Source organism: Mirounga leonina, unplaced genomic scaffold, assembly GCF_011800145.1.
Source record: "Mirounga leonina isolate KUSES-001 unplaced genomic scaffold, KU_Mleo_1.0 Mir_376, whole genome shotgun sequence".
NCBI lineage: Eukaryota > Metazoa > Chordata > Mammalia > Carnivora > Phocidae > Mirounga > Mirounga leonina.
The window spans coordinates 7857636-7995345 of NW_023270718.1; the positions used below are offsets into that span (position 1 = coordinate 7857636).

A 137710-nucleotide genomic window follows, 5' to 3' on the forward strand; every position below is an offset into this window, starting at 1 on the left:
CTGTATGAATTCTGTGATGCTGAGTAAGGGTTGAGAGTCTGTTAAAGAGCTTTCCACATTCTTGACATTTGTAAAATTTCTTTCCAGTATGCATTTGGAGATGTTCGGTCAGGGTTGAACATGATTTAAAGGCTTTGGAACATTCTTTACATTTGTAAGTTTTCTCTGCAGTATGAAGTCTGTGATGTCGAGTGAGGTGGGAGTGCCGGTTAAAGGCCTTTCCACACTCTTGACATTTGTAAGGTTTCTCTCCACTATGAATTCTGTGATGTTCACTAAAGTTCGAGGGCCAATTAAAGGCCTTGCCACATACTTGACATTTGTAAGGTTTCTCTCCTGTATGAATTCTGTGATGATAAGTAAGGACTGAGTGCTTCTTAAAGGTCTTTCCACATTCTTTACATTTATAAGGTTTCTCTCCAATATGCATTCGGTGATGTTCAGTCAGGGTTGAGCAGGATTTAAAGGCTTTGGCACATTCTTTACATTTGTAAGGTTTCTCTCCAGTATCAAATCTGTGATGTTGAGTGAGGTGTGACTGCTGGTTAAAGGCCTTTCCAGAATCTTGACATTTGTAAGATTTCTCTCCAGTATGGATTTTGTGATGTCGAATAAGTTTTGAGGGCCATTTAAAGGCTTTGCCACATTCTTGACATTTGTAAAGTTTCTCTCCAGTATGGATTTGCCTATGTCCATTTATTGATGAACTGTCCTTCAAGGTTTTATCACATTCTTCCCATTTGAATATTTTCTCTCCAGTATGCATTTGCTGATGTTGAGATGGTGTTGAGTGGCAGTCAACGGATTTGCCACATTCCTTAAAAATGGAAGTTTTCTCTCCCCCAGGGATTATCTTATTTATATTTAGCCTTGTTGACTGACTAAACATGGTCCCTGGTTTATTGCATCTGAATGGGTTTTTTCCCTCATGAATTCTCTGATGATCACCAATACTGGAGGACTGCTTAAGAGCTTTCCCACATTTATTATATTTATGAGGATGATCTCCCAAAGGGAGGCTCTTGTGTATAGTAAGGTTAGAGCTTTGATTAAAGCCTTCCCCACATTTATGACATCCATAATGGTTCTCTGGAAACCAAGTCCTCACACATCTATGAACATTGGAACCCTGGTTAAATGTTTTCTCAGATTCACTGCATTGAGCAATTCTGTCTCCATTGAAAAGGCTCTGGTAATTCTGTAGGGTTGACTCCTCAGTGAAGCACCTCTCATACGGATCTGACTTAGCACTTCGTTCTTCATTTCTAAATCTCTGATTATCAGAAATATTTGACTGAAAGGTCAAGCCAATTCTATCTTCAAAATGGTTCAAATCATTATTTTCAGCATGGACTAGGTAACTTTCCAGATTTTCCAAATGGTCTGTCCACAAATATGTATGTTTGAATATTTGATTGGAGCTTTTGCTTACAGAAACACAATGCTTTGCAGAAAGAGTTGACTTAAAAAGGGAGGTTTTCCACAATGTTTTATTTCCTTCACCATTTGGGGCAGTGAGATTCTTATTAAGGGCAACTGCGTTGGTTTGGGTATAGCCTCCAGGAAATCTTTGATGCCCTTCACTCCCCCCATCATTGTCCCAGTCTGTACTTAAGTGCAAAATCTCAACAGCACTATCTTGATATCTATGCATTGATACTTTTTGGAAAGAACCTTCTATGCTTGGCTTTAGCAGGAAACTCTGGGTGTCATGTGATGATGAAGCTGAAAGATATCAAATAAAAGTAAAACCATTGCACTTACTATTTTCAGATGAATATACTAAGGACTTCTACGATAGAATATTCAAGTCAATCAGACAATGTCAGAAAGATGGCTGAGAAGGAATCATCAGGACTTTATCCCTCCATGGACACATAACACTGCATACAACGTACTGACCACATATCTCAATAGATAATTCTGTGTTATTGTCACGATGTAGCACAAATCACTTTCCTATATCTCTAATAATCAGGAAAAGTGTCACATGAGCACAAAATTAGTAGAAGGATGGATATTTAAGCAGAAAAGTGAGGGGCGCGTGGGTGGCTCAGTCGTTAAACATTTGCCTTCGGCTCAGGTCGTGATCACAGGGTCCTGGGATTGAGCCCTGCATCGGGCTCCCTGCTCCGCGGGAAGCCTGCTTCTCCCTCTCCCACTCCCCCTGCTTGTGTTCCCTCTCTAATGGGGTCTCTGTCAAATAAATTAAAAAATCTTAAAAAAAATAAAAGATAAACAGAAAAGTGAAATGAACCAAATAGGATATAGTAAAAATAGGAATGTATCAACCATAGGAAGAGTATTTGTCAGGAAAGATCAACAATATTGACAGCCCGTAACTAAATTAAAAGAATAAAAGAGAAAAGACCAACTAAAATGAGAGATGAAGAAGTGAAAGCAGACACAGTATAACTGACCATAGGAATAAAAGTAATTATAAGGCAATGATGGATAATCAGTGCCCACAAACTGATACCAAAAGAGGAGTATAAATTTCAAAAAAGGTATAACCAATTTAGACTCCATCATTCAGAAATATAAAAAAGATAAAAAATGATCTACAACCACAAAGCAGAATGAAAGAGGAATAAAAACAAAAACAAACGAACAAAAACTCCCAACAAAGAAAAGTCTTAGGGCGCCTGGGTAGCTCGGTCCTTAAGTGTCTGCCTTGGGCTCAGGTCATGATCCCAGGGTCCTGGGATTAAGCCCCGCATCGGGGCTGCTCCGCGGGAAGCCTGCTTCTCCCTCTCCCACTCGCCCTGCTTGTGTTCCCTCTCTCGCTGTGTCTCTCTCTGTCAAATAAATAAAATCTTTATTTAAAAAAAAAATCGTGTGCCAAATGAATTAGTTGGATATTCAAACAGACAGTTAAGGAGAAAGTACTTCAAATCTCCTCAAACATTTCTAAGGAGTGAAGATAAGAAAAATCAGCAAAACACTCTCTCTGGGGTACCAGCATTACCAGGTTATCCAAGCCAGAAGAAGACTCTACAAGTAAAGAAGGTTAAAAATTACTACCTGTGAGGAATATTCACTCAAAGTCCACAATAATAGAGCAAACTGAATCAAAACCACATTTTTCCATTTTATAAGATAATCAAGTAGGAAATCATCCTGGAATTAAGGGTGTTCCAACATATGGAAAACCATTTTTTGAAGACTCCACATTAATAGAATGAAGATTAAAAATGACACGATCATGTTAAATGAGACAGAATACAAATATGGGCACATTGGACAACATGTCATGTTAAAATCACCATAGGTACAGAGAGAAGGAAACCCCTCAACCTAATGAACACCACAGATGTAGGAAAAGCTGAAATCTAACCTATTCAATAGTAAAAGACTGCTAGCTTCTCCTGTATGATCAGAAACAAGATAAAGAAGTGACCACACCACTGTCTTTGAATACAGTACTGGACATTCTAGACAGAACAATTATGCATCCAAAAATACATAAAAAGAATCCAAATTGAAAAAGAAACAGTAGGGCGCCTGGGTGGCTCAGATGGTTAAGCGTCTGCCTTCGGCTCAGGTCATGATCCCAGGGTCCTGGGATCGAGTACCACATCAGGCTCCCTGTTCCTTGGGAGCCTGCTTCTCCCTCTGCTTCTCCCTCTCTCTCTGTCTCTCATGAATAAATAAATAAAATCTTTAAAAAAAAAAAAAGAAAAACAGTAAAATTATCTCTGTTCACAGATGACATGATTATAGAAATCCCTAAAAAAACTAATTTTAATTTTTTTTACTGTTTTTTGTCATTGTTTGTATTATTTCTGCAAGTTTTTCCCTACTAGACTTCCCATTTTCAATTTTTTTATTATACAGTATAAAGATAAATGTTGGAATAAACAACTTCCAACAGAAGAACTAGAAAAGGAAGAAACTTAGATGAAATTTAGTAGAGGAATGAAATAATGAAGAAAAATCTGAAATAAATAAAATAGATATCAGATTAACACTAATAGAACACTGAAAGTAATGTCAATTTTAACCAACAAAACAAATAAACTGGTGATGGTTTAACTACATAAACCATTATATACTAACGAATAAGGTAATTTAGAAAAAAAGCAGATTAATTCCCAAAAATAGACAAGTTATTAAGACTGAATTAGGAACCTTGAACCAAAGAAATGGGAAATCTCCTTAGACCCATAAGAATGAACGTTCAATCTGGAATCAATACTCTCCCAACATAGAAAAGCCCAAGACCTAGGAATATTACTACATTTGATGGAGTCAATGAGTTCCCTAAATCAAATACTGCGTTGCATGATTCTTCTCCCTCCCTCTTTTGCTCAGACTCAGTATTTTCCTTTATTTCACCTTCTATATGACAAAGTCATTCTTCCGCTTTTTCCAGCCTACTCTTTACATCAAGCATGTTTCTATTCTCGCTTATTGCATTGTTCATCTGTTTGATTTTTTTAAAAGATTTATATATTTGAGAGAGAGAGAGAGAGAGATCTCAAGAGTATGAATGGGATCTGCAGAGGGAGAGGGAGAGAGGGAATCGCAAGCAGTCATCACACTGAGTGCAGAGCCTGACTTGAGGCGGATCACAGGACCCTCAGATCAAGACCTGAGCAGAAACCAAGAGTCAGTGGCTTAACCAAGTGAGTGCCCAAGCACCCCAATTATTTTTTAACTCTTATCTCTGTGATAAAGTTCTATTCTTTTCTCAACCCTTTGAGTATCCTTATGATTGTTGCCTTAATTCTCCATCAAGCACGTTACTCCCATCTGTTTCCATTATACCTCTAGCCTTGGCCTTATCTGCTTTTTTGTTTGGGATAAATTCTTTCATCTTGGCATTTTGTCTAAGTCTCTACCTTCTTGTGTGTGTTAGAAAAGCCAGTGATGGGTCCTACTATATCCTTCAGGCCAGTGGTCTGTAGAGACTCTCCTTGCCTGCTATGGGCAGTGTTTGGTGCCTGGCCTGAATGTGGCCAGTTTTAACTAGGTGAGCTCTGGCCTGCTTGTCAAAGTTGACCTGACATCAAGCCTACCAGAGCTGATGCCCTATAGAACTCTCTGCTCAGGAGATGTGATGTGGGCAGGGGCCCACCTTGCTGAGCCTGAGGCAAGCCTCACTGAGAAGAGCAGTCCCATCAGATCACAGGGGGGTGAGGCTTGGTGCAAGCAAGGCAGAGAGCCGGTGTCCTCACTGAGTGGGGCTCTGTGTTTATGCTACAGGCTGGAAGAGGAAAATGGTGCCATCCAACTCCCATGTTCTTGGAGACACATCTCACTGAATGTTTCCTCTCAGGAAAGTGCTCCTAGACTACTGAATATTCTCCCCACCATGTGCCCCAGGTGTTCTTTAGATGGCTGTTTCCCCGTTGTCTGCCTCCAGGTTGTTTGCCTGCCTTCTCTCCAGGAGCACAGTGCCCTCTTGACTATCTCATCCAAACCTGCTGACCATTAAAACTTCAGGCTTTAAGACATGCGAGTTCCATGAACTCGTGAAATTTATCCCCTCTCCCTTTCCAAGCCAATGGCTTTGGGGAAACCTTCTCCTTATGCGTTCCCCTGTGAGCTCCTCTGTCATGCTACTTTCTGTCCAACCACAATTCGCTGCCCTCCACAGCGATATACTCCTTTTCTCCCTAAACCATGTCTCCAAACTATCTGCCATCTTCAATGTTGCCTCTTCTCTCCTTTTCTTTGGGAGTTTGTCCTGTCAGTCTTCAGCCCAATTTCTGGGGTATTTAGGATGATCTGATAGTTATCTCGTGGTGTTCAGGGTATGTGATGAGTCTAGAATCCTCCTCCTCCACTGCCATTTCTTCTCCTGGAGAATCCTTATTGTTACAATGCTGTTAAAACTCATGGATTTGGGGCGCCTGGGTGGCTCAGTCGGTTAAGCGGCTGCCTTCGGCTCAGGTCATGATCCTGGGGTCCTGGGATCGAGCCCCACATCCGGCTCCCTGCTCAGCGGAGAGCCTGCTTCTCCCTCTCCCTCTGCCTGCCACTCTGCCTACTTGTGCTCTCTCTGTCAAATAAATAAATAAAATCTTAAAAAAAACAAAAACAAAAAAACAACAAAAAAAACTCATATGGATTTTACAAAGTTGGTACACAAACCCAACACATAAAAATTAGTTCTGTTTCTGTACAACAAAGAACAATTCCCGAAACAGAGACATCATACATTTAGAGCAACATCAACCCCCCCCAAAATGCTTCCAATTTAACATAATGGTAGAGGTCAAACCTGAAATGATGAAAAGTATAAAATATTGTGCAGGAATCAAAAGAAGGAATAAGTTGGAAACACATCCAAGTTCTTTCACTGGAATACTTGAAACACAATAAACTTGCCGAGATCTACAGAATAGTGAAATCTCTACCAAAATTCCAATGCCATTTTTGCAGAAAGATCAAAATGCACCCTAATTTTACATAGACGTCACGGGATAAACCGTACCCAAAATAATCTGGGAAATGAAGAGCACATTTCCTGATTTAAGGCATACAACAAGGCAGTTATCAAAATAATGTCCTATACACATGAAGACAGGAGTAGAATAATGGAAAAGTGTAGGAGAGCTAGAGGTGTACTTCAATCTTAATGTGTATGACAATGAACTGAAGATCTTGGTAAAATTCATATTCTGATGTGGATATTTGGGTGGGGTCTGAGTTTCCACATTTCACACGTGGGCAACTGATGTCAAACATTAACACTGTATACTTCAAACAGAATTCCAGGCCTGAATAGCAGATGAAGAGTTTCAAAAGGTTCCTACACAGGGGGAAGAGGATAGAGGTGAGCATGGAGTCCTTCCCTCCCTTGACCCTTCTTTCAAGCCAACTCCACCCCTGAATGACAAACTTGACCAGTCACTCTTCTCTGGACCTCCTTTTATTTATCCTTCTTCAAACCACCATGCCAACATATTCATGGAAATAGGTCCCTCTTTGACAAGTAATGCAGGTGCAATCTGCCTCTGGTTGCTAGGCTGGATTTCTTAGCTTGGACCCCACTGAATCCGTGGCCTTTATAAATATCAAGTTTTCCCTATATTTTACTAAATTCCCATGGCTTCAGGGTACAGGATCACTTGTGTTTCAACTTAGGCTTCCTCCTAAAAACTGACTTTGCCTAAAATGAGCACAGATATAAAACTTGGTTGCACTTTGTGGTACTCCCAGAAGAATCCACTTATAGGGGCGCCTGGGTGGCTCAGTCATTAAGCATCCGCCTTCAGCTCAGGTCATGATCCCAGGGTCCTGGGATTGAGCTCCGCATCGGCCTCCCTGCTCCGCAGGAGGCCTGCTTCTCCCTCTCCCACTCCCCCTGCTGTGTTCCCTCTCGCTGTCTCTCTCTCTAATAAATAAATAAATAATCTTAAAAAAAAAAAAGTAAAGAATCCACTTATACACAAAAGCCTTCATGTGACCTCTGGCCATTATTACACATTCTTCATTGGTGAAAGATGAGAGAGAGCACCCTGCAGGGAAATGGACTTAAGAAGCTCTCACAGAAATGATTGTTCTTCCATGTACCTTCTGGGATGCTCAGCCAATGAAGACCACAGGCTCTTCTAAGTCTTTCTATTCACTTCTTCACCCTGCTGGGCAGACTCTCCTCTTTCCCCTGTCCTTTCCTTTCTACAACAACGAACCTTTATCTCCCCTGAGATAAAGATCAATTTGCTTTCCTAGAACTTTATCCTCCTATGAATACTTAGCATTAGTTTGTTTTGGAGAGTAGGATAGCTTTCTTTACCTGCAACTTCTTAAGAAACTAGTTTTAACGTATATGGGGATATGCTTATCGGTAACTATTTCGCTTTCTTTTCTATTTAAGTATACTTGACAGGGCGCCTGGGTGGCTCAGTCGTTAAGCGACTGCCTTCGGCTCAGGTCATGGTCCCAGGGTCCTGGGATCGAGCCCCGCATCGGGCTCCCTGCTCGGCGGAAGCCTGCTTCTCCCTCTCCCACTCCCCCTGCTTGTGTTCCCTCTCTCATTGTGTCTCTGTCAAATAAATAAAATCTTTAAAATAAATAAATAAATAAAGTATACTTGACAGACAATGTTCCATTAGTTCCGATGTACAACACGGGGATTTCATAAGTATAGGTTCTACTGTGCTCACCACAAGTAGCTACCATCTGGCACCATAAAATATTATCATAATACCATTAAACGTGTTCCCTGTATTCTTTCATCCCCGTGACTTCTTATTCCACCACTGGAAGCCTGTCCTGCCCATTCCCATTTCCTCTTTTGGCCCATCATCCTTCTCCATTCCACACTGGTAACAATCAGATTATTCATTGTATTTATGGGTCTGTTTCTGCTTTTTTCATTGTGTCTTGTCATTTGTGACAACGTGGTTTGACCTAGGAGGTGTTATGCTATGTGAAATAAATCAGAGAAAGACAAATACCATACATATTCACTTATGTGTATAGTCAAAACCACAAAGTAAATGAACAAACAAGAGAAGAGACCCATGAATATCTATTTTCTTTTGAATAAAGTCCATCGATAATCTCAAGAACGATACAAATTCCAAGATTACACACATTCTATAATGTGGTCTGTTGTCCTGTAACATTTTTCCAATCCTGGCAGAAGACAGGAGGTTCCCAGGTCAAAGTCCAAGGATCTTATGGCTCCTGACACAGCAAACTTCATAAACTCCTTCATCACACTAATTTCACTTGCCAACTGCCCACCCCCGACTGACCCAGGGAGATGCTGCACGTGCAGTGGGTTTGTGTCCTATCTGTGAGACTCTGAGCATAGGAAACCCCAGTATCTTCAAGGAACATCTAGCATATCTGCCCAAACCTTTTGCCATGGAAAGAGACATCTGTTTTCTTGTACAAAAGGCACATCTGTCCTCTACCCAAGAGCAAGATGCTATCACTATATTCCCAAGCATTTTTATACATAAACATGAGTGGAATGACAATATAACTAAAATGTCAGTCAAGGAAATGCTAGTGCAGATCATGAGGTCACTGTATGATTTTAAGGAATAATAACAATACTGTATAAGGCACATGTATGTTTTGGTTTAGATATCCACAACAGTAACCAATACATTTTCCTTAATGATCTTTTGCTACTCATTTGGCAGTGATATGCAGTTACATGCAGTGTAAATGACAAACTCAATGTACCTGGAAGGTTTGACTTTAAGATCCTTCCAACCACTGGCCACAGAGCCAATTGTAAAGGTCTGGAAGACATCCAGATGCACATTGTACCACCACAGAAACATCCCTAGCCACTCTGTAAACCTAACAAAGAAGTGTGCATCCAAAATCATGGCAGAAATCTTTCACCCAAGGGCGCCTGGGTGGCTCAGTCGTTAGGAATCTGCCTTCGGCTCAGGTCATGATCCCAGGGTCCTGGGATCGAGCCCCACATCAGGCTCCCTGCTCCGCGGGAAGCCCGCCTCTCCCTATCCCACTGTCCCTGCTTGTGTTCCCTCTCTTGCTGTGTCTTTGTCAAATAAATAAATAAAATCTTTAAAAACAAAAAACTGACATTGAGTGTGTGTTCCTGGGAGATTACTAAACGTCACTAGAGCCAGGATAACATAGAGATAGATCAAAGGAGCAGTCCACTCCAAGATCTTGGCGATGTGAATCGATATCAAGAAATGACTTGTGTAGGGGTGCCTTGGTGGTTCAGTTGTTAAGCATCTGCCTTCGGCTCAGGTCATGATTCCAGGGTCCTGGGATCAAGCCGCGCATCGGGCTCCCTGCTCAGCAGGGAGTCTGCTTCTCTCCTGCCTGATGTTACCCCTGCTTCTGCCCTCTCTCTCCGTGTCAAATAAATAAATAAAATCTTAAAAAAAAAAAAAAAGGGTAAGAGAAGCAATTTCACATTGATCACAATGCACCTTCCCTGGGCCAGCACAGTGCCCAACTAGGAGGGACCAGCACAAACTCCAATTGTTCTACCATGAAAAAGAGAGCCTACAGTGGACATCCAGCTTTCCCCAAATGGCCAGCCACTTCCTGGGTGGTCCAATGACATCTCACCTCATAGGGATCCCTGGGGGAATCTGTGGTGCTGGACCCTGGGGATCACACAGACATGGAGAAAGTGGGTAGGGCTTACAGCAACCAGTGCTCAGATCTTAGAACTGCTGGACCAGGGGCGCCTGGGTGGCTCAGTTGGTTAAGCAACTGCCTTCGGCTCAGGTCATGATCCTGGAGTCCTGGGATCGAGTCCCACATCGGGCTCCCTGCTCGGCAGGGAGTCTGCTTCTCCCTCTGACCCTCCTCCCTCTCATGCTCTCTGTCTCTCATTCTCTCTGTCTCAAATAAATAAATAAAATCTTAAAAAAAAAAAAAAGAACTGCTGGACCAGACAGCGTTCCACCTTCCAGTCACACCGAATCAGAGATCCCCGGGAATCTGCCCACTTGCAGAGCTGAGATGAACCTACCTGGTTAAGGAGATTTGTCAGCAGCTGTGACTGACTTGGGTGTCCAGCTGATAGTTTGAACTAGAAAATTCTATGTTCTCTGTCTGGGTAGGTATGCAAGGTCTAAGTCACTTCCCATTCCTGAGCATAGCTTCCCTTCCTGCCCCACTAGGAAGCCTCAACAAAGACCCTGGACAACCACAGAGCCTCTCTTATAGGACTATGGGGAGAAAACCAAGCCGGTAGCACTGACCAAGTATTGAGCATAACCTCTTGCCCTGCATGAGCAGGGAGCCTGATCAGTGAATCTGGGCAGTCTCAGAGCCTCGCGTATGGTACTGCCCAGCAACAGAGAATACCCTTCAGTCCTGCCAAATTTTGGTGACTCTCGGCCAGCTAACCAGAGTTGCCAGCATAGGTTTGGAAAGCACTCAGGAGTCCATAGATGTCAATGGATATAGGTCTAGCCCTCTGTGCTCATAGGAGAATAAGTTTACATCCAAAATGATCGCATATGTTTTAAACCGGAAGCTACCAAGGTCCCACGATACCTCTAGAAGGAATGCCAAACAGTTGGCTACATCCTGATGACTGAGAATAAAACCACTCAAACTTGCCTTCATTCCATTTCAGTAAAGAAGGTATAGAAACAAGAGTGAGCAATTCTGCAGTATTCCAATGAAAATTAGGGTCAGACAGATACTTCCAATTTTCAAATGCACACAGGCTTTTTTTTTTTATTATGTTATCACCATTCACTACATCATTAGTTTTTGATGTAATGTTCCATGATTCATTGTGTATAACACCCAGTGCTCCATGCAGAACGTGCCCTCTTTAATACCCATCATCAGGCTAACCCACCCTCCCAGCCCCCTCCCCTATAGAACCCTCAGTTTGTTTCTCACAGTCCATAGTCTCTCAGATATGGCCTCAAGTGATCCTGTTATCAACCATTTACCATTGAATTAGAAAGTTCCAAGCTACTCCTAAGGCCCTGCAAGACCCTGTCTGGCTTAGGTGGGGATGGGGAGAGCAGTGACAATGGGCTTTCCATAACACAGGAGGGAAGGTCAGCTGTGAAGCCTACATCACTGGAATGGAGATGAGGAGTCAGAAGAACTGGAGAGGATTTAGAAAGAAAACAAGTACCATTTATCTTTCTAGATTCAGAGTCAGGAGTATAGCCTTGGACAGGGGTCCTCTCCCCACATGAAGAATTCATGCCCATGCTTAAACCTAGACAGGTTCCATCTCTTATGTTGGGATGCACGACCACTCCTAATAGAAGACTGCTTTCTTCCTAAGCTAGAACATCTACTCAGCACCCAGCCCTGTCCCATCTTTGTTTCCTTCAAATAAATGTTAAAAAAAAAAAAAAAAAGACTCATGAAGTCTCCAGGTTTTCACCTAATCAAACGGTTACAGTAAAGTGAGCAACTTGGATGATGTCACTTCCAAGAAGGGAAAAGAACAGTAAATAAAGAAATCTTACTTCTCCAATAGCAAAGGAAAGAGTGAAGTGTATCAATTAAACTACATGGAATTTAATATGCTCCCTAGAGAATTACCCCCATATTTAAATTAAATTTTGAATACCATGTCATTCCATGGAAACTATTCTTAAAATCTCTGATCAAGGTAGGTAAGCAACAGTTCATGAACACTGGGATAAGGAACACAGAGTGGATCCTACAGGAGTAATACCAGGTATATAAGAGACGATTTGCATGGGGAGAGTCTCAAACCAAGATACAGGAGATGTAGGAAACATAAATTCAATACAATATAGGGAAAACTATTCCTATTATGAATCTATAATATTTTTGTGCTTCCTCCTAGTTAGTTATGTTACTCCAAAATCTATCTTTAGCTTCATATAACACATCGCATTCTGTGCATATCCAAACCATGAAACTCTGCTTGTGTTCTCTATGCTCACAAGAACAGGAGAAACATATAGGGTAAAATTTTATAAATTTTATAATAATAGTCCTTGAGAATTCTGTAGCTATGGCTTATCATTATATTTGTAGTGACTTTGTTCAGTTAGCAGTTGTCAAGTAGTACCCCTGGACATTAGATGGTCAGCCATGGTTCAGTACAAGAAAAAGAAACAAACATTTAAAAAAAATCACTCATGGGCGCCTGGGTGGCTCAGTTGGTTAAGCAACTGCCTTCGGCTCAGGTCATGATCCTGGAGTCCCAGGATCGAGTCCCGCATTGGGCTCCTTGCTCAGCAGAGAGCCTGCTTCTCCCTCTAACCCTCCTCCCTCTCATGCTCTCTGTCTCTCATTCTCTCTCTCACAAATAAATAAAATCTTAAAAAAAAAAAATCACTCATGAGGGGCGCCTGGGTGGCTCAGTCGTTAAGCGTCTGCCTTCGGCTCGGGTCATGATCCCAGAGTCCTGGGATTTAGCCCCACGTCGGGGCTCCCTGCTCCACGGGAAGCCTGCTTCTCCCTCTCCCACTCCCCCTGCTTGTATTCCCTCTCTCGCTGTCTCTCTCCCTGTCAAATAAATAAATAAAATATTAAAAAAAAAAAAATCACTCATGACAACCTTTTTCAAAATCTTAGCAAAAAAAAAAATCTTACAAATACTGGAATAGAGGGGTGCCTGGGTGGCTCAGTCGTTAAGCGTCTGCCTTCGGCTCAGGTCATGATCCCAGGGTCCTGGGATCGAGCCCCGCATCGGGTTCCTTGCTCCGCGGGGAGCCTGCTTCTCCCTCTCCCACTCCCCCTGCTTGTGTTCCCTCTCTCGCTGTGTCTCTCTGTCAAATAAATAAAATCTTTAAAAAAAACAAAAACAAAAACAAATACTGGAATAGAGAAATACACTCAAAACCATTCTATGAGGTCAGCCTTACCCTGATACCAAAGCAGGATATACACAATACCAAAAGATAAAGGGCTGGTTTATCTGATAAAAGTTTTGTTACTATGGCTTTCTTTTGACATCCATTTGCATGTAGAAAATCTCAAATATAGTCAAAAAAAAAAAAAGAAACACACTGAAAATAATTATCCATCTCTAGATATCCATCTCCGCCTGGATCCTTTCAGATATATTAACAAACACAGTTAACCATTGAATAACATGCTTTTGATCAGTAAGGGTCCATTTATATACACAGATGAGTTTGTTTTGATAAATACACTGCACTCCTGTAAATGTGTTTTCTCTTCATTATGATTGCCTTAATATTTTATTTCCTCAAATTACTTCATTATAAAAATAAGGTATATATTACAGACCACATACAAAGAATGCGATGACTGTTCACGATCTAGGTAAGGCTTCTGGTCAGCAAGAGGCTATTTCCATGCAAAAGTAGGTATGGTTAGGGCGCCTGAGTGGCTCAGTCGTTAAGTGTCTGCCTTCGGCTCAGGTCATGATCTCAGGGTCCTGGGATCAAGTCCCACATGGGCTCCCTGCTCGGCGGGAAGCCTGCTTCTCCCTCTGCCCCTCCCCGTGCTTGTGTTCCCTCTCTCACTGTCTCTCTCTCTCTGTCAAAATAAATAAATAACATCTTTAAAAAAAAAAAAGTAGGTATGGTTTTGTTTTGGGGACTCAAAAGATACACAGAAATTTTCAACTGTGGAGGGGTTAGCTCCCCTCATTCCTACATTGTCCATAGCTAAAATGTAAATTGATCTAGTGTTTTCTCTCTATAATAAAGATTCTGATTAAGAATCACATCTGAGGGGTGCCCAGGTAGCCCAGTTGGTTAAGTGCCTGCCTTCAGCTCAGGTCATAATCTTAGGGTCCTGGGATCCAACCCAGCAATGCATTGGGCTCCCTGCTCAGCAGGAGGGGAGTGGTTTGCTTTTCCCTCTCCCTCTGCCCCTCCCCCCGCACATGGGCTGTCTCTCAAATAAATAAAATCTTTAAAAAAAGAAAAGTAGGGACGCCTGGGTGGCTCAGTCGGTTAAGCGTCTGCCTTCGGCTCAGGTCATGATCCCAGAGTCCTGGGATCGAGTCCCGCATCGGGCTCCCTGCTCTGCGGGGAGCCTGCTTCTCCCTCTGCCTCTGTCTCTCTCTCTGTCTCTCATGAATAAATAAATAAAATCTTAAAAAAAAAAAAAAAAAAAAGTAATCATGTCTGAAAAGTGGTTTTCACTTCTGTTGTGAATTCTCTGATGTTATTTAGATTTGTTTTCCATTACAGTTTACCAATTATTTATGTCCTTTATGTTTTAGCCTTTATAAAGACTGTTCTTGGGGCGCCTGGATGGCTTAGTCGATAAGCGTCTGCCTTCGGCTCAGGTCATGATCCCATGGTCCTGGGATGCAGCCCCGCGTCGGGCTCCCTCCTCAGCGGGAAGCCTGCTTCTCCCTCTCCCACTCCCCCTGCCCGTGTTCCTTCTCTCACTGTGTCTTGCTCTGTCAAATAACTAAAAATAAATTATTTAAAGTGGTTTGAAGGATTACTTTCAGTATGGACTAGGTGACTCGCCACGATTACCAGATGTCCTTCCAGAAAATTCATGTTTTAAAAAGTGGATTTGGGTCCTTGGGTTCAAAGACATCGTTCTACGAATATAAGTGACTTAGGTGGGGTTTTCCCCCAAATGATTTATATCCTTGATCTCTTCTGGCAGTAAGATTTCATTATGGGTAGATGAATGGATAAAGAAGATGTGGTATAGATATACAATGGACTACTATGCAGCCGTTAAAAAAAAAAACAAAAACAAAAAAACCAAAAAAAACCAAAATCTTGCCATTTGCCACGACGTGGATGGAAGTAGAGGGTATTATGCTACATGAAACAAGTCAATCAGAGAAAGACATGTATCATATGATCTCAGTGATAGGAGGAATTCTTAATCTCAGGAAACAAACAGGTTTGTTGGAGTGGTGTGGGGTGGGAGGGATGGGGTGCCTGGGTGATAGACACTGGGGAGGGTATATGCTATGGTGAGTGCTGTGAGTTGTGTAAGACTGATGAATCACAGACCTGTACCTCTGAAACAAATAATACATTATATGTCAAAAAAAAAGAAAAAGAAAAAGAAGATAGTAGGAAGGGAAAAATGAAGGGGAGAAATCGGAGGGGGAGACGAACCATGAGAGACTATGGATTCTGAGAAACAAACTGAGGGTTTTAGAGGGGAGGTGGGCGGGGGGATGGGTTAGCCTGGTGGTGGGTATTAAAAGAGGGCACATATTGAATGGAGCATTGGGTGTTATACACAACCAATGAATATGGAACACTATATCAAAAACTAATGATGTAATGTATGCTGAAAAACATAATAAAATTTTAAAAATAAATTAAAAAAAATGTTAAATAAAATAGATTTCATTATGGGTAACTGTCCGTATTGGGTTATTCCCAGCATAACATCCTTCCTGTCCTTCACTACCCCCATCCCCTTCCCAGTCATTCATTAAGTATAAATACTCAGGGCCACTGCTTCCACCTCTTCCCATATCACTCTATGCCAAGAATCTTCTTTGCCTGTCTTTGCCAACACACCTAGGGTATGATTGCAAGACACAACTAAAAGATGTAGGGTGCCTGGGTGGCTCAGTCATTAAGCGTCTGCCTTCAGCTCAGGTCATGGTACTAAGTTCCTGGGATCAAGCCCCGCATCGGGCTCCCTGCTCCGCGGGAAGCCTGCTTCTCCCTCTGCCACTCCCCCTGCTTGTGTTCCCTCTCTCGCTGTGTCTCTCTCTGTCAAATAAATAAATAAAATCTTTAAAAAAAAAAGAAAAAGAAAATCCTAATCATTAAATTCCCATGAAGTAAAATTACATTACTGAACAAAACGACTTTTGAAATATGGGGTTTGGGATGCCTGGGTGGCTCAGTTGGTTAAGCGTCTGCCTTCGGCTCAGGTCAGGAACTCAGGGTTCTGGGATCCAGCCCCACATTGGGCTCCCTGCTCAGCAGGGAGTCTGCTTCTCCCTCTCCTTTTGCCTTTCCCCTGCTCATTCTCTCTCACTCGCTCTGTCTCGCACTAATAAATAAAATCTTTTAAAAATCTCATATTAACTAATTAGAAAGTGAAAAGACACATGAGAAAGTCACAAGAACTTCATATAAGACAGAATTATAAAATGATGCTATTATTAAAAAATAAGGTAATCAGGGGCGCCTGGTGGCTCAGTCGTTAAGCGTCTGCCTTCGGCTCAGGTCATGGTCCCAGGGTCCTGGGATCGAGCCCCGCATCGGGCTCCCTGCTCCGCGGGGAGCCTGCTTCTCCCTCCCCCACTCCCCCTGCTTGAGTTCCCTCTCTCGCTGTGTCTCTCTCTGTCAAATAAATAAATCTTTAAAAAATAAAAATAAAAAAAATAAGGTAATCATTGAAACTTTATTAAGGCTACAAGTTCTGAGTTCTAAATGTGCTAGTTCCACAATAGCATTATTTATGTTGGAAATCTAGGAAACAAATAGAGACATTACATTATTTCACCATTGAGGAATGGAACTCATAGAGTGGAAACTTCTATATTAGTTAATATGAAAAAGAATGAACTTTTGAAGGGAAATAAAAGAGTACATTTTCTCATTTTAGGGAGGTGCTTTGTTATCTGATGAAGTTACTGAGTCTCAATTTTACAAGATTAAGATTAAAGCCTCCGTAACATTGGAAAGCATAAACCAGAAAACATTAGATATCTGTCTCAAGTATTCCCGGAATTTCTCCACCAAACCCCAATGTGCATACAACTACCCTGACCTACTTCTCCCATGAGGAAAAATAGAATTTACCAAGGGCTTAGCATAGAATTCCTCAGAAATAGGAGGATTTTCCCAGGGCCCTCACAGCTATGGAGAAGCTCTCAGGCTATGGAGGATCTCCCGCTCCCAGGAGAGTCCCCTGGCCCTCCCTGTGGATGTGATGGACCATCACTGGAGCTGAAGGAGAATCCCTAGAGAATGTAAGAGCATGAGAATGTTGGCTAGCAGATGTCTCTTTGTGAGAGAGAGAGAAATAAAACTGGGCGTCTCCAACTGATTTTCATTCAAGGAGAGCTACTCAAACCACACCTACCTTCCTCCTTCAGTTTTGGACCTCCCCTGTCATCTGCCTCATTCATTCCCACCTACCTGGATGAAAGGCTACTGTCTCCTTTCTCTTCACATCCCAGAGCTGCTTCTCTTGCTCCAAAAACATCATCAGGTCTGGCTTTGACAGAATCAGACCTGTTTATGAGGAAAAAGGAAAATGAGTATTGCTGTAGATTCTAACTTTCCATCAGGATTGTGTTCAGTACAGAAGAGAGGATATTGTAGAATTCTAGAAAATGGTTTCCCAAAAGCTGTTGCCCAACAGTCCCTTTAGAGCACACAGGAGGGGCGCCTGGGTGGCTCAGTCGTTAAGCTGAGCCTTCCGCGCAGGTCATGATCCCAGGGTCCTGGGATCGAGTCCCACATCGGGCTCCCTGCTCGGCGGGAAGCCTGCTTCTCCCTCTCCCACTCCCCCTGCTTGTGTTCCTGCTCTCGCTTTCTGTCTCTGTCAAATAAATAAGTAACATCTTAACACACACACACACACACACACAGGAAGCATTTCCAATGTTCACATCCTAATCTCCACTTCCAAGTAGTAGACATAAGAACTGGAAATGTCAGTTTAAGATGTGAGCAGTACCATTCTATGCCGCTAAGTGTTTAGAATTGCCACTCATATATGGAAGTGATGATGTTGCTTTGAGGAAGGGGAAGCTAAGGCTGAAAAGGAAACACCATGAAGGTGTTTCACTCCATCAGAAACCTCTACTTATTTCCCTTTCTGCCTCGATCTGAATTCCAATCATTCAAAGAGGAATCTTCCAAGAGACAGTCTACACAGGAGGGAAGAAATCCCAGAGTGGGCTTTAGGAAATTTGGAAGGAGTCATCCTCACCCAGGAAGAGGAGGTGTCCGTAGTTCTCTAACATCACATCCCTGTACAATTCCCGCTGAACGAGGTTCAGGCATCCCCACTCCTCCTGGGAGAATTCGATGGCCACATCCCTGAATGTCAGCAGTCCCTGCAATAAATACCACAGTTACCAAGTGGCCACTGGCAGAGTTCACAATGGTCCCTAAGATGAAAGAGGGAGTTAATGTCACCACCCAGAACCAGACCTGACGTTTCCTTCTCTGTGACGTGAGTGCGGAGTAAAAGAAAAACCTATGGGATGGAGGGCTGACGGACTGGAAAGTTTCGCTCCCAGAAGTCAACTCTATCAACTACAAAGACGTTGTGTAGCCACTGAGTTCGGCTCCCCACTCAGTGCGGAATCTGCTTCTCCCTCTTCCCCCTTTCCTCACCCATGTGCTCTCGCGCGCTCTCTCTCTCTCTCAAATATGAAAATGTTTTCTGGCGAGAAACTCAGAACAAAGAAGTTTACATCTGAAATGTGATAGTTTCTGCATATTGCTCAGTATATTATGTTCCTTACAAATATAGGATAGAGCGCCCTCCTTGTCGGTGCAAACTGTTGGGATGTGAGAGCGGAGCCAATGGTGAAGAAAGAATTCTTGAGACATTTCTGATGGAAATGTTGGGGTTCAGGAGTGAATGATGGAGAAAGAACTGTTGAGGCAGCTGTGGTGCAAAAAATGTAGTCTTAAAGTTCGGGGAGAGGACCCGTGGGTAGAAAGAGCTGAACTGAAGTTGTGAGCAGTGACTGATTATATGCTTTCAAGTGCGGAGGGGGTGAGGGATAGCACAAGGCTCTCAGGAATTTGGAAGCAAGTTTCCAGGACCATGAGGGCCTAGCTGGTGTTATGAGGAGGTCACTTACTGTCTAGTAACACTTTAGTCATGAGACCTTCAGGTATTTTTCAGTGGACCATATGCTTGAAGGATGATGGCCACCATCTATTTGGTGGTAGAGATAGAGGACATTTCCAAAGGGATTTTCCTATGTTCAAGAGGAATGACAGGATCCTGGAGGTCTGGCTATTGTCCAGCTAAGGCTGTTTTTGCTTCCAACAAAACATTAACATGAGGCAGTTGTGAATTCCTGAGAAATGTCATACTCTGCCTATCTCAGGTATTTATCAACGGATTGGAAGTTGAAGGAAATTTAATTTCGTCCACACTTCTTTTGACTTTGTTCTCCTCATCAGAAACTACAAGCAAGGGGCACCTGGATGGCTGAGTTGGCTAAGGGTCTCTCTTCAGCTCAGGTCATGATCCCAGGCTCCTGGCATAGAGCCCTGAGTTCGGCTCCCCACTCAGTGCGGAATCTGCTTCTCCCTCTTCCCCCTTTCCTCACCCATGTGCTCTCGCGCGCTCTCTCTCTCTCTCAAATATGAAAATGTTTTCTGGCGAGAAACTCAGAACAAAGAAGTTTACATCTGAAATGTGATAGTTTCTGCATATTGCTCAGTATATTATGTTCCTTACAAATGACAAGAGGGAAAATATGAACATTACAGGGGAGGGATTTGGCAGTGACCACCAAGCCAATAAAAGAAGTTAACAGCAGCTGCACGGAAAGAAATTGGTATCAGTCCCTAAGGCACATCAAGGACACACCATCACTGGTATTTCTTGTGGTCTGAAAACAGTAATTCAGAATATAAATCTAATTATGAAAATACAGTGGATATACATATACACACAATCCAATCACCTACAGTTTCTGTACAGGCTGCTTTTAGGCAAGCAGGCTTGAGCAAAGGGATGGAGAAAGGGCCCACAGCGACCCCTTGGCTGGGTTTGGGCAGGCCCAACCCACCTCACAGTAGCCATAGGCCCTAACTAACCAATGGGATTCTGACAACCAGGGACATAGACCAAAAAAGGGAAAGTTCCATCTGTCGCCATAACCCCCCACCCTGGGGGCGAGTGGGTGGCTCAGTCATTAAGCGTCTGCCTTTGGCTCAGGTCATGATCCCAGTGTCCTGGGATCCAGTCCCGCATCGGGCTCCCTGCTCCGCGGGAAGCCTGCTTCTCCGTCTCCCACTCCCCCTGCTTGTGTTCCCTCTCTCGCTGTATCTCTCTCTGTCAAATAAATAAAATCTTTAAAAAAAAGAAAACCCCCCACCCAGTGCTCCTTGCAGCCTATCCTCTGCTCTCCTGCCTGGTGCTCTTTTGCAGTGTATTCCATAAACTTTTATATCCTTTGCTCGGCCTTAGGTGAATTCTTTTCCGTGCCCGCTTGACTGGCTTCCACCCAATCACTGAGCCACGTTTGGGGCTCCCATCTGACTGAGACACCACAGAGTCCATGTGCTGTAATAGCTAGTTTATTTCATTTTTTTATTTTGATTTTTAAAGATCTATATTTTGTTCTTTTTAAAGATTGTATTTATTGGAACGCCTGGGTGGCTCAGTGAGTTGGGCATCAGCCTTTGGCTCAGGCCATGACCCCAAGGTCCTGGGATCACACCCCGCATGGGGAATCCTTGCTCAGCAGGAAGCTTGCTTCACCCTCTGCCTGCACTTCCCCCTGCTTGTGCTCGCTCTCACTCTTTTTCTGACAAAGAAATAAAATTTTTTTAAAAATGATTGTATTTTTTTATGTGAAAGAGAGAGAGAGCACAAGGAGGCAGAGCGGCAGGGAGAAGGAGAGGGAGAAGCAGGCTCCCCGTCCATCGGGGAGCCGGTGTGGGGCTGGATCCCAGAACCCTGGGATCAAGACCTGAGCTCAAGGCAGAAGGGAGACTCTTAACCGATCGAGCCACCCTGGGGCCCAAGACTTTTTTCTATTTTAGAGGAGATGGGCAGGGGCAGAAGGAGAGGGAGAAAGAAATCTCAAGCTGACTCCCCTCTGAGCACAGCACCAGAAGCGGGATACCGTTCTAGGACCCTGAGATCCCGACCTGAGCTGAAATCAACAGTCCAAGCTTAGCCGACTGAGACAGCCGGGGGAACCTCTAGTGTGTTTGAAAAGAATATCTTTTTCACATTCTAAAGACCAAGACTCTCCCACCCCCTTTTTTTAGAATATAACTTTCCCAGTTATTCTGGACCTCATACCCATCTGGGATGGTATATTGGTGCATTTTCTTACTCCTGGGCTACATAGAGCTGATCAAGCATCCAGACGGGACCTAAATGAGAAATGTTTTCCCTCCCTGATTTCCCAGCACCGGACCTCATCAACAACAGGAATCTTGGACTCAACGCCTTCCCCTCTGGATCTGCCACCAAGGGAATAGTTTCCAATACTTGCAGGACTTTAATCCAAAGTGACAACTGTTGATGCCCTATTGGAAGCCAGGTTGGAGACACAGGCGAGAAGGCTCTGGGATATAGAGTATTCTGAAGACCTAACCTTGAGTATCACTTCTGAAAAGATCTTAAAAATAGGTGAAAACATAAGGGAGAAACATCAAACTAGAGGAATCAACATTTGCAATTTCTTTCTTTTTTTATTAACACATAATGTATTATTTGTTTCAGGGCTACAGGTCTGGGATTCATCAGTCTTACACAAATCACAGCGCTCACCATAGCACATACCCTCCCCAGTGTCCATACCCAGCCACCCCATAACATTTGAAATTTCTAAATGCAAGGAATCTACGGAGAAAAAGATGACACAGTCTCTCCCGGGACACCAGGCTTACCTGAGAACTGGTCATTTCTTCTTTCACCTCGACCTCCAGTTTTCTTTCTCACAAGATGTCTGTGGAGAAATCACAGCCTCATTAGGAGAAAAATCCCCTTAAAATCACCAACAGAGCTTCTCCACCTGAAACTGCTAACCTGCAGGCAAGACTTTGAAATGCAGAAAAGGCCCAGCTTCCTAGTCCTTTGCATCAGGAGCTATTCAGAAACTCTGAGCTCCTACTTGGAGACCAATCCCTGACTTTTCCTTAATGGCTTTCCAGGGGTGGGGTGGGGGGAGGAAATCCCCTCCCACAGCCACCCACAAATTCAGCTACAGCCTAGGAACCTTGTGCTTCATGAACCTAAGCCTCCCTGACTCATGTGGCAGACCCTGTTAACCTCTCCTTGAGCCAAAGCCTGCTCTCAACTCTCATAAAATAACCTGAAGGCTTCGTGCTTACCCCTGGCTTCACTGAAAATCACCTGGAGCCCTTAATTAACACAACACTGTTGTTTCCACCCAAATCAATGGACAGAATCTGAGGGCGAAGCCACCAGATATAATCCTTTTGGAAACTCCACACGTGATCCTACTGGGAAGTAACTGGGGAGGTGACCAGGCAAAGCATGGTAACCAAGGATGTGGTTGTGTCCAGATTAAATCCATGCCTTCTCCACTGATCAGAGTTTCTGATGATTAACACATTCTCCCTCTTTCTGCTACACAGAGGGAGACGCCTTACAAATGGAGCTTTCCCTTATAAATGCAAATGTCCCGGGGCGCCTGGGTGGCTCAGTCGTTAAGCGTCTGCCTTTGGCTCAGGTCATGATCCCGGGGTCCTGGGATTGAGCCCCATATCGGGCTCCCTGCTCGGCGGGAAGCCTACTTCTCCGTCCTCCACTCCCCCTGCTTGTGTTCCCTCTCTCGCTGTGTCTCTGTCAAATAAAATCTAAAAAAAACCCCCAAAAAACCTGGCTCTTTAAAAAATAAATAAATGTAAATGTCCCTTTCAAAAGTAAACACAGGATTTGAGAGCTTTTCCTTTATCTGCCTTTTATTTAAAATAACCAGCCTACGAGCACCTGGGTGGCTCAGTAGTTAAGCGTCTGCCTTTGGCTCGGATCAGGATCGCAGGGCCCTGGAATCGAGCCCCGCCTGGGGCTCCCCGCTCAGCAGGAAGCCTGCTTCTCCCTCTCCCACTCCCCCTGCTTGTGTTCCTTCTCTCGCTGTGTCTCTCTCTGTCAAATAAATAAATAAAATCTTTTAAGAAAAAAAAATTTTTAAATAAAATAACCAGCCTAAAATAATGCTTAGGCCAAAGAAACATATTTTAGGGTGACAAAATGCTCCCTTTCAGTATGTAAATGTTTATCTTCATAAGTAACTGCCACACAGTTTTCCAAAGCGAACGTGCTTTTTACCTTCCCATCAGCGATATATGAGAATTCTAATTCTCAACATTCTCAGGAAAATTTGATATTATCCTTTTTATTTTACCCATTCTAGAATATATTGAGTGGTTTCTCCCCGTAAAATATAAAGTCTTCTTACAACAGTTGTCCTGGTGACTGAAATGAAAACCACTGAAAAGCATCAAGTTTAACGAACAAAGAAAAAAGCAGCTAGATTAATGGTTCAGCAAGACGCCATTTCAAAATAAGTAACCTTTCTCTTCTCCTCTACAAACCTCTTCTCCTCACTTCTCAGCTCTTTGTGTCAGGAACCTTCTTCCACCCTGACAACGTGATGAACAGGGCTGGACGCACAGACACAGTTCCTGTGGAAACGGGCTAGATCCTGCATTTCCCCACAAAACCCGAGCCCCTTCCTCTCGGTGGGCTTGCAGTTTTGAAGACCCTGACCTGCTGCAGCGTCCTTTGCTGGCAAAGCAATAAAACTACTGTTCCTCTTTATCCCCAACTCTGTCTTCACGTTCAATTCTGGATATGAAGCAGGGAGGTCAGTTTATACAACAGAATGAATGTTAGGAGAGGAAAACTTGTTTTTCTTCCTCCATTCTCAACTCTTTGGCCAGTCTAGTAATTAAAATGATGTAAGACAGTTTCACAAGAGAAAACAATTTCTTAATTATGGGAACCTGAAAGACATGAGGGTCAAAGACAGGTGATTGAAGCTTACATGTCACTGTGACTTAAGAAGGAGGAGGTAGGATTTAGAATTTCAAAAGAGGGGACTTATATTTCAAAGGAGAAGAAAGATGAAATGTATGCCAAACAATAGTTTGTCCCCTCTAGGCAGGCAAATCTTTAGGATGTAAGAAGTGAATCTCTGGTATTGATGTAGGAAAGAACGTTAGGGTTCGAAGCCAATAGCCAAGAAAGAATTCTTGAGACGTCTTTGGTGCAAAAGGTGATTTTATTAAAGCCTGGGGACAGGACCCGTGGGCAGAAAGAACTGCACTGGGGTCATGAGGAGTGGCCCATAATACACTTTCAAGTTGGAGGGGGTTTGTGATAGCATAAATCTCTAAGGAATTTTGGAAGTAAGGTTTCTAGGACCTTGAGGGGGCTAGTGGTTGTTGCGAAAAGGTCATTTATTACCATCTAATAAAACCTTAGTCATGAGACCCTTCCGATGTACATCGGTGGGCCATCTGCTTGGGGAATGGTTGCCAACACATAGCTTGGTGGGTTTAGAGAAAAAGGAAGTTTCCAAAGGAATTCTTGTATGTTAAAGTAGACTTACAGGATCCTGGTGGGGGTTGGGAGGGTTCAGGCTAGGATTGCCTTTTGCCCTTAGCAAAGTATTAACATCAAGGCAGTTGAGTCCCTAGAGGAATGTCACTCTTCCTGTTTCAAGGACTTGTCAATGGGCTGTAAGTAGTAGGGAAATTTATTTTTCAGCTGCCTTTGTTTACCACATCATTATCAGCTGTGTTCCGGATACAGGTCCTCCATCTGACTGATTCTTGGTATATATATCAGCCTCACAACAGAAGGAAATAATGCCATTTGCGTCATGGAACAAACCTAGAAGACATTTTTTTAGCTTACACTGAAGCCCTGCCTTGGCGCCTCTGGCCCCCTTAGTAGTCTTTACATTTCTGCATGCACCTTTACATGAATGATGGACTAAACCCTTCTTTGTACATCTATACATCATCATGCTTTGTTTCCTATAAAGAATGGTAATCACACCTTCCGGCACAACCTCCCCCTGGAGCTCCCATACCCAACCCCAAGCACCTCCCTAACATCTGTAGGTAGCACCAGTGAGACTGCGGGCAATCAAAAACTGGTACAGACTACCCTGCCCTCCTACTGATGAACTGTGAGGCACTTGTGGGGCGGGGGGATGGGCAGAGGGAGAGAGACAAACCAACTCACCACTGAGCAGGGAGCCCACTGCAGGGTTCTATCCCGGGAACCTGAGATCATGACCCAAGCCAAAGTCAGACCCTTAACTGACTGAGCCCCCCAGACCCCATAAGAGCTACACTTTTAATGTCTGAAGATGGTAGTTATACACTTAGCACTCAAGGGGGTGGGCTCATGCAGAGAGTAATAGATTATAAATGTTTCCACCAATTTCTTTACATTTTTTTATTTTTTTTTTTTAAAGATTTTATTTATTTACTTGAGACAGAGAGAATGAGATACAGAGAGCATGAGAGGGAGGAGGGTCAGAGGGAGAAGCAGACTTCCTGCCGAGCAGGGAGCCCGATGCGGGACTCGATCCCCGGACTCCAGGATCATGACCTGAGCCGAAGGCAATCGCTTAACCAACTGAGCCACCCAGGCGCCCCTCTTTACATTTTTTTAAAGATTAATTTATTTGAGGGGCACTTGGGTGGCTCAGTCGTTGGGCGTCTGCCTTCGGCTCAGGTCATGATCCCAGGGTCCTGGGTTCGAACCCCACATCGGGCTCCCTGCTCAGCGGGAAGCCTGCTTCTCCCTCTCCCACTCCCCCTGCTTGTGTTCCCTCTCTCACTGTGTCTCTCTCTGTCAAATAAATAAATAAAATCTTAAAAAAAAAAAAATAAAGAAAAGGGAGAGGGAGAGAGTCTCAAGCAGACTCTGCACTGAGCTGGCAGCCTGACTCCACAGGGCTCAATCCCACAACCTGAGATCATAACCTGAGCCAAAATCATGAGTTGGCCGCTCAACCACCTGAACCATCCAGGCGCCCCTACTTAAATTTGTACTCATAAAACTACTTTTGAAAAATTTCTAAGGTGCTTATCATTCATTTTAACTATTTGTGAGATGTACAGGAAGTCATGAGACCCTTTCAGAATGTAGCAACAAGCACTTATTGGATCTTTATCATAACTATGCAGGCCTTCTGGGCTCTCTCTCATCATTTCACCAATGACCAATTTTCTGTCCTTATTTTTTTGTAGTTTCAAGTTTTATTTAAATTTGTTAATTAACACATAGTATATTAGTTTCAGCAGAATGTAGTATTCATGAATTCTATACAACACACAGTGTTCATCACAAGTACCCTCTTTAACACCCATCACCCATTTAACCCAGCCCCCACCCCCTCCTCCAAGAACCTCAGTTTTTTCCTCTACAGTTAAGAGTCTGATTTTGGTAGGGGCGCCTGGGTGGCTCAGTTGGCTGAGCGTCTGCCTTCGGCTCAGGTCATGATCCCGGTGTCCTGGGATTGAGCTCCCTATCGGGCTCCCTGCTCAGTGGGGAGCCTGCTTCTCCCTCTCCCTCTGCCTGCCTCTCTGCCTACTTGTGCTCTCTATCAAATAAGTAAATAAAATCTTTTAAACAGAAAAAGTCTGATTTTGGTTTTTTTTTTCCCCCTCTTTTTTTCCCATGTTTGTTTCATTTCTTAAATTCCACATATGAGTGCACTTATAAGGTATTTGTCTTTGGCTGACTTACATCATTTAGCATAATACAGTAGCTCCATCCATCCATGCTGTGGCAAATGGCAAGATTTCATTACTTTTTATAGCTGAGTAATATTTCATTGTATAGATAGGTCCGTTGGTTTTTAACGCTGTGTAAGGGTGAGGGCTCATCTTCTGTAACTTCTTCATGGTGACAGGGATTGTTGAGATATCCCTACCCATGGACCGAAATTGGTCCCTCTCTGTCCCTACGTGTAACTATTACAGAAGGCCATTCTTGTAGAGTCCAGAGGGGACACTGTGGTGAATTTGTTTTGAGTAGTAAGCATCATCTGTTGGCTGGGTGAAGGAACAGGATCTGCTTGCATATATCTCAACAAAAGCAAAAGAGAGAACAGATTAGAATTATCACTATAATGAAAAATCAGAAGAGCAATAAGGAGAAGACCCTTAGGGGTGATCATAATCCACCTCTCCGCCAGGAATTTAATCAATCATGAAGTAACAATGTAGAGAAGGAGAGAAAAATCAAGAAACAGACTCAAGGATAGAGAAGAAACTGATGGTTACCTGAGGGAAAATGGGTTTGGGGAAGGCTTAAATAGGGGATGGGAATTAAGCAGTGCACCTGTCATTATGAGCTCTGAGTGACGTATGGAATTGTGGAATCCTTATATTGTACACCAGAAACTAAGAAAACACTTTATGTTCACTAACTAGAATGAAAATAAAATAAAAAGTCGGTGCCTGGGTGGCTCAGTTAGTATCCAACTCTTGATTTTGGCTCAGGTCATGATCTCAGAACCCTGAGATGGAGCCCTGAGTCAGGATCCAGGCCCAATGATGGGATCCAGGCTGAGCAAAGAGTCTGCTGAAGATTCTCTCCCTCTCCCTTTGCCCCTCCCCTTTCCTCCACTCCCCCTAACTCACAGGCAGTCTCAATCTTAATTTCTTTTTTTTCTTAAAACCAATTTTTCTGGGGCGCCTGGGTGGCTCAGTTGGTTAAGCGACTGCCTTCGGCTCAGGTCATGATCCTGGAGTCCCCGGATGGAGTCCCGCATCGGGCTCCCTGCTTAGCGGGGAGTCTGCTTCTCCCTCTGACCCTCCCCCCTCTCATGCTCTCTGTCTCATTCTCTCTCTCAAATAAATAAATAAAATCTTTAAAAAAAAAACAAAAACAAAAAAAACCCAATTTTTCTTTTTTAAAGGTCAAAAATAAAATATAGGATTGAACTGACATAAACCAAAAAAGAATGAATTAAAAGGATAGTTTAAAAGGACTGTGCATGTGCACCTGGGTGGCTCAGTTGGTTAAGTGTCTGCCTTTGGCTCAGGTCATGATCCCAGGGTCCCAGGATCGAGTCCTGCATCAGGCTCCCTACTCACCAGGAAGTCTGCTTCTCCCTTTCTCTACCCCACCCCCTAGTCATGCTCTTTCTCTCTCTCTAGCTCTCTCAAATAAATAAAAATATTTAAGAAAAAAAATTTTTTAAGGACTTTGCATATCAGAAAGTTAGGTTTTAGAAGATCATGAAGGGGGGCGCCTGGGTGGCTCAGTTGGTTAAGCGACTGCCTTCGGCTCAGGTCATGATCCCAGGGTCCTGGGATCAAGTCGCGCATCGGGCTCCCTGCTCAGCGGGGAGTCTGCTTCTCCCTCTGACCCTCCTCCCTCTCGTGCTCTCTGTCTCTCATTCTGTCTCAAATAAATAAATAAAATCTTTAAAAAAAAAAAAAAAAGAGTGGCTTCATTGTGTTTTACTTATATTTACATCCCACGTCCCAGGGCTAAATGTCTGAATTCATACCCATTGGCCATCCATCTCTCTAATCTCATTTAAGTGTTTAGCGAGGACACTCTCTCCACAACTCAGGCAAAAAAGAACGGTTGTGGTGCCTATGTAGCTGGAAACAAAAATGAGGAAAAATACAACTGGAGATCCGGAAATAACTAGGACACCAAACAAGTAGGAGTTATTTTTTTCAATCCAGGGAGTCCATTGTCCAACTCACGACAATTGTCCTCCTCCACATGCTAATTCTTCATCTTATGTGTTTTTTTTTAATTTAAATTTTATTAGCCAATATATACCACATCATTAGTCTCAGATGTAGCGTTCAATTATTTATCAGTTGCGTAGAATACCCAGGGCTCATCATATCAATATTTTCTATCTCTTACCTGGGCTACAATATCACTCCTATGGGGATGGTTTCTCCTACTTCTGGGATATCCATTACACACGCAGCATGGTCATATGCCCACATGGACTTTACAGAAGCATCCAGGCAACACCCCCACATATAAAGTGGGGCACACACCCTTATTATGGGCCATGGTGGAGTGCTTTAGAGTCCCAGTTTAAGTCCAGATTAGGCCATTCAAACTAAAACAGGTCTAGGTAAGCCTTGTGGGAGTCTTTTCCAGGAGACACAGGAGGGGAAAGCCTTGGGAAAAAGGAGAGATGGTTGCTCACAAGAGTGGACTGGGTTGTCACGTCTCAAGTTACACTGCCCTGTGACTCTACAGAGTATTGTCTAGGGAACACACTAGTGAGAAGGGCAGGTGTCAGTTCAAGGCCCCTGCAAAAATACTGCCTACACCAAGGGGATGCCAAGTAGTCGTATCATGGAGTGCATGAGCTAAAACATCAACAGTACCTACACATAAAAAAAAAAAAAAACCAACAAACCTCCACATAATCTGTAATATATCCCTAATAATATTGCAGTATTCACAAAGAGAAGAAGATACAATACTGGGGGGGAAATAACCACACATTATTTAAACCTTAAGGCCAGGGGCGCCTGGGTGGCTCAGTCGGTTAAGCATCTGCCTTTGGCTCAGGTCATGATCCCGGGGCCCTGGGATCGAGCCCTGCATCGGGCTCCCTGCTCCGCAGAGAGCCTGCTACTCTCTCTCCCACTCCCCCTGCTTGTGTTCCCTCCCTCGCTGTGTCTCTCTCTGTCAAATAAATAAATAAAATCTTTAAAAAATAATAAATAAATAAATAAACCTTAAGGCCACTGAGACAATGGATTCCTAGGAATATTATTCCATCCCATTACCAAATAGTTGATAGATATCAGTTCCCTACAACCTTCAATAAAATGAGATGGGTTCACATCGGCGCTGGGAGAACACATCATTCATTACACATCCATGTTAACACATTAAAAACCATTGTGTTTTATTAATTAAAATAGATTAAGTTCACACATAGATGATGTTATGGATTTCAAAGCCACTCTATTATCACCAAAATACAGAATAGAAGCAGTAAAAAGTATTCCAGGGCTGTTAGAATGATGTGGGAGTAGTAATTTCCATAAATTTCAGGCCTGAGGTAGTTCTTAAGAAATGTGTATATAAAATTGTATGGCGGGCGCCTGGGTGGCTCAGTTGGTTAAGCGACTGCCTTCGGCTCAGGTCATGATCCTGGAGTCCCGGGGTCGAGTCCCGCATCGGGCTCCCTGCTCGGCAGGGAGTCTGCCTCTCCCTCTCCCACTCCCCTCTCTTGTGCTCTTTGTCTCTCTCACTCTCTCTCACAAATAAATAAAAATCTTTAAAAAAAAAAAAATTGTATGGCATTGCAGGGAAGACTTAGCTATGCTCTTTCAGATATCTGTCAGGATTTCTTCATTTCAACCCTATCAAGGCATACTCTCTAACAATTGCTATTATGAATATATAAATAGTTTCCTGGACTACCACCTTTTTTTCCTGAAGGAGCAATTAGTAAAACTCTTTTTTTTTTTTTTTTTTTTTTTATTTAACAGAGAGAGACACAGTGAGAGAGGGAACACAAGCAGGGGGAGTGGGAGAGGGAGAAGCAGGCTCCCCGCTGAGCAGGGAGCCCTATGCGGGGCTCGATTCCAGGACACTGGCATCATGACCTGAGCCCAAGGCAGACGCCCAACGACTGAGCCACCCAGGTGCCCCTAAAACTCTGTATTTCTAATATTCAGGAAGTACTTTAGTTTTAATACATGGAGAAGAATGTGTTCTGAACACCTATTTCGTGGTAAATTCCATCAGTGTTATAACCATAAACAGCATCTCCATTTAGATTTTCTTCCTATGTTGTATATTATACTATCCTTCATCTTCCATGGAAAATTGGGTATGCATGATTCCCACCTAATGAAGCAGGGCATCTAATATCTTTGATGTAGCAACAATCAGCCTCACCGTTTTATACACGACTAGGAAAAAAGGAATTTTCTGAAGTGATTTGAGGGCAAAATACTTTAATATTTGTTAGTCACAAAACTCAGAGGGTCAATGTAACAAAAAAGCACAAATTGAAATTATGCCTAAGTAAAAATCCTCCCACTAAATCTTTTGAAACATAATAGCAGGTATATTTTTAAGTGTTTAACTTTTTTTTTTCCTTATAACTATTTTCATGTAAAGTACTGTCTGACTAGATTGACTGATGGACTGCTTTCTTAATTTCTGTGACATTTATTGACATTGATGTTCAATTAAATAGTTTTTTAAACATTGATATCTTTCAGTTTACTTTCTTTTATGCACTCTCTGGTGTTTCCTACAGTATATATTTTAAAAAAAAGTCTTTCCACATTCATTATGTTTCTAGGGTTTGAATCTAGTGGGTATTTGTGATATTGAGTAAGGATTGAGTGGCAGCTGAAGGCTTGGCCACGTTCTTTAAATTTTACAGTTTTGCTCCTCTATGATAACTTGAATAAGCTGGAGTTCCAGTGAGAAGCTGGACACATTTTTTTTTCAGATTTTTATTTATTTATTTGACAGAGAGAGAGAGAGTACAAGCAGGGCGGAGCAGCAGGTAGAGGGAGAGGGAGAAGCAGGCTTCCCACTGAGCAGGGAGCCCGACGCGGGGCTCCATCCCAGGACCCTGGGATCAGGATCTGAGCCGAAGGCAGACGCTTAACCAGGTGAGCCACCCAGGCGCCCCAGTTGGACACATTCTTTATATTTGTATAGTTACTCTCCAGTATGAATTCTCTGATGTTGAGTAAGATTTGTGCGTAATTTAAAGGTCTTGCCACATTCTTTACATTTGTAAGGTTTCTGTTCAGTATGAATTCTGTGATGTCTAGTAAATTCAGCCCCTCTCCTTTACCAAGCCAGTGGCTTTTGGGAGACCTTCTCCTTTAGCATTCCCCTGTGAGCTCCCGTCATGCCACCTTCTGTACAAACACCACTCCCTGCCCTCCAGAGCACTATAATCCTTGTCTCCCCAAACCATGTCTCCAAATTATCTGCAATCTTTGATGTGGCCTCTTCTCTCCTTTTACTTGGGGTGTTTGTTCCGTCAGTCTTTAGACCAATTTCTGGGGTATTTAGGATAATTTGGTAGTTGCCTAGTGGTGTTCATGAGATGTGATAAGCCTAGGGTCCTCCTACTCCACTACTATTTTCCTCTCTTGAGGAATCGTTATTGTTATAAACCTGTTAAAACTCGTACAAATTTTACAAAGTTGGAGAACGCAAACCCAGCATATAAAAATTAGTTCTGTTTCTACACAACAAAGAACAATTCCCAAAACAGAGACATAATATAGAGTAACTTCCTCCAAAATAAAATGCTTGCAATTTAACATAATGAGAGTTCAGACCTGGAATAATGAAAACTATAAACTATTGTGCAGGAATTGAAAGAAGAAATAAGTGGAAACATATCCTAGTTCTTTCATTGGAATACTTAAAACCACTGAGCTGTCAATAAAACTTAAAGTGATCTACAGATTAATGCAATCTCTATCAAACTTCCAATGCCTTTTTTTTTTTAAGATTTTATTTATTTATTTGACAGAGAGACACAGTGAGAGAGGGAACATAAGCAAGGGGAGTGGGAGAGGGAGAGGGAGAAGCAGGCTTCCCACTGAGCAGGGAGCCCGACACGGAGCTCAATCCCAGGACCCTGGGATCATGACCTGAACTGAAGGCAGACGTCCAACGACTGAGCCACCCAGGCGCCCCCCAATGCCATTTTTGCAGAAAGATCAAAATCCACCCTAACTTTACATGGATGTCACAGGATAACACATACCCAGAAGAATCTGGAAAATGAACAGCACACTTCCTGATTTAAGGCACACTGCTACAAAATAAGTACTACAGACATGAAGACAGTAATAGAATAATGGAAGAGTGTAGGTGAGCTAGAGGTGTACTTCTCCAATGTTAATGTATATGACAATGAACTGAAGATCTTGTTAAAATCCATATTCTGATTTGGATTTTCGGGTGGGGTCTGAGTACCAACATTAAACAAGTATGCAACTGATGTCAACATTTTTGATTCAAGAGCCACACTTTTAAGTTCTGAAAATAAACGAATAAAATAAATCATGGCTGGTGGCACCTGGATGGCTCATTCAGTTAAACATCTGGCTTTGGTTCGGGTCATGATCTCAAGGTCATGAGACTGAGCCCAACACAGGCTCTGTGTTCAGCGGGAGGTCTGATGTTCCTCTCGCTCGCCTTCTGCCCCTCCCCCCACTCATGGTCTGTGTCTCTCTAATAAATAAATAAATCTTTTTAAAAAAAGAAATAATGGGGCGCCTGGGTGGCTCAGATGGTTAAGCGTCTGCCTTCGGCTCAGGTCATGATCCTGGAGTCCCAGGATCGAGTCCCGCATCGGGCTCTCTGCTCCTTGGGAGCCTGCTTCTCCCTCTGCCTCTCTCTCTCTCTGTCTCTCATGAATAAATAAATAAAAAATCTTCAAAAAAAAAAAAAAGAAAGAAAGAATGGATGACTTTGAACATAAAGAATATTGTGGAAATTACAACTTCTAACAGCAAGAACAGACAAAATAATTCTTCTTGTTCATTTACTACCCACTCCATAACATTATAACACTTTTTCGTAAAGTCACCCATGAATCCACAGTAACCTTCGTAAAGAGTAGTATTGTTCTTCATCTTCAAAAGAATACTTTGCAAAACATCAGTAACATTCGACCTTGAGGTTTACCCCGATTGTGACTCTGAATTTGTCTAAGAGGAACACACAGACCACTATACAGAGACGACCATAAAAGAAGGTTCAGAAATCCACCCTAACTTTACATGGATGTCACAGGGTAACACATACTCAGAATAATCTGGAAAATGAACAGCACACCTCATTTAAGGCATACTGCTACAAAATAAGTACTACAGACATGAAGACAGTAATAGAATAATGGAAGAGTGTAGGTGAGCTAGACGTGTATTTCTCTAATGTTAATGTGTATGACAATGAACTGAAGACCTTGTTAAAATTCATATTCTGGTTAAAACTGTTTGATATATTGGGGTTCCTGGATGGCTCAGTCGGTTGGGCGTCAGACTCTTGGCTCAGGTCATGATCTCAGGGTGGTGGGAATGAGCCCCACTCGGGCGCAGAGCTGAGTCTGCTTGTCCCTGTCCCTCCCCTTCTACCCCTCCCTGCCCACCCCAGCTGCACGCACATGCATTCTCTCTCTCTAAAATAAATAAAATCTTTTTAAAAAATTCATATTCTGATTTGGATTTTTTCATGGGGTCTGATTTCCTACATTTCACAAGTGTGGAACTGATGTCAAACTTTCAGAATATTTGCTCCAGACAATGCAGTTTCAAAAGGTTCCCAAACATGGGGAAAAGGATAAAAGAGGTGAGCCTGGAGTCCTTCCCTCCCTTCACTTTTCATTCAAGCTAACTCCACCCCTGCATGACAAACTTGATCAGTCACTCTTCTCTGGACCTCCTTTATATTTAACCCTCTTCAAGTCACCATGAAAAACATATTCATGGAAATAGCTCCCTCTTTGACAAGTAATGTACATACAATCTGTTTCGGGTTGCAAGGCTGGATTTCTTAGCTTGGAACCCACTGAATCTGTAGGCTTTATAAACATCAAGTTTTCCTTACACTTTCACTAATTCTTGGGCCTTCAAGCTACAGGATCTCTTCCATTTTCTTTTTTTTTTAAAGATTTTATTTATTTATTTATTTGACAGAGACACAGCGAGAGAGGGAACTCAAGCGGGGGGAGTGGGAGAGGGAGAAGCAGGCTTCCCGGAGAGCAGGGAGCCCGATGCGGGGCTCTATCCCAGGACCCTGGGATCATGACTTGAGCCGAAGGCAGACACTCAAGGACTGAGCCACCCAGGCACCCTCATATTGCATTATTTTTAAGATGATGATGATCTCAACACTAAGAAACCTTTAATTGTGAGATGAGTGTTTATGTGCCACCAAGAAGCGGGAGGGGAGGAGATCCCCTGTTAATTAAACTGTGACATTCCGTTGAGTGTAATCCTCATGGATTGAAGAGCTGTTTAAAATGTGGGGAAAAATGTATTAGAATCAATATACTATAATCAGGCATGGAGCTTTGCTGTTTGCCACAATTATTTTCATTAGTGGAAATAACTTTGCAGTACCCAGGGGATTTTCTTTCTTTCTTTCTTTCTTTCTTTTTTAAGATTTTATTTATTTCTTTGACAGAGAGAGACACAGTGAGAGAGGGAACACAAGCAGGGAAAGCGGGAGAGGGAGAAGCAGGCTTCCCGCCGAGCAGGGAGCCCGATGCGGGGCTCGATCCCAGGACCCTGGGACCATGACCTGAGCTGAAGGCAGACGCTTAACGAGTGAGCCACCCAGGCGCCCCTTCCTACAACTTCTTAAGAAAGTAGTTTAACCCGTATAGCTATAAGCTTATCCGTACCTATTTTGCTTTCTTTTCTATTAAAGTATACTTGACATTCGATGTTACGTTAGTTCATGTGAAAAACATGGTGATTTGACAACTGTGTATGTTCTACTATGCTCACCACAAGTGAGCGACCATCTGTCACCATAAAATGCTATTATACTACCATTGAATGTATTTCCTATGTTGTATCTTATCCCCTGTGACTTACTAATTCCATAACTGGAAGCCTGTACTTCCCAGTCCCATTTCCCCATTTTGCCCATCATCCTTCTCCATTCCACTCTGGTAACCACGGTTGTTATGGTCTCTTTCTGTTTTTTTGTTGTTTCTTGACATTTGTGACAATGTGGATAGACCCGGAAGGTATTGTGCTATTTGAAATAAGTCAAAGGCGGCCAAATACCATATGAATTCACATATATACAAAATCAAAACTAAAAACAAATGAACAAACAAGAGTAGAAACAGACCCATAAATATCTATTTTGTTTTGAATAAAGTCCATGGATAATCTTGAGGACCATAAAAATTCCAAGATTACACACATTTTATAATGTAACAAGCTGGCCTCTCACAATTTTCCAATCGTGGCAGAAGACAGGAGGCTCCTAGCAGAGTGCAAAGTACGTTATGGCTCAGGACACAGTAACAACCATAAACTTCATCACACTAATTTCACTTGTCAGCTCCCCACCCCCAACTGATACAGGGAGATGCTGAACTTGCAGTGGGTTTCTGTCACATCTGTAGACCCTGAGCGCAGGAAACGCCAATAGCTTAAAGCTACATCCTACATATCTGCCAATCCATTGCCATGGAGCGAGACATAGGTTTTCCTGAAATATATTGGGGGTGGAACTCTTTCAGAAAGGCTACTGGGGAAGTTATTTTATTTTAATTCTAATTTTATTTAGAGATTTATTTATATTTGAGAGAGAGGCGGGGAGGGGCAGGGGAGAGGGAGAGAGAATCTCAAACAGATTTGCCTCTGAATGCAGAGCCAGAAATGGGGCTCCATTCTAGGACCCTGAGATCACGACCTGATCAGAAATCAAGAGTCCAACACTTAACCGACTGAGCCACCCAGGCGCCCCTCTATTATATTTTAAATAGACCATCTTTTTCACATTCTAAAGAACAAGACTCACACACCACACCTATTTGCAGTCCGAAAACTTTGCGAGTTATTCTAGACCTCATACCCATCCTGTATATTTGTGCATTTTCTTACTTCTGGGCTACAGAGTTGATAAAGTATCCAGGTGGGATCTAAATGATGTTTACCTTCACTGAAATCCCAGGAACAGACCTCACCAGCAATAGGAATCTTGGACTCAACACTTTCCCCTCTGGTTTTGTCACCAAGGAATATTTTCAATACTTGCAGGACTTTAATTCAAAGTGACAAATATTGATGGCCTATTGGGAGCCAGGTTGGAGAAAAGGGAGAAGGATCTGGGATACTGGGGAGAAGTGTTCTAAAGACCTAGCCTTGAGTATCATTTCTGAAAAGATTTTAAAAATAGGTGAAAACATGAGGCAGAAACATAAGAACTAGAGGAACCAGCATTTGCAAATTTCAGGAATTTCAGGAAAAAAACCTTACATGGCTTCTGACTTGGGACACCAGGCTTACCTGAGAACTAGCCATTTCTTCTTTCACTTCGTCCTCTAGATTTCTTTCTCACAAGCTTTCTGTAGAGAAATCACAGCTGCCATCACGAGAAAATGCCATTAAAGCCACCAATAGAAACTCTTCACCTGTAAAACCGCTCACTTGAAGACAGGATCCTGAAATGCAGAAAAGTTCTAACTTCCTAGTCCGTTTTGTCAGTAGCTCCTACTTGAAGACCAATCCCTGACTTTTCCTTCTCTGCTTCCAGGGGGCCTCCCCTCCCACAGATGCCCACAAATTCAGCTACAGCCTAGGAACCCTCTGCTCCAAGGACCTGACCCTCCCAGACTCATGTAGCAGAGACCCTGTTACCTCTCCTTGAGCCAAAGTCAGCTCTCAACTCTTGCAAAATAACAGGAAGCCCTCGTGCTTAAACCTGGCCGCACTTAGAATCACCTGGAGCCCTTAATTAACACTGTCCTTTCCACCCACACCAGTGGACAGAATCTGAGGGAGAGGGCGCCGGTGAGGATCATCTTTGAAACTCCACACGTGATCCTACTGGGGAGCATTTGGGGAGGGGACCAGGCAAAGCACGGTGACCAAGGCTGTGGTTGTGAGCAGATTTAGATCCATGCCTTCTCCACTGATCAGAGTTTCTGGAAACTGACACAGTCTCCCTCTTTCCGCTACATGGAGGGAGACACCCTTATAAATGGAGCTTTCCTGTATAAATACAAACGTCTATCACAAAAGGAAATATATACTGTGTTTCAGAGCTTTTCCTGTATTCCTTTTTTTTTTTTTTTTTAGATTTTTATTTATTTATTCATGAGAGACAGAGAGAGAGAGGCAGAGGGAGAAGCAGGCTCCCAAGGAGCAGGGAGCCCGATGCGGGACTCGATCCCAGGACCCTGGGATCATGACCTGAGCCGAAGGCAGACGCTTAACCATCTGAGCCACCCAGGCGCCCTTTCCTGTATTCCTATATTCCTAAACATTTATTTTCATAACTAACTGCCACACAGTTTTGCAAAGTGCATGTAATTTTTACCCTCCCATCAGCAATATGAGAATTCTAATTCATCAACATTCTCATTGAAATTTGGTGTTTTATCTTTTTTCTTTATTTTACCCATTCTAGAAAATATTGACTGGTTTCTCACTGTAAAATATGAAGTGGGCTTCCTATTGTTGTCAAGGTGACTGAAACGGAAACCACTTAAAAGCATCAAGTTGAACAAAAACCAAAATGGCTGCATTAAGGCTTCAGTGAGACTCCATTTCAAACTAAATAAGCTTTTTTTTCTCGCTTCTGCAAACCTCCCTTCCTACCTCTGAGCCTATTTTAGGAACCTGGTTCCACCCTGACAACTTGATTAACAGGGCTAGCAACACAGACATAGTTCCTGTGGAAACCGGCTAGATCCTGCATTTCCCTACGAAACCCCCAGCCCCTGCCTCTGGGCGGGCTTGCAGTTTTGAAGACCCTGACCTGCTGCAGCCTCCTTTGCTGGCAAAACAATAAAGCTCCTCTTCCTCTTTATCCCCAACTCTGTGTTCCTGTTATATTTTGGATCTGAAGCACAGAAGTCAGTTTCTTTATTTTTTTTCATTCAATAAATTAATATATAGTGTATTACTAGTTTCAGTGGTAGAGTTTAGTGATTCATCAGTTGCATACAACATCAAGTGCCCTTTACATCATGTGCCCTCCTTAATGCCCACCACCCAATTACCCCATCCCCCACCTACTTCCCCTCCAGCAACCCTCAATTTGTTTCCTATAGTTATGAGTCTCTTATGGTTTGTCTGCCTCTCTGATTTTCTATTTTATTTTTCCCTCCCTTCCCCTATGATCCTGTTTTGTTTCTTAATTCACATATGAGTGAAATCACAGGATAATTATCTTTCTCTGATGGACTTATTTCGTTTAGCCTAATACCCTGTAGTTCCATCCACATCACTGCAAATGGTAAGATTTTATTTTTCTGATGGCTGAGTAATATTCCATCGTCTATATAACATCTTCTTTATCCATTTGGCTGTTACTGCACATCTGGACTCTCCATATTTTGGCTATTGGGGACATTGCTCCTGGAAACATTGGGTTGCAGGAGCCCCTTTGGATTACTATGATTGTATCCTTTGGGTAAATACAGAGTAATGCAATTGCTGGGTCATAGGGTAGCTCTATTTTCAACTTCTTGAGGAGCCTCCATACTGTTTTCCAGAGTGGCTGCACCAGCTTGCATTCCCACCAACACTGTAAGGGGCTTCCCATTTCTCTGCATCCTCACCAACATCAGTTGTTTCCTGACTTGTTTTACACATTCTGACTGGTGTGAGGTGGTATCTCATTGTGGTTTTTTGATTTGTATTTCCCTGATGCTGGGTGATGTTGAGCATTTTTTCATCTGTCTTTTGGCCATTTGTATGTCTTTTTTGGAGAAATATCTGTTCATGTCTTTTGCCCTTTTCTTGATTGGATTATTTGTTCTTTGGGTGTTGAGTTTGATAAGTTCTTTATAGATTTTGCATACTAGTCCTTTATCTGATAAGACATTTGCAAATATCTTCTCCCATTCTGTCCTTTGTCTTTTGGCTTTGTCAACCGAGTTTCCTTTGCTGTGCAAAAGCTTTTTATGTTGATGAAGTCCCAATAGTTCCTTTTTGCCCTGACTTCCCTTGACTTTGGCAATGTGTCTAGGAAGAAGTTGTTAGTACTATGTTGAACAATAGTAGTGAAATTGAACATCCCTATAATGTTCCTGACCTTAGGGGGAAAGCTCTCAGTTTTTCATCATTGAGCATGATATTCGCTGTGGGATTTTCATATATGGCTTTTATGATACTGAGGTATTTTCCCTCTATCCCCACACTGCAGAGAGTGTTTATCAAGAAAGGATCCTGTATTTTGTCAAATGCTTTTTCTGCATCGATTAAGAGGATCATATGGGGGGCGCCTGGGTGGCTCAGTCATTAAGCGTCTGCCTTCAGCTCAGGTCATGATCCCAGGGTCCTGGGATCGAGCCCCACATCAGGCTCCTGGCTCAGTGGGAAGCCTGCTTCTCCCTCTCCCACTCCCCCTGCTTGTGTTCCCTCTCTTGCTGTGTCTCTCTCTGTCAAATAAATAAAATATTTAAAAAAAAAAAAAGGATCATATGGTTCTTGTCCTTTCTTTTATTAATGTGGTATATCACATGGATTGATTTGTGGATATTGAACTACCCTTGCAGCCCAGGAGTAAATCCCACTTGGTCATGGTAAATAAACCTTTTAATATATTGTTGGATCATAGTGGCTAGTGTATTGGTGAGAATCTTTGCATCCACGTCCATCAGGGATATTGGTCTGTAAATCTCATTTTTAGTGGGGTCTTTGTTTGATTTGGGGATCAAGGTAATATTGCTGGCCTCATTGAATGAGTTTGGTTTAACTGACTGAGCCACCCACGCACCCCTCACTGAATGAGTTTGTTAAGTTTTCCTTTCATTACTGTTTTTTCAAACAGCTTCAGAAGAATACGAATTAGTTCTTGAAATGTTTCGTAGAATTCCACTGGGAGGCCCTCTAGTCCTGGATTTCTGTTTGTTGGGAGATTTTTTTATTACTGCTTCAATTTCTTTGCTGGTTATGGTGTTCTGTTTCTTCCTGTTCAGTTTTGATAGGTTATATGTTTCTAGGACTGCACTCATTTCTTCCAGATTGCCTAATTTGTTGACATACATTGCTCATAAAATGTGTTGTTTTTTGTTTTTTGCTCATAATATGTTTTTTTTTTTTTTTTTTTTAAGATTTTATTTATTTATTTGAGAGAGAGAGAACACATGAGAGGGGATAGGGTCAGAGGACGAAGCAGACTCCCCGCCGAGCAGGGAGCCCGATGCGGGACTCGATCCCGGGACTCCAGGATCATGACCTGAGCCGAAGGCAGTCGCTTAACCGACTGAGCCACCCAGGCGCCCGCTCATAATATGTTCTTATAATTGTATTTCTTCAGTTTTGGTTGTGATCTCTCCTCTTTCATTTATGATTTTATTTATTTGGGTCCTTTCTCTTTTCTTTTTGAGAAGTCCGGCTAGGGGTTTATTGATCTTATTAAATCTTTCAAAGAACTAGCTCCTGTTTTCATTGATCTGTTCTACTCTTCTTTTGCTTTCTATTTCATTGATTTCTGCTCTAATCTTTATTTTCTCTTCTCCTTCTGGATTTGGGGTTTATTTGCTGTTCTTTCTCCAGCTCCTTAGGTGTAAGATTAGGCTGTGTATTTGAGACTTCTCTTGTTTCTTGGTAAAGAATTGCATTGCTAAATATTTCCCTCTTAGGGTTACCTTTGCTACACCCAAAGGTTCTGAACTGTTGTATTTTTTTATTTTGATTTGTTTCATGATTTTTATTTTATTTATTTATTTTTTAAATCTTTCTCTTTTTTTTAAGATTTTATTTATTTATTTGAGAGAGAGAGAATGAGAGACAGCATGAGAGGGAAGAGGGCAGAGGGAGAAGCAGACTCCCCGCCGAGCAGGGAGCCCGATGCGGGACTCGATCCTGGGACTCCAGGATCATGACCTGAGCCGAAGGCAGTTGCTTAACCAACTGAACCACCCAGGCGCCCTGTTTCATGATTTTAAAAAAATTCTTCTTTAATTTCCTGGTTGACCTATTCATTCTTCAGTATGAATAAATATTTCACTATTCACTCTTTAACCTTTAAGTGTTTGTGTTCCTTCCAAGTTTTCTTTTGTGATTGAGTTCAAGTTTTAAAGCCTTGTTCTCTGAAAATATACATGGAATAATTCCAGTCTTTTGCTACCAGTTGAGACCTGATTTGTCACACAGTATGTGATCTATTCTGGAGAATGTTCCATGCAAACACAAGAAGAATGTTTATTATGTTGCTTTAGGATGAAATGCTCTGAGTATATCTGTGAAGTCCATCTGGTCCAGTGTGTCATTCAAAGCCCTTGTTTCCTTGATCTTCTGCTTGGATGATCTGTCCATTTCAGTGAGGGGAGGTTGCAGTCCACTACTATTAATGTATCCTTATCATTGTGTTTCTTTTATTTTGTTCTTAATTGGTTTATACAATTGGCTGCTCCCAAGTTAGGGGCATAAATATTTACAGTTGTTAGATCTTCTTTTTGGATAGACCCTTTTATTATGATATAGTGTCCTTCTTCACCTCTTATTAGTCTTTGGTTTAAAATCTAGTTTGAGGGCGCCTGGGTGGCTCAGTTGGTTAAGCAACTGCCTTCAGCTCAGGTCATGATCCTGGAGTAACGGGATCGAGTCCCGCATCGGGCTCCCTGCTCAGCAGGGAGTCTGCTTCTCCCTCTGACCCTCCTCCCTCTCATGCTCTCTGTCTCTCATTCTCTCTCTCACAAATAAATGAAATCTTAAAAAAAATAAAAAATAAAATCTAGTTTGATATAAGGATTGCTACTCCAGCTTTCTTTTGATGTCCATTAGTATGATAAATGGTTCTCCACCCCCTCACTTTCAATCTGGAGGTGTCTTTGGCTCTAACATGAGTCTCTTGCAAGCAGCATATCAATGGGTCTTGTTTGTTTTTTTTTATCCAATCTGATACCCTATGCCTTTTGATTGGAGCATTTATTCCATTCACAGAGTAATTATGGAAAGATGCGAATTTAGCGCCATTGTATTACCTATAAAGTCGCTGTTTTGTGTATTGTCTCTGTTCCTTTCTGGTCTTTCTTCTCTTGGACTCTCTCTCTGCTCAAAGGATCCCCCTTAATATTTCTTGCAGGACTGGTTCAGTGATCACAAATTCCTTTAGTTTTTGTTTGTCCTGGAAGATCTTGATCTCTCCTATTCCTAATGCCAGCCTTGCTGTATAAAGTATTCTCAGCTGCATATTTTTCTCATTGAGCACATTGACTATATCATGCCAGTCCTTTCTCGCCTTCCAGTTGTCTGTGAACCCATCTGTTGCCAGCCTTCTCTTTTCACCCTTGTAGGTTACTGACCTCTTGTCTGGAGCTGCTTTCAGGATTTCTCTTTATCTCTGATCTTTGCAAGCTTCGCTATCCTATGTCAACCTGTTGACTTATTTTTATTAATTTTGAGGGGGGTTGTCTGTGCTTCCTGGACTTGAATGCCTATATCCTTTCCCAGATTGGGTAAGTTCTCAGCTATAATTTGTTCAAATAAACCTTCTCCCCACCCCCCACCTTCCTCTTCCTCTGTGATCCCAATTATCCTAATATTGTTTTACTTTGTGGTATCACTGATCTCTTGAATCCTCACTTTGTGATCCAGTAGTTATCTTTTTCTCAGCTTCCTTATTCTCCATTTTGTCTTCTATATCACTGACGCTCTCTTCTGCCTCACTTATCATAGATAGCAGTTAGAGCCTCCTTTTTTTATTACATCTCAGTAAATAGCCTTTTAGATTTCAACTTGATTAGATTTTGGTTCTTTTATTTCTCCAGTAAGGGATTTTCTATTGTCTTTTTGCTTTTTTGAAGCCCAGCTAGTATCTTTATAGTCGTTGATTTGAATTCTAGTTCTGACTGTGTACTTATATCCATATTGATTAAATCCGTGGTAGTCAGTACTGCCCCTTGTTCTTTCTTTTGGGGTGAGTTTTTCCATCTTGTCATTATGTCCAGAAAAGAATAGATGAGGGAAAAAATACAAAAATAGAAACAATGACACTAGAAAAAAATATACACTAATCAGAAGAGAACAGAAACAAAAAAAAAGAGAGAGAGAAAATAAAATCAAACAAGAAGTACAACACAACTAGATCCAGAAACTAGATCCTGCGTGTATTTTGGTTGGCTTGGTAGAAGAAACTAGATCCCAAAATAGGAAAGAAAGAAAAACATATATATACGAAAATAAAATTGAGTACAATGAAAGGAAGCCAAAAATGACAAATGTATATAAAACGTAAATGTAAAAATGAAAATTCAAAATGACTTTAAAAATAATTGATAATAACTGAAAAAAAAAATAAAACTGAAAGACTAAAGAATAATGAGAAAAATCCACAAATGCTATATACTGTTTTTTCCCCAAGAACTGGAGTTTGGATTTCTCTATGATCAGTATATGTGGTAAAAGAGGAAGTTCCTGCTGGTCTTCTTGGGGAGGGTCCTGTTGCACTGATTCTCAGGTGTCTCTTGGATGGAATTGCACTGCCCTTGCCAGGGGGCCAGGCTCAGTGGAGGTGGCTCTGGATTGTGGTATATTGCTGTTTTGATGCCTAAAGGCTTTCAGCACCACTGGGGAGGATGAAAATGGCGATGTCCCAATCTCTAGCCCCAGAGCTGACAGTTTGTAGCTACTCACAGAAAAGCAATCACTCTTGGTCTCCCTGGTTTCCATCCAAATTCTGTGTTCACCCAGCCTGTGACCAAGCATTTTTTACTCAGGCATGTGATCCCATTTCAAGTCTCCAAACATTACAGCCTTCTGAGGCATGGACCTGCACTGTTCCTCCTGAGGTAAGGAGAGGGGTCTTGCCATAATTCAACCTCTTGCTGGTCCCCTGCTTGGAAAGGAGTCCCCCACTGTGCAGCAGTTCTTGGTTTTTGTCAACATCGAGCAGAACACTGGTGCCTGAACTCGCTCTTTTTAGCCGACTTCCCCACTCCAGTGCTTTGGAACTCTGCCACACTCAAGCACCCTGTTCTTTGTGTGACCCCAGGGATCCTGAGGCCACACTGTCCCATCTGGGATTCCATGCCTCTTTGCCACGTGAGCACCTTCCAGGCAGACTTCTAAAAGTTTCAATTTGTACTCTGCTGCTTATAGCACATTCCGGGACCCGGCTTATTGAGGCTCCATCCTCCTGCAGTTTATCGTCCAATAATTTGCCTCCAGATTCACTTCTCCTCACCTCCTACCTTGCAAAAAGTGGTCGCTTCACTACTTGTAGCAATTCTTTTATCAGGTCTCTGGGTGATTTGGCAGGTTTTCAGAATGATAACTATCTGGCTGAATTCCAGGAACCAGACAAAATTAGGTTCTCCTACTCCTCTGCCATCATAATTCCTCCTCCCCCCAGGTCAGTTTAAACAAAATGAATGTGGAGGAGAGGAAAACTTGTTTTTCTCCTCCATTCTCAATTCTTTGGATGGTCTAATAATCAACCTTATGTAAGACAGACTCGAAAGAAAGAAAAGAAAAGAAAGAGAAAAGAAAAAAGAAAGGGAACCTCAAAGACGTGAGGCTTAAAGACCGGGCTTACATGCCACCATGACTTAAGGAGGAGGTAGGGATTTAGAATTTCAAACAAGGGGATGCATATTCACAGGAAAAAGGAAAGAGCAAATATATGTCAAAAAAATGGTTTGCCTCTCCAGGCAGGCAACTTTTTATGGTATGAAAAGTTAATCTCTGGCATTAGCTCTCTTCCTGATAGAGTTCACCATCTAATTTATTCTTGGTATATATATCAGACTCACAAAAGACAGGAACAAATTCCATTTGCAGGAACAGAATACACCTAGAAAACACTTTTTTAAAGTTACTTAGAAGCCATGCCTCGGCCCCTCTGGCCAACTTAAGTGTCTTTAAATTTTAGTAAACACCTTTAGCCTTCATGATTGATGAACTAAAACTTCCTTTGTACATTTATACATCATGCATTGTTTCCTAGAAAGCCTGATAATCAAACCTTCTAGCACAATCTCCCCCTGGAGCACTCATACACAACCTCCGAGGACCTCCATAACATCTGTAGGTGGCACCATTGAGTCTGCAGGCAATCAAAAAGTGTTACAGACTACCCTGCCCTCCTACTGATTAACTGCCCTCAAGTTCTTTTAAAAAATGTGAGGGCAAGGCAGAAAACTTGCAGTTGGTTTTGGACATGAGTCTGTTTTTTTCCCAAGTGGCTGGCCTCCTGAATAAAGCTCATATACCTTTCCAATCAAAAATCATGCCTTGACTATTGGATTTTTGAAGGGCCAGCAGTGGAACATGGGTTTTTTCCATAACAAAACTGTGGAATCATTGACCACATTGGTAAGAAAGAATTCTTGAGATGTTTTATGGTGCAACTTAGTAAGTTTATTCAAGTAACACAGGGACAGGACTTGTCCTCAGGAAGAGCTACACTTTTTGTTTTTTTACTTTTTTCTAAGGATCATATTTATTTGAAGGGTGGGGGCAAAGGGGCCACAAGTGTGTGGGGGGGGGCGGGGCAGAGTTAGAAGGAAAGGAAGAAGCAGATTCCACGCTGAGCGGGGAGCCTGAGGGATGGATCCCAGGAACCTGAGATCACGACCCTAGTGGAAGTAAGACACTTAACTGACTGAGCCAACCAAGCCCCCCAAGAGTGACAATTTTAGTGCTTGAAGCAGGTGGTTATATGCTTAGTGCTTGAGGGGGTGGGGTTGTGCATGGAGTATTAGATCATAAATGTTTCATCAAATTTCTTTTTTCTTTTTATTTATTTGACAGAGAGATCACAAGCAGGGGAGCAGCAGAGGGAGAGGGAGAAGCAGGCTCCCCAAGGAGCAGGGAGCCTGATGCGGGGCTCGATCCCAGGACCCCGGAATCATGACCTGAGCCCAAGGCAGATGCTCAACTGACTGAGCCACCCAGGCGCCCCAAGGTGGTACGTATTATTGTATTTTATTTTAAGATCTTATTTATTTGACAGAGACAGCGAGAGCAGGAACACAAGCAGGGGGAGTGGGAGAGGGAGACGCAGGCTTCCCACTGAGCAGGGAGCCCGATGCGGGGCTCCATCCCAGGACCCTGGGATCATGACCTGAGCCAAAGGCAGTTGCTCAACCAACTGAGCCACCCAGGCACCCCTCATCAAATTTCTTTTTTAAGGATTTATTTTTAGAGATGGAGTGAGAGTGGTGGGAGGGCAGAGGGAGAGGAGAGACAGTCTCAAGCAGACACTGTGCTGAGCTGGAAGCCCAACACAGGGTTCATTCCACCATACTGAGATCATGACCTGAGGCAATATCATGACTAGGCCACTTAACAGACTGAGGCATCCCAGCACTCCTCCTCGGATTTATACTCATAAACCTACTTTTGCAAAATTTCTAAGGTGCTTATCATTCAGTTCAATATTAACTATTGGTGAGATGTACAGGACTCATTAGACCATTTAAGAATGTAGAAATCTGCACACATCGGATCCTTATCAAAACTATGCAGGCTAGGGCGCCTGGGTGGCTCAGTTGGTTAAGCGACTGCCTTCGGCTCAGGTCATGATCCTGGAGTCCCTGGATCGAGTCCCGCATTGGGCTCCCTGCTCAGCAGGGAGCCTGCTTCTGCCTCTGACCCTCCCCCCTCTTATGTGCTCTCTCTCATTCTGTCTCAAATAAATAAAATCTTTAAAAAAACAAAAACAAAAACTATGCAGGCTATAGGTCAGCCTCCTGGGCTAAAATGAACATTTTTCTGTTTCTATTTCTTATCCTTTCACCAATGACCAATTCTTTGTCCTTAAATTTTTTATTTTGGACTTTCAAGTTTTTATTTAAATTCCAGTTAACAGGGGCACCTGGGTGGCTCAGTCGTTAAGCGTCTGCCTTTGGCTCAGGTCATGATCCCAGAGTCCTGGGATTGAGCCCCGCATCGGGCTCCCTGCTCGGCAGGAAGCCTGCTTCTCCCTCTCCCACTCCCCCTGCTTGTGTTCCTTCTCTCGCTGTGTCTCTGTCAAATAAATAAATAAAATCTTAAAAATAAATAAATTCCAGTTAACATATAGTGTAACATTAGTTTCATGAGAATTTAGTGATTTATCACTTATATACAAAAGCCAGTGCTCATCACAAGTGCCCTCCTTAACACCCATCACCTACCTCCCCCATCTGAACCTCCCCTCCAACAACCCTCAGTTTGTTCTCTGTAGTTAGGAGTTTTTGTGGTTTCCCTATCATTTTCCCCCCATGTTCATCTGTTTCTTTTTTTTTAATTGTTTTTTAAGATTTTATTTATTTATTTGACACAGAGAGAGAGAGCGAGAGAGAGAGAGAGAGAGAAAGAGCACAAGCAGGGTGAGCAGCAGGCAGAGGGAGAAGCAGGCTTCCCGCATGAGCAGGGAGCCCGATGCGGGGCACTATCCCCCCAGGACCCTGGAATCATGACCTGAGCTGAAGGCAGCAGTTTAACCAACTGAGCCACCCAGGCGCCCCCATCTGTTTCATTTCTTAATTTCCACATGAATGAACTCATAAGGTATTTGTCTTCCTCTGACTTGTCACTTAGCATAATACATTGGCCCCATCCACGTCATTGCAAATGGCCAGATTTCATTATTATTTATACCTGAGTAATATTGCATTGTATATATTGGTCCTTCAATCTTTAAGGTTGTTGAAGGTGAAGGCCTCATCTTTTGTAACTTGTAATTTCCAATACATCGAGACATTTATATTAAGCTTGCAGAGCTTCAGGAAGAAGGCAGTTTTAGGGGCGTCTGGGTGGCTCAGTCGTTAAGCGTCTGCCTTCGGCTCAGGTCATGATCCCAGGGTCCTGGGATCGATCAGGTCATGATCCCAGGGTCCTGGGATCGAGCCCCGCATCGGGCTCCCTGCTCAGCGGGAAGCCTGCTTCTCCCTCTCCCACTCCCCCTGCTTGTGTTCCCTCTCTCGCTGTGTCTCTCTGTCAAATAAATAAATAAAATCTTAAAAAAAAAAAAAAGGCAGTTTTAGTTCTCACACAATTTCAGGTCAGAAGGGTGGGAGAAAAATGAGAATATTAGTTTGGGGATTTGTAGCCAGCCACTGGATGACACTAGGAGAAATCAGAATCTAGTCCACATTATAATGAATAGTATTAAAATCTTTTATCTACAAACATGTGTTATTGAAACATATTTTTCTCTATAATCATACCAAGCATACCAAATTAACATTAATTTCATTGAAAATAAATCTAGTTGAAGGAAGAAAACTTGGCCTGATTATTTACATAGTGTACCAGGAAGAAAGGTTTGATGAACAGATCATTTTGTTGAACGTTTCATAACGAATCTCTATATTGAACTTTTAATAGCTACTCTAGGCCAGAAGCCAAGCCAAATATAGGTCACCAGACATTGCCTGTGATATCGATAGATTTGGGTGAATTTCGCTCTTCTTGAGGTCTCCCAGATAACCAGGTTCCTGCACCTATTAGGAAATGATCTTGGGGCACCGAGGGGGTTTAGTCAGTTAAGCGTCCGCCTACGGCTCAGGTTGTGATCCCAGGGTCCTGGGCTTGAGCTCCCTGCTCAGCAGGGAGTCTGCTTCTCCCTCTCCTTCTGCCCGTCCCTGCTTGTGTTCTCTCTCAAATAAATAAAATCTTAAAAAAAAAAAAAAATGGGGAAATGATCTTTGGTTACCTGGTAAGGCTGCTGGGAACTCTGTAAACAAGGTATCAGGCTGATATTTACAAGGGGGCTTTACTGACTCCATAAATTCAGTCTCAGTCCCTATAGCTGTCTCGTCATATCTGAGTTTATGCAGCTCTTTCTGAGCTGTGACATGCCAGTCAAAACTTTGGTAATACAGGGGTGCCTGGATTGCTGAGTCACTCCCCCACCCACACTCGTGCTCACTCAGGCTTTCTCTCAAATGAAATCTTCACAAAAACCTTGGTTATATAACAGTATTTCTAACGATTTCTTGTCATATGGATAACAGATTCTTATGAAATTATGCATATACATATGATGGCATAAAAAATTAAGAATAGTTACTGAGAATTCTGAATTGGGGAGGAATCAGAAAGGGAGAAAAGATGAATGTTTCAATTTGTTTACAAAGGTATATTTTGTGTAACTACTGCAAGTCAGTCAACCAAAGACAAAAAGTCTCTTAAATGTGTAAAAAAAACAAAACATTTTCTAAGGTTTTTGTTTGCATTTCACTTAAAACACACAAGGTAACATTTGTTTTAGGTTTACAATAGTGATTGTACAATTCCATACAACACCCAGTGCTCATCATAAGGACAATCCTTAGTCCCCATCACTTATTTAAGGTATCCATCTACCCACATCCACTCTGGCAACCATCAGGTTGTTCTCTAAAGAGTCTGTTTCTTGGTTTACCTCTCCATTTCTTTCTTTCCCATTGCTCACTTGTTTTGATTTCTGAATTCCAAGTATGAGTGAAATCATATGGTATTTGACTTTCTCTGACTTATTTCATTTAGCAGAATATTCTCTAGCTCCATGTTGTGGAAATGCCAAGATTTCATTAATTATAAGTTGATAAATATTCCCTACTATATATACCCCACATCTTTATTCATTCTGTAGTCAGTGAACACTTGCGCTAGACTGTTTGAACAGAAATGCTTCTTGCCTCTCACTGTTGGAACTGTTCCTCCAACAAATCCGTGCCATGGGCAGAGCCAGAGCTCGGGACTACACTCATCATGACACTGACTAAAGGGAGGAAGGTCCCACACAGCAGTGCATCACCTTCCCTGAAAGATCGCCCAACTACAGGGCCCTTACCTTGACTGGGGTTATCTACCTGGGCAACAAGTGCTTGGGTTCAACCACAGCACATGCCTTGCTCATCCTGCCTATTCTACTGTCCAGAAAACTTCATCTTGAACATCTATTCTGCCCTGTGACATTTTTAAAGCTCTGCACAAATAATTGCATTGCATCATCCAATACCCTCATCCATCACTTGGCACTGATCTAGGCCTGGGGAAACTCAGTAATCATTAACATCCAACATCGTTAGTCCTCAGCTAAGACACAGGAATTCAATCAGTTCATGAAGATAAAGCAGGACTTCGCTACTCCTTAGAAACCCATCACCTTTGCCAATTCCTTTTCCCCGTTATAGGCATTCATCCAATGATACCTGTAACTGCCCTGTGACTTTGTACTGACTAAAGGGAGCCACCTCCAGTTTCCTCACCACATTGGAAGAATTCTTCACATTTTAATAGGTCTTACCTGTCTCAAGTTGGTGCTTCATCAAGTCTTTCTTAGATTCACATGTCACATCCCACTGTGAATGTCTGAGTACCCACTGGCCTTCCATCACTCTAATCTCAAGTGTTTAGAGAGGACTCTCTCGGCAAAACACAGGAAAAAAGAATGGTTGTGATGCCTTTGTACGTGGAAACATAATGAAGAAAAATAAAACTGGAGAAAAGAAGATATTTTCTAAATACAGGGAATCAGTTGTGCACCTTCGGACAGTTGTCCTTCTCCACATGCTAATTCTTCATCTTAAAGATTTTCTATCTCTTATGTGGGCTACCATATCACTCTCATTGGGATAGGTTTCACTTATTTATGGGTTATCAATTACACACCCAACAGTCATATGCACACATATATTTCATATACACATCAAAAAAACACCTCCACCTATGACGTGGGGCACATATCTTTATTTGGGGCCATGGTGAAGTGCTTCAGAGTCCTAGGACTAAGTACAGACTAGGCCATTCAAACTAAAGCAGGCTTAGGTAAGCTCTGTGGGTGTCTTCTCTAAGGGACACGGGAGGGGAATGCTTTGGGAAAAAGGAGAGAGGGTTGCTTACAAGAATGGAATGAAGATGTCATATCAGCAGTTACATTAACTTGGGACTCTGCAGCGTGTTGTCTTGGGATTCACTAGTGAGAATGGCTGATGTCATTCAAGGCCCCTGCAAAATACTGCCTACACCAAATGGACGCTAAGTAGCAATTGCATAGAGTACATGAGCAAAAACCTCAACAACACCTCTATATTATACCCCTCTCTAATATATGCATAATAATACCAGAGTTTTCACAAAGAGAAAATCGTATGACAGACTAGGGGGAAAATAATCACATCATATAAACCTTAAGATCACTGAGAAAATGGATTTGTAAGTATATTATTCCACACCGTTACCAAATAGATGATACCATCAGTTACCTACAACCTTCAATAAAATGAGATGGATTCACATTGGTGGTGGGATAACATGTCATTCATTACACATCCATGTTAACACGTTAAAAATTATGTTTTGGGGTACCTGGGTGACTCAGTAGGTTAAGCATCTGCCTTCAGCTCAGGTCACGATCCCAGGGTGCTGGGATGGAACACCAGTTGGGTTCCCTGCTCAGTGGGGAGCCTGCTTCTCCCTCTCCCACTCCCCCTGCTTGTGTTCCCTCTCTAGCTGTCTCTCTCTCTGTCAAATAAATAAATAAAATCTTTAAAAAAAAATTGTTTTATTAAAATATATTTAAGTTCACACAAAGACTAAGTTATGCATTTCAAATCCACTCTATTATCACCTTTCAAAATACAGAATACAAGCTTTAAAAAGCATTCAAGTGCTGCTATCATGATGTGGGAGCAGTAATTTCCATAGATTTCAGGCCTGAGGTCATTTTTAAGAAAGGTGTTAAGTACAGCTGTATGGCACTCTAGGGAAGAGTTAGCTATCCTTCCGCCCCCGGCCCCCCAGTTGTACTATTTATTTTTTTAAATATTTTTAAAAAATATATAATTTTTTTACAATATTTTCAACTTAAACACTATTCACACTGAACATGTATGGCAGCTTAACCTACCCAAGTATGAAGTTTAAGAAGCCAAAACTGTTCTAGCTTTGTTAAAAGAAAAGTTGTGATGTAGACTATTGTGATGGTTAACAAAGCAAGGAAAAGCACCACTCAAATCACGTTACCATTACTTTGTTCAGTTGGATTATGGTGGGTCAAACGTTGCACTTCACATAAGCATAGCTATGATGCAGTGACTCCATAGAAGATGCAATTCTCAAATTACATACTTCCTCAGATGTAACATTAGAAGAATTCACTTTTTTTTTTAAAAGATTTTATTTGAGAGAGAGAATGAGAGAGAGCACATGAGAGGGGCTAGGGTCAGAGGGAGAAGCAGACTCCCCGCCGAACAGGGAGTCTGACGCGAGACTCGATCCAGGGACTCCAGGATCATGACCTGAGCCGAAGGCAGTTGCTTAACCAACTGAGCCACCCAGGCGCCCAGAATTCACTATTTCTTACATGATAAAATACCATCGAAGTCAGGACTAGTTCTCATCTGATTACTACCTTATAACTTCAGTACACCAAAGATATACTTGTCTGTAAAGAATTATTTCAAATTAACTAACAAGGCCTTCTTCAGAAAAAGGAGATCCTTTTTGTTACAAATGCAAATTTAAGTCTGAACTGAGAAATATGCCTAACAACTAGAACTTCATTTAAATGTACTCGTTTTTATAAAGTTTAGATATTAACTAGCATTCGCTAACCCTAAGGGACTAGTTTAGCTTTAAAAGACAATTCACTAAGATTTAGGGGTCATTTTAATTTGGTGCTTTGTCACAACTTTACTAGTGCTTCTTTTCTCGCTGTCTTCACATCAAGTCATGGGGCCAATTCTATTTTCAGTAAACGTTTCAGCTAACTCTTCCCTAGAGTGCCATACAGCTCAGTAAAAGTGAAATGACAGCTTAATCCTTAGTAACAGTCTCAGCACTTTTACTAAGCATGCAAGACTAACAAAACTTTGGCAATGCATAAATGTAACACAGTGACAAGAGGGCTTTTACAATTAAGACTCCTAATACTGCCTTCACAGTGTGGAAATTGTGCTACATCCACCAAAAAAGGGCCCCGTCTACTCAAATATTTTAGTACTTCACCCCAGGAACCAACTCCTTTGCATTTGGATTCAGATTGCTCTTGACCACAGGATCTTCCAGAGAAGAGCCATCACTGATAACAAGGTCATTAAATTGGTCTTGGATTTGGTCCATAGTTTGTGGGAGATCTCGAGCTGGAATAAGCCACTCACGTTCTTCTTCTTCCTCCAGCATTTCTGGGAAGCAGTGTTCAATAAATTCTTCTTCCCATAACTCCTCTTCTATTTGTTGAATTCCTCTTCATTTTCCATCAACATGTACTCTGCAAATGGATTGTCATCTTCATGAGAATGACCATTAATAAAGTCACATCTTCATTGATGATGCTTGGGCTAGTACTGCTGTGACTTGGATCTTTCATGGTTGGCGTTAGTTGTCATGGTTGGTGTTAGTTGGCGTGTCACCCCAGTGCACGGCAGCGGGGTCGGCAGCCTACGAATCTACACAGGCAGCGCCCCTTCCCCACTCCATGCGCACTTTGCCCAGTGCCTCCCTTCTCCAGTCCAAACAAACCAGTTATCCTCCCTCTGGTGTGTCAGGATTTCTTCATTTCAACCACATCACCTCACACTCTAATGATTGCTCTGAAGATATTATCAGTACTTTACTGGACTGCCACCTTTTTTCTTAAAGAGCTATTAGTAAAATCTTGTATTTTTTTTTTAATTTTATTAAAATCTTGTATTTCTAATGTTCAGGAAGTTCTTTAGTTTACAATACATGGAGTATCGTACAGCTGAATAGCTATTTCATGGTAACTCACATCAATGTTATAACCATAAATAGCATCTCCATTTAGTTTTTCTGCATATTTGTGTATTATACTGTCCATCATCCATGGAAAATTAGGTATGCATGAGTTCCACCTAATGAAGAAGGGCATCTCATATCTCTCCGGTATGAATTCTGTGATGTCGAGCAAGGGTTGAGTGTAATTTAAAGGCTTTACCACATTGCTCACATTTTTACAGTTTCTGTCCAGTATGAATTTTGTAATGTTGACTAAGGATTGATTGTCTGTTAAAGGCCTTGCCACATTCTTTACATTGGTAAGGTCTCTCTCCAGTATGAATTCTGTGATGTCGAGTAAGCATTGAGAGCTGGTTAAAGGACTTGTCACATTCTTTACATTGGTAAGGTCTCTCTCCAGTATGAACTCTGTGATGTTGAGTAAGTCCTGAGTGCAAAGTAAAGGCTTTGCCACATTCTTTACATTTGTAGAGTCTCTCACCAGTGTGGACTCTGTGATGCTGAGTAAGGTTTGAGTGCCCGTTAAAGGCTTTGCCACATTGTTTACATTTGTAGAGTTTCTCTCCAGTATGGATTTGCCTATGTGCATTTAGTGATGAGCAGTCTTTAAAGGTTTTACCACATTCTTCGCATCTGTACGGTTTCTCTCTACTATGAATTCTGTGATGTCGATTAAGGGCTGACTGCCTCTTAAAGGCCTTGCCACATTCTTTACATTTGTAAGGTTTCTCTGCACTATGAATTCTATGATGTCCCGTAAGGGTTGAGCGTAATTTAAAGACTTTGCCACATTCTTTACATTGGTAAGGTTTGTCTGCACTGTGAATTCTGTGATGTTTGGTAAGGTTTGAGTGAAACTTAAAGGCTCTGCCACATTCTTTACATTTGTAAGGCGTCACTCCAGTATGAATTCTGTGATGTTCAGTAAGTGTTGAGTGGTGGTTAAAGGCCTTGCCACATTCTTGACATTTGTAAGGTTTCTCTCCAGTATGAACTTTATAATGTTGAGTAAGGTTTGATTGACTGTTAAAGGCCTTGGCACATTCTTTACATTTGTAAGGTTTCTCTCCAGTGTGAATTCTGTGATGTTCAGTAAGGACTGAGCGAAATCTGAATGCTTTGCCACAGTTGTTACATAGGTAAGGTTTCTCTCCAGTATGAATTCTGTGATGTTTCATAAGGTTTGATTGATGGTTAAAGGCCTTGCCGCATTCTTTACATTTGTAAGGTTTCTCTCCAGTATGAATTCTGTGATGTTGAGTAAGGTGGTGTAGCCTCTTAAAGACCTTGCCGCATTCTTTACACATGTAAAGTTTCTCTCTGGTATGGATTTGCCTGTGTCTATTTAGTGATGAGCAGTCCTTAAAGCTTTTACCACCTTCTTCACATTTATATGTTTTCTCTCCAATTTGCTGATGTTGAGTTACTGTTGAGTGCAAGTCAAAGGCTTTACCACTTTCTTTAAAAATGTACTTTTTCTCTCCAGTAGAGATTGTATTATTTATATTTAGTCTTGATGACTGACTAAACATGTTCCCTGGCTTATTACACCTGAATGGGTTTTTTCCCTCATGAATTCTCTGATGATCACCAATACTGGAGGACTGCTTAAGAGTCTTCCCACACTGATTATGTTCGTAAGGATTCTCTCCCACATGGATAGTCTCATGTATAGTAAGGTTAGAGCTCTGATTAAAGACTTCCCCACATTTATGACATTCACTATGGTTCTTTGGAAATGGAGTCATCACACGTCTATTAACACTAGAGCACTGGTTAAATGTTCTCTCAGATTCACTGCATTGAGCAATTCTGTCTCCATTGAAAAGGCTCTGGTAATTCTGTAGGGTTAACTCCACATTGCGGCACCTCTCAAATAGATCCCACTTAGCATACTGTTCTTCATTTCTAAATCTCTGATTATCAGAAATATTTGACTGATAGGTCAATCCAATCCTATCTTCAAAATGGTTCAAATCATTACTTTCAGCATGGGCTAGATAACTTTCCCGATCTTCCAAATTTTCTTTCCACAAACATGTATGTTTGAATATTTGATAGTAGCTTTTTCTTGCAGAATCACACTGTTTTTCAGAAACAGCTGACTTAAAAAGGGAGGTTGTCCATATAGTTTTATATCCTTCACCATTTGGGGCAGTGAGTTTCTTATTAAAGGCAGGTGTCTCAGTTTGAATAGGTCCTTCATGATATCTCTGATGCCCTTCACTCTCCCCATCATTGTCCCAATCTGTCATTAAGTATAAATTCTCAGGGACACTATTTGTGTATGTCCACATTGACACTTCTTGGAAAGAACCTTTTATGCTTGGCTTTGGCAAGAAGCACTGGGTATGTAAAGATATGCCTAAATGATAAGAAATAAGAGAAAATCATTTCACTTATTATTTTTAGATAAATACACTGATGACTTCTAACTACATGCTTCAAGTCAATCAGACAATGTCAGAAAGATGGCTGAGAAGGAATCATCAGGACTTCATTTATCCATGGACACGTAACTTTGCACACAATATACTGACCATATCCTAATAGATAATTCTGTGGTATTGTCATTTTGTAGCACAAATCACTTTCCTACATCTCAAATAATCAGAAGTGTCACATGAGTGCAAAATTAGTAGAAGGAAGGATATTTAAACGTAAAAGTGAAATGAACCAAACCGGATATAGTAAAAATAGGAACGTATCAACAATAGGAAGAGTTGGTTGTCAGAAAAGATCAACAAAATTGACAGCCCATCAAATAATCAAGTAAGAATGAAAGAGAAAGGACCAACTAAAATAAGAAGTGAAGAAGTAAAAGCAGACATAGTAACTAATACCATAGAAATAAAAGTAATGATAAGAGGTGACAATGGATAATCATTTGCCAACAAAGTGATACCAAAAGAAAACAATAAATATCAAAAAAGGTATTACCATCATGAAGTATTAAAAAATCACAACTACTAAGCAGATCGAAAGAGTAATAAAAAAAAACTCCCAACAAAGACAAGTCCTGTGCCCAGACAGACACTTAATGAGAAAGGACTTCAAATCTCCTCAAACATGTCCAAAGAGAAAACATAAGAGAAATTAGCAAAACACTCTCTCTGGGGTACCAGCATTACCAGGTTATCCAAGCCAGGGGAACACACTACAAATAAAAAAGGCTACAAACCACTACCTGTGAGGAATATTCATGGAAAGTCCACAATTAAACAGAGCAAACTGAATCAAAAGCACATTTTACCATTTTACAACGTATGTTAAGTGGGAAATTGTCCTGGAATTAAGGGTGTTCCAACATATAGAAAACTATAAATTGAGGACTCCACATTAATAGAATGATGATCAAAAATGACATGACATGATCACGGGCACCTGGGTGGCTCAGTTGGTTAAGCGTCTGCCTTCGGCTCGGGTCCTCATCCCAGGGTCCTGGGATTGAGCCCTTCATCAGGCTCCTTGCTCAGCGGGGAGCCTGCTTCTCCCTCTCCCTCTTCTGCTCCCCCTGCCTGTGCACTCTCTCTCTCAAATAAAATCTTAAAAAAAAAAAAAAGACATGATATTGAGACAGAACACAAATATGAGCATATTGGACAACATGTTATAAATAAAAACACTAAATAGAGACAGAAGGAAACCCCCTCAACCTAATGAAGGCCATATGCATATGAAAAGCTGAAACCTAAAATACTATATAGTAAAAGACTGCAAGCTTCTCAAAGATCAGAAACACTGTAATGAAGTAACTGCACCACTGCCTTTGAATGATTTGAATGAAGTACTGGGTATTCTAGTCAGAAGAATCAGGCAACAAAAAAATGCATAGAAGGAATCCACATTGAAAAAGAAATGGAAAAAATATCTCTGTTCACAGATGACATGATCTATTGAAAACCCTAGAGAATCCTAATTTTAATGTTTTTGCTGTTTTTCTTTTTTGGTCATTGTAAACATTGTTTATTTTTGCTAGTTTTTTCTAATAGACTTTCCATTTTCAATTTTTTTTTTTTAAGATTTTATTTATTTATTTGACAGAGAAAGACACAGTGAGAGAGGGAACACAAGCAGGGGGAGTGGGAGAGGGAGAAGCAGGCTCCCCGCAGAGCAGGGAGCCCGATGCGGGACTCGATCCCAGGACCCTGGGATCATGACCTGAGCCCAAGGCAGTCGCTTAACCGACTGAGCCACCCAGGCGCCCTCAATTTTTTTTTTTTTTAGGCTATACATGGTTAAGAAAAAAGTTGGAATAAACAATCTAACTTCCCACCACAAAGTTCTAGAAAAGGAAGAAACTTAGCTGAAATTTAGTAGAGGAAGGAAGTAACAAAGAAAAATCTGATATAGGGGCACCTGGGTGGCTCAGTTGGTTAAGCGACTGCCTTTGGCTCAGGTCATGATCCTGGAGTCCCGGGATCGAGTCCCGCATTGGGCTCCCTGCTCGGCGGGGAGTCTGCTTCTCCCTCTGACCCTCCTCCCTCTCATGCTCTCTGTCTCTCATTCTCTCTCCCTCAAATAAATAAAATCTTTAAAAAAAAAAAAAGCTGAATAAAATGGATTAAAAAAAAAAATCTGATATAAATAAAATAGCTACCAGAATAAACAATAAAAGAACATTGAAAGTAATACCCATTTTAGCCAAAATAATAAACACAACTATCAATGCTTTAACTACATAAACAATTACATACTAAAAAAATCAGATAATTTAGAAAAAAAAAAGTTAATAACCTAAGAATACACAGGTTATTAAGACTGAATTAAGAAGCTTGAACCAAAGAAATGGGAAATCTTAGACCAATAACAGGAATGAAAGTTGAGGGGTGCCTGGGTGGCTCAGCCGTTAAGCGTCTGCCTTCGGCTCAGGTCATGATCCCAGGGTCCTGGGATGGAACCCCGCATCGGGCTCCCTGCTCGGCAGGAAGCCTGCTTCTCCCTCTCCCACTCCCCCTGCTTGTGTTCCCTCTCTCACTGTGTCTCTCTCTGTCAAATAAATAAATAAAATCTTTAAAAAAAAAAAAAAGAATGAAAGTCGAATTTTTTTTTTTAATTAAGATTTTTTATTTATTTATTTGACACAGAGAGACACAGCCAGACAGGGAACCACAAGCAGGGGAAGTGGGAGAGGGAGAAGCAGGCTTCCTGCTGAGCGAGGAGCCCGATGCGGGGCTTGATCCCAGGAACCCAGAATCATGACCTGAGCCAAAGGAAGACGCTTAACAACTGAGCCACCCAGGGGCCCCGAAAGTTGAATTTGTAATCAAAACTCTCCCAGCACAGAAAAGCCCAAGACCTAGGAATGTTACTACATTTGATGGAGTCACTGAGTTCCCTAAATTAAACCTTGTGCTACAGGATTCTTCTAGCTCTCTTTTGTTCAGATTCATTATTTTCCTTTATTTAGTCTTCTAGGTCACAAAGTCATTCCTGTTTCTTCCAGCCTGCTGTTTTTGCATCAAGCCTGTTTCCAAACTCGTTTATTGCACTGTTCATCTCTGATTTTTTTAATAATTTATTTTAGAGAAGAGAAAGAGAGCAAGAACAGGAATGAGAGCTGCAGAAGGAGACAGGGAATTGCAAGGGTCACCACACTGAGTGCAGAACCTGACTTGAGGCTGGATCGCAGGACCGTGAGATCAAGACATGAGCCAAAACTCAGGGTCTGATGCTTAACTGAGTGGGCCACCCATGTGCCCCAATTTTTTCTTATCTCTTGGTAAGGTTCTCAGAATTCTCTTCTCAACCCTGTGAGTATCCTTATGATTGTTGCCTTGAATTCTCCATCAAGCATGTTACTCATATCTATTTCCTTTATATCTCTGGCCATGGCCATATCTCATTTCATTTGGGATAAATTCTTTCATCTTGGCATTTTGTCTAAGTCTCTGCCTTCATCTGTATGTTAGAAAAGCCAGTGGTCTGCAGAGACTCTCCTTGCCTGCTATGGGCAGTGTTTGGTGCCTGGCCTGAATGTGGCTGGTTTTAACTAGGTGAGCTCTGGCCTGCTTGTCAAAGGTGACCTGACATCAAGCCTACCCGAGCTGAGGCCCTACAGAACTCTCTGCTCAGGAGATGTGATGTGGGTAGGGGTGCACCTTGCTGAGCCTGAGGCAAGCCTCACTGAGAAGGGCAGTCCCATCAGATCACAGGGGGGTGAGGCTTGGTGCAAGCAAGGCAAACAGCCGGTGTCCTCACTGAGTGGGGCTCTGTGTTTATGCTACAGGCTGGAAGAGGAAAATGGTACCATCCAACTCCTGTGTTCTTGGAGACATGTCTCGCTGAATGTTTCCGCTCAGTAAAGTGCTCCTAGACTTGTGAATATTCTCCCCACTGTGTGCCCCAGGTGTTCTTTAGATGGCTGTTTCCCCGTTGTCTGCCTCCAGGTTGTTTGCCTGCCTTCTCTCCAGGAGCACAGTGCCCTCTTGACTATCTCATCCAAACCTGCTGACCATTAAAACTTCAGGCTTTAAGACATGCGAGTTCCATGAACTCGTGAAATTTATCCCCTCTCCCTTTCCAAGCCAATGGCTTTGGGGAAACCTTCTCCTTATGCGTTCCCCTGTGAGCTCCTCTGTCATGCTACTTTCTGTCCAACCACAATTCCCTGCCCTCCACAGCGATATACTCCTTTTCTCCCTAAACCATGTCTCCAAACTGTCTGCCATCTTCAGTGTTACCTCTTCTCTCCTTTTCTTTGGGAGTTTGTCCTGTCAGTCTTCAGCCCAATCTCTGGGGGTATTTAGGATGATCTGATAGTTATCTCGTGGTGTTCAGGGTATGTGATGAGTCTAGGATCCTCCTCCTCTGCTGTCATTTCCTTTCCTGGGGAATCCTTATTGTTATAATCCTGTTAAAACTCAAATGGATTTTACAAAGTTGGTATACAAACCCAACACATAAAAATTAGTTTTGTTTCGGGGCGCCTGGGTGGCTCAGTTGGTTAAGCGACTGCCTTCGGCTCAGGTCATGATCCTGGAGTCCCGGGATCGAGTCCCGCATCGGGCTCCCTGCTCGGCAGGGAGTCTGCTTCTCCCTCTGACCCTCCCCCCTCTCATGCTCTCTATCTCATTCTCTCTCAAATAAATAAAATCTTTATTAAAAAAAAAAAAAAGAAAGATGGGGCGCCTGGATGGCTCAGTTGGTTAAGCGACTGTCTTCGGCTCAGGTCATGATCCTGGAGTCCAGGGATCGAGTCCCGCATCGGGCTCCCTGCTCAGCAGGGAGTCTGCTTCTCCCTCTGGCCCTCCCCCCTCTCATGCTCTATCTCATTCTCTGAAATAAATAAATAAAATCTTTAAAAAAAATTAAAAAAATTAAAAAAATTAGTTTTGTTTCTATATAACAAAGAACAATTTCCAAAAGAGACATAATACATTTAGAGTGACATCTGCCAAAATAAAATGCTTGCATTTTAACATGATGATGGAGTTCTAACCACGGAATGAAAACTATAAAATATTGTGTAGGAATTGAAAGAAGAAATAACTGGAAACATATCCAAGGTCTCACTGGAATACTTATAAATGGAATACAATAAAACTTAAAGTATTTAATGCAATGTCTACCAAAATTCCAATGCCATTTTTGCAAAAAGATTAAAATCCACCCTAACTTTACATGGATGTCACAGGATAACACATACCATAATAATCTGGGGAAAATGAAGAGCTCACTTCCTGATTTAAGGCACAGGCATCAAAATAATGTCCTACAGACACAAAAACAGGAATAGAACAATGGAAGTGTGTAGGTGAGATAGATGTGTCCTTCTCCAATGTTACTGTGTAGGACAATGAACTGAAAACCTTGTTAAAATTCGTATTCGGATTTTGATATTTGGGTGGGGTCTGAGTTTCTACATTTCACACATGTGCAACTGATGTCAAACTTTCAGAATATACGCCCCAAACTGAATTCCAGGCCTGTATCACAGAAGATGAAAAGTTTCAAAGGGTTCCTAAACATGGGGAAGAGGATAAAAGAGGTGAGTCTGGAGGCCTTCCCTCCCTTCACTTTTCATTCAAGCTAACTCCACCCCTGCACAACAAACTTGACCACTCACTCTTCTCTGGATTTCCTTTTATCTATCCTTCTTCAAGTCACCATGAAAAACATATTCCTGGAAATAGCTCCCTCTTTGATAAGTAATTCAAGTACAATCTGCTTCTGGTTGCAAGGCTGGAATTCTTAGCTTGGACCCCACGGATTCCGGTAGTCTTCATAAATATCAAGTTTTCCCTACACTTTTACTAATTCTTGTGCCTTCAAACTACAGGATCTCTTCTGTTTTCAACTCGGGCTTCTGGTAACCCCAACTGAATCTGCCTATACAGAAAAGTCTTCATGAGACATGTGGCCATTACTACATACATGTGAATGGTGAAAGCTGTGAGAGAGAGAGAGAGCACACTACAAGGAACTATTTAAGAAGACAGAAATGGGGCACCTGGGTGGGCTCAGTTGGTTAAGCGACTGCTTTCGGCTCAGGTCACGATCCCGGAGTCCCTGGATCGAGTCCCGCATCGGGCTCCCTGCTCAGCAAGGAAACTGCTTCTCCCTCTGACCTTCCCCTCTCTCATGTGTGCTCTCTCTCTCGTTCTCTCTGTCTCAAAAAAAAAAAAAATCTTTAAACGAAGACAGAAATGACTGTTCTTCCATGTACCTCCCGGGCTTCTCAGCCTATGAGGACCACAGGCTCTTCTGTGTCTTCCTTTCCACTTCCTCACTATGCTGGGCAAACTCTCCTCTTTCCCGTGCCCTCTCCTTTCAACAATGAACTTTTATCTCCAATGTGATACACATCAATTTGCTTTCCTAAGTCTTTTTTTTTTTTTTAAGATTTTATTTATTTATTTGAGAGAGACAATGAGATAGAAAGAGCATGAGAGGGGGGAGGGTCAGAGGGAGAAGCAGACTCCCCGCTGAGCAGGGAGCCCGACGCGAGACTCGATCCCGGGACTCCAGGATCATGACCTAAGCTGAAGGCAGTCGCTTAACCAACTGAGCCACCCAGGTGCCCCCCTAAGTCTTTAATTAGTATGAATACATAGGATTAGCTTCATTTGGACAGTAGGTTAGCTTTCTTTACGTGCAACTTCCTAAAAAAGTAGTATAACCTATATAGGGATATGCACATCGGTATCTATTTTGCTTTCTTTTCTATCAAAGTATACTTGACATACAATGTTAAATTAGTTCAGGTGTACAATATGGGGATTTGACTACTACATAGGTTCTACTATGCTCACTACAAGTGAGCTACCATCGGTTACCATAAAATGCCATCATAATACCATTGAATGTATTTCCTATGTTGTATCTTTTACCCCCGTGACTTATTAATTCTGTAACTAGAAGCCTGTACTTCTCATTCCAATTTCCACATTTTGCCCAACATCCTTCTCCATTCCACACTGGTAACAATCAGGTTATTCATTGTATTTAAGGATCAGTTTCTTTTTTTCATTGTTTCTTGCCATTTCTGACACTGTGGATAGACCCAGACTTATATGGGAAATAAGCCAGAGAACGATAAATTATCACACGTATTCACTTATATGTGCAGTCAAAACAACAAAACAAATTAACAGGAGCAGAAACAGACCCAATATCTGTTTTGTTTTGAATAAAGTCCATGGATAATCTCAGGAACTATAAAAATTCCAAGATTACACACATTCTATAATGTGACCAGTTGGCCTGTAACAATTTTTCAATCCTGGCAGAAGACAGGAGGTTCCCAGGTCAAAGTCCAAGGATCTTATGGCTCCTGACATAGCAAACATCATAAACTCCTTCATCACACTAATTTCACTTGCCAACTGCCCACCCCCAACTGACCCAGGGAGATGCTGCACGTGCAGTGGGTTTATGTCCTATCTGTGAGACTCTGAGCATAGAAGAGTACCATTTCCTGATTACATTTATATAAAGTACAAAAATGCACACAGCAATCTCTTTACCTTACATGACAAGAGTACTGAGTTTTGGGGAAAGTTACTAAGGAGCTCAAGGGGAATTTCAGAGGACAATACTCTGTTTCGTGATCTCATTAGCTTACAGAGATGTGAAAAAATCCCAACATCTCCATTCAAATAGTAAACATAAATAAACCAAATGTTCCTGGTAACAGTAAACTTTGCTTGAGTATATGCCACTGGAATTATCCTAGACCTGTAACTAAAACAGGAGGATAAAAATCAAAAAACAAAACAAAAAACAACCCCTGTAGTGAAAACCAATCAAATAACCAGCATGGCAATATAAATAACATATAAAATAATCTTTAACAAAGGAATTTTCAGTTATTAATAGTGTTATTTTTCAATATCAAAAGTTACATTATTTAAATATTCTTTTTTTTTTAAGATTTATTTATTTATTTGAGAGAGCGAGAATGAGAGAGAGAGAGAGTACATGAGAGGGGGGAGGGTCAGAGGGAGAAGCAGGCTCCTTGCTGAGCAGGGAGCCCGATGCGGGACTCGATCCAGGGACTCCAGGATCATGACCTGAGCCGAAGGCAGTCGCTCAACCAACTGAGCCACCCAGGCGCCCTATTTAAATATTCTATTTCATGGAAAGCAAACATCTGTCCATATTCATTCTCACACACACACACACACACACACACACACACAAATACATGTACGTAGGGAAACATTTATTTTTTAGGCTGTGAGATATAAAACCATTCATCACAGAGGGATGAACTAATCAAGATAGTGAAAAAGTAGTTCCCACGTCAGTACTTTTGAAAATAAGCTCAACTAGCAACTATTCACCTAAGTCATCAATGGATAACTCTCAGTACTCAGGGGTTAGGCTGAAGCATCCCTGGAGCATTGAGAACAAGAAGGACATTAGAAGGGTAAAGAAGAGCAATACCACGTTGGTCACAATGCATCTACCACGGGAATGGCACAGTGCACTACGAGGGTCCAGCAGGAACTACAATTGCTCCACCAATAAAAAGGGAAGACATGGTAGGTATCCAATATTCCCTAAATGGCAAGCCACATACTGGGTGGCCCAGTGAGATCTCACCTATGGGGATCCCACTGGAAATCTGTGGTGCTGGACCGCTGGGGATCCTATAGACATGGAGAAGGTGGGTAGGGCTTACAGCAACCAGTGCTCAGATCTTAGAACTATTGGACCAGATGGTGTTCCACCTTGTACTTCACACCGAACAAGAGATCCCCAGGAATCTGCCCACTTGCAGAGTGGAGATGGTTAAGGAGATTTGTCAGCAACTGTGCCTGACTTGGGTCTCCAGCCAATAGTTTGAACTAGAGCATGGAGAGCATTCTATGGTTCTGTCTGGGTAGGTATGCAAGTTCGAAGTCACTTACCACTGCTGAGCATAGCCTCCACTCCCACTGCACCCGGAAGCCTGAACAAAGGCCCTGGGCAACCATCAAGCCTATCTTATAGGCCTATGGGGACAGCGCCAAGCCAGCAGCATTGTCCATGTGTTGATCATGACCTCTCTCTGCATGAGCAGGGAGCTTGAATAGTGAATCTTGGCAGTCTCAGGCCTAGCCCATGGTACTGGCCAGCAAAAGAGAATGGCCTTCATGGGTTAGCCTGGTGGTGGGTATTGAGGAGGGCACATTCTGCATGGAGCACTGGGTGTTATACACAAACAATGAATCATGGAACACTTCATCTAAAACTAATGATGTAATGTATGGGGATTAACATAAGAATAAAAAAAAAAAAGGAAAAAAAAAAAGAGAATGGCCTTCATCCTGCCAAAGTCTGAATATCCCTCTGGCCCTACCTAACCACGGAATTGCCAGCATACATTAGGAAACCACTCAGGGTACCACAGTTGTCAGTGGACTTATGTCTGGCCCTCTGTGATCACAGAGAATAAGTTTACGTCTGAAATGATTGCAAATGTTTTAAACTAGAAGTTGCTATGGTCCCTGGGATACCTCTAGAAGGAATGACAAACATTGGGTACACTGAGATGACGGAGAATAAAACCTCTCAAACTTGCCTTCATGCCATTTCAGTAAAGGAAGAGGTACAGACACAAGAGTGAGAAATTCTGCAGGATTCCAATTAAATGGGACCAGGTCCTTCCAATTTTCACATACATACAGGATTTCGGTTGTTTTCCAAGGTTCAATATTCACATTCAAATAGAGGATTCAGGGGCGCCTGGGTGGCTCAGTCTTAGGCGTCTGCCTTCAGCTCAGGTCATGATCCCAGGGTCCTGGGATCGAGCCCCGCATCGGGCTCCCTGCTCGCGAGAAGCCTGCTTCTCCCTCTTCCACTCCCCCTGCTTGTGTTCCCTCTCTCGCAAACTCTGTCAAATAAATAAGTAAAATCTTTTTTTTTTTTCTTTAAAAATTCCCTGTGCCCCTCCCCCCTAAATAAGTAAAATCTTTAAAATAATAATAATAATAATAGAGGATTCAGCATGAAACATAACTTGTGGACTACCTTTTTCATGAAAAAACAAATCTAAAAGATTCACTAGGGCACCTGGGTGGCTCAGTCGTTAAGCGTCTGCCTTTGGCTCAGGTCATGATCCCAGGGTCCTGGGATCGAGCCCCGCATCGGGCTCCCTGCTCTGCGGGGAGCCTGCTTCTCCCTCTCCCACTCTCCCTGCTTGTGTTCCCTATCTCGCTGTCTCTCTCTCCCTGTCAAATAAATAAATAAAATATTAAAAAAAAAAAAAATAGGGCACCTGGGTGGCTCAGTTGGTTGGGTGACTGCCTTCGGCTCAGGTCATGATCCTGGAGTCCCGGGATCAAGTCCCGCATCGGGCTCCCTGCTCGGCGGGGAACCTGCTTCTCCCTCTGACCCTCCCCCATCTCGTGCTCTCTCTGTCTCATTCTCTCTCTCAAATAAATAAAATCTTTAAAAAAAAAACAACAAAACCTTATCTTTCTAGATTCAGTCAGTAGTGCAGCCTTGGACAGGGGTCCTCTCCCCACATGAAAATTCATGCCAATACGTCAGCCTAGATGTGTTTACCTCTTACCTTGGGCTACTTCATCATTCTGAATAGAAGATTGTTTTCTTCCTAAGCTAGAACATCTACTCAGCACCCAGCCCTGTCCCATGCTTAGTCCCTTCAAATAAATGTAAAACAACCTATGACTCATGAAGTCTCCACGTTTTCACCTAATCAGACTTATAGTAAAGTGAGGAACTTGGATGTCACTTCCAAGATGGGAAAATAACATAATTAAAGAAATCTTACTGAGTGTCCTCCCATCAAGAAGGAAGGAGTAAATACAATTAATTGAACTACATGGAATTTAATATGCTTACTGTAGAATTACTCCCCCATTCAAATCAATTTTTGAACACGTCATTTCGTGCAAACTATTCTTAAAATCCCTGATCAAGGCATATAAGCAATAGGTCCTGAATACTGGAACAAGGGAAACACTAGATCCTACATGAGTAATAGGCAGGTAGACAGGATAGGATTTGCATGGGGAGATCCTCACGCCAAGATACAGGGTGTATTTAGGAGAAATAAATTCTATATACTGTAGAGAAAATTATTCCCACTAAATAATCTATAACATTTCCCTTTGCTAGGAAATTATCAACTTGAAATTTGCAAATTATCTCTTGATCCCATATTCCCTTTCCTTCTGAAGATATAAATACACATACACATAAATACATAAGCACACTCATACTCCTTCCTAGTTATTTCTGTTACTCCAAAATCTATCTTTAGCTTAATGTAATATATTCCTTTCTGTCAATATCTAAACCATAAAACTGTGTTCTGTATGCTAAAAAAAAAAAAAAGAAAAAAGAAAGAAACCCCAAAAACAAAACAAACAAAAAAAACAGGAGGAAAGAAAAATCTAGGGTAAAATTTTATAGTGATTAAGAATTCTGTAGATATGGCTTCTAATTATATTTGTAGTGACTTTGTTCAATTAGCAGTAGTTAGGCAGAACACCTGGGTATTAGATGGTGAGCCATGGTTCAACAAAAAGAAACAAAGAAATTGAAATAAAGTTTACTACTCATAGATCCTGGAGGATGTACCCAATATGCCTTGAGGGACAACATGAAGAGGTCAAGACTGAGTGCAGGCAGAGAGTGTGGCAGGAACTGGAGTAGATGTCTTTTTAGGGTTCCTGGTAGGAGTGCTGTTCACCTTCTGGGCCAAGTCTAGAATGCACAATTCAAACCAGAATGAGTGGATGAAGATGGTCAACACTGCAGGGGTCTTCTCTAAGGGATGCTCTTGATAAATACACTGGGATCGGACACTTTCAAAGAGGCTACTGGGGAAGTCAGATCAGGAAATTACCTTTGCTTGTGACTATAGGGGCTGTTATCTAGTGTATTTGCTAATGGGTGGAGCTACAGTTATTTCAAATTCCCTGCAGGCAGTCTGGTTATAGAAACTGGATTCCAAGTCAGTAGTATCACCCATTTGTTACTCACAGTATCCATACTACTACTCTATCATCATCATTAAAAGCACCCTAATGTCCCAGCAGTTTCAAAAAGAAAAGATAGAATACAGAAACTTGGGGGAAAATTAATCACAAATAATTCAAGGTTTAGGGCCACTGGGAAGAAAAATTATTAGTGATATCATCCCAATGCTTTAACAAGTACAAGTGACTCTTGAATAATGCAGGGGTTCGGTGTACCCACCACCCATGCAGTTGAAAACCCATATGTAGGGGCGCCTGGGTGGCTCAGTCGTTAAGCATCTGCCTTCAGCTCAGGTCATCATCCCAGGGTCCTGGGATCGAGTCCCGCATCGGGCTCCCTGCTCCGCGGGAAGCCCGCTTCTCCCTCTCCCACTCCCCATGCTTGGGTTCCCTCTCTCACTGTGTCGCTCTCTGTCAAATAAATAAAATCTTTTTTTTTTTTTTACACAAGCAAGGGGAGTGGGAGAGGGAGAAGCAGGCTCCCCGCCGAGCAGGGAGCCCGATGCTGGACTCGATCCCAGGACCCTGGGATCATGACCTGAGCCGAAGGCAGACGCCCAACGACTGAGCCACCCAGGTGCCCCCAAATAAATAAAATCTTAAAAAAAAAAGAAAGAAAAAACCCATGTGTAACTTCCATTCTCCAATGGTTAATTTTAATCAACTGCTGAAAAGAAACCTTACCTATAGCAGTCACTTAACCCATATTTTATGTTACCTATGTTATATATGGTATTCCTACAGTAAAGGAAGCTCCAGAAAAGGAAATGTTAAGGAAATCAAGAGGAAGAGAAATACAGTTATAGTACTGTACTATAAATAAATCTGACTATAAGGGAACCCACACAGTTAAACATGTTGCTCAAGGGTCAAGTGTACTTTGTGTTACTGTCTGTTTACCTGCAACCTTGATGAAATTGGGGCAGGCTAAGGTTGGTGCAGGATCACTGTTTATTACACATCAGTGTTAACACATTAAAATCCATTTAGTGTTATTAATTCAAATACATAAAGTTGAAACACTCTAAACAAACCACTGCAAAATCACTGTATGATCATTGGTCAAAATACCATGACAGGGGCACCTGGGTGGCTCAGTTGGTTAAGCGACTGCCTTCGGCTCAGGTCATGATCCTGGAGTCCCGGGATCGAGTCCCACATCGGGCTCCCTGCTCAGCGGGGAGTCTGCTTCTCCCCCTGACCCTCCTCCCTCTCATACTCTCTGTCTCTCATTGTCTCTCTTGCAAATAAATAAAATCTTAAAAAAAAATAAAATAAAATAAAAAAATACCATGACAGTCACTCAAGGAAGGACCATTCTTGTTCTTCTGATACAATGATCTGTGAGTTGTAGTTTCCATGCTTTTCAAACTGAGGGTCTTCATTGAGTAAATGTGGATTTACAATGATTTTACACCCTTTTACGGAAGAGTCAGCTATACTTTTCTCAGTTGTCTGTGAAATTTTTATTATTTTAACTGCATAAACTAATATTCTTGACTTGTAACAATTCCTATAGTGAAGATGCATCCAGCTTTTTTTTTTTTTTTTTTTTTTTTTTAAGATTTACTTATTGGACAGAGAGAGAGAGAGCACAAGTAGGCAGATCAAAGGCAGAGGGAGAAGCAGAATCCCCGCTGAGCAGAGAGCCTGATGTGGGGCTCGATCCCAGGACGCTGGGATCATGACCTGAGCCGAAGGCAGATGCTTAACCAACTGAGCCACCCAGGTACCCCCATCCAACTTTTAATAAACCACCACTGTATTCTCCTTAAAACCCAACTGGCAAAGTATTTAAAATTCAGAATGTGGGGCGCCTGGGTGGCTCAGTCCTTGAGCGTCTGCCTTCGGCTCAGGTCATGATCCTGGGGTCCTGGGATCGAGCCCTGCATCGGGCTCCCTGCTCGGCGGGAAGCCTGCTTCTCCCTCTCCCACTCCCCCTGCTTGTGTTCCCTCTCTCGCTGTGTCTCTCTCTGTCAAATAAATAAATAAGATCTTAAAAAAAATACTCTGATTTTGAATTATGTCTGAAAAGTGGTATTGACTTACTGCTTTCTGCTGCCAATTTTTTGGTGTTAAGATTTGCCTTTCCATTACACAGTTTGCCAGTTATAAAGGATAAAATCATTAAAGACATAAATAACTTTTTTTTTCTGAAGTGTGTATTAAAACCAAAAGTCTTGCATTAATTTTACATTTCTAGGGTTTCTATACAGTATGCTTCGTCTGATGTTCACTAAGGGTGCAGTTCCAGGACTTTGCCACTATTCTGGACAACTGTAAGCTATCTCCACAGGATATATTATCTCAGGTTGAATAGTTTTGCTTATGAATTAAATACCCTGCCTCATTCTTTACATTTAAGGGCTTCTCTCTACTATGCATCTGCTGTTCACAAAGTTGGTAGTTCTGCTTAAAGGCATTGTCGCATTTTACATTTGTCAGCCTTCTCCCCACTGTATCTTACCTTAGCTTGGTGAGTTTTGAGTGGTAGTTAAAGGCTTTATACACTTGTAAGGTTTCTTCCTATTACAGAATCTCTGCTGTTGAGGTTTTGAATATAAGTCAAAAGCTATGCTGCAATTACTACATTTCTAAGTACTCTCTCCAGTGAGGATAAAATGATGTACAATGAGATTTGCGCTTTCGTACGTCTTTCCCACATTTATTACTTTGATACTGGTTCTCTGAAGACTAAGTTCTCTGAGGATTACTGGGATTTGACCCTTGGTTAAGTTTTTTCCTAGATCCATTGCATTGGTAAGTTCTGTCTCCATTATAAATACCTCTGTAATTATGAAAGATAGAGTCCTCGGTAAAGATCTTCCTAAGTTCACAACACACGAAAACTTGCTCCAAGTTAAGTATTATGTGATAACTATTGAACAGTAATGTTTCAATAAAGGCCCTCCTATGTTTATCAAAATTAGAGACTTTGGAACAAGGAGGGATTATGTGTTGGTGGGAGAACAATGAACTTTCTGAAAAAGGACTTCTCCAGTCAATCACATTTAGAATTTTTATCTTCACGTTTAAATATCTAACTTTCAGAAATGTTTCTGTGAATGATTAATACAATCTCACATTTGAAATGCTTTGAAGGATTACTTTCAGCATGGACTAGGTGACTTTCCAAAACTTCAAAAGGTCCTTTCAGAATATATATATATTTTTTTTTTTTTTTAAGATTTTATTTATTTATTTATTGGAGAGCGAGCGAGAAACAGCATGAGAGAGGAGAGGGTCAGAGGGAGAAGCAGGCTTCCCGCAGAGCAGGGAGCCCGATGTGGGACTCGATCCCAGGACCCTGGGATCATGTCCTGAGCCGAAGGCAGTCGCTTAACCAACTGAGCCACCCAGGCGCCCCTATATATATATTTTTTTAATGGATTTGGGCCCTTGGGATGAATGACATTGTTCTGCAAATATAACTGACTTAAGGTGGGGTTTCCCCCCAAATGTTTCATATCCTTGCTCTCTTCTGGCAGTAAGGATTTAATTACGGTTAATTGTCCCAGTCTGGTTATATACATCATAGCATCCTTCTTGCCCTTCACTAGCTCCATCCCCTTCCCAGTCATTCATTAAGTATAAATACTCAGGTCCACTGCTGCCACATCTTCCCCTATCACTCTATGCAGTCAATCTTCTTTGCTGGTCTTTGCCAACAAGCTTGGGGTGTTAAAGAAAGACACCATGAACAGATGAAAAACAAGATATCTCACTTACTACATTCACATGCATACCAAATTAATAGCCATCCTAGGACAGCAACAGAATGGAGAAATAGGAACCACCAGGACTTTGCTCCCCCATGGAGACAAAAATGGACCAAATTACCTTTTAGAATGTTCCAGAAGTCAGTTAGGAGAACACAGCATCTCCAGACAATACAAATGAACAAGAGGCACATCGGAGACAGCGAGCATTTGTGACACTTTCTCACAACAGCTGTTCACCCTCTGACACTCCATGGCAACACTGTGAGTAAACTCCTACCTCTCCTCAAAAGAGAAACAAATGAGTGACCTGAATATTGAATGATCTGGCTTCTTTCACCTGCCTGACACAGAAAACAGACGGAATGAGAGCACCCTCTGGATGCAGTGTGCTGGCTGCTCAGACAAAACGTGAGCACTTGCTCAAACAATGAAGAGACTCCAGAGCTGAAGACAGAGAGGAAGGTATCATGCGTTTTAAAGTAGTCACTCCACTTTCTTAAACTGGGAAATTACAAAAACGCAGACATGATAAATGCCCAGAACATGTGTGACAGGCTTCCCAAACGCATTTCCATCCAAGGAGAGCTACTCGAACCACAGTTTAAGGTCGATCTTCCACCTTTACATTTAAACCTCACCTCTGTCATCTGCCTCCTTCATTCCCACCTACCTGGATGGAAGGTTACTGTCTCCTTTCTCTTCACATCCCAGAGCTCCCTCTTTTGCTCCAAAAAGATGATCAGGTCTGGCTTTGACACAATGAGACCTGTTTATTAGATAAAAAGAAAATGAATACTGCTGGGGATTCAACTTTCAATCATGATTGTGCTCAGTAGAGAAGACATTGTAAAATTCTAGAAAATAATTTCCCAAATGTTGTCGCCAAATAGCCCCTTTAGAACACGAAGAATGGATTTCCAATATTCACATTCTGACCTCCACTTCCAAGTAGTAGACACAATAATAAGGAGTGGAAATTTAAGCTTAGCTTAAGATGTGAGCAGTGCCGGGGCACCTGAGTGGCTCAGTCGGTTAAGGGTCTGCCTTCAGCTCAGGTCATGATCCCGGAGTCCCAGGATTCAGCCCTGCATCCGGCTCCCTGATAAGTGGGGAGTATGCTTCTCCTTCTGCCCCTCACCCCACTCATGCTCTCTCTCAAATAATTAAAATCTTAAAAAAAAAAAAAAAAATGTTAGCAGTACCATTTTATGCCACTCAGTGTTTAGAATTGCCAGTAATCTACAGAAGTGATGATGTTACCTTAAGGAAGGGGAAGCTAAAGCTGAAAAGGAAACATCATGAACATTTTTCTCTACATCTACAAACCCCTCATTTCCCTTGCTGCCTAGATCTGAATTCCAGTCATTCACGGAGGAATCTTCCAAGAGACAGTCTTCACAGGAAGGAAGAAAACACTTAGTTGTGGTTTGGGAAATCTGGAAGGAGTCATCCTCACCCAAGAAGAGGAGGTGTCTGTAGTTTTCTAACATCACATCCCTGTACGATTCCCGCTGAGTGTGGGTCAGGCATCCCCACTCCTCCTGAGAGAATTCTATGGCCACATCCCTGAATGTCAGCAGTCCCTGCAATAAATACCACAGTCACCAAGTAGTCATAGGCAGAGTTCACAATGGTCCCTAAGATGAAAGAGAAGGGAGTTAATGTCATCAGTTAGACCCAAGACCTGACTTTCCTTGCTCTGTGACATGAGTGTGGAATAAAAGAAAGACCCTTGGGACAGAGTGCTGGCTGACTGAGAACCTCCACTCCCAGAAGTCAAATGTATCAACTTCACCAAGGTGAGAGTCCTCATTGTCCAGTGGAAATTGATGGGATGTGGGATAGGAGCCAATGGTCAAGAAAGAATTTTTTTTTTTTTTTTTTTTAAGATTTTATCCATTCATTTGACAGTGAGAGAGGGAACACAAGCAGGGGGAGTGGGAGAGGGAGAAGCAGGCTTCCCGCGGAGCAGGGAGGGGGATCCCCAGGACCCCGGGATCATGACCCGAGCCGAAGGCAGACGCTTAATGACTGAGCCACCCAGGCACCCCAAGGAAGAATTCTTGAGATGTTTTTGATGTGAAATGCTGGGGTTCAGAAGTGAATGATGAAGAATTACTGAGATGTCTTTGGTACAAAAAAATGTGGTCTTACTGAAGCACAGGAACAGGACCCACGGGTCAAAAGAGCTGCACTGGGGTTGTGAGCAGTAATTTATCCTATATTTACAAATGGTGAGTGGGTGAGCAATAGCAGCAATCTCTATGGAATCTGAAAGCAAGGTTTCCAGGACCTTGAGGGCCTCCCTGGTGTGATAAGGTCACTTAACTATGGTCGAGTAAAAAACCTAAGACCCTTCAGATATGTATCAGTGGGTGCTATGCGGAGAGGATGGCCAACATATTTGGGGGGAAAGATAAAGAAGATTCCAAGGGCATTTTTTTATGTTAAAGAGGACTTAACAGAATCCCAGAGCTCTGGTTATTGTCAAGCTAAGGTTGCTTTTCCCCTCTAATAAAACATTAAGACAGTTGTGAATTCCATGAAGAACGTCATACTCTGTCTGTCTCAAGTATTTATCAACGGGCTGCAAGTTGAGGGAAATTTAATTTTATCCACAGTTCTTTTGACTTTGTTCTCTTCCTCAGAAACTAGAAGCAAGGGCACTTGGTTAAGTATCTGCCTTCAGCTCAGGTCCTGTTTCCAGGGTCCTGGGATGGAGCCCCATATTGTGCTCCCCGCTCAGTGGGGAGTCTACTTCTCCCTGTCCCCCTGCACCACCACTCATGTGCTCTCTCTAAAAATCAATCTTAAAAAAAAAAAAAACAAAAAAACTACAAGAGTAGCTCAGAACAAAGAAGTTTCCAGTTGAACTGTGATGGTCTCTGCATATTGCTGAGTACATCCAAGTTCCTTACAAATGACTAAGAGGGGAAATATGAACATTGCAGGGGAGGAATCTGACAAAGAGCACCAAGACAATAAAAGCAGTTAGCATCAGTTGTATGGAAATAAACTGTTATCAGTGCCTAAGGCACATCAAGGACACACCATCACTGGTGTTTCCTTGTTGTCTGAAAACAGGAATTCAGAATATAAATCTAATTATGAAAATACAGTGGATATATATACAGTTCAATCACCCATAGTTTCTATAGAGGCTGCTTTTAGGCAAGAGCCCACAGTGACCCCTTGGCTGAACAGAGACTGGCCCAACAGATGACCCACCTCAAGATAGCCATAGGCCCATTAACCAACGGGCTACTGACAACCAGGTTCAGTGACCAGAAAAGGGAAGGGAAAATTCGGTAAATCCCCATAATTTCTCACCTTCCTGCTTTTAAAAGAGCCCCCATCCCACCCACTGCTCCTTGCAGACAGCCGCTCCTCGGCTGTCCTGCCTGGTGCTCTCTCGCAGTGTATTCAGGAAACTTCTAACAGCGTGGTTCTGCCTCAGGTGAATTCTTTTCAATTCCCACTTGACTTCCACCCAATCATGGACCCACGTTTGGGGTCCCCATCTGACTGGCAGAGACACCACATTTAGACACCAGTTTCCATGTCCTGTAATAGCCAGTGTATTTTATTTAAAGATTTATTTATATTTTAGTGCAGGGGAGGGGTAGAGGGAGAGGGAGAGAATCTCAAGCTGACTCCCCTCTGAGCATGGAGCCAAAGGAAGAGCTCCATTCTAGGACTGAGACCATGACCTGAGCTGAAATCAACAGTCTTGAGGCTTCCTCAACTGAGCCCCCCAGCTCCCCCTCTAGGGTTATTTTAAGTAGAATATCTGTTTCACATTCTAAAGAGCAAATCTCAAGCACCCCCCCCCCGCCCCACTTTTCTTTCAGAGAACTTTTGGAGTTATTCTGGACCTCAAATTCATCGGGTTTATTTCTTAATTTTCTTTTTTTTTTTTTTTTTTTAAGATTTTATTTATTTATTTGAGAGAGAGAGAGAATGAGAGACAGAGAGCAGGAGAGGGAGGAGGGTCAGAGGGAGAAGCAGACTCCCTGCCGAGCAGGGAGCCCGATGCGGGACTCGATCCTGGGACTCCAGGATCATGACCTGAGCCGGAGGCAGTCGCTTAACCGACTGAGCCACCCAGGCGCCCTATTTCTTAATTTTCTTACCCCTGGTCTACACAGAGCTGATAAAGTAACCACATGGGACCTAAATTAGAAATGTTTTCCTTCACTGATATCCCAGGAACAAACCTCATCAGCAATAGGAATCTTAAGACTCAATGCCTTCCCCTGTGGATCTGTCACCAAGAAAATATTTTCAATACTTGGAGGACTTTAATTCAAAGTAACAACTGTTGATGCCCTATTATAAGCCAGGTTGGAGACACAGGAGAGAAGGCTCTGGGATATAGAGAAGTGTTCTGAAGACCTCACCTTGAGTATCATTTCTGAAAAGATCTTAAAAATAGGTGAAAACATAAGGGGGAAACATCAGAACTACAGGAATTAACATAGGCAATTTCTAAATGCAAGGAATTTCAGGAGAAAAACATGACATGGCCTCTCCTGGAACACCAAGCTTACCTGAGAACTGGCCATTTCTTCTTTCACCTCGTCCTCTAGATTTCTTTCTCACAAGTTATTTGTGGAGAAATCACAGCAACATCAGGAGAAAATGCCCTTAAAGCCAACAACAGAGCCTCTTCACCTGAAACTGCTTCCCTGAAGGCAGGACCCTGAAACGCAGAAAAAGCCCAACTTCCTAGTCCTTTGTGTCAGGAGCTGTTCAAAAACTCTGAGCTCCTACTGGGAGACTAATCCTTGACTTTTCCTTCTTTGCTTTCAGGGGGCCTCCCCTCCCACAGGCACCCACAAATTCATCTACAGCCTAGGAACCCTCTGCTCCAAGGACCTGACCCTCCCAGACTCACGTAGCGGAGACCCTGTTACCTCTCCTTGAGCCAGAGCCCGCTCTCACCTCGAGTCCTTGTGCTTAAACCTGGCCTCACTTAGAATCACCTGGAGCCCTTAATTAACACAACACTGTAGTTTTCAGCCAAACCAATTGACAGAATCTGAGGGGGAGGGCAGCAGATGTGATCCTTTTTGAAATTCCACACGTGATCCTATTGGGAAGCATTTGGGGAGGTGACCAGGCACCTTAATCTAATGGATATTTAAAATAACCAGTCTAGGGGCGCCTGCGTGGCTCAGTCCTTAAGCGTCTGCCTTCCGCTCGGGTCATGATCCCGGGGTCCTGGGATCCAGCCCCGCATCAGGCTCCCTGCTTCTCCCTCTCCCACTACCCCTGCTTGTGTTCCCTCTCTCGCTGAGTCTGTCTCTGTCAAATGAATAAATTTTAAAAAAATCTTAAAAATAAATAAATAAGGGGCGCCTGGGTGGCTCAGTTGTTAAGCGTCTGCCTTCGGCTCAGGTCATGACCCCAGGGTCCAGGGATCGAGCCCCACATCAGGCTCCCTGCTCGGCAGGAAGCCTGCTTCTCCCTCTCCCACTCCCCCTGCTTGTGTTCCCTCCCTTTCTGTGTCTCTGTCAAATAAATAAAATCTTAAAAAAAAAAAAAATATACCAGCCTAATATAATCCTTAGGCCAGAGACATATTTTAGGGTGACAAAAAGCTCCCTTTCATTAGGTAAATGTTTATTTTCATATGTAACTCCAAAACGGTTTTCCAAACTGAATGTACTTTTACCATACCATCAGCAAGATAGGAGAATTCCTCGGGGCGCCTGGGTGGCTCAGTTGGTTGAGCGACTGCCTTCGGCTCAGGTCATGATCCTGGAGTCCCGGGATCGAGTCCCGCATCGGGCTCCCTGCCCGGCAGGGAGTCTGCTTCTCCCTCTGACCCTCCTACCTCTCATGCTCTCTGTCTCTCATTCTCTCTCTCGCAAATAAATAAAATCTTTAAAAAAAAAAAAAAAAGATATGAGAATTCCTCAACATTCTCCCTGAAATTTGGTGTTTTATCCTTTTTATTTTACCCATTCTAGAAAATACTGAGTGGTTTCTCACTGTGAAATATGAAGTAGTCTTCCTATAGTTGTCCTGGTGACTGAAATGGAAACCACTTAAAAGCATCAAGTTGAACAAAAATCCAAATGGCTGCATTGTTTCAGGTTATTCCTCTCCCCTCCAAACCTCCCCTGTGCAAATCCTTCCCACTTCCTTTCTCAGGAGGGAAGGGAGCCTTTGTTTCAGGAACCTTCTTCCACCCTGACAACGTGATGAACAGGGTTGGCAACACACAGTTCCTGTAGAAACCGGCTAGATCCTGTATTTCCCTACAAAAGCCCAACCCCTTCCTCTGGGTGGGCTTGCAGTTTTGAAGACCCTGACCTGCTGCAGCCTCCTTTGCTGGCAAAGCAATAAAGCTGCTGTTCCTCCTTATCCCCAACTCTTCACATTATATTTTGGGTCTAAAGCATGGAGGTCAGTTCATACAACAGAAATGAACGTTAAGGATGCCTGGGTGGCTCAGTTGGTTAAGCGACTGCCTTCAGCTCAGGTCATGATCCTGGAGTCCCTGGATCGAGTCCCGCATCGGGCTCCCTGCTCGGCAGGGAGTCTGCTTCTCCCTCTGACCCTTCTTCCTCTTGTGCTCTCTCTCATTCTCTCTCTCTCAAATATATAAATAAAATATTTTTTTAAAAAAAATAAAAAAATAAAAAAACAGAAATGAATGTTAGGAGAGGAAAATTTGTTTTTCTTGCTCCATTCTCAATTCTTTGGCCAGTCTAATAATTAAAATGATTCAAGACGTCTAACAAGATAAAAAACAGAATTTTAATTATGGGAAACTGAAAGACATGAGGCTCAAAGACAGGTGATTGAAGCTTACATGCCACTGTGACAGAGTAAGTAGGAATGTAGAATTTCAAAGCAGGGACATATATTCACAGGAAAGAGGAAATGTATGTCAAACAACGGCTTACCACTCCATGCAGGCAACTCTTTATGATCTGAAAAGTTAATTTCTGGTATCATCTCTCTTCTTAATAGATGATGTAGAAAAGACATTAGGGTTCAAAATGATAGCCAAGAAAGAATTCTTGAGAGGTCTTTGGTGCAAAAAGGTGGTTTTGTTAAAGCAGGACAGGACCTGTGGGCAGAAAAAGAGCTGCACTGGGGCCATGAAGAGTGGCCCATTATATACTTTGGAGTTGGGAGGGGGTTAAGGATAACTTAAGCCTCCCAGGTATTTTGGAAACAGGGTTTCCAGGACCTTGAGGGAGCTAGGTATTTTTTTTTTTTTTTAAAGATTTTATTTATTTATTTGAGAGAGAGAGACTGAGAGAGAGAGCATATGAGAGGGGGGAGGGTTGGGAGGGTCAGAGGGAGAAGCAGATTCCCTGCCGAATAGGGAACCCGATGCGGGACTCGATCCAGGGACTCCAGGATCATGACCTGAGCTGAAGGCAGTCGCTTAACCAACTGAGCCACTCAGGCGCCCCTATTTTTAGGAAAGGTCATTTATTACTGTTTAGTAAAAACTCAGTCATGAGATCCTTCAGATGTATATTGGGGGGTCCTATGTTCGGAGGTTGATTGCCAACATGTATTTTGCCAGGTAGAGATAAAGGAAGTTTCCAACGGAGTTTTTATATGTTAAAGGAGACTTAGAGGATCCTGGGGGCTGGGATAAGATTGCCTTTGCCGTTGGCAAAGTATTAAGTTGGAGGCAGTTGAGTCCCTGGAGGAAGGTCACTCTTCCTGTTTCAAGGACTTGTCAATGGGCTGTAGATAGTAAGGAAATATAGTAATTTTTCTTCTGCCTTTTTTCCCACATCATTCCTGCCACTCCCCCCCAACAGTTTCTCGACCCTTAAATCTTTGAGGTTGCTGAGAGTGCAAGTTCTCATCTTTTGTAACTTCTTCCTGCTGAATAGGTACACAGAGATATCCCTACCTATGGGTCAACGTTGGTCAGTTGGGGCTTATATAGATATGAGTTATGAAAACAGAGGCAGCTGAATCCAAGGGAGACTGCATGTGTAGATATCCTGAGTGGAAAGGGCCATCTGTGGGCTTGAAGTTATGACAGTTAAGGAGTCTTGGCACCAAGTGGGGAGACATGGGAGAAAACAGCAAAACATGATTAGAATAACAAAACAAAATGCCTAGTAAGAGTCCTTTGATAGTTGACAAAAATCTTCTGACTCCAGGAGCTTACCTAAGCATTAAAGGAAAGAGAGGGATTGTTTAAAGTGCCAATGTGAGTGTCCATGTCTGTTAGAAACCCAGAAATACTTTTGTGGTCATCTGGACTGTATACACAGCATTTTGTTTTTGTGATTTGTGCAGCAATTACAACATCTTACGCTTCTCTATTTTGTAAAATTGCTTTATACATTTGTGTTCCTTCAGTATTTAGTAGAGAAATGCTATTTGAGTGTCATTCAGGGCTTTGGTTGTGTACTTATTAAGAGCTTTCATGTGTCAAACAACCTCCAGTCCCAAAGAGGGAAAAAAAAATTAGGTGGCCATACCTATGAGACAAAGAATGTGTTCACGATTGTTTTAAATTCATAAGCTTAGGAGTGCGTGGGTGGCTCAGTTGTTAGAGCATCTGCCTTCGGCTTGGGTCATGACCTAAGGGTCCTGAGATGGAGCCCCACATCAGGCTCCCTGCTCAGCGGGGAGCCTGCTTCCCCCTCTCCTGCTCCCCCTGCTTGTGCTCTCTGTCAAATAAATTAATTAATTAAAGAAATAAAAATACATTTAGAAGGTTGGCAGGGTTGGTAATGGTTTTAATAATGCTCTGTGCATCCAGGCAAAACCCAGAGTACAGTGGCTTATCCAGCCTGAGGGAAGCCATGGACACAAATTAGAGCCAAATAGCCACTGGGTACCATTAGAAGACATTCATCTAATTCTGGACCTCCTTTAACTGCAGTCAAGATATCAAAGGCAGGGCACCTGGGTGGCTCAGTCGGTTAAGCGTCTGCCTTCAGCTGGAGTCATGATCCCAAAGTCCTGGGATCGAGCCCCGCATCGGGCTCCCTGCTCAGCGGGAAGCCTGCTTCTCCCTCTCCCGCTCCCCCTGCTTGTGTTCCCTCTCTCGCTGTGTCTCTCTCTGTCAAATAAATAAAAATCTTAAAAAAAAAAAAAAAATAGATCAACACACTGTAGATGAACCAAGAAACTAATATCTTTTTTTAATTGATTTTTTAAAAAGATTTCTTTATTTTAGAGGAGGGAGCGTGTGTTGGAGGAGGGGCAGAGGGAAAGACTCTCAAGCAGACTCCCCGCTGAGCCCTGAGCCCTACGAGGGGCTCAATCTCAGGATCCATGAGATCATGACCTGAGCTGAAATCCCAAGTCCCACGCTCAACCCACCAGCCACCCAGGTGCCCCTAATTGATGTTTTAAAGCAATAGATTAGTGAGCTAAATTATCAGATTCCTCTCCACCCACCCACCTATCCTTTTCCCTTTAAAGCTGCTGGACCCGAAGCCCCTGGTTGCTCATCTGCCCTGCGGGTGGTGAAGAACAGAAGCTGTGCTCTGGTGCAAGTGGGTATAAAGCTTCACATTCCGCACGGGCACGGTTTGCACGTCCCCTTCCAGCTCGTGTCCCCTGGACAGACGTCTCCAGTCCTCCATCACCTAAACGAGCCGTTCTCCCTGTCTGGGTTGCAGCTTATCCCCGGCGGGGAGCCACGGTCTACACCGACCCCCGCCCAGGTCCCAGCGCCCCCTCTCGTCTCCACCGCTAGCAACGGCAGCTTCTGACTCAAACCCTTTCCAGCCCAGGAGGAGGAAAACATCTCATCTTCTAAGCGTCCCCAGCACCGTAAGCTTTTCCCCAAAATCCTGGAAACATTTATGAAGAACAGGCAGGAGGCACCCACGCTCCGCGTTACGCCGGGGAAGCACTAAGGATCCAAACCCGAAGACCAAGTTAGGTCTGGCAGATCCAGAAACGCCCCGGGGGCGGGGCCCACGGTGAGCCGATGCCCCGCCCACTCCTCCCAGACCCCGCCCCCGCCCCAGCCGCCGCCCCGCCCCCGCGCCCCGCCCAGCACGGCCGTTACGCATTTCCGGCAGACCCGGAAGCGGATCCAGAGAAGTGGCAGTCTCCCTGTCTTTCCGGTTCAGGCTCGAGCGCGGCGGCCCCTCAGTCCGCAGTCGTCCGTGCGCCGGTGCGCGGGTCGCTAGGACCCTAAGGCCCCCGCCAGACTCGGGTGGCGAGCTGCCCCGTCGCGGCGACGCGATCCGAGGGCCGGGGTCCGCGTCCGTTGCCGGTTAAAATCGCCCGGGGGGCATCCCCGCTTCTTCTCGGCCTCTGGCGTGGGGACACCGCCTGCCTCGTCGTTTTTCTGCCTGGGACCCTTGGCCGGCCGTCCTGACGCACCCGGGGCCGTGGGACGCCCCCTCTGGGCGCCGGGATTCTCGCCCGTCCAGCGGCGCCCTCCCTGAGCGTGTCGGGCCCCTGCCGGCTTTCCTCCCCGATCGTGGCCTGAGGCGCCGCCCCCACAGCGTCACAACCGCCCCTTACCCCCGGCTGCTCTTCACCGTTGCTCCCTCTGCGGAAGGTGAGCGGCTCCTGCCCCGTGAAAAGTCGTGTTTGTTCCGTCCCCAGCCTCATCTCCTGACCTGGCTGGTCGTGGTGTGGCTGGGGTGCCGCGTGCGGGAGCGCTGGGTTCCACGCCCGCAGCCAAAAAAGCATTCTTTTTTTTTTTAAGATTTTATTTATTTATTTGACAGAGAGACACAGCGAGAGAGGGAACACGAGCAGGGGGAGGGAACACAAGCAGGGGGAGTGGGAGAGGGAGAAGCAGGCTTCCCGCGGAGCAGGGAGCCCGATGTGGGGCTCCATCCCAGGACCCCGGGATCATGACCTGAGCTGAAGGCAGATGCTTAACGACTGAGCCACCCAGGCGCCCCATAAAACATTTATTTATTTTATTTTTTAAAGATTTCATTTATTTATTTGACAGAGAGACACAGTGAGAGAGGGAATACAAGCAGGGGGGGTGGGAGAGGGAGAAGCAGGCTTCCCGCCGAGCAGGGAGCCCGATGCGGGGCTCGATCCCAGGACCCTGGGATCATGACCTGAGCCGAAGGCAGTTGCTTAACCGACTGAACCACCCAGGTGCCCCATCTTTTTTTTTTTTAATAAAGATTTTATTTATTTATTTGAGAGAGAGAGTGCATGAGAGGGGGGAGGGTCAGAGGGAGAAGCAGACTCCCCGCCAAGCAGGGAGCCCGATGCGGGACTCGATCCCGGGACTCCAGGATCATGACCTGAGCTGAAGGCAGACGCTTAACGACTGAGCCACCCAGGCGCCCCAAGATTTTATTTATTTATCTGACAGAGACACAGCGAGAGAGGGAACACAAGCAGGGGGAATGGGAGAGGGAGAAGCAGGCCTCCCGCAGAGCAGGGAGCCCGATGCGGGACTCGATCCCAGGACCCCGGGATCATGACCTGAGCTGAAGGCAGTCGCTTAACCAACTGAGCCACCCAGGCGCCCCAAAAAAGCATTCTTGACAGGTCTTTGGTGCAAGAAGGTGGTTTAATTACAGCCCGGGGACGGGACCCACGGGCAGAAAGAGATGCCCCGGGGTCACGAGGAGTGCCCATTGTACACTTCCACGTCGGGAGGGCGTTAGGGGGAGCCTAAGTGTCTGAGGAATTTCAGAAGCACGGTTTCCGGGACCTTGAGGGGGCTGGCTGTTGTTGGGAAAAGGTCACTTAGGACCGCCTAATAAAACCTGAGTCGTGAGACCCTTCAGATGTATATCGGTGGGCCGTATGCCTGGGAAGACGATTGCCCGCACGTATCTCGGGGGTAGAGATGACGGAAGTCTCCAAAGGAATCTTTATATGTTAAAGTAGACTTACAGGGTCCAGGCGGTCGGGCGAGGATTGCCTCTTGCCCTCAGCAAAGTAACATGGGGCAGCTGAGTTCCTAGAGGAATGTCACTCTGCCTGTTCCAAGGACTCGTCCGTGTGCTGTAGGGGAGTAAGGGAATTTTAACTTCTCTTCTGCCTCGGTCCCACATCACAGCTGAGGGCTGGGATCCGCGTCTGTTGGGGTCCCAGACAGAGCAGGTTCCGCCACGCCCAGTGACAAAATTCAAAGGCAGAGAAACCAGTGGTGGCGAAAGGAGAAAGGGATTTACTTCCGGGAGGCTGACAGCAGAAAAGCCTCTCAAAGACTTGTCTCCAAAGTGCTAAAAATACTCCCAGGTTTTTAAGGAAAATGTAGGGCAAAGGTGGGTGGGTGAGTAGTGCAGGTAGGCAGTGGAAGTCGAAGCGATGGTGTCTGTGAGTCAATCACCGGTGGGGACTTGCTGGCTCCCAGCCATCCTTACTGCTTGAGGGGGTAGTTTCAGTTTCCCCCAGGATGCTTTGCCCTCAGGATCTTCCAGCAGATGCAGGAAAGGCACTCGGCTTCCCCCATAACTGCCTCCGTATACATTGGAAAGGAGAGCCTGCAACAGGAAGACAAGTATTAACCGAGGCCCCTCCTCTGCATAATAGAACAATCTTGTTTTTCCAAACTTCTCTCTTTTCACCTTGCTAATGAGTTTTCTCCCCTACCCCTCTCCTTAGCTCAAGTGAGCTTCGTGGTGCCTTGTCTTTGGACTTTGGTGTCTGTGTGGATTCCCCGTACATTCACCTGTTAATCTGTCTCATGTCAGTTTGATTCTGAGTCCAGCTAGAAGGACCACAGGGCAAGGAAGGTCTCCCTCCCTGACATTCTCAATGCTCTTATTAGTCTAACAGTCAAAATAGAATCTCTGCTGTTTCAGGTATGTCATCGTGCCATCCGTGAATCCTGCTTCCCTTGTCTTGTTTCTGCCTTTACCTGTTTCCTCTGGGTCCCCACTCAGGCATTCTTTGGTGAATGGGGAGAGCCCTGACTGGGCTTCTGGTCTCAGCCTCACTTTCATGAAAATGCTCCCAGTGTGGACTGCTGATCATAATGTTTGCTGAAATTTTCTTGCTGAAAAGTAATTTTTCAAATGCCATATTTGGCATGATTTAACTATCAGATATCTTACTGAAGGATCTGCAGTGCTCAAATATGTTTTCTTTAAATCTGTTATTTTGATGTATCGCATTAATCAGTGTTCTAATATGGAATCTTTCATTAATGGAATAAAGTGAATTTGGCTAATATTAAGTGCTAACTGGCTAAATTTAAATGGCTAAAGTCGTATTTATATCTTTACATTATGCATTTAAAGGAGATTCAAGTTAGAATTTTCTCTTTTTTCATTTTGTTTAGTTTTTTTTTTTTTTTTTTAAGATTTGTTTACTTATTTGAGAGAGAGAAAACGTGGCAGGGGTGGGGGGGACAGAGGGAGAGAGAGGGGAAGCAGACTTCCTGCTCTGTCCCAGAAGCCTGAGATCATGACCTGAGCCGAAGCAAAGAGTTGGAGCCTTAACTGAGCCTGAGCCACACAGGTGCCCCTCATTTTGTTGTTTTTTAATAGCCTAATATAATAATGTGAACAAATTTTTCTTCCTTAAAAGAGTTCACATCACATTGGAACTGTATCTGGCTTAAAATGAATCAGACCTTATTAGATTCAGAGACCGCCAATGCCTTTTAATCTGTATATTGAACTTGGTTATTCAGATTTTCTTTTTTTTTAATATTTTATTTATTTATTTGTTTGTTTATTTGAGAGAAAGAGTGTGTGATAGGAGGGGCAGAAGGAGAGGGAGAGAGAGAATCTCAAGCAGACTCCCCACTGAGCATGGAGCCTGATGCAGGGCTTGATCTCATGACCTTGAGACCATGACCCAAGCCAAAATCAAGAATTGGACACTTAACCTACTGAGCCACCCAAATGCCCCCACATTGTTTTCTTTTTTAATCAGGATTTGCAACATAATCTAGAAAATAATGGATTTCCCTTAAAAATACAGATGTTTTTAAAAATAGAAGGTGCTTTACAATTTTACATTCTGAGCAGAAATACTTTAGGCTTCCAGTTTCTCCACAGCCTTCATAACAATGCTTTCACTCTTACGTATTGTAGCCATTGCAGTGGGTGTAATATTGCATTATGGTTTTGATTTGCATTTTCCTAATGCCTGGGGATGGTGAGCATATTTTCATTTGCTTATGAGCCATTCATGTATCTTTGGTGACATGTCTATTCAAGGCTTTTTCCCATTTCTTTTTCAGTTGGGTTGTTCATAAGCTGTAAAAATTCTTTGCATTTTTTACACATGGAAGTGTCTTCATTTTGCCCTAATTTTTTAATGATAGTTTTGCTGGATATAGCATTCCTGTTTGACTTTTTTTTATTCTTTCAGCACTTTGAATATTTTATTCCACTGCCTTCATTTGTTTACTATTGCTGGTGAAGTGCCAGGCATTGGTCCTATTGTTGTTACCCTCAATGTGGATGAGTCTTTTCTCTCACTGCTTCAGGATTTTTTCTGTCTTTTGCTTTCAACACTTTATGATGTGTCTCTTACAACTTCTGGATTTTGAACTGTAGTTAGAAATGATCTCCTTATTTCCCTGTTATGGACACATTTTAAGTTTATGACTTATTTTTAAATTTTTTTTAATTTAAATTCAATTTAGTTAACATATAGTGTATTATTAGTTTCAGGGGTAGAATTTAGTGATTCATCAGTTACATAAAACACCCAGTGCTCAAGGGCACCTGGGTGGCCCAGTCATTAAGCATCTGCCTTCAGCTCAGGTCGTGATCGCAGGTTCCTGGGATCGAGCCCCACATCGGGCTTCCTGCTCGGCGGGGAGCCTGCTTCTCCCTCTCCCATTCCCCCTGCTTGTGTTCCCTTTCTCGCTGTCTCTCTCTTTCTGTCAAATAAATAAAAAAATCTTAAAAAAAAAAAAACAACACCCAGTGCTCAATGGTGCCCTCCTTAATGCCCATCACCCAGTTACCCCATCCCCCCACACCTCCCCTCCAGCAGTTCTGTTTGTTTCCTAGAGTTATGGTTTGCCTCTCTGTTTTTATCGTATTTTCTTTTCCTTTCCCTTCCCCTCCCCTATGTTCATCTGTTTTGTTTCTTAAATTCCACATATGAGTGAAACCATATGGTATTTGTCTTTATCTGACTAACTTACTTTGCTTAGTATAATACCCCCTAGTTCCATCCACGTCATTGCAGATGGCACGATTTCATTCTTTTTGATGGCTGAGTAATATTCCATTGTAGATATATATAGATATAGAGATATAGATAGATAGATAGATAGATAGATAGATAGATAGATAGATGTATACCACATCTTTATCCATTCATCTGTCAATGGACATCTGGGCTCTTTCCATATTTTAGCTATTGTGAACATTGCTGCTATAAACATTGGGGTGCATGTGCCCCTTTGAATCACTATTTTTGTATCCTTTGGATAAATACCTAGTAGTGCAATTGCTGGGTTGTAGGGTAGTTCTATTTTTAACTTTTTGAGGGCTTATTTTTTTTACATTTACATCTCTGATCCATTTGTACTTTTTTCTGATATATAGTTTGAGATAGTGAATGAATTTGATCTTTCTCCAAATAACTACTCTGTCATTCCAACATCTTTAAATAGTTCATTACTGATGAAGAGACATTACAGTATCTTGACTTTACCCATTCTTTTTTTTTTAAGATTTTAGGGGCACCTGGGTGGCTCAGTCAATTAAGCATCTGCCTTGGGCTCTGGTCATGATCCCAGGACCTTGGGATCAAGTCCCACTAGCCCCACACCGAGCTCCACAGCGGGCTCCCTGCTCAGTGGAGACCCTGCTTCTCCCTCTCCCTCTGCCCTTCCTCACCCCCCTCACCCTCTCTCTCAAATAAATTTATTTGACTCATGCACGCTCTCTCTCAAATAAATTTATTTTTCGGGGCGCATGGGTGGCTCAGTTGGTTAAGTGACTGCCTTCAGCTCAGGTCATGATCTCAGCGTCCTGGGATTGAGCCCCACATTGGGCTCCCTGCTTGGCAGGAGGCCTGCTTCTCCCTCTCCCACTCCCCCTGCTTGTGTTCCCTCTCTTGCTATGTCTCTGTCTGTCAAATAAATAAATAAAATATTTAAAAAATTTTTATTTTTAAATAAATTTTTAAAAGTGTGGGGACGCCTGGGTGGCTCAATCGGTTAAATGTCTGCCTTTAGCTCAGGTCATGATCCCAGGGTCCTGGGATCGAGTCCCATGTTGGGCTCCTTGCTCAGCCAGGAGCCTGCTTCTCCCTCTGCCTACTGCTGTCCCTGCTTGTGCACTCTCTCTCTCTCTGACAAATAAATAAATAAAATCTTTAAAAAAAAAAAAAAAAAGGATGCCTGGATGGCTCAACTGGTTAAACATCTGCCTTTAGCTCAGGTCATGATCCCAGGGTCCTGGGATTGAGTCCCACATCAGGCTCCCTCCTCATCCGGGAATCTGCTTCTTCCTCTGCCTGCTAATCTCCCTGCTTGTGCTCTCTCTGAAAAATAAATAAATAAAACTAAGAAAATAAAAAATAGCGTGCCTACAAGAAAAAGCCAGAAATAACTTATCATCACTCAAGGTAGTTTTTTTTTTTTTTTTTTAAGATTTTATTTATTTATTTGACAGAGAGACACAGCGAGATAGGGAACACAAGCAGGGGGAGTGGGAGAGGGAGAAGCAGGCTTCCCACTGAGCAGGGAGCCCGATGCGGGGCTCGATCACAGGACCCTGAGATCATGACCTGAGCCGAAGGCAGACACTTAATGACTGAGCCACCCAGGCGCCCCAAGGTAGCTTTTAAAAAGACCGATTTCTCTAGAATGTGTTAAAGAGACAAATATGCTGCCTTTACAAGGGATCAATACTAGAGTGAAACCACGAAGTTCGCCTTTATAAGGGAAAGCCTTACTTTATAGATATATCTCAGTTAATGGATGTAGAAGGAATGTCAGAATTAGAAAAACTTTTTTAAATAAATAATGATCTGAGGGACAAGTCTCAATCACTCTAAAATCAACCATTTAGGGTGCCTGGGTGGCTCAGTCAGTTAAGCGTCTGCCTGGGGCTCACATCATGATCCTGGAGTCCCAAGATCGAGCCCCCCATCAGGCTCCCCCCTCAGCAGGGAGTCTGCTTCTCCCTCTGACCCTCCCCCCTCTCATACTCTCTCTCTCTCTCATTCTTTCTCTCTTAAATAAAATCTTTATTTTATTACATTATGTTAATCACCATCATTAGTTTTTGATGTAGTGTTCCATGATTCATTGAGTGTAACACCCAGTGCTCCATTCAATACGTGCCCTCTTTAATACCCATCAGCAGGCTAACCCATCCCCCACGCGAATCGTTAAAAAAATCAAATCAAATCAACCATTTAGCAATGAGTAACATCGCACAGATGACTAGCCACCCTTATGTAAGGGACGGAAACGCATGTTGGGAGCAGGGCCGGCCTCCCATTCACTGCGCAGTTCTTTGCCCTGAACTACATTTCCCAGAAGTCTGTGAGGCACAGGTCCTTCGGGGCGTGTAGGGTTGCAAGCCGGGGAAGTGGACCACCGGGGGCCCAGCTCCGTGTATTCCCGGGCTGCTGGACTACATTTCCCAGAGGCCCGTGCGCCGCCCCGTCCCCAGAGTCGGAGCGCAGCGAGGTGCCTGCTGGGAGAGGTTTACCGAGCCGAGGATTGTCTGCGCTCAGCATCCCGCGGCCCCGGTGCCGAGTTGACCTCAAGCCTTGCGCCCCGTCCTCACGCCCTGTGGGCCGTGGGGCCCCGAGCGGTGAGTGGCTGGCCTCCTGGGAGGGAAGCCGCGCACTCTGCGGAGGGAAGGGCGGCCAGGAGGGCGCCCCGGGGGAGGAGGCCGGACGCGAAGCCCGGGCCCGCGGCCCCGGAGAGAAGTGCAGGGGTGCGCGGGGTGTCGGGGTCCGGGGACCCCGGGGAGGGGACAGGCCGCGGCTCTGTGGCCGTGACGCACCTCGGGGAGTGCGTGGGGGCGGGGCGGCGCGGCCCGGCGGCCACTGCCCCGCGGTGGGAGGGGCCCCTGCGCCGCTGCGGGGGTGGCCGCGGGCCGGGGGGGGGCGGGCAGCGTGCAGCCTGCAGCTGTGAGGTCGCGGCGGCTTACCCGGGCCGCGGCCCCGAGGGAGGGCAGAGAAAGTGACCAGCAGGCAGGGCACAGGCACAGCGCCGAGGTGACCCAGGGCGAGCAGCGCTCTCCTTCCGGGCACCCCGAGTAGCAGGGCGGGAAGGGGAGATGCGGGCGGGGGCTGCTGCCTATTTCGGAACACCTCTTCCCTGCGGCCTGGTCCCCAGAAGCTCCGAGATCCTCGGATCCCTGCTCCCCCTCGTTCCCGACGGGTTTCAGTTAGGACGTGCGGGCCTGGAGGGTGCTTTCCGATCCAGCTTGTTCTCCGGAGAGGCCCTAGAGTCTCCTCCTCTCTCCCGCAGGCCAGCCGTCCTCCGGAACAGGCATCCTGGAGAGGAAGACGCTTGTTACGCGTCTTAAAGCCAAGGTTCAGATGAGTTACCTGTTTTGTTCAGTAAATGTCTTGTGTTTATAGGACTTGAGAACATTTGCTTCCCTTGGCCTGAGATGTTCTCCCCAACAGTGACTAATCCTTTCCGGAGAGGTGTGATGGGGCCGTGCAGGTGTCTGCAGAGAACACAGAACAGAAGAATGCGGTGGGGAGGTTCGTGTTGTGCTTTATTGCAGCCTGAGATTTGGTCAGGAGGATCCTTGTCTTTAGGTGGGATCCGCAGTCTTGCCCACCGGCCTGACTTTCAGAGCACAGTGAGAACAGAGAAGGTTTGATGGTTTTGCCCAGTAAATGACAAAGTTACCAGCTTGGTGATGCTTTTAAAAGTGGGGTTTGAGGGCCGTCCTGCTGGCCCAGTCGGTAGAGTGTGCAGCTCTTAGGAAACGTGCTGCTGGAGCGAGCACTAGAGCGTGCAGCGCTTGATCCCGGGGTCGTGAGTTCCAGCCCCACGTTCGCCATGGAGCCTACTTAAAATTAAAAAAAAAAAAAAAAAAAAAGTAAAATAAAATTCAAAGGAATTGAGCCATTATTTTGATAAGTAAATAAATAAAAGTGGGGTTTGAGCAAAGGGCTTCGTCATCAAAGGCAGGGATTTTTTTTTTCAGTGATCAGTAGAAATCTGTTGTATTATCCACATCTTGTCGGAAGCGTGACAGCTTCGGTCTGTTCCAGTTGCATTTTCGTATGAACTGCAAGAAGCAACATGGTTTGATGCTGAGTGAGTTCTGGAACTAGAGCAGAGGGCTTGGCAGAGTTTCTAAAAGGTCATATATTGAACAGTTCGTGCTTTGTGGGCTACATATGGTTCCATATTCTTCTTGTTTAATTGATCTTGTTAATGTTTAGGGTGGTTTTAGATTTGCAGAAAAAAATCGCGAAGTTAGTACAGAGAATTCCCAGGTACCCTGTACCCGCTGTCCCCTATTATTAACAACTTACATTAGTATGGGATGTTATTTACAGTTGGTGAGCCAATTCTGATACATTGTCATTAACTGAAGTCCACGCTTTTTTCAGATTTCCTTAGTTTTTACAGTAACATTCTTCATGTGTTCCAGGATGCCATCCCGGAGATCACATTACATTTCATTGTCGTGTGTCCTTAAGCTTCTCTTGGCTGTGACAGTTTCTCAGACTTCCCTTGTTTCTGATGACTTTGAAGGTTTTAAGAGGTACAGGTATTTGGTAGGATGCCCCTCTCTTGGAACCTGATGCTTTTCTCGTGATTGGACTGGGTTTATGGTTTTGGGGGTGGAAGATCACTACTTTTATCCTATCATGGCAAGAACACAAACTGACAGCATGATTTATGATTGCTGAGTGTGAACTTGATCGTTTGGCTGAGGTGGTTTGTCCGTTTTCTCTACTGTGAGCTTACTCCCATTTTTCAAAGACTGGGTCTCCCCAAGTGACAGCTGTGTGTTTCAGAAGCCCTGTTACTAGAGCCTAGTCAGTCTGATCCTGCTTTGGTGGTCACGTCTTTCTCTCTTCCCACCCCCTCATTTGCTTGTAAGGACCCCCACAATTACTTTGGGCCCACCTGGCATAATTGAGGATACCTTCCTATCTTGAGGTCAGCTGATGAGCGACCCCAAGTCCACCTGCAACCTAACTGCCCTTTGCCATGTAACATAACATAGTCACAGGCTCCAGGGTTAGGATACAGACGTGTTTGGGAGGCAGTTGTCCTGCCTGCCACAGGCCTATCCATCCACAGTTCCCCTGATGACCGAAATATACCCACTGCCCCATAACTGTGGACTTTTTCTTTGTTGATTTGTTTTAAATTTGGGACTAGCTTAAATTATATTTCTTATCATGGAATTAATATTGGTTTGCAGCAAAAGGTTCAGCTTCCTAAGGAGCTCGTAAAGAAGAAACTGGAAATTACCCATAGCTGTACCATCCAGAGATAATTGCTGTTGATATTTTGGTATGTATGATTCCAGCCCTTCCCTCCCTCCCCCCATGCATATGTGTGTGGTTTTGTTTCCAGAGCACTGGATCCTGCTAACCAACACGTAATTGAGCCAAACACTCTCCAAATCTTAGTTTATAGAGGAATCCAAGCTTTAAAAAAATCTCTCACACATTTACACCTTAAAGGATTAGAAAGACATCATTTGAAACTAATCCCATGAATAAATGATCAATAAAGACAGGCTTTCAAAATTTGATTTTCTGGGATTTTAACTTTTCTTTCACAGAACATGACAGGAGTCACTGACTTATTACAAGTATGAACTATACTATAACATTTCCATGGGCAGGTATATGAGTAAGATGACAGTAGTTTAAAACGTTCACATAAACAGAGGCACCTGGTTGACTCAGTCAGTGGAGCATGCAACTCTTAATCTCAGAGTCATGGGTTCGAACCCCATGTTGGGTATAGAGATTGCTTTTTTTTTTTTTTTTTAATTAAAGTGTTCGAAGAAATCTTCCATATCACATGGAATACAAGATCCAGCCGCTTGCTAGTGTTCTCAGTTTGGCATCTTCTCAGTTTATGTTTATTTTATTTTATTTGTTATTTGTTTTAATTTAATTAATTTAATTTTTCATTTTATTTTAGTTATGACAGAGTGCGAGCAGGGGAGGGGCAAAGGGAGAGGGAGAGAGAGTCTCAAGCAGACTCCACGCTCAGCATGGAGCCGATGGGGGGCTCGATCTCACAACCCTGAGATCAGGATCTGAGCTGAAACCAAGGGTTGGATGCTTAACTGACTAAGCCACCCAGGCGCCCCTCAGTTTACATTCTTTGAGCTGGATTTTCCATGCAGAATCATGTCTGTCCCTCTCTGCTGGTGGAGAGGGAACATTTCTTCCTTCTATGTCTTATACTCTTTTTTTTTTTTTTTTTTGGCTACTGTTAATTTAAAAGAATTTCATTTTTAAGAGGCTCTGAAAGTTTTTAATTAGTGTGGATTATATAGACAGGTGTGAGAAGCACAAGAAGAAAGGAAAAGGCAGGCTTGAGTTTTTTCTATAAAATCAGATTAAGGGTTGTGTAGTGTTATTGATTTTCAGTCATAACTGCTAACTTGTATTAAGTAACTGTTAATATTATTGTGTTTTATGTAGATTAGCTTCCTAAAAGTTTGATGCAGTCTTACCTGGCAGGTACTGTTTCTACCCCAGTCTTAACTGTGGGGAGCAGACAGTGTGAGGTTAGTAATGGTCAGAGCTCAGATTCACATCCTGAATCCTGAAAGTCAGACCACAGAGGCTTATTCTTACTTTGATCGAGAGCTCTCCTCCCTGGGGCGCCTGGGTGGCTCGGTCGTTAAGCGTCTGCCTTCAGCTCAGGTCATGGTCCCAGGGTCCCGGGGTCCTGGGATTGAGCCCCACATCGGGCTCTCCCACTCCCCCTGCTTGTGTTCCCTCTCTCACTGTGTATCTCTCTGTCAAATAAATAAAACATCTTTAAAAAAAAAAAAAAGAGCTCTCCTCCCAAATTATGCATACATTATTAAAGCTACCTTCTTCACTTAGTAATTCAGCTTAAATTTCTTTCTCAAATAGTATAAATCAGTATCATTATTAGTAAGTATATTGGATGCCATTATAGCAGACCATAACTGGATCATAATTTATTTATGCTCTACCATGAGATATTTCTACTTTTTTTTTTTTTTTTCATTTTAAAAAATGATTCTCTGGAAAATCTGAATAAAATTGATGGATTACATCAGTATCAATGTCCTGGTGGTTATATTGTACTACAGATTTGTGATGTATTACCATTGGGGTAACTGGGTAAAGGGTACAGGATCCCGCTGTATTATTTCTTACAACTGCATGTGAATCTACACTTACCTCAAAAAATTTTTTGGAACCTAGCCCTTGAACATTCTGGTATATGTATTTGTGCACTACTGTACCTATTTCCTTGGGATAAGTTTCAAAAAGTAGAATGTCGCCTCAAAACTATATGTCTGTTAAGTGCTTACAATACGATAGGAGTACGTGGGACAGCAGATGACTAAGAGGACATTGTTACCTGCACATTGCTTATGAGCCAGCCAGAAAGGGAAACTGGATGGAAGCCCAGGGCAGCCTGCGGTCAAGGCCTGTGGAGACTTATAGGTGACTGTGCCCTGAGAAGTGCCGGGAAGGGGACATCATTCTTACTGTGGCCACTGTTGGCAGGTCATGACCAGACAATTCTGAACACATGGGCTCTGTGCGGCATACATGGAATTTGTTTTCTAAGTTCTATACCGTACATGTTTTCTCTAATGACGTTGACACAAAGTGAAGACTAACAGGGTCAGGTGGTTTAGAATTCCACAGGGCACCGTGGCTGGAAGGACAAGCTCAGAAGTCAAGTTCACCCTCCCACCAAGATAGCAGTCAGTATGTACAGGTCGTCCCTTGGAATCTTAGTCATTTTTCCAGTCAGTGCCCCAACATATGTGGGTATAGGTAGACATCAGAGAGTTGGCTTAGGTATTAAGCAAAAGGAAACAAAAGTTGTGCATAAAATAATGCAAAGGTACCTCAAAAGGAAACTGTTTAAAGAGAAGTTTCTCTGAGAGTCTGTCATTTATGAATTGAAAAGAAATAAACACACATACATACATATGTCAGGCCCAAGCCTGGCTCTTGTTACACACCCAGTGAGGTGTATTTAAAAAAGAAAATCAAGGTCAGAGGGTGTGTCAGAATCACCAGGACCACCACCAGCTTCTGTGATTGTCTGGGTGGACTCACAGCATTCACCACATAGTCCTATTCCAGGCCAGGATTTATTACAGTGACACACAGCACCGTCAGCAGGAGAGGGAGAGCCGCAGAGGACGGACGACATTGGGAGGAAGCCAGGCACATGCTTCCCAGGGCACTTTCCCAGTGCAGTCACACAGGACATGCTTAATTCCTCCAGCAGCAAGTTACAGCAAGACATGCGAAGCCTTGTCCACCAGGGAAGCTCATCTGGGCCAAGGAGGCCAAGGTTTTTATCAGGGGGCAGTCACAGAGACACCCTCTCTCTGGCACATACCAAAATTCCAGACTCCCAGAGGAAAGCAAGGGCTCAGTATAAACCACATCTTTTATACAAACAGTCGAAGAGCAGTGAGCCACTCTTGTCAATTAGGGAACCACGGGGACCTTCTGGAAGTCCAGCTAAGGGCCAGTCTTGCAGGCAGTTTCAGACCTGCTCGTTACTCTTTCTGCACAAGGGATCTATCTATCTGTTGATGTTGTGGTTTGCTTCCGTCTGTATGTGTCTCTTCTCTCTCTATATATATACACACACATGTATCCTATATACATACACATATGTTCGTATGTAGACTTTTACTAGTGTGTTGTTGTATCCAGTTTTGGTAGCCTGATTTCTCTACTGACAGTGTATCTGAAGTGTTATTCATTGTCTTGTAAGGATTTCTTTGAACATTTCATGATCCTTGACTCTTACATCAATATTCTGCGTGTATTTCTGCAGTGAGTTTTTCTGGGTGCAGGGTGCTGAATGTTGCCTGGGCCTTTGCTTCTCCATCCTGTCCATCTGCCATGTTTTGACCGACCTCACCCTACCTAGAGGCCAGGAGAGGTTCAGGTTTGAATGTGCAGCCCCCCTTCACCCTGGATGGTGTGGCTGGAGGGGGCGGGATGTTGCTCAGCGTCAGACCAAGCACCCTAAGTGCACCCCATCTCAGGTCCAGGATCACAGTGCACCTGCCCAGAGTTAGCCAGACTGAGAGGTTTGGGGGCACAGTATCCACACGAGATTACCCTCAGTTCTGACACCCAAATCCATGTTCAGGACTTTCGTGAAAGCACCTTCAGGGCTAGAAGGATTCCTGGAACTCACTGAGAGCCATTCTACTCACAGTTCCAGGTAATTACAGGGAGAGGATGCAGATTAACCAGCCAGGGAAACAAGCACATAAGCTAACGTCCAGGAGTGTCCCCAGCATGGAGCTTCCAGTGTCCTGTCCCCCTGGAGTTAGGACTGGGTGTTCTGTCAGCATCATGATAGGACAATATGCATAGAGTATCGCCAACTAGGGAAGCTCACGTGAGCTTTGAGGTCCAGAGTTTCCACTGGGGCTTCAGCACATAGGCACGGTTGATTGATTGAATGGTTGATCGTCCAGACATGACTGACTCATGTCTACATGTTAATCTCAGTACCCAGGCTAGTTGATACCCCATGACCCAAAGCACCCACCCTGAATCACCTGGTTGGTCTTCTTGGTGTAGCCAGTTCCCACCCTAAGTAAGACTGGTTGGGGATGGCCAGCTTCACCCAAAACAAAGACATTCCTATCAGGTATAATGTAGATTACCTCTTAGAAGTTGGGGGCAAAAGACAAAGAAGAATGGGATCTTGCCATTTGCAACAAGATGGATGCACCTAGAGAGTATTATGCTAAATGAAAAGAGAAAGATAAAAACCACATGACTTAACTTATATGTGGAATCTAAATAATAAAGCATACGAACAAACAAAAACAGAAACAAACCCATAAATCCAGAGAACAGACTAGCATAGTTGCCAGAGGGGCGGGAGGCCCAGGCTTCCAGGTACGGAGTGCGTCATGGGGAAGAAAGTCACAGCATAGGGAACATAGTCCGTGGTACCGTGATAGCGTCGTGTGGCGCCCAATGGCAGCTACATCTGTGGTGCACATGGCGTAACATACAGACCAGTGGAGTCGCTAGGTTGTATGCCTGACACTGATGTGATCATGTGTCCGCATACTTCAGTTAAAAAACTTTTGAGGGGCTCTCGATCTTAGGGTTGTGAGTTCAAGCCCAATGTGTGGGGTAGAGCCTAGTTTAAAAAAAAATTTTTTTTTTAAGTTATACTGAGAAACGACAGATGAAAGTAGGTCTGACTTCAAGGCAAAAACAAATAAAAACTCTTCTACTGTGTGCACAGCTGGGTTTCATAGGGCTTCAGGGAGAGCTTTTTTCCCTTTTGTCCAGATCCCTCTTCATCCTCTCCGATGCATCGTGTTGATGTGTGCATGTTGTGGGGGAGGAAACGGCCAGGGTCGGGGGGTTTGGAAGCAAAGATGGAGGAGCAGGAAGCTTGTATTAAGTCATTTTGGGACCAAGGTGCACTTATTTTAATGCCTCTTTTTTTCTCGTATATCTCTGGCTTCTGTGGATTTTGTGTCTTTGGTAAAAGAAACCCCAAGAGGACTGATCAGTTCTTGATTCTAAAACTATGGCGCACGTAAGTATGTATTTCTCTTTCCTTCTTGAAATGTGATATTTGGGTCCTGTGGCTATTTTTGTGAACTATCCTGAAGCCTCCTGCCCAACTGAGGCCCATATAATTACCCACTGCCCAGTTCTTCCTGTTCCGGCGAACGACAATGCCGTATAGCCCTGTGCCCACCTGTGGCTAATGCCCACTTCACCACTGAGCTGGGGATTCAGTGTCTCCTCTGCGTTCACCTTGTCAAGAGTAACGCTGGAGCAGTGGGGGAGGAGAGTCCCTTGAAAGAAATACTTGAGTCACGTGTGCGGCTTATGAGTTGCAGATGGTGGTCCCATTTGACCACATGCAGAAACTAAAACTCCCTGCTGTTCTCCACGGATGTTTTTCCCAGGCAGAGAGGAGAGAATGCTCACGTTGGTTGGTCTCTGTGTCAGTGGTGGTGATAGCTGGAGCTCCGTGAGGCTCTTGGGATTGGATAGGGCTGTGGTTGGGGCCTGAGCACTGAGAGCCATGATGTTACTAGGGGATTTGAGGGGTGCGTGTTGTCGAGCAGACCCTCCAGACCTCTGTGTGCATCCACATCATCTGACACCCATAGCCTAAATCAGAATCAGAGAAAAGGCAGGGGTGGTGGGTCGTAATGGTCTTAAGAAGGTCACTCGGTACAGAAGTCCCAGGTGATCATATACCCCAAGAATTGGGGAAAACCTTAGATGTTTGGTTTTACCTAAGTGTACAACTGTAAGAATGAAGTCCAGTTCATCTCTACGATGGAATAAGAAAATGCTTTTGTGGTTACATAGAAGACTGCTTAAAACCTTGGCAAAATGATGACCTTGAGGCTGAGAACATTCAGACACGTAAACCCTAGTTTCAAAAATAAAAGATCTCCCTTCACACAACAGAAACAAAACCCTAGGCATTTTCCTTCCCTTGAAGGATGGAAAGGGTGCCGCAGGCGTCCACACTTGCCGAGATGTTACCAGGTAACGGGCTCTTCAGGAACATTAGGAGCTCTGCTCCGTCGCAGTCCCCACTGTGCCCTGTGCATGTCACAGGCCTGTGGTCTGCTGCTGTGTCCAGCCCAACCCAGAGCAGAAGAGCCCTTTTTGTGCTGTCCTTCATTTCCGGGACGTGTGGGTTTGTGTTTTCAGGGTTTGGTGACGTTCTCAGATGTAGCCATCGACTTCTCTCAGGAGGAGTGGGCATGCCTGGACTCCACGCAGAGGGATCTGTACTGGGATGTGATGTTGGAGAACTACAGTAACCTGGTCTCCCTGGGTGAGTTGCCTGCCCCCTGGAATGTCAGCTGCCTCCACTGGGAATGTCAGAACTGACTTCAAGAAATGAATTCCTTCCTCTTCTCAAGAAGTGCCTTGAGCCTTGTCGTATCTAAAATGGGCACCTCGCACCTTCATCTCCTTGTCCTCTTCCCACCTTTGTCTGGCCCTTCCTGTAATCCTCTCTCTTCCTTAGTGAGCAAAGGGTGAATTCAAATTCTGGGCTGTTTACTTCACACCCATCCTCAAGGAGCTGAGCTTCATACTATGATAGTATGTTCACGCCCAGACTGCTACTGATGGCCTGTGGTACTCTGGGGAACCCCCCTTCAGGGAACTTGACTTCCTTCAGTAAACAAGCCTGTGTTTGATGTGGATTGAATGGACAGCATTCACGTAAAACCAAAGCAAGCATTGTACCTGAAGTGAGGTTGAAAGTTACAATTCCTGGGCGCCTGGGTGGCTCAGTTGGTTAAGCGACTGCCTTCGGCTCAGGTCATGATCCTGGAGTCCCTGGATTGAGTCCCACATCGGGCTCCCTGCTCGGCAGGAAGTCTGCTTCTCCCTCTGACCCTCCCCCCTCTCATGTGCTCTCTCTCATTCTCTCTCAAATAAATAAATAAAATCTTAAAAAAAAAAAAAAAGAAAGAAAGTTACAATTCCTGAATTCTGAGTTACACGTTGGATGACATCTTGTAAATGTCTCCGGTTAGGTCTTGTTTTTCTGTTAGAGAAATAACAGCCATAATAGTCACGGCTAATGTGCTCACCCTGTACCAGGCATTGGCAGCACTGTGTGTGTGAGCAAATACACTTCACCTTAATCCCACCAGTTTACAAGGTAGGCACGACTGCTAGGTCTAATTTGTAGGTGCGTATACTCAGGCGTGGAGTGACTTGATCAGACAGGGGAGGCCGAACCAAGAATCCACACTGTCACCTACCCTCTTGTACTTGCCTCCATGGGTAAGGCCCTCGGAAGTTTAAGACCTTTCCTATCTGGTTGCGGTTGCCTGTTCTTTAATCCTTTCTCTTTTCTGAAGTCTTATCATTTTGACTTTTAGCTTGTCATAAATTTGACTAAGTCTCCATCAAAGGTTTTTTTTTTTAAGATTTTATTTATTCATTTGAGATAGAGCATGAGTGGCAGAGGGGGTGGAGTGCAGGCAGAGGGAGAGGGAGAAGCAGACTCCTCGCTGAGCACAGAGCCGGACGTGGGACTCGATCCCAAGACCTGGAGATCACGACCTGAGCCGAGGGCAGACGCTTAACCGACTGAGCCACCCAGATGTCCCTACAATGAATTTTTGAGCATATAATTTTTTTCTTAAATTCTACACCAGGTGGCATTTTTTTGAAAGCAGGACCTTCCATTTCTAAGCCAGATGTGACTTGCTGAGGAGTGAGGGAAAGAGCCGTGATGGTTGAGAGGGAGGACAGTACAGAGGAGAGTGACAGCCGGACTGGCTGGGACAAGCCATCGCTGTAGTAAGCAGCCAGGCAAGGCAGGGAGCAGGTGCACCCCTGGGGCATGGAAGGCTCCCTAAGAAGGCCACGGATGGCCTCTGGGGAAGAAGTCACCACCGTGAACCTGATCTTTGCCCCAGTCCCTCCCACTGGTCTCCTGTTTTGCTCCTGCTTCCCATGCTGCTGATGCTGCTGGTCCGTGGACCACACCTTGAGGAGCAGGGGTATAGACAACGTGATCCCGTGCCCTTTGTAGCTCCTGCAAGTTCGTTGGCATCCTAGCTTCGAATGCGTTTTTCCTTTTATCTGATTTTCGCTAATACTTCTTCCTGCGTGCTGTTACGTTCTAATATCACAGGACGTTACCCAGTATGGCTTACTGACACTCGGTGCCTAGATCCAGTGCTCAACGGGCATTCACCATGGTGATCTTCTGTCACTGCTTCATTTGTTTGCTCTACTAATGCTTTATAGAGAAACTGTGCTCCGTCGGCTAGTTGGTCATGTAGTGACACTGTTCATGGTGGATAAAAACATTTTTAAAGGGAAAATTATGAGTTCTAATAATAAAGGGCTGGTTGGCCAGCATGCTCCAAAGCTGATCGTCTAACACTTGGTGGCATCATTATGAACTCATGAATTTAAGCATGTTGCGGGTTTTGCAGCCCGTTGGAGTTAGCGTCCTCACTGATGGTCAGATCCTCCTACTAAACATTCCCCCACAGGCGTTTACCGTGTTTGTTACAGTTAATCCTACACGTTGTCCCTTTTATTGCCTTTGATGGTGGGTCTTTTTGTCCAGAATCACTTTTCATTATATGACTGACATATATATTAATTTCAGAATATTAATTTTATACCCAGGTAACCAGCCGTATATATTGTTTTTCACATTTGTTCTATATTTGATTTTCCTGGGTTTTCCAGGTATGTCATCACATCATCTGCAAATTGTGCTCTTTTTCATCTTTATTTTTGAGATCTGCCCCTCCGTTTGCTGTTTGCTTAATTGTGTCAGCTGATAGGAAATAGTAGGGCTAAGAGGCAGTTCCTTTTCCTTGTCTGACTTTAGCAGGAGTGTCCCCGGTGTTTCCTCGTTGAGTATTGTAGTGCCGGAAGTGGACTGAACATTTAACGAGAGCCCTAGGTGATTCGTGTTTGTTCTCCTAGAGAAGTTAATTTCTGTTTGAGAAGTTTTTGGTTTGTGGTTAGATTCGTTTGTGTTTTCATTTTCCTTAAAAGGAAACAAAATGTTATTTTTTTCCAGATTTAGAGTCACCGTATGGGACCAAGAGTTTACCTACAGAAAAGGGCATTTATGAAATAAATTTATCCAAATGGAACTCAAATGGAAGAAGTAAATCCCTTGGCCTTGACTGGATGTGTGAAGGTGAGTTTGAAGGACCACGGGGCCAAGAGGGCTGTTTCAATCAACTGATAATCAACTGTGAGAAAACGCCCACTTGTAGAGAAAATACCTCTGTTAGGCCACATCAAAGACTTCATACTAGGGAGAATTCCTATGAATGTAAGGAATGTGGGAAGGCCTTTAGTCGTGGCTACCAGCTCACTCAGCATCAGAAAATTCACACGGGTGAGAAACCCTACGAATGTAAGGAATGTAAAAAGGCCTTTCGTTGGGGTAATCAACTCACTCAGCATCAGAAAATCCACACTGGTGAGAAACCCTATGAATGTAAGGACTGTGGGAAGGCCTTTAGATGGGGTTCAAGCCTCGTCATTCATAAGAGAATCCATACGGGTGAGAAACCCTATGAATGTAAGGACTGCGGGAAAGCCTTTAGACGTGGTGACGAGCTCACTCAGCATCAGAGATTTCACACTGGGGAGAAAGACTATGAATGTAAAGACTGTGGCAAGACCTTTAGCCGTGTGTATAAACTCATTCAGCACAAGAGAATCCATAGTGGCGAGAAACCCTATGAATGTAAGGACTGTGGGAAGGCCTTTATCTGTGGCTCGAGCCTCGTTCAGCATAAGAGAATTCATACTGGCGAGAAGCCCTATGAATGCCAGGAATGTGGGAAGGCCTTTACTCGAGTCAATTATCTCACTCAGCATCAGAAAATCCACACTGGTGAGAAACCCCACGAATGTAAGGAGTGTGGGAAGGCCTTTCGCTGGGGTTCGAGCCTTGTTAAACATGAGAGAATTCATACTGGTGAGAAGCCATATAAGTGCACAGAATGTGGGAAGGCCTTTAATTGTGGCTACCACCTCACCCAGCACGAGAGAATCCACACTGGTGAAACGCCTTACAAGTGTAAGGAGTGTGGGAAGGCCTTCATCTATGGGTCAAGCCTCGTTAAACATGAGAGGATTCATACAGGGGAGAAACCCTATGAATGTAAAGAGTGTGGGAAGGCCTTTAGTCATGGCCATCAACTTACACAGCATCAGAAAATTCACACTGGGGAGAAATCCTTTGAGTGTAAGGAATGTGGGAAGGCGTGTAACCACGTGAACCATCAGAGAGTTCACACTGCTGAAAAACCTACTGAACAAGAAGAAGGTGCAGAAGCTTCTATACAACATTCATTCCTTCCACAGCACAAGGAAAATCCATGATACAGTTTAACATAAGAAAGCCTTCAGTGGTCACTCTCCTGCTTATAAGCATCTCAGAATAGTCATCCTCCAGACAAATTTGGAGAATGGAGAGATCACTTTTTCTTAGTGATCACAACACACTCAGTGTAGACTTGTTTTTTCGTTTTGCCACATCGGTTTAATGAGTGGATAGAAGCCTCCCGCTACCATTCGAGCTCCGCCTCACTTCACATTTGTTCTAGGGAATAACTGCTGATGTAACATATGTGGAAAAGCCTCTCGCCATGGTACACACCCTCCCTGTTACCATCACCATCCCACCTCTTTACTGCTGTGACACACTGGGAAAATGACCTGTTACCCCTGTGTGTTGTGTGTGAAATGGGGATAATCACATGTACCTAATACTGCTGTTGTGGTGACTGAGTTTGGTACACGTAAACTCTCTGGAGGTGTATTTGGAACATTGTGTAAGCTCAATAAATATTAGCTGCTGTTGTTCTTACCATCACGACTGTTAGTGTTGCTCTTAGTGAATTCCTACAGGAATACCCTCTGTGGGTACAAAGAATTAGAAGAGACGGTCAAGCTTGTAGAAGAAAATATAGGAGATTACGGTCACAGCCCTGGGTGGATGGTGTTTCTTAGTACACAGAAGACGCTAAACATAAAATAGAAAGTTTATACGTTGGACTTTCTCGAAAGGACAAAGTTCTGTTCATCAAGTGACACCATGAAGACTGAAAAAAGCAAGAGGCAGACTGGGAGAAGTAATACTTAATCTCCATGCACCAGGTAAAGGACTCACATAGAAAACAGAATCCCCCAAGTCAGTAATAAATCCGTTTTAAAGGGGTGAGGGGACTTAAATAAGCACAAGAGAAGATGGCCAAATGGTCAGTGAGCAAGTGAAAACAGGCTCGACATCATTTCTCATCAAGGAAATGGAGGAGTGAGGGGACTTAAATAAGCACTTACAAGAGAAGATGGCCAAATGGTCAGTGAGCAAGTGAAAACAGGCTCAACATCATTTCTCATCAAGGAAACGCAAAGTAAAACCACCATGAGGTTTCACTAGACAATCACTAGAATAGCCAACATTAAAATGACATATGAGCCTGGCACTTTGTTGGGTGGTCACATGCGACCTGTCCAGGAAGGGATGGGGCCAGCACATGGGACCTCCACCAGCAGCAAGGGCAAAGAGGTGATGCTTGAGGAGGGCGAGTGACTGTGTCCTGGGGGAGGGGCCGGGGCCCGGGATCCAGTCCTGGAAGGGTTGAGGCAGCAGTTAGACTTAGGAGGGGCCCGAGCCATCTCAAGTGGTCAGTCCTGGAGGGAAGTGAGTGGGTCCTTTTGTGGAAAGGACCAGAGCCCACAGGAGTGAGCGGAGAAGCTGGGGGAGGAATGGCTAGTGCTTAGGTCCTGGGAGACTCAAGGAGAGTCCAGGGAGCCTTGGAGAGCTGGAAGACTCGAAGGCTCATGAGTGTGGCCTGGGAGACTGAAGAGAGCCTTGGCACTGGGCTGGCAGTGCGGTTAGAGCACAGAGAAGCGTCCCGCAAAGGCCCACGGGACCCAGAGTCGCGGGTCAAAGTCGGGCTTCTGTGTGGTTTGCCTCAGGGTTGGGGTGCCAGTATCCACAGACCACAGGTGTGGGTGGGTGCTGTCCTGAATAAATGGAGGAGGTGGAGGGGTGAGGGCAAGGGGAGGAGTATGATGGGGGAGGGACATGAGGGGACAGAACTGGAAGGGTAGTGGGGGGGCCATAAAGGGGAACACGAAGGTCACAGTGGAGAAAGCACTGACAAACTGGAAGCCCCAGGGGGAGAGGCAGTAGTCTGCAGGCCTCGGTGAACACTGCCTGCATGCACGGGGGCGATCCACAGAAGGAAATGGGGAGAGCGTGTATCTGTCAAGACTCCTGGCTCAAGGAGCAAAAACCTAATTCAAGCAGCCGAGGGGAGTAGGGTGCAGAGGAGTCACTCCGTTTTAGCCTCCGGTGGACTCAGGCTCCCACAGAACGTCAGGCTCTGCCGTGAGCTTGGCCTCTGCTTCCTTAGGGTAGCCTTTGTGCTGAGGCTGCACGCGGCGGTCCTGACCACACCAGGGTCCGTCATCCTAGGACTTGCAGTACCGGCTAGAAAAAGTCTCCCAGACACTCCACAGCTTTTGCAGAATGGAGTCTTGCTGACTGGCTGGTGCAGGAGTCTGTCCTGGAAACTGCCCATGGCAGGGTGGATTGGAAACACCCCAGGTGCCCCCCAAGCCTTACGACCACCCTGGAGCTCACCTAAGGCTCCCAGACAGAGGGTGGGGCTGGCGATTTTAACAGCAGGAGCTCTCAGGAACAGTGACCGGCTACCGGGCAGGCAGAGTCGGCAGCTGTCCACAGCAGGCCAGGAGAACATTCCTGCAACCGGATGAAGGCATGGATTTGGGAGAGGCTGGCCGCCCCTTTGCTGGTCTGTGTAGGGGTGGGGCGGGTGGAGGCAGCATCTCAGCCCTTCTGTCCCTCTTCAGTTTTAAAATCACCCTTACAGGGTGCCTGGGTGGCTCAGTTGGTTAAGCGACTGCCTTCGGCTCAGGTCATGATCCTGGAGTCCCGGGATCGAGTCCCGCATCGGGCTCCTTGCTCAGTAGGGAGTCTGCTTCTCCCTCTGACCCTCCCCCCTCTCATATGCTCTCTCTCATTCTCTCTCTCTCAAATAAATAAATAAAATCTTAAAAAATAAAATAAAGTCACCCTTACAAAGAGCAGTACAACACTGGATCTGGGGATGGAGGGAGGTCCATAAATCCAGGAGTTCAAGTCGATAGTGGCATGGTGCAACCTTGGCCTGGCCTCCTTTTCTGTTCACTAGCGCTCCAGAGTTTGTCGTAAAATTGCCTGCAACTTCCAGTTTACACAGAACGGTTCATGTTCTCCACTAGTCCAAGAGGCTAGAAGCATATGCTGTCTGAATGTCCTGTGTAACTTCTAACACCGTATTTTATACTTTCTAAGTGTCATCTGAAAGTGGGCCTCCTTTCTAGGCCTCCAGCACACTATTACTTTGTTAGCATCCTGCACGCAGTTCAGGTTCTTCTTCTAGCGCTTGCACGGCTTGCCTGAAAATTGCCGAAGTTCCCAGTATCATGCCATTCAACCAGGGTTTCCATTTTTTTGCCTGGTAGCCAGTCCCATCCCAGCATTTTGTCCTCTACATCTGACCTCCATTCCCTTTACAACAAAGGCCCCCTTTGTTCCACAATTTCAACATTAAAAACCTTCTGCTTTCTTTGGACTGTTTTCTTAATCTCGTTTTGAAGACTGTAATCTCCCAGTGGTTGTCACTCTGGCGTCAGAGTTCTGACGAGTTTTTTCTTGCTGCCCATCAAAGTGTCAGTACATAATCCTTGCTTCAGGCTCAGATTTTGAGAGAATAAGGTTTAAAGCATCTTCATGCAGTTCTGTTAAATCACTATTCGTTTGCCTCTGGTGCATATCCAAAACAAGTTTCTACTGGTTCACTGGTTTATTGTCTGTGCTCTCCGTTTGAGTGTGAGTTCTTGAATCCTGTGACCCTTTTTGGCTTGTTCACATTTGACTCCTAACCCCTTTGAACAGTAAGCACCATGTACGTTATAGGCAGTCAAGAAATGTCCGTTGAACAAATGAGTTTTATTGAGCTTCAGTGATGCATTAATTGATGATTCCCTTCTCAAATATATGAGCATAAGACATACTTTATCATTAAGGATATGTCTAAAAGTTGTTGCAAGTCTTCCTGAGATCTCATGGCAGGGAGGAATGATACAAGGCGCTGAAAGGAAAGGTTTCCAACCAAGAATTCTTTATCTGTCAAAACCGTCCTTCAAAAACAAGAGAGAAATTAAGACAAAAGGTAAAGGAGTGACTTGCTAACAGATCTGCCCTACAAGAGATGCCAAAGGGAGTCCTTCAGGCTGAAATGAAAGGACCTTCAACTATAACTTGAAGACATATAAAGAAACAGTAACTACACAGGTGAGTATAAAAGCCAGTGAGTGATACACCTTTTGTTTATAATCCCTCTTATTTCCTACATGATTTAAAGGATAAATGCGTAAGAAATGACCAGTCTGTGTTAATGGGCACAGAACATACAAAGCTGTAACTGACCATGACAAGCAGGAATTGGGTAAGAGCTGGGTGGGAGCAGTGTCTCCATTACGGATTCTAGGTTGGCATCAGTTCAAATAGATGGTTATAAATTTAGGATGTCAGTTATCCCTATGGTAATCATTAAGAAAATATCTTTATAGGGCGCCTGGGTGGCTCGGTTGGTTGAGCGACTGCCTTCTGCTCAGGTCATTATCCCAGAGTCCTGGATCGAGTCCCACATTGGGCTCCCAGCTCAGCGGGGAGCCTGCTTCTCCCTCTGACCTGCTCCCCTCTCATGCTGTTTCTCTCTCTCTCTCAAATAAATAAAATCTTAAAAAAATATATATCTTTATAAACATGAATTCCTTCCTTGTCCTTTAGATAGCTAGAGTGGCTACATTAATCAGACAAAACAGGCTTCAAGTCTAAAACTTTTACAGGAAACAAGGACATCATATATTAATAAAATTCATATACCAAGTATATACCCACCAAAGGAACCTCAAAATACATGAACTTTGACAAATGACGAGAGAAATAATTCTGCAGTCATAGTTAAAGATTTCAGTACCCCCACTTTAAATCATGGTTAGAACATCTGGACAAGAGATTGATTTGAAAAAATAGAAGACCCACACCTGGGTGTCTCAGTTGGTTAAGCATCTGACTATTGGTTTTGGCTCAGGTCATGATCTCAAGAGCTGTGGGATTGAGCCCAACATCGGGCTCCACACTGAGCAGGGAGTCTGCTTAAGGATTCTCTCTCCCTCTGCCTTCCCTTGCTCGTGCACTCACACGTGCGCTTCCCCACCACCCCACTAAAATCTTTTTAAAAAAAATTCTCCCTCTGCCCCTCCCCCTGCTCACATACTCATAAATCAATCTATTTAAAAATAACAAAAAAATAAAAGACTACACTACAGACCCAAGTAGACCTAACAGACACAGCACCACCAGCAACAGAGCACACAGAGAGCATTCTCCAGGACAGACCATATGTTAGGCCGCAAAGCAAGTCTCAACAAACTGAAAAGCACTGGAATCCTAGCATCTATTCCACCCACTATGGAATCAAACTAGAAATCAACAGAAGGAGAGGAAAATCGTATGGAAATTAAACCACACTCTACGACAAACAGGTCAAAGAAGAGCTCACAAGGAAACTAGAAAACAGGAGCGGAAATTACGTGTGGGATGACATGAAAGCAGTGCTCAGAAGGACACTTAGAGCAGTAAACACCTACATTTGAAAAGATAGGAAACCAGGAAAAGCTAGCAGAAGGAAGAAAATAACGGACTGGAGTGGAGGAAAAATGAAATGGAGAATAGAAAAATGGTACAAAGGGGCACCTGGGTGGCTCAGTTGAGCATCCGACTCTTGATCTCAGCTCAGGTCTTGATCTCAGGGTCATGAATGCAGGTCCTGTGTTGGGCTCCATGCTGGGTGTGGAGCCTACTTAAAAAAAAAAAAAATACAAAGAATTAAAATTAGTTCTTTGAAAAAATCAAAATTGACAAGCCTTTGGCTAGGTTGACTAAGAGAAGAAAGTAATAAAGTAATTATACAAAGAAAAGCCAGAGATCACTAGCGATCCTTCCAGTCTCTTGTAGGCATAGGTGGCTAAAGTGAAGCCCCTCAAAACACGAGGTGAATCTGAATGCATCAACACAGCTGAGCACGTTCCATTCCACCAAACCCAGGGCTTTGCCTACCAAGAACCAAATAGTAAATATTTTAGGTTTTGCAGGCCACATATACTCTGAGTCACATATTCCTCTTTTTTTTTTTTTTTTTTACAAGCTTTTAAAAACAAAAACCACTCTTAGCCTCTAGACCATACAAAAATAGGGCCACAAGCAATATTTAGGCCATGGACTATAGTTTACCTGAGTACTGAACTACACCAACGTGTGAGCATGGGAGAAGATTATCTAGAGCATCATCCAGCATGGTAGCCGGTAGCTACATACCATTATCGGGCTCTTGAAATGTGGCTAGGTGGTAAAGTAAGTGTAAAAATATATACTGGAATTTGCAGACTGTCCAGAAATAAAAAAGCAAAATACTTCATTAATAATTTTTACATTTAGGGCGCCTGGGTGGCTCAGGTCATGATCCCAGGGTCCTGGGATCGAGCCCCGTGTCAGGCTCCTTGCTCAATGGGGAGCCTGCTTCTCCCTCCCTCTGCCTCTCCTCCCCATTTGTTGTCTCTCTTTCAAATAACATTTATTATATGTTGAAATAACATTTTGGATATACTGAGCTAAATAAAATCTATTACTAAAATTAGTTTTACCTGTTCTTTGCTTTTTTTTTTTTACGTGATACTAGAACATTTTAAATCACCTATGTGGCTCTCTTTGTATCTGTTTGGAGAGCACTATTCTCTACTGCTGCTATTTGGCAATATTTGCCAAAACTTTTAAGTGTATATGCTTTGACTCGGCATTTCCACTTAGAAGAATGTATTTTATAGCATTACACATATCAACTTTCCCATAGAATCTCCTCTTATTCTCAGGGTCTCCTTGGTGAAAATTACATTGATCGTTGACTTCCCCTGGAGAATCGTGGGAGGGGGCATCGGAGCGTTGGTATGAGGCAAACTCACGGACAGGTCCATCAAACATTTCCACATCTGGTTATACCTGGTTACTAGGAAGGACAACCTGTGCACTGTCTTTTGCTAGACAGACTTCATATCCTTTCAACTACTATATAATGAGTAAACTAGCCAACTGTGAATTTCAAATACATTTAAATACACTGGCAAATCTCTAGCAAGGTTTAGTAACCTACCCAACAGTCCTACAGCTAAAATAGAGCCAAAACAGAGCTGGACACCAAAGCCTGTGTTTCTAACCACTGCTCTCCTCAGTGCCCAACCCAGTGCTAGGTCTTAAGAAGCCCTTAAGGGACTCCTATACTTTTCTTTACAACTTCTACGTCAGAAGAGCAGAACTGGATTGTAGATAAGAGGGCTGGGAACTCACAGCCTGAGTGGTGAATCGGCTCAAGAAGTATGTTTCATTTGGCTAAAAGAAGCTTTTTTTTTTTTTAGATTTTTATTTGAGAGAAAGCACACGTGTGCGTGATCGAGTTGGGTGAAGGGCAGAGGGAGGAGAAGATGATCCCGGGACTCTGGGATCGTGACCTGAGCTGCAGGCAGACGCCTAACTGACTGAGCCACCCAGGTGCCCCTAAAAAGCTTTTTAAACGATTTTTTAGTCAAGAAAAATACTTTTTTTTTTTAAAGATTTTATTTATTTGACAGCGAGATAGCGAGAGCAAGAACACAAGCAGGGGGAGTGGGAGAGGGAGAGGGAGAAGCAGGCTTCCCAGGGAGCAGGGAGCCTGATGCAGGGCTTGATCCCAGGACCCTGAAATCATGACCTGAGCCAAAGGCAGATGCTTAACCGACTGAGCCACCCAGGCGCCCCAAGAAAAATACTTTGATAGACTTGTCGAATCAATACATTGTACACCTGAAACTAATGTCACATTGTCAACTACATTTTAAACACACACACACACACACACACACACACACTTTGACAAGTCTGGGCTTGGACCGAGAGGTCTCCAGGCAGGACCTCAGTGGGAGACCGAAAGCATGAGCGGAGGAGGGCCTCGTGCTTCTGGCCCTGCTGGTAAACAAGAGACACGCTGCTGTAGATGTGGCAGGAGATTGAGGGAGTCTGGAATTTGGGATCTTTTCAGGACATACAGGGGCGGCTTCACTGAGAATGTGGCTTTTGAATAAATACGAGATAGATGCCGGTGTCCCAAGAAAAGGTTTCAGAGAACGTTTGTAGAAAGCAAAAATGCAGATACAAGTTTCAATTGTACCATCACAGTGTTAAACTTCGATAGAGATGAATCCCAGCCACATGCTCAGCACACGTCTCATCACTAGCTCTCCCCGCAGGGATCTTGAGCATGTTTTTAACCTACAGGTCAAGGGCATTACCCACAGCTCCCGTGTAAGACCCTTGGGTTGCTCTGTACCACGCTGGCCCCAGAATCCACATTACTCATCCCTGCAGCCCTGTCTTTAATAAAACTCACATTCAACAATGATTACAGTAACACTCTGACGTAGGTATCGTTCTTCCGATTTGCCATGAGGACACAGAGATGCAGTTAAGGTTACGTAACTTGCCGAAGGTCACACCAATACTGCACAGTGACTCTGGGCTCAACCCCAGCCAGTCTGCCTAGTTTCGCTAGGACGAGCAAAATGGCAATATTTCTAACGCTGTTAATCCTCCTCCATCTATGTTTTCAAATTCACCGAATAACTTCGGTACTCAGTTTCTTGACCTCCACCCCTGCAGTCGTCACTCTCCTGGAGTTGTTCACCCCACAGACAATCCTGGCCTTGGCTATTACCAACACCTGCAGCATCTAGAATCTCAGTTTCAAGCGTTGTGTTCTGCTGTCTTGTCTTTCAGTTCCACCCAACGGCACCCACTGATCAACCACCATGACTTCGCACACCGCCCCCATTTCTCGCAATGCTGTTTTCTTCAACTCACAACTTTTCCTCATCAACCCTACTGTGTAGGGTTGCTTACTCCCTGGTGTAAGCCACCCCACCTGCACATTCCATAGAGGCTCAAAGTCTCCCTTGAACCACAAGACACCTCCAGTGTATGGAGGGATTCCACAGAGCATCTATTTCCTGTGGTTAAGCTAATTCAGCACTCAGGATGTTTTTGTCAAGAGTGTGGGAGCTCGAGACTGGTGGCTGTTGATCACTGTCCTTCTCCAAGCTGTGTCGGATCCCATATCCAAAGTATATGGCAAATCCTAGTAGAGAAATGAGACAAACTGATGGAAAAGTAGGTACTCCCCCCACTTAGAAGTGCACAACAGGCCTTCTTCTAAGAGTACCACAGAAATGTAAAGAAAGATGATCACTTACACAAGGATATAAATCAATCATATCTCAATAAAGCTGGCGGGAAAATAAAAATGACCAGTTCTCTTGGACATTTTGAAATGATCGACTTCATCTGATATTATGCTCTTTCTTAGAGTCTCCTTTGTCTAATATTAACATAGGTATGCCAGCTTTCTGTGACCACTTGCAAGATGTGTCTCTTCCCTTCCTTTTACTTCCAGTCTGTTTGGGCCCTAATATTTAAAGTACAATTCTTCAGGGGTGCTTGGCTGGCTCAGTCGGTAGATCACATGAGTCTTGATCTCGGGGCGGGGGGTTGAGTTTGAGCCCTGCACTGGGGATAGAGATTATTTTTTTAATTAAAAAAATAAAAAAGTACAATTCTTGACACAACATAGAGGTGAAACCTGCGTTTTCTTCCCATGTGGCAATCTGTGTTTTCGCTGGAAATAGGCACAAGAAGGCACTTCTTATGTGCAGGTAATATTTTATTCCTTCCTCTGGTTGCTGGTTACATTGCTGGTACCTTGTGAAAATTCATCTTGCTGCATATTTATGAAGTATGCAATTTTATGTATATTATGCTTTTAAAAGTTTACTTAAAAATTAAACAAGATTAAAGGCATTTTTGTCCACTGGCAATAAATACAGTGCTCTAATCGCATCCCACCTTCACATTCCATAGAGGCTCAAAGTCTCCCTTGAACCAGAAGATATCTCCAGTGTATGGAGGGATTCCACAGAGCATCTATTTCCTGTGGTTAAGCTAATTCAGCACTCGGGATGTTTTTGTCAAGAGTGTGGGAGCTGGGGTGCCTGGGTGGCTCAGTTGGTTAAGCGACTGCCTTCGGCTCAGGTCATGATCCTGGAGTCCCGGGATCGAGTCCCGCATCGGGCTCCCTGCTCGGCGGGGAGTCTGCTTCTCCCTCTGAACCTCCTCCCTCTCATGCTCTCTGTCTCTCATTCTCTCTCTCAAAATAAATAAATAAATAAAATCTTTTAAAAAAAAAAAAAAGTGTGGGAGCTGGAGACTGGTGGCTGTTGATCACTGTCATTCTCCAAGCTGTGTCGGATCCCATATCCAAAGTATATGGCAAATCCTAGTAGAGAAATGAGACAAACTGATGGAAAAGTAGGTACTCCCCCCACTTAGAAGTACCCAACAAGCCTTCTACTATGGCCTCTGAGACAGTTTTGGGGAAAGGTAGTAGGAGGAGAATTGAGTTGCAGCCCCTGAGAAGCCTGTTTTTCCCAGAAAGCCACTTACCAATCACCATCCAAATGCCAAATCGGGCCCAGGTCCCAGCGGTCATCTGCATCATCAAGTAAACATTCACAAAGATGCTCAGCAGTGGGAGCACAGGCAAAGCAGGGACCTGTGGGCAAAGTCAGTTAATCGCTGGACACAGCACGGATGTCTGCAAGGGAGATCCCCACCCCACCTGGGTGGGAAGGAAGACTCCACTCCTAGGCTGCGCCTTCGGTGCCTACTCATAGCCCACTGAGTGTTCCCGAAGGAGTGGGTGTTGGCTAATGGAGGTAACCAAGTACTGAGTGCGGATTAGGAAATAGTTCATTGTCTTAGCAACTGACCATTTTCTTCCCTGACCCAGCCAAGAGTGGTAGACTTCAAAGCATACAGAGTTCATTCACTCAAGGTGGAGAGTCTGGGGGACATAGGTCACCTACCTTGAAGTGAAGGGGAGTGGGGTTCTGGGGCTGTCTCAGATTATGAAAGTGAGCCCAATAATGAGCATCAGGAGCAACACGGCCCCTGTGGTATACACCGGGTCTCCGGACAGCAGATGGCTGGGCCACTGGGCCAGTATCAGGCACAGGATCGTCAGCAGGAGAGCTGCAAGGGTCAAGTGGCAGGAGAACAGGTCCAACTCCAGACGCCAAATATGTCAAGACCTTGGGTCACACCCCACCCCAAAACTGCCCCCATCAAGAAGGGTCACCATCTCTCTGAGCCTCCTCCTCAGCTCCAAAGACACACTCCCACGCCATCCCGCCACAGACCGAAACCCCACTGCTCACCAAGCACTAAGGTACATGTATGGACAATGCGCCCGGATTTCAGAGTCGAGGTGGTGTTGACCGGGTTATGCAGACTCGGCAGATCCTGTGCGGTTCCCACTTCAGGTACAGACTGTGAAGAACCTGCTTGAGCTGCAGGCTTTATCTCACTTATTTCCACCTCTGTTCTCTCGTTCTTGCTTAAATTCTCATCTGGCTGGTACCTGAATGAGAGGTATTTAGGCAATATGAACACCAGCCCCTACTCATCCAACATCGGGCAGCCCGATCCACCTTTACGCGCTCTGAGAGCCATAGGACACTTAGGAGGCAGCATGGAGCAGAGGAGGATTAGCTCCTCATCAATCCCCATGAGTCCAAGAACCCCCCGTCAAGATGCAGTGGAGTCTCACCTGAGAACAAGAACGGGAAAGACCACCAGGAGTAAACAAGCAGGGTCCCAATTGACATGAGGTCCACAAGATCACTGAGCTCGAAGAGGAATGCCATGAATGCTAGAATGAGGCACAAACGAGGTGGGGGAGGGGGATGAAGAACCACTGGAAATATCCAAGGTAAGGAAACTGATCGAAGGAATGGGTTTTGTTTCCTCACCTGCAAAAGTTCCAGACACTATGGTGGCCACGATGGGGGTGTGTGTGCGGGGATGAATCCAGGCGAGTCCCCGGAAAAGGAGCCCACTCATCTGCCATTGTGTAGATCACTCAAGGCATGGGGAACATGGTACCCAGGAGGCTGGAGGAGAAAACGGGAAAGTACGTGAGCTCGTGGAGGAGCACGACAGACCCCAGCCGGCGTGAGGTCAGGTGTCTCTCCCTCTCGTCTCTCAATCCCAAGGGCTGGGATACCTGAGAATCTCCCAGACAGGGAGAAGGCAGACACTGACCTGGATGAAAGAGCACAGAGGGTTCCAGTAGCCACGGTGTATCTGGCAGGGACCCATCCCACATGGAGAAACGCCTGTGGCAAGGGGCTGCTGGGATGAATCTGGTAGTAGGGCATCATGAGGGTAAGTGCAGCTGAGACACCAAAATACGCCAAAAAGCAGATGAAGAGTGAGATTATGATGCTTAAGGGGATGGAACGCTGAGGATTACGGGCTTCTTCCCCTGCAGGATGGGTGGATGTACTGGGTCAGGAAAACACTGGGGTGAAGGCACGAAATCCTCGTCCCTCGTCAACCTTCAGAAGCAGGCTACCCCGCCTACCAACCGTCCGCCCTGATGGGCAGAGTGACCTTGTTACCTGTAGCGGTAACGCAATCAAAACCAATGAATGCGTAGAAACACATCGCGGCTCCATGGAGAATGCCCTCAAAGCCAAAAGGCAGAAACCCTCCAGAGCCCAGATGGCCCAAGCTGTGGTGAGAAGGAATAAGAAGGACACGGGGGCAAGTGTTCAGCCATCTCTACTGACGGTTCCGTCAGTTCCGTAAGTCCTGGGCTCCATTCCCCTTGCTCATCATCTGGATCCACCGGCCCACCACAGTCCTCTTTATTCCCCACCACGTTCCCAGCTGTACCCCCCCCACTCTCTATTGTGGCCAAGAGTGCCCGCCTAACCTAGAAGTGTCATTGGATGCAGAGATGGCCAGTTTGTAGTCCTATTCAGTGAGCTGCCAGTGGTGCAGATCTCCCTTCATGAAGCCAGAGAGGATGACGAAGCTAAGAACCAAAAGGTTCACGCCCGTGAACACCTTGGTAACCAGGGCCGACTCACTAGCTCCCAGGACCAGGAGTCCTGTGGGAAAGATGGAATACGAAATACGCAAAATAACTCAACCCCTACGGACAGAAAGCAGACCGGTGGTCGCCAGGGGCTGGGGGGACAGGGGATGAGCAGTGCCTGCTTAGTAGGTACGAGGGTTCCTTCTTGGGGGTACTGGTCCTTTTGGGGTTTGGAACGACATGCCCTCTAAGATGGTTAATTTCTTATTGTGGTAATCAGCCTGTGATATACAAGCGCACCAAAGCATCATGCTGTACACCTTGAACTTGCACAAGGCTGTATGTCAATTAAATCTCAGTCAAGCTGGGAATAATAAAATGAAGTGGCTAACTGGATGTTATGTGAATTTCAACTCAATTGAAAAAACCTTTGGTCTCAGTACAAAGGAAGACGTGTCAGTCTAAATGAATGATTCTCAGCTGGGCATGACTTTGTTACCCAAGGGCCATCTGGCAATGTCTGGAGACATTCTGACTGTCACAGTTTGGGGGGTGGGTACCATCGGCATCCAGGGAGTAGAGGCCAGGGACACTACTCAACATGCAGCAATGATTAAAACACACACACACACACGTACACACACACCAGTAATGCACGGGACAGCCCTCCACACCAAAGACACTGATCCAGCCCAAAATGTCAGTGACGCCCAGGGACAGAAGCAGTGGTCTAAGACTGGCCTTCCCGTTTCTCAGCACGGACCCTCCCTCCCAGGGCTGTCCCCCATTCTGTGCACAGCTCCCCCTCCGCACCCCGCTCTTGCCATCCTAGACGACGCGGGCCTCACCAGTGAGCAGCAACACCAGGCCCAGCACGAAGAAGTCCAGGTGTGTGGCCAGCACGCGGGGGACGCGCAGAGAGAAACCTCCCTTCAGGAGCCGAGAGACCTGGTTCCCAGTCAAGTCGTCGAAGGCGGAGCTCCAGGCCCTGGCCACGCTGGCGGCACCTGCGGGCGGAGGAGGAGGAGGAATGTTCACTGACAAACGTAACTGAACTCCTACTATGCGCCATGGGATATCTTGGCGGGGGTGGGCAGGAAGAAACCAGACAAAATACCTAGTTTCCTTTCATGGGGTAGGGAGCGCAGACACAGAGGATTCATAAAATAGATCAACTATTTAATATGGTTAGAAAGAGATCGAGGTGGGCGCCTGGGTGGCTCAGTTGGTTAAGCGACTGCCTTCGGCTCAGGTCATGATCCTGGAGTCCCGGGATCGAGTCCCACATCAGGCTCCCTGCTCAGTGCGGGGTCTGCTTCTCCCTCTGACCCTCTTCCCTCTCGTGCTCTCTCTCATTCTCTCTCTCAAATAAATAAATAAAAATCTTTAAAAAAAAAAACAAGCAAAACCTTGGAGGGAAAGAAAGAGATCGAGGTTATGCCAGGCAAGAAAACAGGGAAGCTGGGAATTGGGGAGGATGGGCCTTCCCAAACTCGTCTCCCTCCCTCCCACCGGAGCTCCGCCTCCCCCCATCCTACGGTCCCCATGCCTTCCTGGCTCCCGGTCCTATCATTCTAGGAAAGCAGGACAGAGTTGAGTAGAATGAAGTTTTGGGGTTTTCCTGCACTATGACCCACCTCCCCCCACAAGGCAGATAACAAAACGCTCACGATGCAGTGAAGCCTCTTTTCCCAACCTTCAGTCCCTCGCTCCCCCCACCTTCCCCCCCACCTCACCGATGACATAGGAGAGTATGAGGTTCCAGCCAGTGACGAAAGCACACAATTGTCCCACTGTGACATAGCTGTAGAGATACGCAGAGCCAGAGCCCGGCACGCGGGCCCCAAACTCCACATAGCGGAGCCCGGACAGCACAGAAGACAGGGCGGCCACCAGGAAGCAGACGGTGATGGCCGGCCCCGCTTTGTCCTTGGCCACTTCGCCCGCTAGGATGTACACACCCGCTCCCAGGGTGCTGCCCACGCCCAAGGCCACCAGATCGAGGGTGCTCAGGCACCGGGCCAAGCGACTCGCAGCCCCCTCCCTCGGCCCCAGGGGCTGCCTGCGCACCAGCTTCCGGCCAAACCAGCAAACGTGCTGACACAGCATCCTCGGTGGAGTTGAGGACTGGAGGCGGAGGCCACGGTCTGCGGAGAAAACGAGAGAACGCCGTCAAGAACGTCCATCCCCCGTGGCCCTGGGCGTCGTCGGGCAGAAAACCATCCCACAGAGCAGTGATGACAGGACATCCTGGGCCAGTCACCCATCTCTGCGCCTCCGTTTCCTGTTTCCTCAAATGTAAGAAGACGTTTAATATGTTTCAAAGTTACCTGGAGGGTTACTTGAAAAGAAGCAAGCAAAAGCTTGCCGGACGGTAAAGCTCATCCCCGTGAGCTGGGGGACAAGAGCCCTGACCTCCGAAGCCAGACCATCCAGGTTCTCACATCAGCCATCTGATCTCGCACAAGCTACCTGCCACTCTCGGCCCTCCCCTCCGTAAAACAGGGAAAAATCATCATGATTGTCATTCCTCCCTCCCTCCCTCGTTACGTGCGAAGCGACGAGACACTTGCTTGGCGGGGCTTGGTGATCAGAGAGAGCTCACACTCCACACATTTCTACACCAAGGATCCTGCAACCTGTCCGCTTTGCCTCATTCGCCTGCGGAGCAAAATGGAATTGGAATTTTGAGCTGGGGCAGAATGAGACGGAATTTGCAGGGAGGGAGAGACTAGCCTGGCTCAGGCAGAGCAGGAAACCTGAGGGACCTCCCGGTTGCCTGGAGGGAGGGAGGACTGACCTCTCCGAGGCAGAAGAGACAGGCCTGCTGCTTGCTCCTTTGGGGCAACGGAAGGTGGTCTCACTGCTCTGCTCTGCAGGGCAAGGCTGAGCCAGTCAATGCCCAGTATCGTCAGGGGCTTCTCTCGATGATAATCCAAAGTACAAGTTGAGCGTGTTGGTGAAGAGCAAGGACTCAAGAGCCAGGAACCAGATTAGAAGAATCTTGGCACCACGTGGCCATCTCCTTCTTCCTTCCCTAATGCTGCAGATGAACCCTCGTGCACCGTTCCCGGGAACGCGAGAGGTCCAGCTGCAGTGGGTAAGGTGTGGTTCTTCAAACAATTAAGAACGGAACTACCGCATGATCCAGCATTTCCACTTGGGTATGCATATCCAAACGAAAGTAGAATGGTGGTTGCCACAGGTTAGAGGGAGCGGGGGTAGGCGTTGTTTAATGGGTTTCATTAATGAGTTTCATTTTGTAAGATGAAAAGGTGTTGTTTAATGGGTTTCATTAATGAGTTTCATTTTGCAAGATGAAAAGAGTCCTGGAGATTGGTTGCCCAACGTACATTTAAAAAAATGGCTTAAGGTGGTAAATTTTAAGTGTATTTTACCACCATTTTTTTTTTTTTTTAAATGCTGCTGATAGGGCCCCTGGGTGGCTCAGTCGGTTAAGCCTCTGCCTTCGGCTCAGGTCATGATCTCAGGGTCCTGGGATGGAGCCTCGCATCGGGCTCCCTGCTCAGCCTCAGTGGGGAGTCTGCTTCTCCCTCTCCCTCTGCCCCTCCACCGGCTTGTGCTCTCTCTCTCAAACAAATAAATAAAATCTAAAAATAAACAAATGAAATAAAATGTTGCCAATGGTAATAATGCAGGCAGCCTCACCGCATTTCTGGGTCTACCAAACGAATGCCCAAATGTGAGGCTAAAATCACAAACCCCTATAAGGTTTAATCTTTAATACTGTTGGGACACAAGTCAAAGAAAGCGAGTCTTAGAGCCTCCGGACACCTATCCAGTCTCCCCCACCCCCATCCCTTACACACACAGCCCCCAGCTCCTTCTTCCATATGGAAAACGGGTTCTTCCACCCTCCACCCGGAGCCTGGCCAAGCAACCCCACAGCGGGGTTGCAGGTCTCTTTAGGAGTATCTGCACTGTGCACCCGGTCCCCTACAGAAGAGGGGTCACCCAAAGCTTACCCGGGTGTTGGGAGCAGACCCTGGAGCGCGGGGTCGGTCAGCAGAAGGGAGTTCAGCCGAGCTGGGCTGGAGCTGATCTAGCCCTAACAGCGAAGCAGGGAGCCCACAGGCACAAAAGACAACTCTTATTGCTGGGTAGGTGGGGTGGGGACGGGTGGGGCAGGGCTCTTCTGCAACAATGCAGTCCGACAGGGATGCTCCCGTGGTTCCACAGAGTTTTAAAGCCTTTTTTTTTTCAACTGTGGTCAAATACACGTAACGTAAAATTTGCCATCTGAACTATTTTTAAATGTACGGTGCGGGGCGCCTGGGTGGCTCAGTCGTTAAGCGTCTGCCTTTGGCTCAGGTCATGGTCCCAGGGTCCTGGGATCGAGCCCCGCATTGGGCTCCCCGCTCCGCGGGAAGCTGCTTCTCCCTCCCCCACTCCCCCTGCTTGTGTTCCCTCTCTCGCTGTCTCTCTCTCTGTCAAATAAATAAATAAAATCTTTTTTAAAAAAAAATGTACGGTTCAGTCGTGTTAAGTACATTCATATTCTGTACAACCATCACCACCATCTGTCTCCAGAACTCTTGCAAAACTGAAACTCTGTCCCCATTAAGCAATAATTCACACGCCCCCCTCCCCCAGCCCCTGGGGGTCACCGTTCAGCTTATTCAAGTTTCTGTCTCTATGAGGTTGACCTCTAGGTATTGCATAGAAGTGGAATCATACAATAATTGTCCTTTGTGTCTGGCTTATTTCACTTAGTAGAACATCCTCAAGGCTCACGCATGTTTTACCGTGTGTCAGAATTTCCTTCCTTTTCAATGCTGTGTGATATTCCTTTGTATGTGCATGCCACATTTTGCTTATCCATTCATTGGTCAATGGACACTCGAGGAACTTCCATGTTTTAGGTATTGACAAGAATACTACTATGACCACAAGTGTACAAATATCTTTTCCAGGGCGCCTGGGTGGCTCAGTTGGTTAAGCGACTGCCTTCGGCTCAGGTCATGATCCTGGAGTCCCAGGATCGAGTCCCGCATCGGGCTCCCTGTTCGGCAGGGAGTCTGCTTCTCCCTCTGACCCTCCTCCCTCTCATGCTCTCTGTCTCTCATTCTCTCTCTCTCAAATAAATAAATAAAATCTTTAAAAAAAGAAAAACAAACAAATATCTTTTCCAGACCCTGCTCTCCATTCTTTAGGATATGTAACCAGAAGTGGAATTTCTGGGTCATAGTGTTGAGAAGCAAGAATTCCTGTCCCTTTCAAGAGTCCTTCCAGCTGGACTAAGAATCAAATTGACATGAGACAGATTAACAGGACAACATCAGATTTAATAGCATATGTCTTGGGCATCCACACACACATGGAAATTCCAAAGACAGGCAAGATGAGGTGCTATATCATTCTGAATGAAGGAGGAGGGGGTAGGAGTCTGGGATTTCAGAGGGAAGGGATATAGTTCACAGGGCAATAAGAAGAGCAGATGTTTTGGGATGCCTGGGTGGCTCAATCGGTTAAGCATCTGATTCTTGATATCGGTTCAGGTCATGATCTCAGGGTCATGAGATCAAGCCCTCCATCGGGCTCTGCACTGAGTGGGGAGTCTGCTTAAGATTCTCTCTTTGCCCCTACCCCTGCTCGGGTGTGCTTTTTCTCTCCGCATCCCCCCTCTCAAAAAAAGAACTGCAGAAGAGCAGATGTTTGGTAACTAGATGTCTGCCTTGCCATCCTGATGGGTCACTCAGATAAAATTTATCTTTTTTTTTTTTTTAAGATTTTATTTATTTACCTGACAGAGAGAGACACAGCGAGAGAGGGAACACAAGCAGGAGGAGTGGGAGAGGGAGAAGCAGGCTTCCTGTGGAGCAGGGAACCCGATGTGGGGCTCGATCCCAGGACCCTGGGATCATGACCTGACTGAAGGCAGACGCTTAACGACTGAGCCACCCAGGCGCCCCAGATAAAATTTATCTTTACTAATAACCTTTATTCTGGAAAGACCCTCCAATTTAGATTATTCTATGTAGTTGTAGGGGGGCTGTCCTGGACCCCTTCAATATATTTCTAAGATGTTTAAATGCTTGAATCCATTTGATCATCAAGGCCCCCGAGAAGTAGGGGCCGTATAACACGGACCCGGTTGTGAACCGGGTTGTGAACCTCCCAGTCTTCTTTGGCTCCTTGACTGTCCACCATCTGCCCATGCCTGGGTACTTGAGTGCAGGGGACCCCCAAGCCGAGCTGGGCCCCAACCAGAAGAAGGGGAGGTCTGATGTCTGTTAATTCACACAGCCAAACCATGTAACAAGCATCGTGCATGCACCCAGCCTCACACATGGGGACAGGAAAAGACAGATGAGTGTGACTTGATCCTGTTCTTCAAGGAGCTCGGTTCGCTGGGAAAGCATAGCGTGCAGAGCATGCACGCCGAGAAAGGAGAGACCTGGGTGCAGGAACGGGCACACAGCAGAGGCCGCTGGTGAAGGACTGACCAGATTACGACATGCCCAACATGTTGAAAAATCAAATCCCCAACATGTTGAAACACAGGGTATGAGCCACCAAAAGGGGATTTAAATGCAGTTAACTCTTTCACTGACTTTCAAAAAGCCAGCCACACAAGATGGAGTGAAGTGGCTTACGCTATTGTGGGGAGTTGTGCTTGGCTGTGTGGAAACCAACTCAGAACCCCAGGGTCGAAGATTATTTTAAAGGGAAGCCATCTGAGACTCAATAGATGGCAGAAAGAAGCCTTCTTGGCACTTCCCTTAACTGACTCAAAGCAGAATATTTTACAATATAAGGCAGGGAAGAGCTGCTCCCAAAGAAGGAAAATAAACTTTGACTATAATTCCCTGAAAATCAAAAGACCAAAGCTGCATAGACAAACACGATCACAAAGTTTCTGATCTCCTGTTTGTTCTCTTAAAAACCTATTTGCCTGTTTTGAAGAAACCTATTTGTTCTTCCCATAAAAGCCTTTTCTCCCTATTCCCTTCCCTTACTAAGTTAGGTGTTTTTTTTTAAGATTTTATTTATTTGTCAGAGAGAGAGCGCACAAGCAGGGGGAGCGGCAGGAAGAGAGAGAAGCAGGCTCCCCACTGAGCAAGGAGCCCGATGCGGGGCTCGATCCCAGGACCCTGGGATCATGACCTGAGCTGAAGGCAGATGCTTAACCAACTAAGCCACCCAGGCATCCCCTAAATTAGGTGTATAAGCCTCTAACTTACCATTTAGCAAGGTGACTACTTTTGTTAGCTCCAATCTAATCTTTTTTTCTCCTGTTAATCTGTCTTTTGTCTATTTTGCCGGACCCTACTCATAGACCCTAAAAGGATAGAGGAAAAGCTCTTCCACTTGACAGCAGCAAGGTTTACAGCATTTCAACAATGTAACTCATCAATAAACATATATTCAGTCAAGATTTGATATGCAAGTATCCAGAAAATCTCTTCTGGATGCGGATAGTTCTCAAACTACAGAAACACAATCATGAGATCCTCTTTCATTGGATAAGGAAAATAAAGTCACTTGACTAAGTGTCAAAGCAGTGTATAGTCATCTGCGAAAGAGAAAAAAAAAATCATACTTGATTAATATCACCTAGAAGGAAAATACTGATTTTAGCTAGGAAAAGGAACTCTTCTGCACATGGTACCACTGGGTAAAATTATCATCCTAGTACAAGATCCAAAGATGCTTCCAACCACCCACAACTGCTGAGCAATGAGGATCCGTTTGGATAGAGATCAGGGGAGTGGTTATAATAGGTCTTTGATGTGCGCTATGACATGGAGTTTATACCACAAGATCACGGGCAAATCTTTCACGTATATACAAAAAGAAAGGTTTATGATACTCAGGACACCTGTGTAAGTGGTACTGAGAGAGATATTTTTAGATTAAGGTAGGCTTTTCCAGGTTGGGTTCCATGGGAGTGGCTCTGAATGGTTTTAGTCAAATTACACACACCTGGGGCGCCTGGGTGGCTCAGTCGGTTGAGCGACTGCCTTCGGCTCAGGTCATGATCCTGGAGTCCCGGGATAGAGTCCCGCATCGGGCTCCCTGCTCGGCAGGGAGTCTGCTTCTCCCTCTGACCCTCCCCCCTCTCATGCTCACTCTCTATCTCATTCTCTCTCAAATAAATAAATAAAATCTTTATTAAAAAAAAAATAAAGATGGGGCGCCTGGGTGGCTCAGTTGGTTAGGGGACTGCCTTCGGCTCAGGTCATGATCCTGGAGTCCCGGGATCGAGTCCCACATCGGGCTCCCTGCTCGGCAGGGAGTCTGCTTCTCCCTCTGACCCTCCCCCGTCTCATGCTCTCTATCTCATTCTCTCTTAAATAAATAAATAAAATCTTTAAAAAAAAAATTACACACACCTTCCTAATTCAGAAAAGCTTGGCACCCATTGTATACAATTCCCATTTAATTCCTGAAATCCTCTTAAATACCTACGGTGGCTGGTCTTGGGCAAGTGTTTTATATTGAGAAAGAACTTACATATTAACATTGTGTGAATTTAAGGTGTACAATTTCAGGCGTTGATCTGATCCATTTATATACTGCAATCTTGAATTCTTTATCAGGGGGATCACAGAATTCTGCGCCCTGGAGCTCAGGTACTAGAGAATTACCATTTTTTCTTTATGGTGGCATGTTTCCTTGATTTTTCATGTTCCTTGTAGCTTTGCGTTGGTGCTTTCACATCTGAATTCGCACACACCTCTTTCATCTGTTCGATGGCACTGGTACTGTCTGGGGTCTTCTGTCTCTGTATGGATGCACCTGCCCCACTCTTCTTGCTCTCTCCTGGGGCAGAATTCCTAAGCTTTGATGGGGTCCTTTCAACTCCGCAGGCGGGCTCCTGGAAGGCGTTCCCTCGTGTTCCGAAAGGCGGCGCCGTGGCTCCAGCTAAGGTCCCCCTCCGGGGCCGGCTCTCCGAGCGCGCTCCGGATCCGCGCGCGGAGCTGGGAGGTTTGGGGTTGGCGCCGGGGCCCAGGGGCTCCCTGAGAGCACTCCCTCCAATGCCCCTGAAATCTGGTCAGGGGGGTCCCACCGCGCGCCCGGTGCGGCCCCGGAGACCTCCCCTCCCCCGCGGCGTCCTGCGCTCCAGGCCCCGCCGCGCCCCTGCTGCGCGCCTCCCTCCAGGAAGGCTGCACTTGGGCAGATTCTCGCCGGTGGCGACACTCTGCCCAGGCCTGCACTCTCCCGGGCTCCCCAAGATCCGCTGGTTCCGCAGGTGCCCGTCTCCCGAGGCGCAGGTGTGCGAGGCTCCCCCGGCCTGCGCCCAGGGACAGCGTGGATCCTGCAGCACCCACAGAAGCGCCTCGGTTCCCGGGTGGGTGTCTAACTCGCGGTCCCAAGGGGATGAAAGGGAGGGACTGCTTTCGCTGCCCCGATGCCGTGGTGTCACCCACTCTTGCCTTCTTTTTCTCTGGCCACGGCTTTTGCTCATTCTTGTGCCGAATTGTCTTTTTTCGTATTGATTTGCAAATTTTTTTTTAACATTTTATTTATTTGACAGAGAGACACAGCGAGAGAGGGAACACAAGCAGGGGGGGTGGGAGAGGGAGAAGCAGGATTCCCACTGAGCAGGGAGCCCGATGCGGGGCTCGATCCCAGGACTCTGGGATCATGACCTGAGCCGAAGGCAGACGCTTAACCGACTGAGCCACCCAGGCACCCCTGCAAATTCTTTATATGCTGTTGCCTGTGTGTTTTCCCACACCGTGGATTGCCTTTCCCCTTTCTCAAGGGTGTTTTGTTTTTTGTTTTTAAGGACACAAATCCTTAATTTTAATATATTCTAATTTATGTATCTTCACTGTAAAACTTTATGTCCTTTTCAGTAAATCTTAGCTTACTCCTAGATCATCAAAATGTTCTTTATGTTGTCTTCTAAAAACATACTGTTCTGCCTTCTGACTTTAGGTTTGTAAATCATTCGTATTAGATTTTTGTGTAAGGGGAAAGATAGGGTCAAGATTCTTTTGTTATGCCCTAAAGTGTGGCAAGGGGTGATTTTATTGGTTCTGCTGATCTCATTTTTAAAGGATGTATGGAGAGTCAGCTTTAGGTGTCTACCATTATGCTATAGGGAATGTCTTAAATAGTCTTGATTAACACAAATCCTTAATTTTAACATAAGAAAGTGTTTCATTCTTTTTCCTTTATGGTTAATATTTTTGCCTTCTAAGAGACGATTCCCTAGTCCTGAAGTCAGGAAGCTCTCCTGTAAGCTTTCAGGTCCTGCCTTTCACATTTAAGTCCTACAACCAACTAGAATTAATTTTGTGGATAGGGTGAGGTAGAGGTCCAATACCTTTTTGGATATTCAGTTGTCCCAGCACCACTTACTAGAAAGACCGTCCTTCTCCATTCCAGCAGTGTTTTTTCAAACGGCTCACCATGACAAATTAGTGGATCATGAAATCAGTGTTAGTTATATTCAGACTTTTTGAAACACAAAGTATAGATTAGAAACATCAAAGCACAATTGTCAAAGTGTGTGGTTATGCATTGTTTGTGTACTGGGTCATCTTGGAAAATATATTTGTTACTAGGAGACCCAGGCAAAAGAATCGGAAAACCACTGATACACAGGCTCACCAGTTATGTGTTCTGTGCTCCTGTGGACTCTGTTCAACGAGGGTATTTTCAACTACCAAGATGCTTTCTTGAGTACACAGCCTGTTCCTACTAGGGGTCTATCAAATGCAGTCTTGACCCTATCCCAGGGATTTCCTCAGGGTCTCTCCAAGGCCCCAAAACCCTTTAAGATAATCCCTGAGGACCCCAGACTCCAGATCACATTCAGAGTTCTCTAAGCTGGATCTTGCTGACCACACCACAGAGCCCTTACTGAACACGCCCCAGAAGAGACTCTGGGACGGATTCATTTTTCTTTCTTTCCATCCTCCTGCAGAGCTCTTGATCGTTCCCCTTCCTTGCAGTCTCTTCACTTCTACTTCCTGTCTCCTTTACTCCTTCTGGAAATACCTAGCTAGGAGCAAGTGTGGAGGGGTCCTCTTCATTTCATCTGGGATGAAGAGATGTGCACCAAATGTTGGTGCCCGGCGGCAGCCGCCTCCTGAAGGATAAGGAGAACTCTCTGGGTGCAGCCCACCCTCTGCACATTCTCCAGTCCTGATCTAAGAGGATACGGACTCCATCCGGATAGAAGAGGGACATAAAAGCTGTTGCGGGAAGAACAGCAGTAAATACTTGGATGGTGAGACAAGACCAAGGCAAATATTTCACCCACATAGTCTACACCTCCTGCCCCAGAAATATCCCCCCGCCACACATTGTCACACCTGCACACAAGCCTTCTCTACCTTCACTTCTGTGGACACTGCTGTCTGTTTTGTGGCCACGGGATCCCTGCAGGCCAGCCTGGGAACCACCAGACCTCACATTTGGTTCCCGGCTCCACAGTGTGTAACCCCCTAGCCCCGGCTTTTTTTATTTTTATTATTATTATTTTTTTTTTAAGATTTTATTTATTTGACAGAGAGAGATACAGCGAGAGAGGGAACACAAGCAGCGGGAGTGGGAGGGAGAAGCAGGCTTCCCGCGGAGCAGGGAGCCCGATGCGGGGCTCGATCCCAGGACCCTGGGATCATGACCTGAGCTGAAGGCAGACGCTTAACGACTGAGCCACCCAGGCGCCCCTTTATTTTTATTTTTTAATTATTATTATTTTCTTTTACCCCTGGCATTTTGAATTCCAAAGTTCTACTGTTGATTTGCGATCTCACCCGTGAACTGCATTATCTTCAATCAGAACAGGAATCACCACAGATAGGTTTTCTTGAACTGACTTGCAGAAGGATGCAGGGACAGACTTGGGGCTGCTGGGGGAACTTTGTCATTTCCATATAAACAGTTCTTGTCTTCACCATATATACGTCAATAGACTCCTGATGCACCAAATCTTTCCCTTAGAGGAATTATTTTTAAGTATAGTGTAAGAATTCACAGGCGGTATGAACAACTGGGGAGAAAGAAGAGAGTTGCAAAAGCAATTGCACTAACCCATTTCTTTACATTTTTCTGTCCCTGAGTCTTTTGTACTCTGATTTTATCCATAACTGATTTTTTTGTTGTTGTTGTTTTTTTAGGGAGATGGAGATCTTTCACCTCTGTTTCTTTTTTTTAAGACTTTATTTATTTGACAGAGAGACACAGCTAGAGAGGGAACACAAGCAAGGGGAGTGGGAGAGGGGGAAGCAGGCTTCCCGCAGAGCAGGGAGCCTGATGCGGGACTCGATCCAGGGACTCGATCCAGGGACTCGATCCAGGGACTCCAGGATCATGACCTGAGCCGAAGGCAGATGCTTAACGACTGAGCCACCCAGGCGCCCCTCACTTCTGTTTCTTGCGTCTCTTCCTCATCCTGTTTATCAGAATGATACTGCCTTAATCTGGATTCCCCAAATCAGAGCCTGATACAGGGACTTGAGTTCAAGATGTTTATTTGGAAAATGATCCCCTAAAACAGGAAGGAGGTAGCAAGGAGAGTAGACAGGGACAGGAAGGGAGCCAATGTAAGGATAAGTGATTGGAATCCATGCTGTGAGCGATGGTGGGGCGGTTCATGCCTTTGAATCCTACTGTAGAGCATATATGATGCCTCATATAATCCCCTGCGGGAAAGATGGGAGTTTGGGGCATTTATGTGCCAAGTTTAGCCCCTCCCCCACTGGCTAGGAGTTTTCCTCAGAGGCACTGACTTCCTGCAGTTCTGGGCTAATATTTTCTATGGGGTAAAGAGCACCAGAAAAGACTCCAGGGACGAATACAGAAGGATGAATGGCCCATGCTTGAGGTAAGATCGTGGCAGAAAGGGGAGTCCGTGTTTGCGTGAGAATGTACATCGAAGCCCAGACTGGTGTTCCAGGTGCACCAAGGGGTACCGTATGCATCTGCAAGTGCACAAGCCTTGCACTTCTCAAGTACACTCACTTCTACCTTCAGTCCACCCAGCTGTTGAATGCTTAAGGCTCCAGCCAGTCTACACGGAGTTCTTCAGTACGGTTAGTGGAACAAGCCACAGTGCCCACTGTACCTTGGACCCAAGACTACTACTGTTACTCATCTCTCCCTTTCTGCCACACCTTCTAGATTCTTGTGGTGGGTCAGCACTGTATTTTTGCCTAGGTCGTTTGGTGGGGTGATTTGGGCTTCCTCTTTTTAAATTTAATTTTATTTAATTATTTAATTTTATTTAAATTCAATTAACATATAGTGTATTATTAGTTTCAAAGGTAGAGTTTAGTGATTCATCAGGTGCGTGTAACACCCAGTGCTGATTATATCATGTGTCCTCCTTAATGCCCATTACGCAGTTACCCCATCCCCCCAACCCCGCCCCTCCTGGAACCCTCAGTTTGTTTCCTGTAGTTAAGTGTCTCTTATGCTTTGTCTCCCTCTCTGATTTTGTCTGGTTTTATTTTTCCCTCCCTTCTCCTGTGTTCATCTGTCTTGTTTCTTAAATTCCACATGTGAGTGAGATCATATGATAATTGCCTTTCTCTGATTAACTTACTTCGCTTAGCATAATGCCCTCTAGTTCCATCGACGTTGTTGCAAATGGCAAGATTTCCATTTTTTGATGGCTGAGTACTATTCCATTGTGCATATACATCTTTATCCATTCATCTGTCAATGGACTATCTGGACCCTTCCCATAGTTTGGCTATGGGCCTTCCTTTCCGAAAGGGCTGAATCGTGGGGTGCTAGGAAGGAAAGAGTTAGCAGCTGGTCTGTAATCCACTCTTCCTATCCTGGCTTGTAAACACGCTAATCAGACTTTCTTGTGGTATCAGAGGAAACCCAACTAGACTCCTTATCTATGAAATGCTTTTCACAGGACATACCTGGGCTTTCTAGATGGCTTATAGTTAACACAGCCGGGATGTATGCATTTACGGGGCAGCAAGCCTTGGAAAATGTGACTCCTATTTAATTATCAGAGAATGGGAGGGGCGGGAGAGAAAGTCATTGATCAAAGGAACTCCTTTGTGTAACTGAAGCCCCAATATACATCACTTAAATGAGGACCTCATATCTGGAAGCAGGAGTCGTTCTAATATGACGAGGAAGGTTGGAGCAGCCAAGTTGGTTGCCTCTGACGTTCTCCGTGCTTTGCCTGTGTCTTGCAATTATCTGTATCCTTGGAATTTTAAAGTTTGATGCCAGGTATCAAAACTCTCTGATTCACCTGAGTCTTATTTCACCATCCCTTGGGGTGATCTCAGTAACTTTGCTTTTATTGGGTCGCAGACGTGCAGTTTCCTTGTCCCCATGACTGCAGGGCACAGGGCATCCTCTGGGTCCCAGACAGAGGCGTTGCTGACCCCATTATGTAGCAGTAACCCTAGTCCCCGGTAGTCGTCATGGTTCTCACTATCCATGCCAGTCAAGGAATTCATTTCTCTGCCCACTGGTTAATCAGCACGGAAAGCCAAAGTAACCAGGCAGGAACACTTCCTGGTTCCCAGCAGAAGGGTCGCCCTTCTGAAAATGAAGACACCTCACCCGACAGATCCTGAGGTTGGAGGACAGGAAGCACAAATTCTTCAAGTGAGTCCTTAGAAATGAGAGTGATGAAAGCCAATTCTCTTTTCACCCCTTGAGAACTAGAGTTGTGTATTCCAGCTGTGAGGAACACAGCACCTTACACTGAGCCTTGTCAGTTCAACGCACAGAGCACCCCCCTCCCCGCACGAGGTGTCATCCCCGAGCCGAGCCTTTCACAGGCCACTCCGCCATGGCAGCTGGTTCTGTAGAACGCAATCCATGACATGAACGGTGGATTCAGTCCCGCATGTACCGACGCATCCTCTGCAGCCCAAAATGAACCCCTCGGCGCGAGCTGGTGTTTTGTCAGATCCCACATCAGGGCTCAAGACGCAAGCAGTGGCCTGAGGAAGGAGACGACCACACACCTGCTAGATAGAGCATCATCTCTACCCGGCTGTTGAGAGCCTTCTGTGCGGTGCATACCCCCTGGGGGGCATGAACGGGAGACACAAAGTTCTACACGCTCTGTGTGCTTTTTCACAGGTCACTGACCTGCCTTGTCCACAGACCGCCGTGACTCCCATCTTTCAGACGTCTTCCTTTCCCCGACCAATAAGCCGGGCAATTTTCCACGTCCCAGAAGTCCACGTATAACCTGATTTCAGGCCAGGTCTCCCTCCATAGAGAGTGGGAAGCCATGGGTACTGCTCACAGCTCTGGCCGCTGGGAGAATTCCCTATGGAGTCCCCTCTGTGAGCCAGGCTGCAGTTCTCCCCTCCCTCAGCTGCTCTCAGGAAACCCCGTGAGGCCACAGTGTGCGCTGAGGAAGAGGCACCGATATAACGGCCTTAGAAACCCCGGGATCCGTTGCCAATTTTTCATGTGACTAACTGGTGCCCTCGGGACCTTCTCTGCTCAGTTCCTCGGCGCACCTCTTCCACGGAGCAAGCAACAGCGGCCGCACCCAGCCGGTTCCGACCCGGTCGTCGGGGGGTCTAACCGCACCCAGATCACGATGGGCATTTCTGGCCTCGTTCAGAGGCGTAGGATCGATCAGGACTCAACATTCCAGGAGCGGCATCTCCGACAGTGAGGAGTTCCAGCCTTGCTCCAGAATCTAGAATCCCCGGGTAAGGGCTCTGCAACCGATGCTTGCCAGAGACGCCCGCCCGGGAGTGTCCTCACGACCACAGACACCACCGGACATGGCCGGAGATGCCAGAGCACAGAAGCAGCAAGGACTTCATGCCACCAGCCTGGACACAGTGCAGGGTCTGCCCCAAACCAGCAGGCTTCGCGTCACCTAGAAATGAACTGGGGGAGACTTTCCGAATGGAACCATCTTAAGGGGTCTTTTGGTACCAATTATTTGGGGAAGATTAGGACCCAGTATATGCATCAGGATATATCCTTCTTAACCTTCAATTCTCTCCCGTGAGGGGCGTCCTTGATAAGCACAGAATTTTGCCCTGACCCCACACTCCTTCCCGGGCATACTCCATCTCTTCATCCCGCTCTGTTCTCTCCGGCACTCATCGCTTTCTAAAACTATGAATTTCCAAACGTTTATTATTAACTTATCAGCAGAGTGCTCCTCCAGGAAGTAAAAAGCCACCATGAGGACAAGGACTCTGATCCTTCCTGTTTCCCCAGATACTTGCATCCGGAGCTCATTAATTACTGAAGAGCACATGGACGAGTTAACTGCCTGCCTGAATCAGCTCAGAACATTCCGGTCCTTTCGTTGCATTCTCCCTTAAAATAGGACGCAATCTCCTTAAACCATAAACTGACATGGGTTTGTCTGTGTGTTCTGATCTCTGGTGTCTACAACAGTGACAGGTATTGTCAGCCAGTTAATATCTGCTGAATTCAGTGGGAAACAAAAGAGACCCTGATTTCATAGATATTATGTTCCAGTAACAAGACAGGCAATGAAGAGATATAAAATTTAATGCCAAGAAATGATAAATGTGCTAAAGAAAAATAAGGCAAGGCAGAGGGATGAAGACTGATGGATGCTGTTAAGATAGGATGCTTCCCTGAGCATTTACTTGGTTCGGTTTGGAGATGGAGGGGGATCTGTTGTCATTTTTAGTTTGAGGAGGTGATAGAGATTTGGATGAAGTTGAGGGAAGCCATGTGACTGTCCGGTAGAACATTCTAGTCTTCAGTCTATAGAAAGAGGTAATCAAGATGAGGCTAGAGAACCTCACTAAGGAAGTCCAGTGGATGGTAGAATCTAAGGCAGAGTTTCTCAACCTTGTTACTACTGACATTTGGGGACATGATTCTTCCCTGTGGGGGGCTGTACTGTGCATTGTGGGATGTTTAGCATCATCCTTGGCTTCTAACCCACTAGACGGCAGTCGAATCCTCCCCTCCCTGGGTGTCACAACCAAACACGTCTCCAGACATCACGAAGGTCTACCCAAGGACAAGATTTACCCTAGTCAAGAGCCATCGGTCTAGGCAGCAGATCTAAGAGCATGTTTCAAATTCGTGGGCTCTGTTTAAGGATGAAGGATGAACAATACTCAGATTTCAGCACTGAAGAGCAGTGAGTACATATCCCACCCACCAACGGGATGTGGACGGATAAATACCCTCCACTCACTTTAGAGGGTAAACCAGATCTTGGGGAACTTTAGAGGCAGAGTGTGAAAGATGAGTCAGAGAAGAGGGTTGAAAATGCCAGTGGGGGTAACTGAAGTTCAGGCGTGGGGAAATGGTTTACCGGGAAAGGTGGTCAGGGGACTGCCTCAGATTATAAAAGCTCTGAGAGCCATGATAAGATTAGAGACAAGCCAGGCACTGATAAGAGCTTAATCCCATTGATTTGGGGAAGTAGCGGCCAGCCTCCTTTCCTGGACTGGTCCTCCAGGTAGGCAATGAGTGTTAGCTAGGGGGACAGTCCGTTATGTGCCTCCCTTCCGCTCAGGTCATGATCCCAGGGTCCTGGGATCGAGTCCCGCATCGGGCTCCTTGCTCAGCAGGGAGCCTGCTTCTCCCTCTGCCTCTCCCCCTGCTTGTGTGCTCTCTCTCTCACAAATAAAATCTTCAAATAAATTAATTTAATTAAATAATTTTTTTAAATTAAAAAACAAAGGGACGCCTGGGTGGCTCAGTCGGTTAAGCGTCTGTCTTCGGCTCAGGTCATGATCCCAGGGTCCTGGGATCAAGTCCCGCATCGGGCTCCCTGCTCCGCGGGGAGCCTGCTTCTCCCTCTGCCTCTGTCTCTCTCTCTGTCTCTCATGAATAAATAAAATCTTTAGAAAAAAAAATAAAAAAAATTAAAAAACAAAAATGAGTGTTAGCTAGAGAGTGATGCAGTCACAGGGCGTCCCAAGTACTCTGTGGCACACCTGGATTCCCCAGGCTCCGAGGTGAATTCCTGGAAACACCCGCTTAATCCTTCTAAAGATTAAGCAATTTCCAGTCCTACCTGGGCTCTAGAAGCGCTTGAGGATTGCATGCAAATCTTTACGCTCAGGCTCCACCTGCAGAGATTTGGGTTTACTGACCCTGGGGTGGACAATATATAGCCACGGGTGAAAACGCCACTAACTCAATTTCATTAATGTCTTCCCGTCTCCCCCTGAAGCTGCAGGCTTATCCTTGAGGGGTGCTTTTTCAGACTCAGGTGGAATTTCTGAAACCATTTAATTTAAAAAATTTAGGCCCTTTGCTCCTCCCATTCGGCAGGCCACCGAGTCTTCTTGTGAGGTGCCGGTGACCATCTCTGAGATGCGTGACTTTCGCACAATGGTGAAGGTCACAGTGAACGGATTTGGCCATATTGGGCGTCTGGCCACCAGCTCCGCTTTTAACTCTGGGAGGTGGACACCGTCGCCATCGATGACCCTTCATTGACCTCAACCACATGGGCTACATGTTGCAATATGATTCCACCCATGGCCTGCTCAATGGCACAATCAAGGCTTGTCATCAATGAAAAGCCCACCTCCATCTTCCAGGATCGAGAGCATCACACGGGGTGAATCTGGTGCCAAACAAATTGTGGAGTCGGCCAGAGTCCTCACTGCCCTGGAGAAGGCTGGGGCTCACTTGAAGTGTGGAGCCAAGACGGTCATCCTCTCTGCCCCATCTGCTGATGCCCCATGTTTGTGATGGTCATGAACCATGAGAAGTAGGACAGCCCCCTGAAGACCGTCAGCAATGCCTCCTGCACCACCAACGATTTGGCCCCCCCAGGCCAAGGTCACCCACGACGACTCTGGCATCACGGAGGAACTCATGACCACAGTCTGTGCCAATCCTGCCACCCAGAAGACCACGGAGGGCCCCTCTGGGAAGCTGTGGTGCACGATGAGCAAAGGGCTTCCCAGAATATCCTCCCTGCTTCTGTCAGCACTGCCAAGACTGTTGGCAAGGTCACCCCTGAGCTGAACGCGAAGCTCGTTCACGGCCGGCCGTCGTGGGTCCTGGATCTGACCTGCCGTCTGAAGAAAGCTGTTCAACGTGAAGACATCCAGAAGGTGGTGGAGTCAGGACCGGCGAGCCCCCTCAGGGGCATCCTGGGTTACATGGAGGACCAGCTTGTCTCCTGCGTCTTTAAAAGGGACACCCACTCTTCCACCTCTGCTGTGGGGTCTGGCACCTGTTAAGCTCATGCATTTCCTGGTACGACAACGAATTTGAGTACAGTGTGGCCCCCAAGGCGTAAGAGCCCCAGACCACGGGCCCTAGCAAGAGCTCAAAAGGAAGACAGGGGCCCTCGGCTGCTGGAAAGTCCTTGCCCCAGTTCGATCCCCCAACACACAGAGAATCTCGATCCTTCACAGTTTCCATCCCAGACACCCTGGAGCCGGGGAGGGGTTTAGGGTTTGCCACCTTGTCACTGCTATCAATAAAGTACACGGTTCCCAGCCCACGTAAATAAATCACATATGAAACTAAAATACAAGTGAAATTCTTTAAAATATAATAAATATTAAATTCAAGATAAAAGAAAATTTAAAAGACAATAAATATAAAATATGAAGTGAAATAAATAAGTGCAGGGAAACCTCTGAAAAGAGGAGTGAGCTACTTCAAGAAAGGCTTGGAATATAAAGATTATCTTCCTTCTGTCTTTTTTTTTTATAGTTTATTTATAGTTTTTATAGTTTTATATATAGTTATTTTTTATAGTTTATTTTTTCTTAGTAATAGTTTTATTTATTTAAGTAATCTCTACACCTGACATGGGGCTCAAACTCATGACCCCGAAATCGAGCTGCACACTCCTCCAACTGAGCCAGCCAGGCACCCCTATGTGACTTTCTTAGCAGCTTTTTTTAATTGAGGTGAACTGCACTTAAGTAAAATTAAACATTTTATTTTAAAGATTTTATTCATTTATTTGAAAGAGAGCATGAGGTGGAGTGGGGAGGGCAGAGGAAGAGGGACACGCAGACTCCCCTCTGAGCAGGGAGCCCCGACTGGGGACTCGATCCCAGGACCCGGGGATCATGACCTGAGCCGAAGGCAGACATTTAATTGAGCCACCAAGTTAACCATTTTAAAGTCCACAATTAGCAGCATTTAGTGCAACCACCTGTACCTAGTTTCAAAATGCTTTCACGACCCCAAAATAATCCCTGTGCTCATTAAGCAGTTCCTGCCCATTCCCTCTGGTCCCAGCCCATCCATCAACAGATGAATAAAGAAACAAATTTGGGGGGCGCCTGGGTGGCTCAGTCGGTTGAGCGTCTGCCTTCGGCTCAGGTCATGATCCCAGGGTCCTGGGATCGAGCCCCGCATCGGGCTCCTGCTCGGCGGGAAGCCTGCTTCTCCCTCTCCCACTCCCCCTGCTTGTGTTCCCGCTCTCGCTGTCTCTCTCTCAGATAAATAAAATCTTTAAAAAATAAATAAAATAAAATTGGTTTAACACTACCAGAAGATGAAAAATTATGGCTTATAAACTATGGCTCGGTGTGTCTCATTCACCACTAAAGAGGTATTCACTGCCTCTCAGATACATTATTTGTTAATCCGGTTAACAGGAGATGAGGCTGATTGATGATAATGATGCTGATGTGATTATTTCTCATTGTCTGATCATCATGTCTCATTATGCGATTATCTTTTTTTTTTTTTTTGAGAGGATAGGTGAATTGGCTGGATGCTTTCTGGCCCAAAACACAAAACCCAAGACACAAGGGAGGCAGAAATCTAGTTATAAGTAGGCTTACTAGAAGCGCTATTTCTTTTTTTTATTTACTTTCTTATTAACATATATTATTTGTATCAGGGGACAGGTCTGTGATTCATCAGTCTTACACAGTTCACAGCGAGAAGCACTATTTCTTTTCTTTTCTTTTTTTTTAAGATATTTATTTATTGAGAGAGAGAGAATGACAGAGAGACAGCATGAGAGGGGGGAGGGTCAGAGGGAGAAGCAGGCTCCTCGCCGAGCAGGGAGCCCGATGCGGGACTCGATCCCGGGACTCCAGGATCATGACCTGAGCAGAAGGCAGACGCTTAACCGGCTGAGCCACCCAGGCGCCCAAGAAGCACTATTTCTAATGCATCGTTAGCCCCTTTATTTTAGCATGTTTCTTTCTATGCAATTATCCGTGTTAAATCACTGTTCTTTGCTTACTTGTGGGTCCCCTCGGCTCCCCCAACTCGATTTAGGAGCAATAGCACCTCACTGGCTAAAGCAGGGTAACCAGAGCAAGATGGCCTGGGAAAAATACCACCTCTGCCACTTACTGGTTATGGGACACTGGCCAAGTCAATTAAATTTCCTTTTTTATCGGTTTCCTCATCTGTAAAATGAGATTAAGTGGATTAAATAAATTCGAACATGTAGGTGCTTAGAACAATGGCAGACATATCCTAACCATTCCGCATGCTACCAGAGTGACTCTGTTACTGACAGCCACCTAACCAGTCCCCATCACCAAGCACCAGCACCTGGGACCTAACCAGTCCCCATCACCGGGCACCATCACCTGGGA

At 44.5% G+C, this 137710-nt stretch overlaps 4 protein-coding genes, 2 long non-coding RNA genes and 2 pseudogenes across 15 annotated transcripts in view; 2 read left to right on the forward strand and 6 right to left on the reverse strand.

Annotated features, from left to right (window-relative positions):
• The window catches only part of LOC117997779 (zinc finger protein 345-like), a 62293-nt gene extending 44542 nt beyond the window's left edge, over positions 1 to 17751 (reverse strand). The window contains exons 1-2 of one of the 3 annotated variants that reach the window (XM_034986138.1): positions 17475 to 17751; positions 18 to 1725 (exon numbers count right to left, since the gene is read on the reverse strand). In XM_034986138.1, coding sequence (XP_034842029.1) covers positions 18 to 1725; positions 17475 to 17544 — 1778 coding nt within the window. In that variant the 5' untranslated portion in view covers positions 17545 to 17751. Of the gene's footprint in view, positions 1726 to 17474 lie in introns of all 3 variants that reach the window. The other 2 variants (XM_034986139.1, XR_004675882.1) reach the window with 2 other exon arrangements.
• A 6958-nt stretch (positions 17752 to 24709) lies between these two features.
• Positions 24710 to 37403, reverse strand: LOC117997935. Its single transcript, XR_004675917.1, has 3 exons — positions 37062 to 37403; positions 26785 to 27125; positions 24710 to 24912 (listed from the first exon to the last, which is right to left on the reverse strand). It is a non-coding gene; the product is annotated as an uncharacterized LOC117997935 (long non-coding RNA).
• Positions 37404 to 53615: 16212 nt separating this feature from the next.
• Positions 53616 to 54323, reverse strand: LOC117997908 (annotated as a pseudogene).
• An 18-nt stretch (positions 54324 to 54341) lies between these two features.
• Positions 54342 to 56790, reverse strand: LOC117997777 (zinc finger protein 345-like). Its single transcript, XM_034986134.1, is given in 2 exon segments — positions 54342 to 54720; positions 54722 to 56790. Coding segments are annotated over 2 exon segments (2340 nt in total). The 5' UTR covers positions 56699 to 56790; the 3' UTR covers positions 54342 to 54357.
• A 16427-nt stretch (positions 56791 to 73217) lies between these two features.
• LOC117997917 (zinc finger protein 679-like) lies at positions 73218 to 77589 on the reverse strand. Its single transcript, XM_034986466.1, has 3 exons — positions 77112 to 77589; positions 74018 to 74144; positions 73218 to 73327 (listed from the first exon to the last, which is right to left on the reverse strand). The coding sequence occupies exons 1-3, from the start codon at positions 77124 to 77126 to the stop codon at positions 73218 to 73220; spliced, it is 252 nt and encodes an 83-aa protein (XP_034842357.1). The 5' UTR covers positions 77127 to 77589.
• Positions 77590 to 87921: 10332 nt separating this feature from the next.
• Positions 87922 to 105183, forward strand: LOC117997947. The gene is made up of 3 exons (XR_004675932.1): positions 87922 to 87931; positions 88405 to 88407; positions 104882 to 105183. It is a non-coding gene; the product is annotated as an uncharacterized LOC117997947 (long non-coding RNA).
• Positions 90078 to 104011, forward strand: ZNF331 (zinc finger protein 331). Of its 8 annotated transcripts, none has more exons than XM_034986308.1 (6): positions 90078 to 90245; positions 90911 to 90975; positions 92058 to 92932; positions 98147 to 98194; positions 99337 to 99463; positions 102197 to 104011. In XM_034986308.1, exons 4-6 carry the CDS (start codon positions 98186 to 98188, stop codon positions 103516 to 103518), a joined length of 1458 nt encoding a protein of 485 aa, XP_034842199.1. In that variant the 5' UTR covers positions 90078 to 90245; positions 90911 to 90975; positions 92058 to 92932; positions 98147 to 98185; the 3' UTR covers positions 103519 to 104011. The 8 variants fall into 8 exon arrangements, with proteins under 8 accessions (XP_034842199.1, XP_034842202.1, XP_034842198.1 ...); XM_034986311.1 differs by having other exon boundaries at positions 92841 to 92932; XM_034986307.1 differs by lacking the exon at positions 90911 to 90975 and having other exon boundaries at positions 91024 to 92932.
• Positions 105184 to 112314: 7131 nt separating the features above from the next.
• LOC117997990 lies at positions 112315 to 118415 on the reverse strand (annotated as a pseudogene).
• Positions 118416 to 137710: the final 19295 nt, after the last annotated feature.

Coding starts and splice junctions, on each gene's coding strand:
- LOC117997917 (XM_034986466.1), bottom strand. Junction 73,328..74,017: donor CAGACACCTCCTCTTCTTGG/GTGAGGATGACT, acceptor TCTAATAAACAG/GTCTCATTGTGTCAAAGCCA.
- ZNF331 (XM_034986308.1), top strand. Junction 99,464..102,196: donor CAGTAACCTGGTCTCCCTGG/GTGAGTTGCCTG, acceptor ATTTTTTTCCAG/ATTTAGAGTCACCGTATGGG.